Here is a 144179-nt window from a genome sequence, read left to right as displayed (position 1 = left end):
CGATTAGTCGCAAACTGCGCATGCGCAATGTTCGCAGTGCGCCTGCGCCAAGTAAATTTGCAAAAAAGTTTGGTATTTTACTTACGGCTTAACGAAGAAATTTCATCGTTCTGGTGATCGGAGTGTGATTGTCAGGAAGTGGGTGTTTCTGGGCGGAAACTGGCCGTTTTATGGGTGTGTGCGGAAAAACGCTGCCGTTTCTGGGAAAAACGCGGGAGTGTCTGAAGAAACGGGGGAGTGTCTGGGCGAACGCTGGGTGTGTTTGTGACGTCAAACCAGGAACGAAACTGACTGAACTGATCGCAGTGGCAGAGTAAGTCTCGAGCTACTCAGAAACTGCAAAGAAATTTCTAATCGCAATTCTGATCATCTTTCGTTCGCAATTCTGCAAAGCTAAGATTCACTCCCAGTAGGCGGCGGCTTAGCGTGTGCAATGCTGCTAAAAGCAGCTAGCGAGCGAACAACTCGGAATGAGGGCCATAGTGTTGTTCCTTTGAGAATGATTAGAACATTTTTTAACAAAATCTGCTCACCCATACTACAATATATACCCCAAATAAAAACGAGACAAACAAAAAATACAAATAAAAAAACAACGTTTGTGCTACACTCTGTGGCTTTGTACAACAGCAAAGATATGCACTGCACCGGGATGTGGTGCATACACATCACCAAACAACATACTTAGCTCAATTATTCTCACAATTACACACACAAATACACGTGTATGCATAACACATTACATTGGCCTTACTTAGAAAATTGCATGGAATCATTGCATATTTTAAAGCATCTAAAAACAAACATATCTTACATCAAGTAATCACTCTGGACCTCCGACAAACCAACACACCAACTCAAACTCCAACTGAATAACTCCTGCATACACCAACAAAACACGGGTGTATCGACCATGCTTAAATAGTGTAAGTAATCACATTGTGTATGCGTCACCTGAACCAAACACACACGCCATCATCACAGAGCTGATCTCGCCAAAGAGTATAGGCAGATCAGAGAGGAGTATGCAGCAGTCGGGGAGAGGCAGCGGCGACTCAAGGCTAGGCTTCAGCATTTGGTGGAAGAGCAGGAAAGAGGCTTTGAGGAGCCTGCAGCAGAACCCAGTAGTGAAGTCCCCCCATCTACTGGGGAAGAAACACAGCAAGAGGCTGGTGTGAGTTCCTTGGCTGAGGAAGATGTGGGTCAAACTGAGGAAGATCCTGGCCCAAGTACCCAAACTCAATATTCAGCACCACACAGTGAAGAGGAAGGTGGAACTAGTTCTCAGGCTACTGCATCGCAGGCAAGGACCCAAAGGAGTAGACGCCAACCACAATTTACCAAGAGGGAGTTGGCCATTCTGGTCCCACAAGCCATTGAGAAAATTCATTTTGGAATAAGAACATGGGCGCTGGGACCAAGGACCGTGTCTGGAGGGACATCACCGATGCAGTGAATGCGGTTGGCCCAATTGTCCGCACACCACAAGAAGTCCGTAGACAGTAAGTACATACTGAGGCACACTCAAAAACACTATTGTCTGCATTAACTAAGATGGGAGCTTGTTTGTAGAAGTAATGTTGCCTATAGCAAACAAGATTATTACATATGTAACCTTGTAGAAGGTGCTAGAAAAATGTTCAGCTTAGTCTTTGGTATGTTTCTATATCTATCTTTAAGTTTAATGTGCATATTCCAATATTTAGTGCTATGTCGGTATACAAGTAGAAGTTGTACAAAGGAATGTAGGGTGTGATATTTCTGAATGCTTTATAGAAAATGAAACCACAAAAATGGATTAAAATGTAATATTGTTTTTTTTTCTTCTTTCCTCCAAAAACTAATACAAATGTAGTTGGGCTGACTCCAAATCCCACCTGCAGCAAAAAAAAGGCTGCGCACTGGAATGCTTCGAGGGCAACAGGTGGAGGGACACTCCCTGGGACAGTGGAATTCACGGAGTTGGAGGAGCAGGCGATGGTCTGTGTGTCTTATGAGGATGTGGCAGGTGTGTCCGAAACACCGACACACCTGCCCTTGTTAGTCCACATGCCTTGGAAGGTAAATGATGTATTATTATAACAAATTTATACTTTGTTAAATTTATAAATGTGGGGTCCTAATTTTTTTTGTTTGTCCTATTTTGTCTCATTTTCCAATCACAGCACAGGAGAGGCAGCTCACTGAGGCCGATGAGGGGAGTTTGAGTGACAGCTCCAGTGTGGGGCAGGAAGGGCCATCATCACAGGCACACACTGCCACACTGCCCCAACCCGGACTCCCGGAGCTTGTGGATGAGATAGTGAACCATGGAAGAATAAACACCAGCTTCCATGAGCAGATGCTCTGGGAGGTCCGAGAGCTGTCCTCCTCAGTCCGTGACCTTTCCTCCACTGTCCGTGAGTTGTCCTCCAATATGCACCAAGGTGTGTGTGACATCTCCGCCAGTATCCAAGAAGGCATACAGACCATCGCACACCTCCTTAGGCACGGTCTCAGGGAGGCTCCAACACCTTGTCCATCCACTAGCCCTGCCCAGAAATAACATCCCACTAGGCAGGGCCCTCGAAGATCAGTGCGCAGACCTCAGGTGGAGAAACCCCAACATCCATTGAAAAAAAGGAGGAAACGTGATGTTTCTCCAGATGCTGTCCATGGTGGTCATTCCGAGTTGTTCGCTATGTTTTTCGTTCGCACAACATATTCGTAAAGTTGCGATCATGTTGTAAAACTGCGAACATCCGCCCCCAACGTACATTTGCTCTTTCGTACGCAGTACTACACAAAGTAGGCGTATGCCAAATCACAACGCATTAATGTGAATCCATCGCATTCACACACTCCTCATCGTAAAAAACCGAACTCATCGTAGATTTACGCATTCCTCTTAAATGTGCTAAGGTTTGTGCAAACAAACGCACAGCAATGTTTTTTTTTTCTTAATTTAGATGAAACCTTGCAATTCAAACTCAGCAGGCGTCCCTCAATTATAAATCAAATTAGTGTAATAATTGATTGTGTGCATGACCAATTAAGTCTGGAAAGAATACCTCAAGAACACTTTGTAGGCATAATTGGACATTACCATGTTTGTTTTTTAAGAAGTGCAAGAGATGTGTAAACTGTGCCACACATAAATGTAATTAGCATAATTTGGTGTGAATGTTTAGTGTGTGAATGTATGTGTTTACATGTTTTTAAAAAAAATAAGCTACTAACTAACCTAATTTGTATGTAATAAATAAGACTTAAACTCGTAATTTGTTTGTGTTTTTTTGGTTAGGTAACCAATTTCTGCTTTGCAATATGCTTTAATATTTTGGCATTAAAAACATCACAAGCGTATAACAGTAAATTATTTTTTTTTTATTTTTACAACATTTTTTGTTTAAAGCTTTTTATAAACATATTTTTTATTTTTTTTAATTAATTGTGCCAAATTTTTAACTTCAGCCAACATGGCCTCCAAATGTGCCTGCATCCGGGCAACGATGCCTGCCAGGCTTCTGGGATCTCCAATGGCACCATCTGAAATGCAGAGTCAAAATGCTAATTAAAAAAAAAATCACATTACCTATTACATCACAATTCCAAAAAGCACACTTTGATATCAAATTATATACATCATGGATGTATAAATGTCAAAACAGTAGCATACCAACACACAAGCATACTCAGCAATGTTTGTCCTTGCAAAATTTCAATGTGTAAAAGTCTACCACACCATGATGTACATTTACTAAGATGTGAGTTATATTTAGTGTGTGATGTTGTCCATAGCAACCAATCACATTCTACTTATCTTCTAGAAGGTGGGAAATAACTGAAACTTTGTTTTTTTTTGTTTGCTATGTTCAGCATCCAATCTTGAATCACACCCCCAAATTAGTACATTTAACCCCATACTGGTCTTCATTCACATCTGTAGTGAAGCAGACTTGTCTTTTGTGCTGTTTTGCCCTGCATCATCACACTGGATATCAACATCTTCAGAAGGACAACATATCCTAGCATGCCCACACTCCCTGAAAGCCTGCCTTACTAAATAAATAAGGTCAAACAGGTTTAGAAAAAACAAATATGCATTTTGGGAGTGTAACTTTCACAACACAAATCATTGTGTTGTTCGGCTGGCTAACAAAGTGACTCCTGCGACTTTTTTAGGAAAATATTGCAATACCCAAGCTCAATTGTAAAAGTAAAACCACACAAAAATGATCACTCAGGTCTAAATGTGTTGCATATAATGTTTCACATACAAACCTTGTTGTGCAGGCAAACCTGTCGACATAGTGATTAGCAACCAGATGTAGACACTGTACATATAATGTCCCGCACACAAATGTGAATGCATCATCCATACCATGCTGAAGAAGACAAGCATTTAACCTTGTCCAAAGATTGGCCACAGTACAACACTGCATTTATTAGAATGTGTTTTGTATTTTTAAAAATTTAAAATAAGGAATGTGTGCGAACTTACTCTCCTCTGCCACTTGGCCACCTCCCTCTAGTGGCTCCGGGGCCTCTGCTGCCCATTCTGTCGGCGACGTTGGCTGGCTGGGGGATGGAGGCTGGATGGGTGAGGTTGGCTGGATGGGGATGGGTGCTGGCTGGGGGATGGAGGCTGGATGGGTGAGGTTGGCTGGATGGGGGATGGGTGCTGGCTGGGGGATGGAGGCTGGATGGGTGAGGTTGGCTGGATGGGGGATGGGGGCTGGCTGGGGGAAGGAGGCAGGATGGGGGAAGGAGGGTCCAATTGGGTGAGAGGATGGAAGGGGGTGGAACTAACAGAGAGTGTTTGGGAATGATAGGGTGAGGGTGGTGGTGTGCTTTTTGGTGACACAGAGAGGGAGGGGGGCAGAGAGGGGAATTGGGAAAGAGAGTGGGCTTGGGCTGGAGAGGGGGTGTGGGCTGGAGAGGGGAATTGGGAAAGAGAGTGGGCTTGGCCTGGAGAGGGGGAGTGGTAAAATGAGGCTGAGGTGGCTGGAGAGGGTGAGGTGGCTGGAGAGGGGGTTTGGGCTGAAGAGGGGGATTGGGCTGGAGAGGGGGATTGGGCTGGGGGATTGGACTGGAGAGGGGGATTGGGCTGGAGAGGGGGATTGGGCTGGAGAGGGGGATTGGGCTGGAGAGGGGGATTGGGCAGGAGAGGGGGATTGGGCTGGAGAGGGGGATTGGGCAGGAGAGGGGGATTGGGCTGGAGAGGGGGATTGGGCAGGAGAGGGGGATTGGGCAGGAGAGGGGGATTGGGCAGGAGAGGGGGATTAGGCTGGAGAGGGTGAGGTGGCTGGAGAGGGGGATTGGTCTGGAGAGGTGGAGGGGGAGCCAGAAGGGGATGCTGTTTGGGGATGTGGCTGTTGTGGCCTCCCTACACCAGCAGCAGCACCTTGCCGTTGTGCTCGCCCTAGAATGACATATGTAATTTTTTTGTTTTAACATATACATTTCAAACATCCGCATATTCATATTACTCAGTTCTGTACCATGTTAAAGAGACAGGGGTAACATTACTAAGTTAATAAAATGTTTACACTGGTGATGTTGTCCTTAGCAACCAATCATAATATAATTAAACTTTCTTAAGCACCTTCTATCCGATAATATATAGAATCTGAATGTTTGTTATAGCCAACATCACCAGTTCACAAAACCACCAACATTTTTAAAAATAAACCACTGAGCAGGTTATTGTGTTAAGTTGTGAGCCTGTGTAGTAATTATGCCCAACAACATACAGTCAGTACCATACCGCCCAACATGACCCTCTCCAGGAGGGACAGAATGTTGTGCTCCGTCACTTCCCTCTTAATGTATGATTGCCATCATCTGTGCAGAAACACCTTTATTTACTAAATTAAGTGACAAGTCCAGAAGCAGAGTATTCTGTCCCTCCTGGAGAGTGTCATGTTGGGAGGTATGCAGTACTGCTTGCCCAACCCACACACACTCATGCTTATTGTAAGTGTGCAAATTTTCACACTCTCACTTAGTGAAAAATCAGTCATGTGCCGAAATGTTACTTACTGCGCCCACGTAGGGTCCGGATCTGTTGGCGTAGCTCCGCCAACAGGTCTGGCGTACGCCTTCGCAGGTCGCTCCAGCGCCTCTCCAGCTGGATAATGCTCCTCCGGCTGCGGATGCGGCTTCTTAACAAGCGGCGGACCTCCGCGTAGGCCTCGCGCTTTACCCGATTTGGGATAAAGCGCCCTACGCGGCCTATCACCGCCACCAGGACGCGGAGCTCACGCCGTGTGAAGGGTTCAGCACGCATCATGGCAATGGCGTTTTCCATATATGGGCATATATTTATAATGTGTGTTGGCATGTGATTGGTGTAAAATCTGTGCTGTCATCTAAATTAACTTTATTGATGTGTGCATTGAATAAACTTTATTGCTGTCTGCAGTGCTGTGAAGAGCAGAGGGGTTATTTCGCGAAAGCGGAAATTCGCAGTCGCGGAAGAACATGATAAGAAAAGAACCTACCCTCACAATTCCACACACACACACACACACACACACACACACACACACACACACACACACACACACATTTTTACTTAAATATTTGTGACAATCTGTGTACTCACCACATTTTGGAGGTACAATCAGCTGCACAGTCAGAAAGTTTTCCACATTTAGTATCATATGTTGTGTATTTGGTTTTGAAAACAGGATGAGTATAAAAAAGTAAAAAAAAAAACCATTGTAATAACGGTAAAATATTTTACAATAAAAAAAAACATTGTAAGGTTAACATGTTTGAATATTTACAAAAAAAACTAATAATATATTCACAGACACCAAAACAATTACACAAAGAACTTTCAAAAGCTACCTAAATGACATGAGAGCAAAATAAACATACACATACAGTGACTTTGTGTTTTATTTTTTAAATTAGTTAAAAAACACTATACCTGAAATATTCCCGAACAATGCGTGCCCTTACTTCGTTTCCCCTCCGGGAAACACTCCCCCCACCGACTCTCCGCCCAACCCCTGGCTCCTCATCTGGCAATTCCTCTGTGTGAGGAAGCTCAACGCGGCTCCTTACAGCGATGTTATGTAGAATTGCGCACAGGACCACAATTTTACTTACCATCTCCGGCGAATACATGATGTCGCCACCAGTGCGGTGGAGCACACGAAAGCGCCCTTTAAGGACACCAATCGTGCGCTCCACCAGCTGTCTAGTGGCAGTAAGCGCGGAGTTAAATGCTGTCTGTGGCCCTGGCCTGGGCTTACTGTAAGGAGTCATGAGCCAGGGGGTGCGAGGATATCCACGGTCTCCTGTTTGATGAGAAGAAAAGAAAATAATTATAATCTTACATTTTAAAATATTATTGTAAGTAAAAAAAATAAAAACACTCACCCAATAACCACATGTCTTGACCTTCCATCGATCTTAATCTGTGCCATATCCCTGATTGTCTAATGACATGGGCATCATGGGAGTTCCCCGGGAACTTAGCATTCAGGGACAGGATCTGGAGGGATGGCCCACAAACAACCATTACATTCAGAGAATGAAACAGTTTCCTGTTTCTATAAATTTCTTCATTATGTCTTGGTGGTACAATAGCTACATGTGTGCCATCCACAACCCCAATAACATGTGGGAAGCAACTACCACCTTCCTCAAATTGCCGCTTCACCACATCTAGGGCCCCAACATCCAAAGGCATAGCAATAAATTGCTTAACGCGCTTAATAAAAGCCTGGCTGACACGCCGCAGGACCTTACTGAACTGGCCCTGCGACATGCCAACCAGATCGCCAACAACATGCTGGTATGATCCAGTGGCCACAAAATGTAACACAGCAAGGAATTGTGTCAATGCTGGTATTGCTGTAGGATACCTAATGGATTGTTCTAGATCACTCTCTATTATAGAGAGAGTGTCTAGGATTAGATGAGGTGGCAGCCTGTATCTGCGCAAAACCACATCATCAGGCATCCCAAAAAGGAGGACACGGGTACGGAAAATTGGTGGCCTAGCACGCCTCCGTTGCCTTGGATGATGAGGAGCCGGTTGCGGTTGGAGGGCTTGCAGCGGTTGGGGTGGGAGTGGTTCCGTGGGTTGGGGTGGGAGGGCTTCAGCTGCCACATGAACGGACATCACCAACTTAAAATGAAGGTAAGAATCATTAAAAAAAAAAAAAAACATTGTCAGCCATAATCAAAGACAAAGTGTATGGGTGTTAACTTACTGCAGGAGCATACTCCATTTCTTCAATAACAAAATACGGGTCCAAAACACAAAATTGGAAAAAAAACAAAAAAAAACCTTTAGCTAATTATTACAAATATAGGTTAACATCACAAATCAAAAAGTATTTGAGATTTCAAACATACCCATATAATAACTGACACAATATATATTCAAACAACTAAGTATGAATAATGTAACTTAGTTTGTTACTTAAAAAAACCTTTTAGAAAAAAAAGGGGGTCCTTTAGTAGCTAATACAGCAAAAATCAGGCCGACTTTGTCAAAAGTAAATGCTTTGAAAACCAAGAAATAACACCTACTAGATAGAGAAATTGGCAATCAAAAATAAGATACACACTTGCTACAAACACACTCCAGGACACACAGGGATAGGCTACTTACCTGGTCAATCAATGAAGTGACAAATTTATTAGAAAAAAGAACAAAAAATCAGCCAACCGGCTCAAAATCAAAATATGGATACAAAATCCAAAACTGACACACCTACAAGAGACACAGAAGGAGTCTTTGATATCAAACAAACTGTGTGAACAATATAACATAAACACTGTAAAGTACAGGTAAGAAATAAAAACATATGCCATACTAAACCATTTAAATATCAAACAGATATCCTCCAAAATACATAAACCCAGTTCCATTGCACCACCATACATACTTGGCTTGATAATTGACTAATGTAGGAATACTCTCAAAAGAAACTTAGCCAAAAAAACGCACTACGCTATACAAAATGTTTAAAGCGAATAAACGGACATCTGTCTGCAAGACAATGCAAAAATTACTCACTGCAAAGTTGAACCAAAGACGACCACCTTCGAAGATAACACACAGCAGTTTTTAACATCATACACCCACTCACACAGGCTGCAAACAAGGCTCTTAAATAAGCAGTACAATCAGTCACACAATTAGCATAATTTACACCTGTGTGAATTTTCGCTGCGCACGTAGCTATAAATACCTACACACCTGTGCGTACAGACATGTCATTAGCAACATGGCTACTCGTGAGGATTTGGCAGCAGAGATGGACCGCGTGCAGCGGCAGCAGGCAGCATTGGCACAAAGACAAATAGCATTGCGTCGGCAAATGCTGGAATCCGCCTCTGCGGATTCTGAAGAAGCAGGACTCAGTACTAGAGACATTCCACCTTCTGATACCCAGCAGTTAGGAGGGGTTACCCTGCCAGACAGAAAGACTGGGGAAACTGAGGGAGATTCAGCATTAGCCACACAACCACAACATACACAAGCAGCTAGTGACGAGGAAGATGGTGAGGAGGAACAGGATCAAAGCTCACAGGCTACTTCAAGGTGTAAAAAAAGGCAGCTCGCATTCACTAAGAGGGAGTTGCGTGTTTTGGTCACACAGGCCATGTCAAAAATACATAGAGGACCAAAAAACATGGGTGCTGCTACCAAAGATCGAATCTGGAGCGACATCACTCATTCTGTGAATGAAGTCGGCTCTATAGTCCGAACATCACAGGAAGTTAGACGACGGTAAGTGTATATTGGCAGTCCATTATGTGTGCAAAGTATTCTTAAAAAGCTAGTTACATGTGATGTTGGCTATAGCAACCAAATGCAGAACATGTGTCCTATATATTAGATATGATGTCTATAGCAACCAAATGCAGAACTAGTGATGAGCGGGTTCGGTTCCTCGGAATCCGAACCCCCCCGAACTTCAGCCTTTTTACACGGATCCGAGGCAGACTCGGATCTTCCCGCCTTGCTCGGCTAACCCGAGCGCGCCCGAACGTCATCATCCCGCTGTCGGATTCTCGCGAGGCTCGGATTTTATCGCGAGACTCGGATTCTATATAAGGAGCCGCGCGTCGCCGCCATTTTCACACGTGCATTGAGATTCATAGGGAGAGGACGTGGCTGGCGTCCTCTCCATTTAGATTAGAAGAGAGAGAGTGAGAGTGAGACACTTGATTTACTGGAGCTTAGGAGTACTCAGAGAGTGCAGAGTTTACTAGTGACTGACCAGTGACCACCAGTGCAGTTTTATTATATTATTATTTAATATAATCCGTTCTCTGCCTGAAAAAAAATGATACACAGTGACACAGTAACAGTATACCATATCTGTGCTCAGCCTCAGTGTGCTGCATCATCTATGTATATCTGACTGTGCTGAGTGCTCAGTGCTCACACAGCTTAATTGTGGGGGAGACTGGGGAGCAGTAGCAGGAGTACATATTATTTAACAGTGCACACTTTTGCTGCCAGAGTGCCACTGCCAGTGTGACTGACCAGTGACCACTGTCTGACCACCAGTATATTGTGATTGTCTGCCTGAAAAAGTTAAACACTCGTCGTGTGGTGTTTTTATTCTATAAACGCATTCTGCTGACAGTGTCCAGCAGGTCCGTCATTAATTATATAATATATACCTGTCCGGCTGCAGTAGTGATATATATATATATATTTTTTATATCATTATCATCCAGTCTATATTAGCAGCAGACGCAGTACGGTAGTCCACGGCTGTAGCTACCTCTGTGTCGGCAGTCGCTCGTCCATCCATAATTGTATACCACCTACCTGTGGTGTTTTTTTTTTTCTATCTTCTTGATACTAGCAGCTTACTTTAGGAGTCTGCAGTGCTGACAGTGTCCAGCAGGTCCGTCATTATAATATATACCTGTCCGGCTGTAGTAGTGATATATATATATTTTTTATATCATTATCATCCAGTCTATATTAGCAGCAGATGCAGTACGGTAGTCCACGGCTGTAGCTACCTCTGTGTCGGCAGTCGCTCGTCCATCCATAATTGTATACCACCTACCTGTGGTGTTTTTTTTTCTATCTTCTTGATACTACTAGTAGCTTACTTTAGGAGTCTGCAGTGCTGCTGACAGTGTCCAGCAGGTCCGTCATTATATAATATATAACTGTCCGGCTGCAGTAGTGATATATATATATTTTTTAGATCATTATCATCCAGTCTATATTAGCAGCAGACGCAGTACGGTAGTCCACGGCTGTAGCTACCTCTGTGTCGGCAGTCGCTCGTCCATCCATAATTGTATACCACCTACCTGTGGTGTTTTTTTTTTCTATCTTCTTGATACTACTAGTAGCTTACTTTAGGAGTTTGCAGTGCTGCTGACAGTGTCCAGCAGGTCCGTCATTATATAATATATACCTGTCCGGCTGCAGTAGTGATATATATATATATATATTTTTTATATCATTATCATCCAGTCTATATTAGCAGCAGATGCAGTACGGTAGTCCACGGCTGTAGCTACCTCTGTGTCGGCAGTCGCTCGTCCATCCATAATTGTATACCACCTACCTGTGGTGTTTTTTTTTTCTATCTTCTTGATACTAGTAGCTTACTTTAGGAGTCTGCAGTGCTGACAGTGTCCAGCAGGTCCGTCATTATATAATATATACCTGTCCGGCTGCAGTAGTGATATATATATATTTTTTATATCATTATCATCCAGTCTATATTAGCAGCAGACGCAGTACGGTAGTCCACGGCTGTAGCTACCTCTGTGTCGGCAGTCGCTCGTCCATCCATAAGTATACTAGTATCCATCCATCTCCATTGTTTACCTGAGGTGCCTTTTAGTTGTGCCTATTAAAATATGGAGAACAAAAATGTTGAGGTTCCAAAAATAGGGAAAGATCAAGATCGACTTCCACCTCGTGCTGAAGCTGCTGCCACTAGTCATGGCCGAGACGATGAAATGCCAGCAACGTCGTCTGCCATGGCCGATGCCCAATGTCATAGTACAGAGCATGTAAAATCCAAAACACCAAATATCAGTAAAAAAAGGACTCAAAAATCTAAAATAAAATTGTCGGAGGAGAAGCGTAAACTTGCCAATATGCCATTTACCACACGGAGTGGCAAGGAACGGCTGAGGCCCTGGCCTATGTTCATGGCTAGTGGTTCAGCTTCACATGAGGATGGAAGCACTCAGCCTCTCGCTAGAAAAATGAAAAGACTCAAGCTGGCAAAGGCACAGCAAAGAACTGTGCGTTCTTCGAAATCACAAATCCACAAGGAGAGTCCAATTGTGTCGTTTGCGATGCCTGACCTTCCCAACACTGGACGTGAAGAGCATGCGCCTTCCACCATTTGCACGCCCCCTGCAAGTGCTGGAAGGAGCACCCGCAGTCCAGTTCCTGATAGTCAGATTGAAGATGTCAGTGTTGAAGTACACCAGGATGAGGAGGATATGGGTGTTGCTGGCGCTGGGGAGGAAATTGACCAGGAGGATTCTGATGGTGAGGTGGTTTGTTTAAGTCAGGTACCCGGGGAGACACCTGTTGTCCGTGGGAGGAATAGGGCCATTGACATGCCTGGTGAAAATACCAAAAAAATCAGCTCTTCGGTGTGGAAGTATTTCAACAGAAATGCGGACAACATTTGTCAAGCCGTGTGTTGCCTTTATCAAGCTGTAATAAGTAGGGGTAAGGACGTTAACCACCTCGGAACATCCTCCCTTATACGTCACCTGCAGCGCATTCATCATAAGTCAGTGACAAGTTCAAAAACTTTGGGCGACAGCGGAAGCAGTCCACTGACCAGTAAATCCCTTCCTCTTGTAACCAAGCTCACGCAAACCACCCCACCAACTCCCTCAGTGTCAATTTCCTCCTTCCCCAGGAATGCCAATAGTCCTGCAGGCCATGTCACTGGCAATTCTGACGAGTCCTCTCCTGCCTGGGATTCCTCCGATGCATCCTTGCGTGTAACGCCTACTGCTGCTGGCGCTGCTGTTGTTGCTGCTGGGAGTCGATGGTCATCCCAGAGGGGAAGTCGTACTCGTAAGACCACTTTTACTACTTCCACCAAGCAATTGACTGTCCAACAGTCCATTGCGAGGAAGATGAAATATCACAGCAGTCATCCTGCTGCAAAGCGGATAACTGAGGCCTTGGCATCCTGGGCGGTGAGAAACGTGGTTCCGGTATCCATCATTACTGCAGAGCCAACTAGAGACTTGTTGGAGGTACTGTGTCCCCGGTACCAAATACCATCTAGGTTCCATTTCTCTAGGCAGGCGATACCGAAAATGTACACAGACCTCAGAAAAAGACTCACCAGTGTCCTAAAAAATGCAGTTGTACCCAATGTCCACTTAACCACGGACATGTGGACAAGTGGAGCAGGGCAGGCTCAGGACTATATGACTGTGACAGCCCACTGGGTAGATGTATGGACTCCCGTCGCAAGAACAGCAGCGGCGGCACCAGTAGCAGCATCTCGCAAACGCCAACTCTTTCCTAGGCAGGCTACGCTTTGTATCACCGCTTTCCAGAATACGCACACAGCTAAAAACCTCTTACGGCAACTGAGGAAGATCATCGCAGAATGGCTTACCCCAATTGGACTCTCCTGTGGATTTGTGGCATCGGACAACGCCAGCAATATTGTGTGTGCATTAAATCTGGGCAAATTCTAGCACGTCCCATGTTTTGCACATACCTTGAATTTGGTGGTGCAGAATTATTTAAAAAACGAGAGGGGCGTGCAAGAGATGCTGTCGGTGGCCAGAAGAATTGTGGGACACTTTCGGCGTACAGGCACCACGTACAGAAGACTGGAGCACCACCAAAAACGCCTGAACCTGCCCTGCCATCATCTGAAGCAAGAAGTGGTAACGAGGTGGAATTCAACCCTCTATATGCTTCAGAGGTTGGAGGAGCAGCAAAAGGCCATTCACGCCTATACAACTGAGCACGATATAGGAGGTGGAATGCACCTGTCTCAAGCGCAGTGGAGAATGATTTCAACGTTGTGCAAGGTTCTGATGCCTTTTGAACTTGCCACACGTGAAGTCAGTTCAGACACTGCCAGCCTGAGTCAGGTCATTCCCCTCATCAGGCTTTTGCAGAAGAAGCTGGAGACATTGAAGGAGGAGCTAACACAGAGCGATTCCGCTAGGCATGTGGGACTTGTGGATGGAGCCCTTAATTCGCTTAACAAGGATTCACGGGTGGTCAATCTGTTGAAATCAGAGCACTACATTTTGGCCACCGTGCTCGATCCTAGATTTAAAACCTACCTTGGATCTCTCTTTCCGGCAGACACAAGTCTGCTGGGGTTCAAAGAACTGCTGGTGACAAAATTGTCAAGTCAAGCGGAACGCGACCTGTCAACATCTCCTCCTTCACATTCTCCCGCAACTGGGGGTGCGAGGAAAAGGCTCAGAATTCCGAGCCCACCCGCTGGCGGTGATGCAGGGCAGTCTGGAGCGACTGCTGATGCTGACATCTGGTCCGGACTGAAGGACATGACAACGATTACGGACATGTCGTCTACTGTCACTGCATATGATTCTCTCCCCATTGAAAGAATGGTGGAGGATTATATGAGTGACCGCATCCAAGTAGGCACGTCAGACAGTCCGTACTTATACTGGCAGGAAAAAGAGGCAATTTGGAGGCCCTTGCACAAACTGGCTTTATTCTACCTAAGTTGCCCTCCCACAAGTGTGTACTCTGAAAGAGTGTTTAGTGCCGCCGCTCACCTTGTCAGCAATCGGCGTACGAGGTTACATCCAGAAAATGTGGAGAAGATGATGTTCATTAAAATGAATTACAGGTTGAGTATCCCATATCCAAATATTCCGAAATACGGAATATTCCGAAATACGGACTTTTTTGAGTGAGAGTGAGATAGTGAAACCTTTGTTTTTTGATGGCTCAATGTACACAAACTTTGTTTAATACACAAAGTTATTAAAAATATTGTATTAAATGACCTTCAGGCTGTGTGTATAAGGTGTATATGAAACATAAATGAATTGTGTGAATGTAGACACACTTTGTTTAATGCACAAAGTTATAAAAAATATTGGCTAAAATTACCTTCAGGCTGTGTGTATAAGGTGTATATGAAACATAAATGCATTCTGTGCTTAGATTTAGGTCCCATCACCATGATATCTCATTATGGTATGCAATTATTCCAAAATACGGAAAAATCCCATATCCAAAATGCCTCTGGTCCCGAGCATTTTGGATAAGGGAGACTCAACCTGTATAATCAATTCCTCCGTGGAGACATTCACCAGCAGCAATTGCCTCCACAAAGTACACAGGGAGCTGAGATGGTGGATTCCAGTGGGGACGAATTGATAATCTGTGAGGAGGGGGATGTACACGGTGATATATCGGAGGATGATGATGAGGTGGACATCTTGCCTCTATAGAGCCAGTTTGTGCAAGGAGAGATTAATTGCTTCTTTTTTGGTGGGGGTCCAAACCAACCCGTCATTTCAGTCACAGTCGTGTGGCAGACCCTGTCACTGAAATGATGGGTTGGTTAAAGTGTGCATGTCCTGTTTATACAACATAAGGGTGGGTGGGAGGGCCCAAGGACAATTCCATCTTGCACCTCTTTTTTCTTTCATTTTTCTTTGCGTCATGTGCTGTTTGGGGGGTGTTTTTTGGAAGGGCCATCCTGCGTGACACTGCAGTGCCACTCCTAGATGGGCCAGGTGTTTGTGTCGGCCACTAGGGTCGCTTAGCTTAGTCACACAGCTACCTCATTGCGCCTCTTTTTTTTCTTCTTTGCGTCATGTGCTGTTTGGGGACTAGTTTTTTGAAGGGCCATCCTGCGTGACACTGCAGTGACACTCCTAGATGGGCCAGGTGTTTGTATCGGCCACTTGGGTCGCTTATCTTAGTCACACAGCTACCTCATTGCGCCTCTTTTTTTTCTTCTTTGCGTCATGTGCTGTTTGGGGAGTGTTTTTTGGAAGGGCCTTCCTGCGTGACACTGCAGTGCCACTCCTAGATGTGCCAGGTGTTTGTGTCGGCCACTTGGGTCGCTTATCTTACTCACACAGCTACCTAATTGCGCCTCTTTTTTTCTTTGCGTCATGTGCTGTTTGGGGAGTGTTTTTTGGAAGGGCCATCCTGCGTGACACTGCAGTGCCACTCCTAGATGGGCCAGGTGTTTGTGTCGGCCACTTGGGTCGCTTATCTTACTCACACAGCTACCTCATTGCGCCTCTTTTTTTCTTTGCGTCATGTGCTGTTTGGGGAGTGTTTTTTGGAAGGGCCATCCTGCGTGACACTGCAGTGCCACTCCTAGATGGGCCAGGTGTTTGTGTCGGCCACTTGGGTCGCTGAGCTTAGTCATCCAGCGACCTCGGTGCAAATTTTAGGACTAAAAATAATATTGTGAGGTGTGAGGTGTTCAGAATAGACTGAAAATTAGTGGAAATGATGGTTATTGAGGTTAATAATACTTTGCGATCAAAATGACCCCCAAATTCTATGATTTAAGCTGTTTTTTAGGGTTTTTTTGAAGAAAAAAAAATCGAATCCAAAACACACCCGAATCCGACAAAAAAAATTCGGTGAGGTTTTGCCAAAACGCGTTCGAACCCAAAACACGGCCGCGGAACCGAACCCAAAACCAAAACACAAAACCCGAAAAATTTCCGGTGCTCATCACTATGCAGAACATGTGTCCTATATATTAAAGCTGGAATTTATTTTTTAAATATACCTTGACCCTATTTTTCCTAATATATGTAGTTGGGCCGACTTCAAATCCCGCCTGAAGGGCAAGAGGTCTGCGGAGTGGAATGCCTCAAGGGCTACAGGGGGCGGACCATCTGTCGCTGTGGAGTATACAGAGTTGGAGGAGATGGCGATGGACTGTGTCAGTTATGAGGAGGGGACAGGGGTGTCTTATATGGACACGGACCTGCCTGAAATACTGACGGAACATGACTTGCCAGGTAAGTTTACACACATATTTGTATTGTTTAATTGTTTTTGTTTCAAAAGTCTCATATTGTTTTTTTGTACTCTTTTTCCACACATTCTTCTATTTGCTTTGCACATAACAGCACACGGGGGTGAGCAGGTAGAGTCACAGGAGGGTTATGTGGCTGAGGCTGAGGTGGAGGGACCTAGTGTGTCTGGCAGTGTTGGACCCCAAATCCCACCTATCCAGGTTCCAACTGGCCCCCCCACCGAACCCTCTGCTATCCCGGAGATCCTGCTTGAAATAGCTAGGTATGGTGAGAGCCTAAACGCTTTTCAGGACAGGATGATCCGGGAGGTAAGCCAGATAGCTGTCCGGCTCACTGAGCACAGAACCAGTGTGGAGCAAGGTGTTGCTCAACTCTGCCAAGGTCTGGCAGAGATCAGGCAGGGACAAGATCAACTTGCCTTCTCATTCCAAAACCTTGCAAATAACATCTTGCAAGGGCTCCAGGCCATCGCTGTCTCCCTTGCCCACAGTGGCAGAGAGCCAACCACATCGGCTCCCTCCCCTGCCCCTGCCCAGGAAGAACATCCCACTGGGCAGGGCACACGAAGGTCGCTCCGCAGACCAAGCCAAGAAGAACAGCATCAGGCGGGGGGGGGGGAGGGATGTCTCTCCAGATGGGCAGCACCCATGTTTTTCATGTTGTCTCTATGTTTTTTTTGTGTTGGCTTGTGTGGCCAGAATGGCTAACTCCCGCTTAGTGAAATGTATTATTTCTGTTTTGATATATTGTAGCCTGTGAGCTTTTATTCCTGTACACCAGAGCCATCTTCCTCTTCCTAGTGTGCTGTGTATTGTTGTGTTTGTGTGCTGGCTCCTGAATCTTTCTCAGTTCCCCAAATATATTTGTCTGGCAGGGTGTTTACACTAGAGATGAGCGGGTTCGGTTCCTCGGAATCCGAACCCGCCCGAACTTCAGCTTTTTTTACACGGATCCGAGCGACTCGGATCTTCCCGCCTTGCTCGGTTAACCCGAGCGCGCCCGAACGTCATCATGACGCTGTCGGATTCTCGCGAGGCTCGGATTCTATCGCGAGACTCGGATTCTATATAAGGAGCCGCGCGTCGCCGCCATTTTCACACGTGCATTGAGATTGATAGGGAGAGGACGTTGCTGGCGTCCTCTCCATTTAGATTAGGGTTGAGAGAGAGAGAGAGAGATTGACCTGAGGCTGTGATACTGTAGAAGAGAGTGCAGAGTTTAGTGACTGACGACCACAGTGACCACCAGACAGTGCAGTTGTTTGTTTTATTTAATATATCCGTTCTCTGCCTGAAAAAAACGATACACACAGTGACTCAGTCACATACCATATCTGTGTGCACTGCTCAGCCCAGTGTGCTGCATCAATGTATATATATATCTGACTGTGCTCAGCTCACACAGCTTATAATTGTGGGGGAGACTGGGGAGCACTGCAGTGCCAGTTATAGGTTATAGCAGGAGCCAGGAGTACATAATATTATATTAAAATTAAACAGTGCACACTTTTGCTGCAGGAGTGCCACTGCCAGTGTGACTAGTGACCAGTGACCTGACCACCAGTATATATAATATTAGTAGTATACTATCTCTTTATCAACCAGTCTATATAAGCAGCAGACACAGTACAGTGCGGTAGTTCACGGCTGTGGCTACCTCTGTGTCGGCACTCGGCAGCCCGTCCATAATTGTATATACCACCTAACCGTGGTTTTTTTTTCTTTCTTTATACATACATACTAGTTACGAGTATACTATCTCTTTATCAACCAGTCTATATATTAGCAGCAGACACAGTACAGTGCGGTAGTTCACGGCTGTGGCTACCTCTGTGTCGGCACTCGGCAGCCCGTCCATAATTGTATATACCACCTAACCGTGGTTTTTTTTTCTTTCTTTATACATACATACTAGTTACGAGTATACTATCTCTTTATCAACCAGTCTATATTAGCAGCAGACACAGTACAGTGCGGTAGTTCACGGCTGTGGCTACCTCTGTGTCGGCACTCGGCAGCCCGTCCATAATTGTATATACCACCTAACCGTGGTTTTTTTTTCTTTCTTTATACATACATACTAGTTACGAGTATACTATCTCTTTATCAACCAGTCTATATATTAGCAGCAGACACAGTACAGTGCGGTAGTTCACGGCTGTGGCTACCTCTGTGTCGGCACTCGGCAGCCCGTCCATAATTGTATATACCACCTAACCGTGGTTTTTTTTTCTTTCTTTATAGTCATACTAGTTACGAGTATACTATCTCTTTATCAACCAGTCTATATTAGCAGCAGACACAGTACAGTGCGGTAGTTCACGGCTGTGGCTACCTCTGTGTCGGCACTCGGCAGCCCGTCCATAATTGTATATACCACCTAACCGTGGTTTTTTTTTCTTTCTTTATACATACATACTAGTTACGAGTATACTATCTCTTTATCAACCAGTCTATATTAGCAGCAGACACAGTTCAGTGCGGTAGTTCACGGCTGTGGCTACCTCTGTGTCGGCACTCGGCAGCCCGTCCATAATTGTATATACCACCTAACCGTGGTTTTTTTTTCTTTCTTTATACATACATACTAGTTACGAGTATACTATCTCTTTATCAACCAGTCTATATATTAGCAGCAGACACAGTACAGTGCGGTAGTTCACGGCTGTGGCTACCTCTGTGTCGGCACTCGGCAGCCCGTCCATAATTGTATATACCACCTAACCGTGGTTTTTTTTTCTTTCTTTATACATACATACTAGTTACGAGTATACTATCTCTTTATCAACCAGTCTATATATTAGCAGCAGACACAGTACAGTGCGGTAGTTCACGGCTGTGGCTACCTCTGTGTCGGCACTCGGCAGCCCGTCCATAATTGTATATACCACCTAACCGTGGTTTTTTTTTCTTTCTTTATACATACATACTAGTTACGAGTATACTATCTCTTTATCAACCAGTCTATATTAGCAGCAGACACAGTACAGTGCGGTAGTTCACGGCTGTGGCTACCTCTGTGTCGGCACTCGGCAGCCCGTCCATAATTGTATATACCACCTAACCGTGTTTTTTTTTTCTTTCTTTATACATACATACTAGTTACGAGTATACTATCTCTTTATCAACCAGTCTATATATTAGCAGCAGACACAGTACAGTGCGGTAGTTCACGGCTGTGGCTACCTCTGTGTCGGCACTCGGCAGCCCGTCCATAATTGTATATACCACCTAACCGTGGTTTTTTTTTCTTTCTTTATACATACATACTAGTTACGAGTATACTATCTCTTTATCAACCAGTCTATATATTAGCAGCAGACACAGTACAGTGCGGTAGTTCACGGCTGTGGCTACCTCTGTGTCGGCACTCGGCAGCCCGTCCATAATTGTATATACCACCTAACCGTGGTTTTTTTTTCTTTCTTTATACATACATACTAGTTACGAGTATACTATCTCTTTATCAACCAGTCTATATATTAGCAGCAGACACAGTACAGTGCGGTAGTTCACGGCTGTGGCTACCTCTGTGTCGGCACTCGGCAGCCCGTCCATAATTGTATATACCACCTAACCGTGGTTTTTTTTTCTTTCTTTATAGTCATACTAGTTACGAGTATACTATCTCTTTATCAACCAGTCTATATTAGCAGCAGACACAGTACAGTGCGGTAGTTCACGGCTGTGGCTACCTCTGTGTCTGCACTCGGCAGGCAGTCCATAATTGTATACTAGTATCCATCTCCATTGTTTACCTGAGGTGCCTTTTAGTTGTGCCTATTAAAATATGGAGAACAAAAATGTTGAGGTTCCAAAATTAGGGAAAGATCAAGATCCACTTCCACCTCGTGCTGAAGCTGCTGCCACTAGTCATGGCCGAGACGATGAAATGCCAGCAACGTCGTCTGCCAAGGCCGATGCCCAATGTCATAGTACAGAGCATGTCAAATCCAAAACACCAAATATCAGAAAAAAAAGGACTCCAAAACCTAAAATAAAATTGTCGGAGGAGAAGCGTAAACTTGCCAATATGCCATTTACGACACGGAGTGGCAAGGAACGGCTGAGGCCCTGGCCTATGTTCATGGCTAGTGGTTCAGCTTCACATGAGGATGGAAGCACTCAGCCTCTCGCTAGAAAAATGAAAAGACTCAAGCTGGCAAAAGCAGCACAGCAAAGAACTGTGCATTCTTCGAAATCCCAAATCCACAAGGAGAGTCCAATTGTGTCGGTTGCGATGCCTGACCTTCCCAACACTGGACGTGAAGAGCATGCGCCTTCCACCATTTGCACGCCCCCTGCAAGTGCTGGAAGGAGCACCCGCAGTCCAGTTCCTGATAGTCAGATTGAAGATGTCAGTGTTGAAGTACACCAGGATGAGGAGGATATGGGTGTTGCTGGCGCTGGGGAGGAAATTGACCAGGAGGATTCTGATGGTGAGGTGGTTTGTTTAAGTCAGGCACCCGGGGAGACACCTGTTGTCCGTGGGAGGAATATGGCCGTTGACATGCCAGGTGAAAATACCAAAAAAATCAGCTCTTCGGTGTGGAGGTATTTCACCAGAAATGCGGACAACAGGTGTCAAGCCGTGTGTTCCCTTTGTCAAGCTGTAATAAGTAGGGGTAAGGACGTTAACCACCTCGGAACATCCTCCCTTATACGTCACCTGCAGCGCATTCATAATAAGTCAGTGACAAGTTCAAAAACTTTGGGTGACAGCGGAAGCAGTCCACTGACCAGTAAATCCCTTCCTCTTGTAACCAAGCTCACGCAAACCACCCCACCAACTCCCTCAGTGTCAATTTCCTCCTTCCCCAGGAATGCCAATAGTCCTGCAGGCCATGTCACTGGCAATTCTGACGAGTCCTCTCCTGCCTGGGATTCCTCCGATGCATCCTTGCGTGTAACGCCTACTGCTGCTGGCGCTGCTGTTGTTGCCGCTGGGAGTCGATGGTCATCCCAGAGGGGAAGTCGTAAGCCCACTTGTACTACTTCCAGTAAGCAATTGACTGTTCAACAGTCCTTTGCGAGGAAGATGAAATATCACAGCAGTCATCCTACTGCAAAGCGGATAACTGAGGCCTTGGCATCCTGGGTGGTGAGAAACGTGGTTCCGGTATCCATCATTACTGCAGAGCCAACTAGAGACTTGTTGGAGGTACTGTGTCCCCGGTACCAAATACCATCTAGGTTCCATTTCTCTAGGCAGGCGATACCGAAAATGTACACAGACCTCAGAAAAAGAGTCACCAGTGTCCTAAAAAATGCAGCTGTACCCAATGTCCACTTAACCACGGACATGTGGACAAGTGGAGCAGGGCAGGGTCAGGACTATATGACTGTGACAGCCCACTGGGTAGATGTATGGACTCCCGCCGCAAGAACAGCAGCGGCGGCACCAGTAGCAGCATCTCGCAAACGCCAACTCTTTCCTAGGCAGGCTACGCTTTGTATCACCGGTTTCCAGAATACGCACACAGCTGAAAACCTCTTACGGCAACTGAGGAAGATCATCGCGGAATGGCTTACCCCAATTGGACTCTCCTGTGGATTTGTGGCATCGGACAACGCCAGCAATATTGTGTGTGCATTAAATATGGGCAAATTCCAGCACGTCCCATGTTTTGCACATACCTTGAATTTGGTGGTGCAGAATTTTTTTAAAAACGACAGGGGCGTGCAAGAGATGCTGTCGGTGGCCAGAAGAATTGCGGGACACTTTCGGCGTACAGGCACCACGTACAGAAGACTGGAGCACCACCAAAAACTACTGAACCTGCCCTGCCATCATCTGAAGCAAGAAGTGGTAACGAGGTGGAATTCAACCCTCTATATGCTTCAGAGGTTGGAGGAGCAGCAAAAGGCCATTCAAGCCTATACAATTGAGCACGATATAGTAGGTGGAATGCACCTGTCTCAAGCGCAGTGGAGAATGATTTCAACGTTGTGCAAGGTTCTGATGCCCTTTGAACTTGCCACACGTGAAGTCAGTTCAGACACTGCCAGCCTGAGTCAGGTCATTCCCCCCATCAGGCTTTTGCAGAAGAAGCTGGAGACATTGAAGGAGGAGCTAACACGGAGCGATTCCGCTAGGCATGTGGGACTTGTGGATGGAGCCCTTAATTCGCTTAACAAGGATTCACGGGTGGTCAATCTGTTGAAATCAGAGCACTACATTTTGGCCACCGTGCTCGATCCTAGATTTAAAGCCTACCTTGGATCTCTCTTTCCGGCAGACACAAGTCTGCTGGGGTTGAAAGACCTGCTGGTGACAAAATTGTCAAGTCAAGCGGAACGCGACCTGTCAACATCTCCTCCTTCACATTCTCCCGCAACTGGGGGTGCGAGGAAAAGGCTCAGAATTCCGAGCCCACCCGCTGGCGGTGATGCAGGGCAGTCTGGAGCGACTGCTGATGCTGACATCTGGTCCGGACTGAAGGACCTGACAACGATTACGGACATGTCGTCTACTGTCACTGCATATGATTCTCTCAACATTGATAGAATGGTGGAGGATTATATGAGTGACCGCATCCAAGTAGGCACGTCACACAGTCCGTACTTATACTGGCAGGAAAAAGAGGCAATTTGGAGGCCCTTGCACAAACTGGCTTTATTCTACCTAAGTTGCCCTCCCACAAGTGTGTACTCCGAAAGAGTGTTTAGTGCCGCCGCTCACCTTGTCAGCAATCGGCGTACGAGGTTACATCCAGAAAATGTGGAGAAGATGATGTTCATTAAAATGAATTATAATCAATTCCTCCGCGGAGACATTGACCAGCAGCAATTGCCTCCACAAAGTACACAGGGAGCTGAGATGGTGGATTCCAGTGGGGACGAATTGATAATCTGTGAGGAGGGGGATGTACACGGTGATATATCGGAGGGTGATGATGAGGTGGACATCTTGCCTCTGTAGAGCCAGTTTGTGCAAGGAGAGATTAATTGCTTCTTTTTTGGGGGGGGTCCAAACCAACCCGTCATATCAGTCACAGTCGTGTGGCAGACCCTGTCACTGAAATGATGGGTTGGTTAAAGTGTGCATGTCCTGTTTTGTTTATACAACATAAGGGTGGGTGGGAGGGCCCAAGGACAATTCCATCTTGCACCTCTTTTTTCTTTTCTTTTTCTTTGCATCATGTGCTGATTGGGGAGGGTTTTTTGGAAGGGACATCCTGCGTGACACTGCAGTGCCACTCCTAAATGGGCCCGGTGTTTGTGTCGGCCACTAGGGTCGCTAATCTTACTCACACAGTCAGCTACCTCATTGCGCCTCTTTTTTTCTTTGCGTCATGTGCTGTTTGGGGAGGGTTTTTTGGAAGGGACATCCTGCGTGACACTGCAGTGCCACTCCTAGATGGGCCCGGTGTTTGTGTCGGCCACTAGGGTCGCTAATCTTACTCACACAGCTACCTCATTGCGCCTCTTTTTTTCTTTGCGTCATGTGCTGTTTGGGGAGGGTTTTTTGGAAGGGACATCCTGCGTGACACTGCAGTGCCACTCCTAGATGGGCCCGGTGTTTGTGTCGGCCACTAGGGTCGCTAATCTTACTCACACAGCTACCTCATTGCGCCTCTTTTTTTCTTTGCGTCATGTGCTGTTTGGGGAGGGTTTTTTGGAAGGGCCATCCTGCGTGACACTGCAGTGCCACTCCTAGATGGGCCCGGTGTTTGTGTCGGCCACTAGGGTCGCTAATCTTACTCACACAGCTACCTCATTGCGCCTCTTTTTTTCTTTGCGTCATGTGCTGTTTGGGGAGGGTTTTTTGGAAGGGACATCCTGCGTGACACTGCAGTGCCACTCCTAGATGGGCCCGGTGTTTGTGTCGGCCACTAGGGTCGCTAATCTTACTCACACAGCTACCTCATTGCGCCTCTTTTTTTCTTTGCGTCATGTGCTGTTTGGGGAGGGTTTTTTGGAAGGGCCATCCTGCGTGACACTGCAGTGCCACTCCTAGATGGGCCCGGTGTTTGTGTCGGCCACTAGGGTCGCTAATCTTACTCACACAGCTACCTCATTGCGCCTCTTTTTTTCTTTGCGTCATGTGCTGTTTGGGGAGGGTTTTTTGGAAGGGACATCCTGCGTGACACTGCAGTGCCACTCCTAGATGGGCCCGGTGTTTGTGTCGGCCACTAGGGTCGCTTATCTTACTCACACAGCGACCTCGGTGCAAATTTTAGGACTAAAAATAATATTGTGAGGTGTGAGGTATTCAGAATAGACTGAAAATGAGTGTAAATTATGGTTTTTGAGGTTAATAATACTTTGGGATCAAAATGACCCCCAAATTCTATGATTTAAGCTGTTTTTTAGTGTTTTTTGAAAAAAACACCCGAATCCAAAACACACCCGAATCCGACAAAAAAAATTCGGTGAGGTTTTGCCAAAACGCGTTCGAACCCAAAACACGGCCGCGGAACCGAACCCAAAACCAAAACACAAAACCCGAAAAATTTCAGGCGCTCATCTCTAGTTTACACCATATTATTTATTTGCATTAATATTATTATTTTGTCAGAAGATGGAGTTTCCCTAGTACTGAGTTCTGCTATGTCATTTGTGTCAGTGGCATCTACTTGCTGCTTGGTCCATCTTTGCCTGTGATACTCACCTGTAGCCATGTTGTTTGGATCACTAAATATATTACAGCAGTAATAAAACAAAAAAAACAAAAAAGTTTGTGTACTTTATTAAAGTAAATGCATTATGTTAATCTTAGTCCAGGAAAGGTAAGCAAAGCATATAGACACTTGGGGAACAAGGGAACAATCCGAAAAAACATACAAGCATTGCATCTTTAAAAATGCAACAGGTATGCCTTGCATCACACTTTAATGTCCATATTATAAAAATAGTCACAACACAGGTTTTGTTTTACTATGGGCAACAGGACATAATTTTAAACATTGTCAGATATTCTAACCAAAGATAAAAGTTTTATTTAAGTTAAAAATTAAGTGTATGCTGCATTATGTTGGTCCTGATATTTGGGATATACAAAGGTCACATTTTATGTAGTTTAGATGTTGCTGATGTAGTTTTGGAGTTTGGATAATTTCACTTGTTTGCATTTGGTAGTATTTAACACATTAAAACATGCACTTAACATGAATGTTTATCCAAAAACTTGACTCACAATTAAAACCTTATTTGGCAGCGTTACAGATTTATAGGTGCTTAGAATGAACATGTAATGTGTCCACACAATTGCTGTTTGCAGTACTTCAGCAGAGCAGTGTTTAGCTTGGACAACAGATGAATGGCATCTCCAATTAACTGCTAATTATTGCATGCACACTTGTAACACTACTTCGCAAATGCAGAGTAACTGCAGACCTACTCGGCTGCTGCGTCAAGATTGCGAGGAATTGCTATGTTAAATTTAACATCGAAAACGCATTTCTGCAAAAACACGCCTACTGCTAGTTGCATACTCCCACACTAGACGCCCACTTTCACGCCCATGTCGTCAGATTGCGAAGTCGCGCCCCTGTCACGCCTTCGCCACTCCCCGTTTTCGTTTCTGTGTAACGAGCAGTTTTCTTTGTAGTATTTCTGCACAAGTGTCGTATCGCTATGCTCGCGCATGCGTATTTCCGCTTTTGCGCATGCGCGTTTTGTTGATTTCTGCCCGTTTGCGATGCGATGATTCACTGCGATCAACTCGGAATGAGGGCCCATGTTCCCTGTGGCCATGTTCTGTTTATAAAATAAAATAAAATTCTCAATGGTTTGTGGGTGAAGAATGTCCAACTGCCTCCTGCAGAATGGGGTTTGGCGTCTTATCTTTTATTTCCCTGCCTGTGAGCCATTAGCCTGAGAACTTGTCCCACCTTCCTCTTCATTTTGTGGTGTTGATTGTTGCGTTGGGGTATTGGGCCAAGAAACTTCCTCAATTTGGCCCACATCTTCCTCACCCAGTGTTCTGATACCAGTCTCTTGTTGTGTTTGAGGCCCAGTAGATGGGGCTACTTCCCTACTGGGTACTGTCATCCTGTTTTCAGCACAGCCAGATGCTTGATACTGTACCATTTGCTGTTTTTTCCGTTCTATTTGTGGTTTTTTTTGTTTTGTAAACTCAGATTTAGGAGTAAAAATTTTGAAAACCCTTACACATTGTCCTAAAATGGTGTTTTTATTATTGTGATGCATGGTAATGTTTGTATATTTAACAAAAAAAAAAAAAAAAGAGTATTTTTTGGTGTTTTATGAAAAAAACATACTAGGGGGATATATTACTAAAATGAATGTTCTAGTTAAGTTGGGATGTTGCCCATAGCAACCAAACAAAATTCAAGGTATTATGTTGTAGAAGGTGCTATATAAAGGAGAAGTAGAATGTGATTGGTTGCTATGGGCAACATCACATCTTAAATAGATCTGCCATTTGAGCAAATTAACCCCTATGAATGTAGTACCTGAAGCATTATTACAGAACATTATATGTAAAGTAGGCTGACCACATTACCCACTTTACCTGGGACCAGTGCAAGCAGTGCCACCAGTGCAAGCAGTGCCTTGCACTGGGGCCTGCCACTGTGAAGGGGCCCAAAGCCAGCGGCATTTAATGAGTCAAACTGACTATGTTCTGCGCATGCGGGCCGCCTAAGAGCCTAGGAGAGGAGAGAGTCCGGGGGTAAGGAGGAGGAGGGAGGGGGACTCGGGAGCCGCAGCAGCGCAATGTAATTGGTGGAGGCGCCGCTGCAGCCGTCCCTCTCCTTCCATATAGGATGGGCGCCGCCGCTGTGAATGCTGGGATACGCTTCCCTCATCACAGCAGTGACGGCCAACCTATGTGGAAGGAGAGGGACAGCTGCAGCGGCGCCTCCACAAATTACATTCTGCTGCTGCTGCTCCCGAGTCCCCCTCCCTCCTCCTCCTTCTCCTCTGCCCGGCATATGCCAGAAGCTGCACCGAGGAGCCTGACTGCCTGAGCCAGCGGAGACAGTAAGTATCATCTATTCTTTCTGTCTGTCTGTCTGTCTATCTATCTATCTATCATGTCTGCCTACCGTTATGTGTAAAAAATGGGACTCTGTCTGCCGTAATGTGTAAAAAGGGGGACGCTGTCTGCCATAATGTGTAAAAAGGGGATTCTGTCTGCAGTAATGTGTAAAAAGGAGGACGCTGTCAACCGTAATGTGTACAAAGGGGAATCTGTCCGCCGTTATGTGTAAAAAGGGGACGCTGTCTGCCGTAATGTGTAAAAAGGGGACTCTGTCTGCCGTAATGTGTAAAAAGGGGAACCTGTCTGCCGTAATTTGTAAAAAGGGGACGCTGTCTGCCGTAATGTGTAAAAAGGGGACGCTGTCTGCCGTAATGTGTAAAAAGGGCTCTATCTGGTGTAGTGGCGCTACTGTGCAGCGTAATTTGAATAATGGAGACTACTGTGCACCGTAATATGAATTGGTATTATTTTGTGGCCACACCCCTTCCCCATGAAGCCACACCCCTATATAGTTTTTGCACGCACCTACGGCACGCGCTGCCCCTGTTTTACATGGAGGGGGGGAGGGGGGTCCGATGACGTTTCTTGAACACAGCACTAAAATGTCTAGTTACGGCACTGTTCCTAGGTATCCATTTCCCTGGCCCTGAGCAGGTCCCCCTCACCAGATCCACTCCAGCACAGTGCCCCCGGGAGGCTGCCGGGGGTGATCGCCCTCGACATGTCAGACGGACATGTTGCGGTAGTTTATGGGGCCCTTAAGAAGTGGGGCATCTCAGCTCAGTTGTAAGAATCAGCAGCAGGGCTGGTCACCTCGTGGGAGCTAGTCTGTTAGGCTGCGACACTGTGAGCAGAGAACTGTGAATGTGAGTCTTATAAATTCTATATAAATATTCTATAATACATGCCTCCTCCATACATTACTTAGTGATGTGCACCGGAAATTTTTCGGGTTTTGTGTTTTGGTTTTGGATTCGGTTCCGCGGCCGTGTTTTGGATTCGGACGCGTTTTGGCAAAACCTCCCTGAAATTTTTTTGTCGGATTCGGGTGTGTTTTGGATTCGTTTTTTTTTTACAAAAAACCCTCAAAAACAGCTTAAATCATAGAATTTGGGGGTCATTTTGATCCCATAGTATTATTAACCTCAATAACCATAATTTCCACTAATTTCCAGTCTATTCTGAACACCTCACAATATTATTTTAAGTCCTAAAATTTGCACCGAGGTCGCTGGATGACTAAGCTAAGCGACCCAAGTGGCCGACACAAACACCTGGCCCATCTAGGAGTGGCACTGCAGTGTCAGACAGGATGGCAGATTTAAAAAATAGTCCCCAAACAGCACATGATGCAAAGAAAAAAAGAGGTGCACCAAGGTCGCTGGATGGCTAAGCTAAGCGACCCAAGTGGCCGACACAAACACCTGGCCCATCTAGGAGTGGCACTGCAGTGTCAAACAGGATGGCCGATTTAAAAAATAGTCCCCAAACAGCACATGATGCAAAGAAAAAAAGAGGTCCACCAAGGTCGCTAGATGGCTAAGCTAAGCGACCCAAGTGGCCGACACAAACACCTGGCCCATCTAGGAGTGGCACTGCAGTGTCAGACAGGATGGCCGATTTAAAAAATAGTCCCCAAACAGCACATGATGCAAAGAAAAAAAGAAGTGCACCAAGGTCGCTGGATGGCTAAGCTAAGCGACCCAAGTGGCCGACACAAACACCTGGCCTATCTAGGAGTGGCACTGCAGTTTTCTTTTTTTTTCTTTTTTCTTTTTTTATTGAGGCAACATGGAAATGACACACAAATCATAATAGTTACAATGTTACTTTGGTGAATCTAGACGCAGAGCGTGAACAAAGTAAATATCATATGGTAGTATAAATTCTGGTACATGAAGAAAAAAAAAAAAAGCGTGATTCAAGTATAGCAATTAGTGTTCATAGTCTAGAATTCTCAGTTTTGAATAAAACTTGTTGTTAACAGTAGAAATCAATAGCCGTCGATAGTAAAGTTCCAGACATTGTATTTAGACATACAAAGATTAATATTCAACTAAATGGTTAATTAAGACTGCGGGTCCCGAAACACAACCAAGGCCTACAGGGAATAAGTGGGGACCCCCCTCCCTCTCCTCCTATGCTAAGGCAATTGGAGGATCTTGTGTTATTAGCCTGGTAAGATACCAGGTGGTATCTTTAAGACTGTAATGAATCTGATTTCTAATTATGAGTGGGAGGGTGTCTATATATGATTCCCAGAGTGAGAAAAAGCGTTCCACTTCCTTTTCTTTATGCAGGAGTGTCTCCATCCAGTCCATTCGCAAAAGAAAATATAATTTATTGAAAAATAAAGGCAATTGAGGGGGTGAATTATCAAGCCAGCTTTGTAATATAGTTTTTTTTACCTGCTGCGCTAATAGCCAGCAGCAGTTTCTTACTACCCGGGGTGATTCGTAGCATAGGATTGACCATTCCAAAAATTGCCCACTCCGGGGTAAATGGGACAAAATTTGTCAATTTCAATTCTGTATATCTACGTACCAAGTGCCAAAAATATTTTACTATAGGACAAGCCCACAGGCAATGGTAGTTGTCTGCCTCCCCCTGATGACACCTGGGGCAGTTATGAGTTGTGGAGGTTCCTATGTGAAATCTACGTAGTGGGGAAAGGTATGCATTATGAAATATGTTCAGGAACAGTTCAGTATACAGTCTAGAATTGTTATAGTTCGGGAAAGTGAGTCAACCACCCCGCCACTCCTCCCGATACTTTAGTATGATCCATAACATCTCTGAGGAATGTGTAATGGACCGAAATAGCTCTACGTGGAGGGACTGCAATCTTCAAGAGGGTGTCTAGGGGGTTGTCCCAGTCTTTGTCAGAAAAGTGTTGTAGAACGTGATATACATAGAAGCGTGCCTGTAGGAAAGCCAATGGATAAGGTCTAGCCGTGGCGTAGTTAGTGGATAGTTCTGTGAAAGTGAGAGGGCGTTTTTCCTTTGATATCAGAGTCCCAATACCGTCTATTCCCGTAAGTCTCCATAGGGTGAAGGGATGGGCAGCCATGCCGCCTAGGAACTGAGGATTTTTGACCAGGGGTAGATGTAGGTAATAAAAACCATTGAGTCCAGCCTTGTGACGCAAGATATGCCAAAGCCTCCGCGTTGACCAAAGCAGAGGATTCAATTTAATATGCTCCACCACTTGATCATGTTGGTGTAGCAAGCCTATTAATGCAGTGTCCCTCAGAAATTCTTGTTCCAAAGAGACATCAGTATAAATCGATGTCCCTTGTAACCAATCTCTTAAATGTCGCAGGAGAGCCGATTGATTATACCCAGTGATATCAGGGAAGTTAATCCCACCATTTGATTTTGGTTGGTGTAGTTTCCGTAAGGCTATGCGTGCGCGCCCTCCTTTCCATATAAATTTCCTATTGGAAGCGTTTAATTGAACCGTGTCCGCTTTAGTCAAAAGTACTGGAAGGTTTTGTAGTGGGTATAATATTCTAGGTATTGCTACCATTTTTAAGAGATCTGCTCGTCCCAAAAAGGAGAGTGGCAGGTGCTCCCAACATTTTACATCGTCCATGAGGGTATGTATTACCTTTTTAATATTAAACTGGTATAAGTTGGCCGGGTTTCGGGGCAGAATTATTCCTAAATGAGGGATAAATGTCCTGGCCCATTGCAGAGACAGATGGGAAGCCCAGCGGGGTTGAGTTAATGTACCCTTGAGAAGCATTGCCACAGACTTGTCCATGTTAAGTTGTAGGCCCGATATGGAACCATATAAGTTAATCATATGTAAAATTTGATCTAAGGAGCGTTCCGGGTTAGATATGTACAACAATATGTCATCTGCGAATGCAGAGATCTTTATTTCTCTGCACCCAATCCTGACACCCTGAAAGACATGCCATTGTTGAAGAGTGCGCAATAAGGGATCTAGTGCTATGTTAAAGAGGAGGGGCGATAAGGGGCAGCCCTGACGGGTGCCTCTTTCTAGTGTAAAGCTTGGGCTTACGAGGCCATTTACCAGCAGGGAGGTATTTGGATCATCGTATATGCCTTTTATTAAATTTATAAAAGCATCATCAAAGCCTCTTTTTTCTAATACAGTATAAAGGTGCGACCAGAGTATAGAGTCAAAGGCCCTATGAATATCTAGGCTGACTAGTATAGTTTGAGTGGGTGTTCGGCTTTGAGCCGCCACAACAGCCGCTATAGCCGTCCTGATGGCCTTAACTGCATGACGTCCCTGTACGAATCCCATTTGATGGTCTGAGAGGATGGATGGTAATATAGTCTGTAGACGTGTTGCCATAATTTTGGCCAGTATTTTGTAATCGACGTTTAACAGACTTATAGGTCTGTAAGATATCAACAAACTCGGGTCTTTATCAGGCTTGGGAAGTAGGGTCATGAAAGCATCATTAAAAGACGAGTAGGGAGTTCTCTTTTCATGTATAGACCTGAATAATTCTAGTAGGGTCGGTGTAAGGTGGGCTTGCAAGATTCGGTAGTAGTCGCCTGAAAGACCATCGGGTCCCGGAGACTTTCCATTAGGAAGGTTAGATATGGTTCTATTGATTTCATCCATACTTATTGGGCCTGCAAGCGCTTCTCTCTGATCAGATGTCAATTTAGGGAGTACTGAGTCTGAGAGGATAGTCATCTGGTCAGACAGGTTTATAGGGGTTGAGCGAAATGCATTTTTAAAGTAGTGACAGAATTGTGCATTTATATCTGAAGACTTGGTCAATAAGGCTCCCGTATCGGGGTGTTTCAATGTGGTAAAGTCAATTGGTTGTTTTGCCTTAGTGATAAGATATGTCTCCAGTAATTGACGCGCTTATTTATACAAAGTTTTGGTATCATCCGAAGGTGCATTAGTGTATTGAGCAAAAGAAGTTTGCATCTCAGCACGGAGTGCTTCATATTCCTTCCTAGAGTGTTTGTTTTTCTGTGAGACGTAATTAATTATGTGCCCCCTCATAACCGCCTTAGAGGCGCTCCAGAAAAGGACGGGATCCTCCCAGTGTTCAAGGTTGTCATCGACATAATTAGTCCAATGACCAATCAAATAAGTCTTGAACTCGTCAGAGTGTGCTAAGTAATGTGGAAATCTCCATATTCGGCTACGGGGGTGCATGTGTGAGTGAGTCAGAGATATGGAAACTGGAGCATGATCCGACACCATTATATCATGAATATCTGTGTGAGTTATATTATTGAGTAAAGTATCTGAGATAAGGATTCTGTCAATACGTGAGAGGGACCCATGGACCATTGATAGGTGTGTATGAGTTTTGTCTGTAGGGTTTAAAAGGCGCCAAGGGTCTGATAGACCTAGGTCTAACTTGAAAGACTGGTAGAGGTGAGCATAGAAGTTAGAAGGTCTGTGTCCTGGTGGCCTTTTGTCTAAATAGGGATCTTCTACCATATTAAAATCTCCCCCTATAATAAAGGAATGATTCGTTCTGCCCTGGAGGATGTGACCAAGATCTCGGATAAATATATGTGGAATTACATTAGGGGCATAAAGGTTGACTAAAGTGTATTGGGTATGGTACAAGTCAATGTCCAATATGACGTAACGGCCCTCCGGGTCTACAATCTGTGACAAGATAGTGCCCGGGAGGTCTTTGTGAAATACTATCGCCACTCCTCTCGCCTTACGATGATAAGGAGCGGATATACAAGAGCCTAACCAAGGGGCCTTAAGTGTGTTTTCCTCTGTGGTGACCCAATGTGTTTCTTGCAGAAATATGATATCCAGGGTAAACCGTTTAAAGTGGGTAATAACTCTCTTTCGTTTTACCGGAGTATTAAGTCCGCCGACGTTCCATGATACCATATGTAACGGTTTAAATGTGGGGGGGTGGGTCAATACCTAAATGTGGAGACGACATGGCTACCCATCCCCCCACCAGGGGTCAAGTTTCCATCGGATGGTGTCACCAGGTAGGAGATCCCGGGGACGTCTCACCACCCAATTGGTAAGGGAACTGCCAAGTCCCACCATGGTATGGAAGGCAGGGAATAGAGAGACAATGAAGAACCAAAGCAGTATCTCAGGACCCGCAGTGAACAACATACAACTGATAAAGCTAAATATTTATCTTATTAAAAACCCTTTAAGAGGTCTAAGAACACTGTACGCTATTGACGTATGGAGTACCGTAAGGGTACTCACGTTGCGTAACAATCGCTTAGCCGTGGTCGAGACGCTCAAGCGTCACGTTCGCTCACGGCCAAGAGATCACAGGCAGGCACGTTATTGGCTGCCGACTAACGTAATGGTTCGCTATAGCGTAGCGGACGCTCGGGACCACGAGGAGATCACCAGCGGCGCAGACGCTCACAATGTTAAACCTTTATATCTAAACCATAAACAATGTAATATGCAGTAAAACCTTAGTGTAGAGATAGGGTGTAGATGCAACACAGTGTAACCTTATTAACTTAAAAGCTGTTCGAGCGTCACCGACGCTCTGAGAATACTTAACACTATAAGAAATACACAACTACCGGGCTTAGGGTCTAACGCCTTATGTGAATGTTATACTTGCAAAAAGAATAATACAGTACAAGTCATACACTACAATATAACATAGACTAACTAACCAGATAACTACACAGGAAATACAATACAATACTATTACGTTTAAGGGAATACGAGAGAGAAAGAGGAGAAGAGAGAGAGAGAGAGAGAGAGAGAGAGATAGAGAGATATGGCTCAGAATAACAAGAAAAACAATATGATTGCGGAGAAAAACTTACGCACAAGGGGAACGATCGCATGCGCCTCGATATCCAGCTCCCGATTATCAGCAATGAGAACCGTTGAAGAGAGTGAGCTGGATATGATCGGCTTGTCTATTTATGCCCCACACACAATACAGTTCAATGGTCCCTACAATCTCATTGTTCATTGGACACAGGAATTCATCTTTGCATTATAACAAAAGGTCATAGGTTGATTCATACAGGTGGGCTGAGACCATTTCCAACTGCTCAGGTGGGTGGGAAACTAGGTTTCCCGCCGCATGGATAAGTAAGTGCAAATAATAGTAAATGGACATAAACTTCTTATGTCCATAACTATTCGCACGAGCGATTAACTCGCTTCAAACCAACACCGGAATATTGCTAATTAAATACTCTTCCGATGGATACTAAACACCACTATATGACCCCTGTCTGACCCTTCGTATCAAACAAAGAGGGATCTCTCTGTCCATGAACATGCTATATTAACTAAACTTTCAGACTCTATCAAAGGGACCATGATCTACAAAATACATTATATGGTTAAAATATGTAACGATTGAGTCGCACGCTACGCACACATAAACTCTACCGTAAATGCACATCCCGTGCGCCTGCGGGTGCACGTAACAGCGGATATGCGCACGCACGGGAGAGCGTACGCATGCGCAGAGCGGACATGTATGAGGTGCAAATATGGCAGTGTGCATCGTGATATTTTTCTGACTTTGACAGTCCACCCTTTGGCAGTCAACAATAACTGCCACTTCCTAAAACATTTCAAAACGAGAAAAATATATGTCAAGTGTAAATACATTTCCATGGTTGGGTAAGGGAGGTGGGAAGAAGGTAGGAAAAAGGGTATGACCTAGTGAGATAGCAGAAGCATGTGTGTATGAATCCATGTTTGGGGGGTCATGTATCATCGTGCCGTACGTGTTTTAAATCAAGCTTCGAGGTATTGCGAAGTATACATTTGAATTCCTTCTTATCCCGCGGTACGGGTCTGTGGATGGGCTGTCAAACTTTACCGAGCTCTTTTCGGCTGTGGTTGTAACAAAATGGGGGAGCACATTTTAGTTGATGATACATGAATGGGGGAATATGTGATTGCTGATATCTGTGCCTGTATTCCCTATCGACTATGTGTGTCATTACCTGAAGGTTGTAGAGATGAAGATAAAGAACACTTATGGTAAATGCAGTGGTATTTTATGTCAGGTAAATGAACATTTGTCGGTTGAAGTCTTGTCTGGTGTCTGTTGAATGCAGTCTTCTTTGGGCTTTTGCCAAAAAGTGTGGTCAAAAGCTTTGTCAATGTCCATAGACTTACAAAAGTGTTGGGCTAGCGTAATTTTAAATTTTCTAGGGAAACTGGGGGTCTATGGCATAGTTCATCAAATATCTGTGTATAAGGTTGTCAAAACTTCTTCTTTAATCCATCAGTTGTCTGTATACAGGATCATCAAATTCCTCGTCCTGGTGGGTCTTTTTACCTTGGAGAAAACGGAAAAACAGGTGAAAGAAACGGACCGTATAATCGCATTTTCATCACATCATTGTTTCTACCGTTGGGTCATAAATCAAATCCATTGGAATTATAATTTCCTCACTCCTTAGACTCATTACCCTGGTACGACGTTTGCACTTCATTAAAGCCTGACCGCATCTAAATATCAAGCCAATGGATATGACAACACCTAAGATACATAGAAGAAACTTCCCAACATCCATTATGACTCCTTGAGCCCATTCTCCTAAACCAGAGAACCAATTTCGCGGGTTCAACCATGACACCCAACCAGTCAGCTCATTACCCACAGCAGCAAGAGTGAGATTGTGTCTCCTGCGAAATTCCCATTTTAATTGGAGAATATCGTCCATCTTTTGGTCTATGACCTCGACCGGGTCCTCGGTACTATTCGTTATATATGTGCAACATTTCACGCCGTACTGCGTTGCCAGTGTGACACAATATCCACCTGTCACTGCTGTGAGATAATTAAGAACCATTCTATGCTGAACCAGTTCTGTTTTATAAGCTTGAAGTTCTCTTCCAGTATACCTAAACGTGTCATCATACATTTCTGTGATATTGTCTAACAAATTTGCGAGCGCAGATATGTATGTATTTCAACACTCCTCGGTGCGAGTGATGTCTAACGCAAGTAGAAACTGAATCCCGGTGGATTCATGGATCAGATCAGAGGCCGGATGCTCTGTTCTTTATATCAGGTGCCGTTTAACTACGTGCTCGTAATGAGTATGAGTATAAGGAGCTTGGGCAACACGGTGTATATCTTTCATTTTGGCATGTGATACAGTCATTACCTCAGGCAGTACTTTTCCAATATAACACAATCCCTCAGAGTTTGGGGCAAGCCACTTATACGCCTTCCTCCCGCATATGAAATATGCATCATCGGGGAGAACATATGGGACGGAGTAGGACATAACCATATTACACATCCTCCATGTGAAATCTCCTACCCCTAATTCTCCCATCTGTCTAGTACACGTATCAGTTTGTACGATATGTGCACAGTATCCTGGTGATACCTCTCCAACTCTCGTAATCCTACTTCCTAGGGTATACCTATATCGGAAAGATTTTTCTCTACTGGCTATATGGCGTATAAGCTCTGTATCTGTAGGCATTCTATCTGCTCTATATGAAAAGGTCATGGTTTGGTTACTCCATGACACTTCCCAATTTCCCGGCTTTCGGGGATTGGAAATGTTAAAACATATTAGGGATCTATCCATATGATATTGGTGGAGCTTCAAACTAGGAGGACTGGAGATATTAAACCTCCTGTCCACCGGTCTCCCACCCTTTAGCTTAAGTACCTCCCCTACCGTTAAAGGAAATGGTACTAGCCCTGATTTGCTATGACCTTGAGGTACTTGAGAGCATACCCAACAATCTGTTTGATTCAACACACTACCCACTAAGGAGTGATAGTCACTCAATGGATGCCGGTCCATGTGGATATTAAAACTGGATTGGCATTTCTTAATGCACCCATCCTCAACCACATTGTCACAGATCCTACAGATACAGTTTTCTTCAGCTAACAATCCTTCACAATTCCTTCTATTGTCAATGCTATCGGATCGTTTTCTGATACTCGCCTTTACTTGTTGATTAAGTTGTTCTTGGAAAACTACGCCTCCATCTTTGTCATCAGAACCCATTCCAGAACCTCTCTCGACCTCCATGGTACTCTCGCCGGAACAGACTGCTCTGGTCAACATCATGGTAAACAGAAAAATCCGGATCACAGTCTCTTGGGGCAAGTCCATCTTATAGGAGGAAATGAAGAAGAATGAGAAGGGGAAAAAAAAATAACTTGAGGGAGAGGGGATGGGAAGTGGAGAAAAACAATAAAAGGGAACAGGGAATCGACAACTGCTTTTGATCTTGTGATTTTCAATGCTCAGGTGCCGCCTCAGTCCTCCTGGAACAGACACTCCAGTGATACAACTTCCTCTACCGTCTGTTCCTTATCACGGGACCTCTCTGGATCAGCAACCTTCTTACAGTGGGACGAATGAACCCAAGTCTCTCTCTCGGCAACCTTCAATGCAGTAGTGCTAGTCAATAAGACTTGGTATGGTCCTTCCCATCTGTCAATAAGGCAACCTGAGCGTAGAAAATTCCGTATCATTACATAATCCCCAGGTTCAATGTCATGACAATTACTATCTGGTAAATCAGGAATCACCAACTTCAAATTATCATTTTGATTCCTTAGCAGTTTACTCATGTTAACCAGGTACTTTACAGTCACTTCATTGTTACACTTCAAATCATCCTGAGGGTCAATCATAACATGCGGTTGTCGACCAAACAAAATTTCAAAGGGAGACAGATTAAGAGGGGAACTGGGAGTGGTTCTGATGCTGTATAGTACAATGGGTAAAGCTTCTGGCCATGTCAATCCTGTTTCTGCCATAACTTTGCTCAGTTTATTTTTAATAGTGCTGTTCACTCTTTCCACCTTCGCACTCGCCTGTGGACGGTATGGAGTGTGCAGCTTGCTATCAATTCCCATCAACTTACACATTCCTTGAAAGACATCACCTGTAAAATGGGTACCCCTATCACTTTCGATTATTCTAGGGATACCATATCTACATACAAATTCCTGCACAATTTTCTTAGCAGTAAACATAGCGGTATTTGTGGCCGCCGGAAATGCTTCGACCCAATTTGAGAATACATCTATACAAACAAGTACATATTTCAAATTTCGACAAGGGGGTAATTGAATAAAGTCAATCTGTATTACCTGAAAAGGACCGCCTGTAGGTGGGATATGAGATGGTTCTGTTGGTATTGCCTTTCCGATATTCTTTCTCAGGCAGGTAAGGCATGACATTGCTCTCTTACTCGCATGAGATGAAAATCCTGGGGCGCACCAATATGCTCTTACCAACTTGCACATTCCTTCCTTGCCCAGATGAGTCAGCCCGTGTGCTGCCTCAGCTAAACATGGAAGATATGCTCTGGGGGCCACTGGTTTACCTTGTCCATCCGTCCAGAGTCCTGAGGACTCCTGGCTATATCCCTTTGCCTTCCAGACTGCCTTTTCCTGTGTGGAACACAAATTTTGCATTTCACACAACTTCTGTGTGTTGATGGTATTAAATACCATCAATTGTGTGGTGTCTGTTTGTCTGGGGGTACCAGCTGCTAACTTAGCTGCTTCGTCTGCTCGGCTGTTACCAAGTGATACTGGGTCTTGGCTATATGTGTGTGCTTTACACTTGATAACAGCCACTCTGTCGGGTTCCTGTATCGCTGTTAGAAGCCTTTTGATGTGAGCTGCATGCGCTACCGGTGTACCAGCTGCCGTCATGAAGTTTCTGAGGCGCCATAGGGCTCCGAAGTCATGGACTACCCCGAATGCGTATCTAGAATCGGTGTAGATATTGGCTGATTTGCCCTTAGCCAATTCACATGCTCTGGTTAGGGCGACCAGTTCAGCAACCTGGGCTGAGTGAGGTGGGCCTAGCGGTTCAGCTTCTATGGTGCCTTGGTCATCTACGACTGCGTATCCAGTACACAAGTCTCCCGAGTCTGACTGTCTGTGACAACTACCGTCCGTGTAGAAAGTTAGATCTACATCTTCCAGTGGGTTGTCACTGATGTCAGGCCTTGCGGTAAAATTTTGGGTCAAATATTCCATACAATCATGTGTGTCCTCCTTTGTATTAAATCCTCCTTCCCCACCACTCTCATCCTCCACCCTTTGTGCCTGTCCAGGCACACCTGGGAGATATGTTGCAGGATTTAATGCACTGCATCTCCTTATGGTGATGTTTACGGGGGCCATTAGTGCCAATTCCCATCTTGTAAACCGCGCTGATGAGACGTGCCTGGTTTGGGCAGAATTTAACAAGGCTGACACTGCATGTGGTGTATGAATTGTGAGGTTGTGCCCTAGCACTACATCTTCGCTTTTCGTTACTAGCAATGCTATCGCAGCAACGCTTCGCAAGCATGTGGGGAGGGATCGCGCTACCGTATCTAGCTGAGCGCTGTAGTATGCTACTGGCCTGCTGGCATCACCGTGCTTTTGGGTTAGGACGCCTGCCGCGCACCCAGCACTTTCTGTTCCGTACAGCTCAAAGGGTTTCCCATAGTCTGGCATACCTAATGCTGGTGCCTGCGTTAGGCACTGTTTAAGTCTCTCAAATGCCATCTCGGACTCGTCTGTGTGCGAAATCCGATCAGGTTTGTTTGAGGAGACCATCTCCTGCAAAGGTAATGCTAGAATGGAAAATCCTGGGATCCAGTTACGGCAATACCCACACATTCCTAAAAACGTTCTGATCTGTTGCTGGGTTTGAGGCAGAGTCATGTCTCTAATTGCTTGAATTCTATCAGCGGTCAGGTGTCTCAGTCCTTGTGTTAGACAGTGTCCCAAATATTTTACTTTAGTTTGGCATAATTGTAACTTGTCTTTGGAAACCTTGTGTCCTGTGTCTGAAAGATGAAACAGGAGCTGTTTCGTATCCTTCAGGGAGGCTTCCAATGAATCTGAACACAGTAGTAAATCATCCACGTACTGTATCAATACTGATCCACTCCCTGGTTGGAAAGACTGTAGACAATCATGCAAAGCCTGAGAAAATATACTTGGACTGTCTATGAAACCTTGTGGTAATCGAGTCCATGTGTATTGGACTCCTCTGTATGTAAATGCAAACAAATATTGGCTGTCAGGGTGCAGAGGTACCGAAAAGAAAGCGGAGCAGAGGTCAATAACTGAAAAATTTCGCAGTGGGAGGGATTTGCATAAGGATGACAGCTGGATTTGGCACTACGGGGAACTGACTCTCAACTATTTTGTTAATCCCCCTTAGATCCTGCACTAGCCGGTAACCCCTCCCCCCACTCTTTTTCACAGGGAAGATGGGACTATTGGCAGTGCTGGATGTTCTTACCAGAATGCCCTGTTGTAGCAAGCGCTCTATTACTGGGTAAACTCCTAACTCCACCTCTGGCTTCAGAGGGTACTGTGGGATTTTTGGAGCTATCCTACCATCTTTTACTTGCACAACTACTGGAGCTACGTTTGCCATCAATCCAGTGTCCTGTCCATCTTTAGTCCAAAGTGACTCTGGTATCTGGGATGTCATTTCTTCTATTTGGGATGGAATCTTATTTGTCATAATGGTATGTGTCATTAATTTTGATGGGGAGTCTAACATGTCTCGCACTTCCTGAGCGTGATTCTCAGGTATGTCCAAGAATACACCTTCAGGAGTACAATAAATGATGCACCCCATTTTACACAATAAATCTCTTCCCAGGAGATTAGTCGGTGCCGATGCAGCCAGCAAAAAGGAATGCTTGGTATGTAAAGGCCCTATTGTAATCTCGGCTGGTTTGCTAACAGGGTAATGCTGGACTACTCCCGTTACTCCCATGGCTGGAATTGTCCTACCAGTGGTTCTCATGCCCACTGTCGAATTTATCACTGATTTGGCCGCCCCCGTATCTACAAGGAAGTTTAATGATTTACCAGCTACATTAATTGCAATTTTGGGTTCACTTCCAAGACTTGCAATCAATTTTACTGGCTGCAGATTACAGGTATGGCCACACCCCTATTGGGTATGGTGACCTCCCTGAATCCCGCTGGCAGCAACTACTTGTGAAGGGGTTAAATGGGAACTACCAGTGGCTTGCCAGTCTCTGTTCGGGGGGTATCTTTTTGTTTCCCCTGCATGTGGCTCATAACTCCGTTTCTGCGGACCCTGCTCCCAATGTCGTGTGTCGTGTCGTTGTCTAGGGGGTTGATATGAGTTTTGTGAATTTTTCACTCTACAATCTCGTGCCATGTGTCCCTGTCTATGACAAGAAAAACAAGTTACCACATTTGACTTACCCACAGGGTTTGGTGATTTATACAAAGGCTGCCTTGTGGTCAGGGCCTGTATACTTACGGCCATTAATTTATCACCTTGTTGTTCCCTGTGTCTGGTGATATTCCGGTCGTGATCAATAGCAGCCTCTCTCAAAGTAGCCACCGACAGACCTCGCCAACATGGTTGCGTGGTCTGCACCCTTGTCTTTAATGCCTCTTTTAAACCATCCATTAGTACAGATACTGCTACTTCTCGATGGTTTATGTTTGTTTTAATGTCCTCTATGCCTGTGTATTTTGCCATTTCTAGTAATGCCCTGTGAAAATATTCTGCAGCTGTTTCTGACTCCTTTTGTTTAATGGAGAATATCTTGTTCCATTTAACTACAGCTGGGAAATACTCCTTTAACTGTAAACTTATTCTTTTTACATTATCTTTGTTGTACACATCTGTAAGAGGTACATCCTGATCTAATCCACAGTCAGCTAAAAATTGAGCTGCGTCGACATTAGAAGGTAAACATGCCCTCAGCAATATCTGCCAGTCTTTGTTATTGGGCTCTAAAGTATTCCCTAGGTCTCTGATGTATTTTTGGCTAGCAACTAAGTCTTTCCTAGGGTCAGGGAATTCAGACACTATGGTTCTTAATTCCATTCGGGAAAACGGGCTGTACATGGCAATGTTCCTAACAGGAGTGACTCCTGAAGTGTCCGTTTTCCCATTTGGCACTGCTATTACCCTAACAGGATTAAGTCTAACAACATCATTCTGTGTAGATTCTACAGCCTGTGGTGAAATGGTTTCAGCATAGTGTATGGTGCCGTACTTACCCGTTGATACGACCTCACCTATCCCTCCACTAGGGGCCTTTGTTACTAATCTCGGGGGTGGAGCTGTGCCTACTGTTGTCTCTGCTATGGTGGCTGCTAGAGAGAGCGCTGATATTGTTGCCGATTCGTCCTCTTGATCACACTCCTGGGGAAAGTTCAAAACAGGGTACAACTTGCACGGGTTAATACTTGCATTGGTTAACTTATTAACATTTACACAGTTGCTAAGTGTTTGTTTGTTACACCCTAGTGCGTCATTCTCCGCAACCAATTTCTCTCCTGATATGTATGGTGGCGGCGGGGCAGTGGCTATCAATTTCTTGATAGGATTAGATCCCGCCGCCAGAGCCAATCCTCTCTGTATTTCACCCTCCTGTTGCCATAACTGCAAATAATCATAATGTTGGATTCGTCTCTTTGTTGATTTAATGAGACATATCCTCCTCCTTAAATTTTGTAACACTTCTGGGCTAAAGCTACCTACTCTTGGGAATTTCTCCCCGTCATGCATTGTCATTCTTTCCCATTCATCACATAAAACCTCTGTGTGTGAACCATATTTTTCACACATTACGTACCTTGCCGACCCGACTGGTCGGTTCACTGAATCAACCCGAACCGAGGTTGATCGCCCCCTTCCTGAACAATTGGCCCCCATAACTTGCAGGTGTTGCTTTCACCACCTCTGACCTTAAATCAGGGTCTTCAGCGAACCCTTACAAAAACCAAAATGTTCACGATAGGCTGACGGTGGCGGTTTACCGAGTACCCCACTCACTCGCCCACGCCGACCAATACGACCTACACACTGCCTTAGCGCTGGCGTACTCGACCCAGGGCCCCTATGAACCTTCGTTTACTGGAACATGTGAGTGTGATCCGCAGAGCATTAACCCTTTCCAGTAACTTGGTTGTTGGATAATTCCTGAGTGACCAGCGAACTTCCCTTCAGAAAATAAAAAATTACACAAATCACGTCAGAATGTACAAATAGTGTTTATGACCGGGTTCGTACACAAATGGTACTGGTCAGACTAACTAATGCACACAATTACGTGCGGTACAATCGTTCAGCACATAAGCAACTAATCTTATGTGCAGAGAGACCAGTGAAATCGAAAATTTCGGCTGCGAATTCCTTCAGCCAGAGCTTTATTGGCCTATATGGGTTCTGCACCAACCCCCTGGGTTGTGCTACTTATCTCTATCTATAGCGGACTTCTTTGTCTGCTGTACCTGGACCTCCTGGTCTGTTCTGGACCTCCTGGTCTGTGCTACAGTATGACCTCCTGGTCTGCTATACTCTACTGCTCAAATTTTATATTTAACAAGGGATGCCTCCCTAGCCACCATGTACGACACTTACATGCATGTACCTCTGCGAGAACTCAACTTCTTGTGGTTCAACCTTGAAAATTGTATAAACTTATATATACAAAACACTCACTCATCACATGTACACTTTTGTTTCTATTTCTATTTCTGCGCAGAAATTTTCTTTAAACCAGATGTGTTGTGAATTTGGAGAAGGTTCTGTTAGTCTAAATTTCGGACACTAAAATAAACTTGCGCTATTTATCGCGTTGCCACCTTTTCGCCTGTTAAAATATAACACTAGCGTGTGATTTGAGTTACGTGGGCATACCCGGACGCTCCGTTGCGTAATTTACGCTGCGTGCGTCGGCCTTTACGTACGCGAGTCTCAGCCCTTTGTTAGAGACACGTGTACACAAAGCCAATGTCCACCGTAACACAACTAACACGTTTATCAATGTAGATGATCCTCGATCATCTACCGAACACCACACCAATCTCTCCTTGTACCTTTAGGTAGAGCTGCGTGTGCTTTACACTTTATCCCTTAATATATTACTTTTACACTTTAACTATGAAATAGCGACAAATCTCTTTTAGCACGTTTATCAATTATAAAATGGCAAACAGGAGAGTGATATGAAAATACACAAATGAAAAAAAGAAATGCAGATATGTGCGTGCGTACGCAAGACAGAAATAAACAGTTTTAAAAGACACTAGCGTGTTGTTCTTACCTCCGGTTCCGGATTCCCTCAGCACCCTTTACTAAGCGAAGCAGACGATTATCCCGTCAGCACTGCGAAGAATATGATCTCCCGCCCTTTGCTGATGGATAATGTCTGCTGAAATTACCTAGCAGAGATATGTGAAGGACAGGAAGAGCCGCCAATTGATAAAGCTAAATATTTATCTTATTAAAAACCCTTTAAGAGGTCTAAGTACACTGTACGCTATTGACGTATGGAGTACCGTAAGGGTACTCACGTTGCGTAACAATCGCTTAGCCGTGGTCGAGACGCTCAAGCGTCACGTTCGCTCACGGCCAAGAGATCACAGGCAGGCACATTATTGGCTGCCGACTAACGTAATGGTTCGCTATAGCGTAGCGGACGCTCGGGACCACGAGGAGATCACCAGCGGCGCAGACGCTCACAATGTTAAACCTTTATATCTAAACCATAAACAATGTAATATGCAGTAAAACCTTAGTGTAGAGATAGGGTGTAGATGCAACACAGTGTAACCTTATTAACTTAAAAGCTGTTCGAGCGTCACCGACGCTCTGAGAATACTTAACACTATAAGAAATACACAACTACCGGGCTTAGGGTCTAACGCCTTATGTGAATGTTATACTTGCAAAAAGAATAATACAGTACAAGTCATACACTACAATATAACATAGACTAACTAACCAGATAACTACACAGGAAATACAATACAATACTATTACGTTTAAGGGAATACGAGAGAGAAAGAGGAGAAGAGAGAGAGAGAGAGATAGAGAGATATGGCTCAGAATAACAAGAAAAACAATATGATTGCGGAGAAAAACTTACGCACAAGGGGAACGATCGCATGCGCCTCGATATCCAGCTCCCGATTATCAGCAATGAGAACCGTTGAAGAGAGTGAGCTGGATGTGATCGGCTTGTCTATTTATGCCCCACACACAATACAGTTCAATGGTCCCTACAATCTCATTGTTCATTGTTCATTGGACACAGGAATTCGTCTTTGCATTATAACAAAAGGTCATAGGTTGATTCATACAGGTGGGCTGAGACCATTTCCAACTGCTCAGGTGGGTGGGAAACTAGGTTTCCCGCCGCATGGATAAGTAAGTAAGTGCAAATAATAGTAAATGGACATAAACTTCTTATGTCCATAACTATTCGCACGAGCGATTAACTCGCTTCAAACCAACACCGGAATATTGCTAATTAAATACTCTTCCGATGGATACTAAACACCACTATATGACCCCTGTCTGACCCTTCGTATCAAACAAAGAGGGATCTCTCTGTCCATGAACATGCTATATTAACTAAACTTTCAAAAATGGGTGCAGTGTGTGCAGTGGGGGCCCCCTCTGGACTCAGGGGCCCGTGTGCACCGCACACACTGCACCCATTATAGAAATGCCAGTGATAGGATGTCACACCTGTGCCAAAGATTTGGAATAATGGGAACTTCAGAAAAGGAAAATTAGAGGAAAGTTCGGTCTATTCATGAAGCAGTGAAAAGTGGGGAGAAGAGAGCCAGTGGAGAAGTACAATTGTACGAAGCAGATGATTGGTTGTCACAGTGCCGTAACTAGGCACTTTAGCGCTGTGTGCAAGAAACGGCATTGGCACCCCCCCACTTGTAAAACATGGGCAGTGCGCACAACATTTTTAGGGGCGTGGCTTCATAGGGAAGGAGTGTGGCCACAAAATAATACCAATTCATACTACAGTGCATAGTAGTCTCCATTATTCAAATTACACCGCACAGTAGAGCCACTACACCAGGTAGAGCCCCTTTTACACATTACGGCAGACAGTCCCCCTTTTTACACATTACGGCAGCCAGTCCCCCTTTTTGACACATTACGGCAAACAACGTCCACCTTTTTACACATTACGGCAAACAACGTCCACCTTTTTACACATTACGGCAGACAGTGTCTCCCTTTTCACACATTACAGCAGACAGCGTCCCCCTTTTTACACATTACGGCAGACAGCGTCCCCTTTTTACACATTACAGCAGACAGCGTCCCTTTTTACACATTACGGCAGACAGTGTCTCCCTTTTCACACATTACGGCAGACAGCGTCCCCCTTTTTACACATTACGGCAGACAGCGTCCCCCTTTTTACACATTACGGCAGACAGCGTCTCCCTTTTTACACATTACGGCAGACAGTGTCTCCCTTTTTACACATTACGGCAGACAGCGTCCCCCTTTTTACACATTACGGCAGACAGCGTCCCCTATTTACACATTACGGCAGACAGGTTCCCCTTTTTACACATTACGGCAGACAGAGTCCCCTTTTTACACATAACGGCAGACAGGTTCCCCTTTTTACACATTACGGCAGACAGCGTCCCCTTTTTACACATAACGGCGGACAGATTCCCCTTTGTACACATTACGGTTGACAGCGTCTCCCTTTTTACACATTACGGCAGACAGCGTCCCCCTTTTTACACATTACGGCAGACAGCGTCCCCTATTTACACATTACGGCAGACAGCGTCTCCCTTTTTACACATTACGACAGACAGCGTCCCCCTTTTTACACATTACGACAGACAGCGTCCCCCTTTTTACACATTACGGCAGACAGCGTCCCCCTTTTTACACATTACGGCAGACAGCGTCTCCCTTTTTACACATTACGGAAGACAGCATCCCCTTTTTACACATTGCAGCAGACAGAGTCCCCCTTTTTACACATTACGGCAGACAGCGTCCCCTTTTTACACATTACGGCAGACAGCGTCACAGTCAGCAGCACAGGCTCTTCCAGAGGCTCTGGATCTCTTCTCCTTCCTCAACCACACCAGCTTGGCAGCTCCTTGCTGAGCAGCAGTAGGGCCAGGGTGCAGGGCAGTGTGGGAGAGATGTCTGACGTCATCACGTGACGTCTCTCCCGAATTGCAGGGGAGGTGGGCCAAGCCGGCGTTCAGGCCAGGGCTGCCGCTGGCCCAATGAGAAGACCAGCCTGACACATACCTCAGCCGCAGCGCTGCCGGGACCTTACAGCAGCAGCGGCGGCTTTAGCGGGACACAGGCGGGCGGCGTCTTCAGCGGGGCACAGGTGGGCGGGCGGCGGCAGCTTCAGCAGGACACAGGTGAGCGGGTGGCGGCGGCTTCAGTGGGACACAGGCAGGCCGGCAGGCGGCGGCTTCAGCAGGACACTGCGGCGCCGCCTTCAGCGGGACACAGGCAGTGCAGCCTTCAGCAGTGAGTCTGGACCCGGAGCTAGCGGCCGTGTGTGTGTGAGGCCCGATGGTGCGCCCTCAGTGCATTTGCGCAGTGGGCAAGGCACCATCGGCACACACCTAGTTACGGCTCTGGGTTGCCATAGACTTTAATAATCTTCAACTGCACCAAATCCAGCGGTCTTCTGCCACCTGATACTTATGTCAGTGTCATCTGCTGATGTAGTTACGTTTATTTACCCTGTACTTGTCCTATACTGTCTTCAACTGTAAGTCACTATTTTCCTGTTTTTATTATTTATGTACCCTGTAATTGGGCGCTTGGGAAGCCTTGTGGCGCCATATAAATAAAGGATAATAATAGGCAACTTCCCCACAGGCTCACTTCTCCACTCTTTCACTGCTTCATGAATATACCCCTATGACTTGCACAAGTGCACCTAAATTGCCGCCATGGGGTATGAAGAGCATTATAGGTTTGTGAGGGAGGGGTTTGTATATTGAGATGGGATGAGGAGGAGTTGGACAGTAAGGACATTCCTCGATACATTTGGGGGAGAATTCAAATGACAGCGTGGTTTGCTGTACAGGGAATAGCTTCGGGGTTTCACGCCCTGATCTATTCAATAAAACAGCCTGGTAGCCGCATGGTAAACCAGGGGTTAATGTGCGCTAACCCATTGATTCTGTGTAAATGGCCTGATTCAGATTTGGTTGGAGGTGCTATCGCTTCTGTTGACATAGAAGCAGCACTGCAGAAGCAAGAGCATAATATGGTAATGCGGCAGGAGGTGTCCACTGGGCGGCTTGCAGCACCCATGTAGACGCGCAAGCTGACCGTCACAGAGGCCAGGAAATCACTGGGCAACGACGGAGATCCCTGCCCTCTTCTCTCCTCTTAAACAGCATCTACTCTCCTCCGTATTCACAAATGGAGCCCATCAGGAGGTATGGTTCATATCAATAAATAAATAACCCATTGCAAAGAGAATGTTCTGCTCTCATTGGTTGTTTACACTGTAAACAGGACATAGAAGCAAATAAAAATGTGCTTTAGTATACAGGAGAGTTTACTTACCTACAGTAAGACAGTGGGTGGACTTTCTCCAAAATCTTGTTATTATTTAGTGAGCAAGACAATAAAATATAACACCAAAAAAAAAATTAAAGTGATATAAAATCACCATCAACTTAAAACTGGAGATGAGCGGGTTCGGTTTTTACTCGGATTTACTCGGTTCTCAAAACGGCATCTTATTGGCTCACAGATGTCACGTGTTTTGGATAGCCAATAAGATGCCATTTTGAGAACCGAGTAAAACCGAACCCGCTCATCTCTACTTAAAACGTAAACTGTGTATGGTTTATTTTAGAGACTCACCGGTGAGATGAAGAAGATAAAGAGTGAGTGTAGCAGAGATCCTTTTCATGTCTTGCAGGCTCCCAGCGGGCATCTTGCTGTATTACCACTCACACTCCAGTGTGTTTTGACCCAGGTACAGTTAGGGCTAAAACACACTAACCGGCTTTTGCCGGCCGGGAAAAAGCCGGACGGCTTTTTCCGTGCCGGCATTGTAGTTAACAGTGTGAGGGGTAGGGTCCCTTCACACTGCACGGCTCCGGCCCGGCTGCCGGGTTGCAGCCGGGTCTCACCACTGGAAGGTCCGGCGGCCGGGCGGCCGCCGGGCCGTCTTTGCAGCCAATGAACCGTGTGTGTGAAGGGGAGCTTTCACACACAACGGTTTTTTCGGAAGCCGTGTCTGATGCTGCGCATGCGCACAGCATCACACACGGCTCAAAGCCGTCCTGTGTGCGAGACTCTGCCGGTTTCTCCCGGATGGCAAAAAGCCGGACAAACTTTGTCCGGCTTTTTGCCATCCGGGAGAAACCGGCCAGTGTGTTACAGCCCTTAGTGTCTACAAGAAGGCTTCCAGCGGTGGGACCCTTTCTACAGGTGATATTACACGACAACTCAATGTCTAGGAATACTCCAGTACTACAATGCATGCAATAATCACATGCTGGTAACCTACTATTTCACAAGTACATCTGGCTATCATTTCACTTTCACTATTCTCATAGTATAAGGGATATGAACAACAGCAGAGAGAAAAAAAAGGAAGTTTGTTTAGCAAATTGCTTTTTCCCTCTTCCTGCACACAAATCTGCACACGCTGATAGACAGTCCCAGAAGTAGTAACAAAAAACGGGTGACTTGTACTATAAACCTGCTGGATGACCAGGCCCCTTATCTATGGAACAAGGGTCTTGACTTGGATTTGTACACATACCCGATGGTTACGTAGAAATCTGATGGTGGGGGTACTGCACAAGAACAGGACCCATTGTGCACATGTGCAGAACGGGTCCTGTGTAATAGTCCATAGTCCCCCCCTTAGCTGCAGATTGGATGGCATGCTGTGGTATTTGGGAGGAATCAGGGGCGTAAGTTCATATCAGACGCCCGGAGGCGAAACAGACTAATGGTGCCCCCCTCTGACTTTCACCACCAACACACACATTCACATATGCGCACAAAAACATATATGCACACACACAGCCACATATACACACACAGCCACATATACATACGCACACATATACACACTCACAGCCACATATGCACACACACATCCACATATACACACACACAGCCACATATACATACATACACACACACACACACACACACACACCACATATATACACACACAGCCACATATACACACTCACAGCCACATTTGTACACACATAACCACTCATACACATTGACAGCCACATATGCACACACACAACCACATATACACACTCACAGCCACATTTGCACACACGCAACCACATATACACATCGACAGCCACATATGCACACACACAACCACATATACACACTCACACCAACAAATACACACTCACAGCCACATATGCACACACATTACCACAAATGCACACACACATAACCACATATACACACTCACAGACACATATGCACACACACATAACCTCATATGCACACTCACTGCCACATATGTACACACACATAACCACATATGCACACTCACTGCCACATATGTACACGCAGGCTGCAGCACCTCTTCCAGTGTTGAGAGCGCGGAACGCTGCCCCCATATCTTCCGGTCGTGTCACCGCGCTAAAGGAAACAGCACAGGACCGCGGCACTTCTGCTCCCGGAACTCAGCTCACATACAGCAGAGGGTAAAAGAGGGGTTGGTTGGCTCTGCATGCGGGAGCCAGGCTGTAAGGAGATGGGCTCTCTGCTTCAAACTGCTGGCAAACCACACATCCCCTTACGTGGACTGAGAGCTGCTGCTCATTGCTCTCTGGTGCACACACAGTGGTTGAAGTGACAAGAAGCAATGGAGAAGGTGCCCTCTTCAGAACAGGAGCCCGGCGGCAACCAACTCCATTGTCTCCGGTACTTCCGCCACTAGAGGGAGTGGCATCCTGAGCTGTTATACAAAACAGGGGAGTGTCACCCCAGTTTTGTAGGCACACACTTCCTAGACCTGGCAGAGAAGGTCCCACAGCCAATCTGAGTAAGCTTCAGCTTATACAGATGTCCAAGGGCTATGACCTGGTAGCAATGGTGATCCGATTCTGTGTCTTCGGACGCAGCACTAGAATCGCAACTGCTGGCAGGAGGCGCCTTTTTCCTACAGACCCTCCTTCTGCAATAGCCTTTCAGCTGGATAGTATTGCACAGCCGCTTCCCTGAAGTTTTCAAGTGCATTGGTCATTGCATAGGGATAGCTATCATGGACTAACCATCAATGGCCACCATAGATGGTACCATTGATGGTTAATCTCAATGGTCTTAAACCACCTGAAAGGGAACCATTGATGGTTTCACCCACCAATGGTCACCCCTGCTTTACCATTCAATAGGCTGCAGGCCAATCAGAGCTCAGGAGCAGGGCTTCACAGGTGCTTCAGGGGGCAGCACTAGGCTCCGCGTGCTGGCAACTTTAAGAAGGAAAAAAAAACGGTGCTTCTGTAAAATCGATAACGGGGAACCATCTGGTTCTCCCCCATCAATGGTCAAAGTATTCTCGGCATAGACCATCATTGATGGTTGATGACCATCCCTAGTGCATGATCAACCGTCAGAACACTGACGCCGGAATCTCAACCAGGTCTGCATCCTGACGCTGGGGGTTAGGGTTAGGATGTGGAAAGGAGGGGTAAGGCTTAGGCACTAAGGGGGGAGGTTAGGGTTAGGGACTAAGGGGGGAGGTTAGGGTTAGGCTCTGGTAAGGGAGGGTTAGGGGGGTAAGGGGGAAGTAGAATACTTACCTCACCCCTGTCGGGATTGTGAACATAGGGATTCTGGCGTCTGCATTTTGACCACCAACATCCCATCTGCCGGGACTACATACCAATCCCGTCAGGAGTTATTGTCCAGTTTTTTCTATTGTTAAAACTAGACCCTGGAATACATATTGTGTGCAATATAGTTTATATCCTTATTAAAGTGTTGGAATAATGTTAGTAGTTTCCTGCCAGTACTTTGATCATTGCATTGTCCTATCATTTTAAGGGTCATTAATGTTATACTTTGTGCAAATAAAGAGATCCCATGGGTAACACCGAGGGATACACAATATATTTGTCACTGAACTATTTTTGCCTTCCTATTCAGCTGATCAACAGAACACTAATTATAATGTGGTCATCAGCTACTCTTCTATTTACTAACATATCTTACATTATACACAATAATTCCAATGTTTCAAAAAACAGTCAAGAATTATTTCATTATACTTTATTTATTGTAGAGCAACTGCAAATAGACAGTACGTTGCCAATGGAGACTTGTTGCAAACCCGATGCAAGCTTAGCCAATGAGGAAATAACTTTTGCTTGCACTTTTATTTCTTTTTTTTCATGAAAGAAATCATTGATGACTTTATAAAGACTGAATGTTTTTCAGCCCTTATAAAACATTTTGTTGCGGGGGGGAAGTTGTACTTTGTAGGCTAGCAAAAGAGGATCTTACTTAATATACCGCTCTGGGTAAAAAGGAAGTTTGTTTTCTGTGGTCATTCATTTGGAAACAAGTAATTCTACAAGTGCTTCATATGGAAATAAATTACCTTATGCCCAATGTTCTACTTATATGACAAATTAAATACCATACTGTTTGCTATATTGTCTGGGGAGAAGATGGATTGAAGACTGGAGAAGAACCATTTAGACAGACAAAAGGGCTTAAGCAATGGGCACAGAGGAGCAAACACACTACTGCTCCTTCCAATGGTGTATCTGTAATGGGTGCAGGTTGTGTTATGCACCTGGGTCCAGGGGGCCCACACTGCACAGCCTGTACCCATGTATAGTTATACTTAATTCTCCATAGTTTCCTGTCGGCCAGCAGTCCACACTGCAGAAATCACAGGTAAAATGGCGCTGTGACCATTTTTCCCGTGATTTGGACATGCGCAGTAGAGCTATCCCTGGAAACCAGATGTGGCACCATGTTCCTGGTGACCTGAGCATGCTAAGTAGACTCTGGCACAATGAGCCCACATTACTTCCAGGGAGGAGGGGTCCCATACAGAGCCTTCACATGGGCCCTCTCCTCTCTTAAACTACCCCAGGCTCCTTCGTGCTCATTGTTTAATCTCGTTATTACTCTTCTAAACCACCCTTCGCTTCCATGTCCATTGATTAATCTTATAATGCTCTTCTAAAGCACCCTACTCCTCCTCCATGCTCATTCCTCAATCTCTCACTCCTCTAAAGCACCCTACTTCTTCTCCACGTTCATTGCTTAATCTCATCATTTTTCTAAAACACCCTACTGCTCCTTCAGGCCCATTGTTTGATCGTTTTATCCCTCCTCTAAAGCACTTACTCTTCCTCTATGTCCATTTCTTAATCTCCTTATCACTTTTATGAAGCACCACCCTACGCCTTCACTTCTTAAACTCTTTATCCCTCCTCTTAAGCACCTCCTCCTCCTCCATGCCCATTGCTTAATCTCTTTATTCCTCCTCTAAAGCACCTCCTCCTCCTTCATGCTCATTGCTTAATCTCTTAATTGCTCTTTCAAAGCACCTCTTCCTCCTCCATGCCCATTGCTTAATCTCATTATCGCTCAAGATGGGATTTACTGTTCTGTCTTTATCTACTTAAAATTTTTATAGGTCGGCACCAATACATTATAAAATATATATGTGTTATGATAATAAGCTTTGTAGAGAACACCCCCCTGTACCTCTTGCAAGTAAGCACTGCTGGCATCTGTTAATGAAGCTATGATGCTTTGTGGTTTATGCTTTGCAAAGCTAATATAGGAAGTTTCATTAAACTATGCTGCTAATTATACAAAAGCCTGGATTCATCATAGGTTATATTGAATCTTATTCCACAACAGTCACTGCATTCTTCAGTTTTTACATCAGAGGTGTTAAGTCAGCCCTGCAAACAGAAAGAGAGCATAGTAGTAAAAGTTATTTTTTATTAAAGTTTATGCAATTTGTACACACAAAAGAATGAAGTATTATTATTATTGTTGATGCAGAAAGTGCCACTCAGCTCAGCAGCGCCGGACAGTGGTGGGAAAAGGGAATACATAAAACAAGGACAAAAATGGAAAATAAAATAAATGCATATGTGGAAAAAGGGTAAGAGGGCCCTGCTTATGCTACAGTATACAATCTAATTGGAAGAGGACACAACTGGAACTAGAGGAGCGAGAGTAACTCACAGTGACAAATGGGAGAGTTGTGAGTGTGCTTTAGTGTGGTATAGATGTGAGTAGTGTTAGCTCTAATATAGCGCTGATAACATCATTGATGAATAAAAGGAAAACAGGGATTATATCATTTTATTGTCATTCTGAAAATTACTGGGCCTGATTCAGTGGACACAGCAGCGACGGCAGATGCAAGCGACCAATGTTTTTAGTCTGCGCGTGCCTCCGAGTCACAGAGCGCATTCGCGCCGAAGGATACTGCTGGTGGATGCAGAAGGAATTTAGGGGATGGATTCAGAGATGTATGCAGTGCAGTAGCAGCTGCTGCTGCTTTGTTATGCTTTGTTCACTTACATGAACATCGGCCATCTGAGTGACCCTCGTATTAGGGGGTCATTCCGAGTTGATCGCTCGCTAGCTACTTTTTGCAGCGCTGCAATCAGATAGTAGCCGCCTATAGGGGAGTGTATTTTTGCTGTGCAAGTGTGCGATCACATGTGCAGCCGAACGGTACAAAAAAGTTTTGTGCAGTTTCTGAGTAGGTTTGAACTTACTCAGCCGCTGCGATCACTTCAGCCTGTTCGGAATTGACGTCAGGTACCCGCCCTGCAAACACTTGGACACGCCTGCGTTTTTCCAACCACTCCCAGAAAACGGTCAGATGCCACCCACAAACGCCCTCTTCCTGTCAATCTCCTTGCGATCGGCTGTGCGAATGGATTCTTCGTTAAATCCATCGCTCAGCAACGATCCGCTTTGTACCCGTACGACGCGCATGAGCATTGCGGTGCATACGCATGCGCAGTTTTGACCTGATGGAAAAACCTAGTGTGCGATCAGGTCGGAATGAGGCCCTAGGATGGCCGGGCTAATCACGCTACAGAAGCCAGGAGGTCTGCGTCGGATGACCCATACCCACGCTCTGCACTCCTACAAAACAATCAGCGTTATTCAGCGGTGGGCACGTATAGAGAGCAGTTGTCAGTTTTCCCTGCCCATTGGATTACAGAAGTAGAACAGTTCCTCTTTGGATTACAAAGATCTTATGATATTGCACTGTGACAAATCACTTTTTTGGTGAGCATGTTATTCCTCTTTATTTTTATATTTTTTTTTGTTTTAAATAAGAATCTGTATTTTTTGTTTGTTTGTGTAACTATGTATTTTAGCATACAGTGGCAACTATTGACCGGAAGGTCATGCTGGTGCTTGTAGTTCAACGAGCACCAACATGTCCTTGCAGTCGATGGCTGCCAGTATTTCCACAATAGCTGCCTGTCATTCCCCAATAGGTCAGGCACAAACAGGAGGGGACTCAGTGCCGCTCAAGATTGCACACAAAACTTGTAGTTTCACGTCCAAAGTCCTGCTCGCCAAACTCTTTACACTGGGAGTCCGGTCAGCAAACGCTTGCATTGCATTGGATGATATACTGGGCGTGATAAGTAAAAATTTACATACAATAAGTTGCTGTAGTTTCACACGAGCAAAAAGTTACACTTATTGCACTGGATGAGTCAGCCCCAATGTGATAAGGGGGATTTGTATAGCACTCAACCCTGCTGTATCAGTATACCTGGCACTGACTCGTGTAAGTATATGCCTCTGTTTAGTGCAGGGGTGGGGAACCTTTTTTCTACCGAGGGCCATTTGGATATTTATAAAAATCCTTCGGGGGCCATACAAAAATTCTCAACTTAAAAATTACCCTGCCCCCCAGTAGGTCTGCCCCTTAGAGGTACTGTTTGTGCGCGCCGGAGGCGTGCACGCGCCAAAAAAATGGGTGTGGCCAGTTAAAATGGGACGTGATACACATATGCCCCCAATAGTGCGGTGCCAGATCCACAATTGCACCCACAGTGCCAGGTATACAAATGCCCCCACAGTGCCAGGTACTGTATACAAATGCTCCCCACAGTTCCAGGTATACAAATGCCCCTCACAGTGCCAGGTATACAGATGCCCCCACAGTGCCAGGTATACAAATGCCCCCCACAGTGCCAGGTATACAGATGCCCCCACAGTGCCAGGTATACAGATGACCCCACAGTGCCAGGTATACAGATGACCCCACAGTGCCAGGTATACAAATGTCCCCCACAGTGCCAGGTATACAGATGCCCCCACAGTGCCAGGTATGCAGATGCCCCTACAGTGCCAGGTATACAGATGACCCCACAGTGCCAGGTATACAAATGCCCCCCACAGTGCCAGGTATACAGATGCCCCCACAGTGCCAGGTATGCAGATGCCCCCACAGTGCCAGGTATACAGATGACCCCACAGTGCCAGGTATACAAATGCCCCCCACAGTGCCAGGTATACAGATGCCCCCACAGTGCCAGGTATGCAGATGCCCCCACAGTGCCAGGTATACAGATGACCCCACAGTGCCAGGTATACAAATGCCCCCCACAGTGCCAGGTATACAGATGCCCCCACAGTGCCAGGTATACAGATGACCCCACAGTGCCAGGTATACAGATGACCCCACAGTGCCAGGTATACAAATGCCCCCCACAGTGCCAGGTATACAGATGCCCCCACAGTGCCAGGTATGCAGATGCCCCCACAGTGCCAGGTATACAGATGACCCCACAGTGCCAGGTATACAAATGCCCCCCACAGTGCCAGGTATACAGATGCCCCCACAGTGCCAGGTATGCAGATGCCCCCACAGTGCCAGGTATACAGATGACCCCACAGTGCCAGGTATAAAAATGCCCCCCACAGTGCCAGGTATGCAGATGCCCTCCCCCCTCCCCTCCGTGCTGCTTACCGTGAGACACGGAGGAGAGCGCGGCTGTCGGGTGGGATCGGCGGCGCCGTGTAGTACTTCAAACCAGCCGCCGGTTCGAGAGCCAATCAGAGCTCGCGGACCGGCAGCCGCGGCTCCTGATTGGCTGCCGGTTCGCGAGCTCTGATTGGCTCACGGACCGGCGGCTGGTTTGAAGTACTACACGCCGCCGCTCCCACTCGACAGCCGCGCTCTCCTCCGTCTCTCTGTTCTGACAGCTGAGACACGCTGCCGCCGGACTGAGCGGCAGCATGTCTCACTGACACCAGCTGGTGGGCCCCACCCCTGGTTTAGTGGTTGGAATCTAGTTGTAATGAAAGCAGTGCTTTACTGGTTGTGTTCAATAATAATACCAGTAGCGGCTCTTGCCACAGGCAAGCAGGCTTTTTGCCTGGGGCGCTGCTACCCCGAGGGCGCCGCCACCGTGGCAAGAGCCGCTACTAATCCACCCTCCCTCCACACCTGCTCCCCGGCCCCCGGCTTCCGGCTGCTGCGGGCGCACGCAGCCGGCGTCGCTGCAGACTCGCGCTAAAGGTCAAAATTGACCCCTAGTGTCAGTGCGGCGCTGCTATGGGAGAAACATCATGACGTCTCTCCCATAGAGAGGAGCCGGTGCCCGGAGAAAGCAGCAGCGGCAGCAGCGGTCCGGAAGCAGGAGCGAGGCTGGTAAGTATTGGTTTTTGTTTGTTTAGTTTCTATTTCTCTGACGTCCTAGTGGATGCTGGGAACTCCGTAAGGACCATGGGGAATAGCGGCTCCGCAGGAGACTGGGCACAAAAGTAAAGCTTTAGGACTACCTGGTGTGCACTGGCTCCTCCCCCTATGACCCTCCTCCAAGCCTCAGTTAGATTTTTGTGCCCGGCCGAGAAGGGTGCACACTAGGGGCTCTCCTGAGCTTCTTAGTGAAAGTTTAGTTTTAGGTTTTTTATTTTCAGTGAGACCTGCTGGCAACAGGCTCACTGCATCGAGGGACTAAGGGGAGAAGAAGCGAACCTGCCTGCTTGCAGCCAGCTTGGGCTTCTTAGGCTACTGGACACCATTAGCTCCAGAGGGACCGAACACAGGCCCAGCCTCGGAGTCCGGTCCCAGAGCCGCGCCGCCGGCCCCCTTACAGAGCCAGAAGCAAGAAGAGGTCCGGAAAAATCGGCGGCAGAAGACATCAGTCTTCAACAAGGTAGCGCACAGCACTGCAGCTGTGCGCCATTGTTACTCAGGCACACTTCACACTTCGGTCACTGAGGGTGCAGGGCGCTAGGGGGGGGCGCCCTGAGCAGCAATGTAAACACCTTGGCTGGCGAAAATACACCACATATAACCCCCAGGGCTATATGGATGTATTTTAACCCCTGCCAGAACTCACCAAAAAGCGGGAGAAAAGGCCGCCGAGAAGGGGGCGGAGCCTATCTCCTCAGCACACGGGCGCCATTTTCTATCACAGTTCCGCTGGAAGGACGTCTCCCTGACTCTCCCCTGCAGTCCTGCACTACAGAAAAGGGTAAAAAAGAGAGGGGGGCACTAATTTGGCGCAGTTCTAATAATAACAGCAGCTATAAAGGGAAAAGCACGTTTTTTTGTGGTATTCCTGTCTATATATAGCGCTCTGGTGTGTGCTGGCATACTCTCCCTCTGTCTCCCCAAAGGGCTAGTGGGGTCCTGTCCTCTATCAGAGCATTCCCTGTGTGTGTGCGGTGTGTCGGTACGATTGTGTCGACATGTTTGAGGAGGAAAATGAGATGGAGGCGGAGCAATTGCCTATTATAGAGTTGTCACCCCCTAGGGAGTCGACACCTGAGTGGCTGAGCTTATGGAAGGAATTGCGTGACAGTGTCAGTTCTTTACGAAAGACAGTTGACGACATGAGACAGCCGGCTACTCAGCTTGTGCCTGTCCAGGGGTCTCAAACGCCATCAGGGGCTTTAAAACGCCCGTTACCTCAAATGGCAGACACAGACACGGATACTGACTCCAGTGTCGATGATGAGGAGACAAACGTGACTTCCACTAGGGCCACACGTTACATGATTGAAGCAATGAAAAATGTATTTGGATATCTCTGATAATACAAGTACCACTAAAAAGGGTATTATGTTTGGTGAGAAAAAACTGCCTGTAGTTTTTCCTGTATCCGAGGAATTAAATGAAGTGTGTGATGAGGCGTGAGTTTCCCCCGATAAAAAACTGATAATTCCTAAAAGGTTATTGGCATCATACCTTTTCCCGCCAGAGGATAGGGCACGTTGGGAAACACCCCCTAGGGTGGATAAAGCGCTCACACGCTTGTCTAAACAGGTAGCACTACCCTCTCCTGATACGGCCGCCCTAAAGGAACCTGCCGATAGAAAGCAGGAGAATATCCTTAATGGTATATACACTCACACGGGTGTTATACTGCGACCAGCAATCGCCTCAGCCTGGATGTGCAGTGCGGGCGTGGCGTGGTCGGATTCCCTGACTGAAAATATTGATACCCTAGATAGGGACAGTATATTACTGACTATAGAGCATTTGAAAGATGCATTTTTATATATGCGTGATGCACAGAGGGATATTTGCCGACTGGCATCAAGAGTTAGCGCGCTGTCCATTTCTGCAAGAAGAGGTTTATGGACGCGGCAGTGGTCAGGTGATGCGGATTCTAAAAGGCACATGGAAGTATTGCCTTATAAGGGGGAGGAGTTATTTGGGGTAGGTCTATCAGACCTGGTAGCCACGGCAACTGCTGGAAAATCCACATTTTTACCCCAGGTAGCTTCTCAACCTAAGAAGACGCCGTATAATCAGGCGCAGTCCTTTCGGCCCCATAAGGGCAAGCGGGCAAAAGGCGCCTCATTTCTGCCCCGTGGCAGAGGGAGAGGAAAAAGGCTGCAGCAAACAGCCAGTTCCCAGGAACAAAAGCCCTCTCCCGCCTCCGCAAAGTCCTCAGCATGACGCTGGGGCTTTACAAGCGGACTCAGGCACGGTGGGGGCCCGTCTCAAGAAGTTCAGTGCGCAGTGGGCCCACTCGCAAGTGGACCCCTGGATCCTTCAGGTGGTATCTCAGGGGTACAAATTGGAATTCGAGACGTCTCCCCCTCGCCGTTTCCTAAAGTCTGCTTTACCGACGTCTCCCTCAGACAGGGAGGCAGTATTGCAAGCCATTCACAAGCTGTATTCCCAGCAGGTGATAATCAAGGTACCCCTCCTGCAACAGGGAAAGGGGTACTATTCCACACTATTTGTGGTACCGAAGCCGGACGGCTCGGTGAGACCAATTTTAAATCTAAAATCCTTGAACACTTACATACAAAGGTTCAAATTCAAGATGGAGTCACTCAGAGCAGTGATTGCAAACCTGGAAGAAGGGGACTATATGGTCTCTCTGGACATCAAAGATACTTACCTACATGTCCCAATTTACCCTTCTCACCAAGGGTACCTCAGGTTTGTGGTACAGAACTGTCACTATCAGTTTCAGACGCTGCCGTTTGGATTGTCCACGGCACCCCGGGTCTTTACCAAGGTAATGGCCGAAATGATGATACTCCTTCGAAAGAAGGGAGTTTTAGTTATCCCTTACTTGGACGATCTCCTGATAAGGGCAAGATCCAGGGAACAGTTGGAAGTCGGGGTAGCACTATCTCAGATAGTGCTGCGGCAGCACGGTTGGATTCTCAATATTCCAAAATCGCAGCTGATCCCGACGACACGCCTTCTATTCCTAGGGATGATCCTGGACACAGTCCAGAAAAAGGTGTTTCTCCCGGAGGAGAAAGCCAGGGAATTATCCGAGCTAGTCAGAAATCTCCTAAAACCAGGCCAAGTCTCAGTGCATCAATGCACAAGGGTCCTGGGAAAGATGGTGGCTTCTTACGAAGCAATCCCATTCGGCAGATTCCACGCAAGAACCTTCCAGTGGGATCTGCTAGACAAGTGGTCCGGGTCGCATCTTCAGATGCATCAGCGGATAATCTTGTCACCAAGGATAAATATCCTGGAGCTAAGGGCCATCTACAATGCTCTAAGCCTAGCAAGACCTCTGCTTCAAGGTCAGCTGGTGCTGATCCAGTCAGACAACATCACGGCAGTCGCCCACGTAAACAGACAGGGCGGCACAAGAAGCAGGAGGGCAATGGCAGAAGCTGCAAGGATTCTTCGCTGGGCGGAAAATCATGTGATAGCACTGTCAGCAGTGTTCATTCCGGGAGTGGACAACTGGGAAGCAGACTTCCTCAGCAGACACGACCTCCACCCGGGAGAGTGGGGACTTCACCCAGAAGTCTTCCACATGATTGTGAACCGTTGGGAAAACCCAAAGGTGGACATGATGGCGTCCCGCCTCAACAAAAAACTAGACAGGTATTGCGCCAGGTCAAGGGACCCTCAGGCAATAGCTGTGGATGCTCTGGTAACACCGTGGGTGTACCAGTCAGTGTATGTGTTCCCTCCTCTGCCTCTTATACCCAAGGTACTGAGAATCATAAGAAGGAGAGGAGTAAGGACTATACTCGTGGCTCCGGATTGGCCAAGAAGGACTTGGTACCCGGAACTTCAAGAGATGCTCACAGAGGAACCGTGGCCTCTACCTCTAAGAAGGGATCTGCTCCAGCAGGGACCCTGTCTGTTCCAAGACTTACCGTGGCTGCGTTTGACGGCATGGCGGTTGAACGCCGGATCCTGAAGGAAAAAGGCATTCCGGATGAAGTCATTCCTACCCTGATCAAAGCCAGGAAGGATGTAACCGCACAACATTATCACCGTATTTAGCGTAAATATGTTGCGTGGTGCGAGGCCAGGAAGGCCCCTACAGAGGAATTTCAACTGGGTCGTTTCCTGCATTTCCTGCAAACAGGACTGTCTATGGGCCTAAAATTAGGGTCCATTAAGGTTCAAATTTCGGCCCTGTCGATTTTCTTCCAGAAAGAACTGGCTTCAGTTCCTGAAGTTCAGACGTTTGTCAAGGGGGTACTGCATATACAACCTCCTTTTGTGCCTCCAGTGGCACCTTGGGATCTCAATGTAGTTTTGGGGTTCCTAAAATCACATTGGTTTGAACCACTCACCACTGTGGACTTAAAATATCTCACATGGAAAGTGGTAATGCTGTTGGCCCTGGCTTCAGCCAGGCGTGTCTCAGAATTGGCGGCTTTATCCTATAAAAGCCCTTACCTAATTTTTCATACGGACAGGGCAGAATTGAGGACTCGTCCTCAATTTCTCCCTAAGGTGGTTTCAGCGTTTCACCTGAACCAGCCTATTGTGGTATCTGCGGCTACTAGGGACTTGGAGGACTCCAAGTTGCTGGACGTAGTCAGGGCCCTGAAAATATATGTTTCCAGGACGGCTGGAGTCAGGAAATCTCGCTGTTTATCCTGTATGCACCCAACAAGCTGGGTGCTCCTGCTTCTAAGCAGACTATTGCTCGTTGGATTTGTAGTACAATTCAGCTTGCACATTCTGTGGCAGGCCTGCCACAGCCAAAATCTGTGAAAGCCCATTCCACAAGGAAGGTGGGCTCATCTTGGGCGGCTGCCCGAGGGGTCTCGGCGTTACAACTTTGCCGAGCAGCTACTTGGTCAGGGGCAAACACGTTTGCTAAATTCTACAAATTTGATACCCTGGCTGAGGAGGACCTGGAGTTCTCTCATTCGGTGCTGCAGAGTCATCCGCACTCTCCCGCCCGTTTGGGAGCTTTGGTATAATCCCCATGGTCCTTACGGAGTTCCCAGCATCCACTAGGACGTCAGAGAAAATAAGAATTTACTTACCGATAATTCTATTTCTCGTAGTCCTTAGTGGATGCTGGGCGCCCATCTCAAGTGCGGATTGTCTGCAATACTTGTACATAGTTATTGTTACAAAAATCGGGTTATTATTGTTGTGAGCCATCTTTCCAGAGGCTCCTCTGTTATCATGCTGTTAACTGGGTTCAGATCACAGGTTATACGGTGTGATTGGTGTGGCTGGTATGAGTCTTACCCGGGATTCAAAATCCTTCCTTATTGTGTACGCTCGTCCGGGCACAGTATCCTAACTGAGGCTTGGAGGAGGGTCATAGGGGGAGGAGCCAGTGCACACCAGGTAGTCCTAAAGCTTTACTTTTGTGCCCAGTCTCCTGCGGAGCCGCTATTCCCCATGGTCCTTACGGAGTTCCCAGCATCCACTACGGACTACGAGAAATAGAATTATCGGTAAGTAAATTCTTATTTTTAGGGTTTCAAAGCGGCGTTACTACAGGCGGCACAGCTACTGGGGGCACTTATACAGGGGGCACAGCTACTGGGGGCACTACTACAGGGGCAGCCCCCTACAGGGGGCACGGCTACTGGGGGCACTACTACAGAGGCAGCCCCCTACAGGGAGCACAACTACTGGGGGCACCTACAGGGGGCACAACTACTGGGGGCACTACTACAGGGGGCACAGCTACTGGGGGCACAGCTACTGGGGGCACTACTACAGGGGGCACAGCTACTGGGGGCACTACTACAGGGGCAGCCCCCTACAGGGGGCACAGCTACTGGGGGCACTACTACAGGGGCAGCCCCCTACAGGGGGCACGGCTACTGGGGGCACTACTACAGAGGCAGCCCCCTACAGGGAGCACAACTACTGGGGGCACCTACAGGGGGCATGGCTACTGGGGGCACTACTACAGGGGCACAGCTGCTGGGGGCAAATCTATAGTGGGTACAACTATAGGGGGCACATACTGAGGGCACTGCTACAGGGGGAACAGCTACTGGGGCACAGCTACTAGGGGCACTACTAAAGGGGGAACTGCTACAGGGGGAACAGCTACTGGGGGAAAATGAACTGGGGGCACTATTACAGGGGGCATTGCTACAGGGTGCAAATCAACTGGGGGCACTGCTACTGGGGTCACTACTAAAGGGAGCACTGCTACAGGGGGGCACAAGTACAGGTGGATAACTGTGGGCATGCCTCTTCCCCATGAAGAAGCCACGCCCCTTCCCTATGAAGAAGCCCCGCCCCTGTTTTGGGGGGCACGCCATCGACGTGCACCAACGGTCGTAGGGGGGGGGGGGGTGCCACAGGAAACTTTTGCCCTGGGCGCCACAAGGTCTAGAACCGCCCCTGAATAATACAAGACGGTAATTGATAAGTGGGCTATACTAACTATATGCAAGTGTTTATATAGTCTGCATAGTCCAGAGGTACAAACCTATATGAGTCAGTGCAAGACATACTGATACAAAGGGGATGAGCGCTATACAAATCCCACCTGATCACTTCAAGTGGGAGGTTGGCTTTGGCTACCTCCAGTATCAACCGCACACCCCGGACCATAGTATATCGTCCCATTGCTATTAGTGTATTTGTGGTCGGCTTATGCAAACGCCGCTAAATTCCATCGCTTGTGTACATTTTTGGGGCCAAATGTACAAGGACTGTGATGCCCACTTTTAGTGTCTGTGCACGGTGTAATACCTATTGGTGGGTGATTACCCGTCACCATCAGTCGCACCATCAAAACTTGCCCCAGCCCTATGGCAGGTTCAGTTTCTCCTTCTGGCAGCTGGGCACTGGCGTGCGCAGCACATTTTATTAGGGGGTGCACCGTCGGAGGGGTGTGTCTAGCACCGCCTTTTGGGCGTGTCTAGCACCATCTATTGATGGTCAACGCATATAAAATATCCACCTTTGTACCAATCCTAATAAAGCAGATACATTGTCAGATGTTGTGGTGTGCACCAAACACCCCTGATGGCACTCATGCAATTACAGTGCTCCTCCTCAGCCTGGTCTGGCTCCCCCTCTCTTTCCCCTGCAAGCTGCAGCAGCTTACTTACAAGTCAGTCACTCACTGACACTGACAGTCGCAAACTAGTTACTGCTGCTGCTGGAAAAACGAGTGACGTGTCAAAGCTGCTGCCGACCGTCTGCCAGTATTGAATTTGTCTTCCTAAAAGGAACGCTGGCTGCATGCTGCTCCTCATCAGTGGCTGGCGTTGGCATAGCATAGAAGGAGAGAGGTGGGTGTGTGATGGATGGACGTAATCACATCACATCACACTGTTTTTTGTACATGGAGGTGGAGCTGGGAATTTGAAAGCCAGTGGCACCCTTGATTAACCCAGGCGTCCGGTCAGTAATGCAGTCCTGCAGGGTGCAGCGCAGAGGGGACAGTAATTAGCCTGCTCGGCAATCACTGCATCAGGCATGTGAGATCGGGGTGCCAGACATTAGGGGGTGCCTGTGCGCACCAGGCACCCCCCCTGCGCACACCTATGCAGCTGGGAACACGGCTGGCTGCTCTGACACGCCTCTGACACTCCCAGAACACGCCCATTTTGTGTGTACTTCTAGCCACCTCCCTGTCACTGGGACACCCATTACTTTTCCATCTGACGCGCTCACAGCAGCACCTGTGTGGGTGCACTGTGTGTGGCACATGCGCCGTGGGGGCCTTCAGAATTTTTGCGCATACGCAGTTGGCAAATAATTGCTCAGGTGCATAAACATCAGCATTATGTGCCGATTGTTTCTCCCTTGATGTTCTAATTATAGGGGAAGGGGAGTTCAGGAAGTCTTCTATAAGTTTTCTTCTCATTCCATTAAAAACTTCTCTATATGAAACAATGAGCCTGATTCATGTGTGTAAGGAATTGTGCAGCCACAAGGAAGCGGCTGTGCAATTTTGTGTCATTAAAATGCAAATGCGGCTTGAGGCGTCTGTAAGATAAAGGCCGGGATTGTAATGGGATCCGAGTTTTGCGTCTGGGAAAAAGTTGGACAAACTCGGACATCATAATGTGCGACTTTCTCCAGGAACTCGGACAATGTGATGGCGTGCGTCTTTTACCATCCCAATGCATCGGATCCGACTTCTTGCGGGATTTTTAGACCAAGAAACGTCCAATTTTTTTCAGACCAATCGGAAACTGTCTGGTATTTTAACAGTTGCACAGTGACAGAAAGTCACCCATTGGCACCCAATAGTCCCATGATTGAAGCAACACACCTTAAATAAACCCCAATGTTATGCTACAGTGTATTCCAGAGAAACAGTGTTTGGATGAAATGCACTGTAGCATAACATTTTGTATGCAGATACAGACGCAAGTACACACAGAATATAGGCATGCCGCATATCACTGTAATCAGCAGGGGCTGCTTGTGCATCATATTTCCTCGTTTTGCGTCTCAGGCGCATTTTACTGGGAACAATGTACAAAAATGACATGTACAGTACATGGACTATTTTGAGAGATCAAAGAAATTTTGGTTGATTTTAAGGTTAGAAATGATTTTAAACATATTTATTTGTTGTAAACATGCTTTAATTGTATACCGGTATCACTGACAAAAATACAACAACTAAACAGCTCTATATCTGTCCGACTTTGCAGAGCTGTTTTGTGTGAGATGGCCAAAGGATCCGGGCACCGGGCTCCAGTAAGTCTGTGTCCGATGACGCAGACCCAGGACCCATCACGCCTTCACAACAGGGGCAACTAGCCTCCATTTTGCAGAACTGTGACGGGTAATAGCCCGCCCGCCCCCCCAACACCACGGCATGACAATCATGATTCGGCTGACAGGGGGCTGCGAGAGACACCGCAAAACTCATTCTGCACCTGCACTAAATGGGTCTTGTGCCTTCGCAGACCCCCAAACATCATATGTGTACACAAAACATTGGGTTTGTGTAAAATATGAATTAGGGTCAAAGTTCATGTATCCAGATTAAAGCTCTAGGGATACAAACCTGGAGAGTCTGTTGGGGGAGATTCTTCATTACTAGGCATCTAAATCTGTATCATCAGGACAGGCTTCAACTGTGAAAATATTGAAACAAATATTTTTTGGTTATTAAGACACCCAGTCATAGGTTGTAGTTCATATTTGAAAATGGAGCAGTGACCCTTGTCTGGGGTGTCGAAGTCAAAAATATTACATAAAGAGAACATACAAACTACACACATATAAGTAGCTATACTTGCAAATACGCGTAGCGAGCACAGCAATATATGGTAACACACGCATTTACACGGACATGCCACAGAGATGGATTCAACACTTATTTCATGCAGTACATAATTGTGGTGGTATCAAGCGCCAGACATCATGATGATTTAGAATTGTATATGATGGAGTGGTGTCATGTATGTGTATTATTTGAATGGAACAAGATAGACCGGTCATGTTTACTATTGAAGCAACAAGATTGATGTGTAGATTAATTTGATGCTTGTTGTGAAGTTATGGGACATTACAGCGGATAATTATGATTAAATGAATAAAAGCTAAAATCACTCTTATTAGGACAGTGGACAGGAAACTCAGGCCAGCCCTTTGGATGTCTTCAAGGCTGAATCTGATTAGCATATACAAAGGGACTGGTGACTCATCATGAATCCCTCCCCCAGAAACTAGATAATACATTGATCACACAGGAGCTTAGTTCCTGTTTTGGTCTCAGAGGAAGATGGAGTCCCAGCATTACTTTACAGACAGAGAGAGATATAAGATACATTGAGGGAATGGTATTGTATGCTGGCATGTAATTGTATGTAACTGTATGTCTTAACTGCTTACTGTGTGAGTGTAACCATGTAACTATAGGTATACTGTACTTTGTAATATATATTGAATCCATATCCTTTTAATAACAAATATATACATCAATGAGCTTTGGAACTCAGATAATGTGTGGGTGTATTGTTTTCTCTTATGGGAGGCAGTGTTTTGCGATGTATAGCGCACATTCATGGGATATGGTAATAAGAGGTGCAGGCGTTTACAATATATATTAGAGCGGGCATTTTAAATATTTGTGAGAAATCAATTTGGCATTCTTAGGGGCCAGATTTACTAAGCCTTGAAAAGTGATAAAGTGGGGATTAGGGATAGGCTGCAGGGAGGGGGGAGGTCTAGGCACCACCAGGGAAGGTTAGGGTTAGGCTGGGGGGGAGGGTTAGGGTTAGGCTGTGGGGAGGGAGGGGGGGGGGATCTTCGGTTTAGGCACCACCGGAGAGGGTTATGGTTAGGCTGCGGGGAAGGGAGGGTGAGATTTAGGCTGTGGGATGGGGGATTATTAGGGTTAGCCACCATCAGGAAGGGTTAGGGTTAGGCTACGGGGGGCAGTAATAGGTTTAGGCTATAGGCAGGGACGGTTAGGGTTAGGGGGGAAGATGGGGAGGGTTGCGGTACGTACCTCCAAGGTGTCGGATTCTGGGCATCGGGATGCCGCTGTAGGTATTATGACTGCTGGCATCCCGAGCGCCTATCCTGATAGTACCATCCTTTAAAAAACATATGTCATCCGCTTAACCTATGATAGTGCTCTTTATTGCAGTCATTCCTGGACATACTGTATTTCTATATCTACTTTTATCAAATTTGGTGGATTTTAGCGGTACTAGGAGTGACTCTGAGGTGTGAAAATGGACGCACCTCCCACATCTGCCGACTTCGAGCCGACATCACAAACAAGGTATGGGCATCTAGTGTGAATGGAGATGTAAATGAAATTGGTGTTGCTGGGTGGCAACTGGGCAGAGACACCCCGGGCTGCATCTGAAGGGACTGTCATGGGAGTGCAGTGGGTGGACTTCTGTGCTTTATTCAGGTGCAGGTACACGGGGTAATTCAGAGTTTATCGCAACAGCAAATTTGTTAGCAGTTGGGCAAACCATAGGCACTGCGGGGGGGGGGGGGGGGGGGGCAGATATAACATGAGAGAGAGTTAGATTTGGGTGTGGGGTGTTCAAACTGAAATCTAAATTGTAGTGTAAAAATAAAGCAGCCAGTATTTACCCTGCACAGAAACAAAATAACCCACCCAAATCTAACTCTCTCTGCACATGTTACATCTGCCCCCCTCCTGCAGTGCACATGGGGGGTCATTCTGAGTTGTTCGCTCGCAAGCTGCTTTTAGCAGCTTTGCACATGCTAAGCCGCCGCCTACTGGGAGTGAATCTTAGCTTATCAAAATTGCGAACAAAAGATTTGCAATATTGCGAAAATACTTCTCTGTGCAGTTCAGTGCTTGTCGTTCCTGGTTTGACGTCACAAACACACCCAGCGTTTGCCCAGACACTCCTCCGTTTCTCCAGCCACTCCCGCGTTTTTCCCAGAAACGGTAGCGTTTTTTCACACACACCCATAAAACGGCCTGTTTCCGCCCAGAAACACCCACTTCCTGTCAATCACACTCCGATCACCAGAACGAAGAAAAAACCTCGTAATGCCGTGAGTAAAATACCAAACTGCATAGCAAATTTACTTGGCGCAGTCGCACTGCGGACATTGCGCATGCGCATTAGCGACTAATCGCTCCGTTGCGAGAAAAAAATACAGAGCGAACAACTCGGAATGACCCCCATGGTTTTGCCCAACTGCTAACAAATTTGCTGCTACGGTCAGGTCTGAATTACCGCCACAGTTCGGACGCTTCTTTCAGACCGATATCTTGCACTGGGCATGTGATGGTTGCGTCTTCGGATGCTAGAACGGTAGGCTGGATAGGCTGGCACAGGAATTGTGACTTCATGTAGTTCCGCCATTTGTCACAATACAATGTGAAAGTAATTAAAACGCCCCAGCTCTAGTGAAAGGGACCACAGAAGCGCCCGTTATATGCATTTCGTCAGTGTAATCTATTTTTGTATCTGACTACAAGAAAAAACACTTACTGTCCTCTATCTCCACTCTTATTTCTTTTTTTTCATCATTCCCCAATCCTGGGATCTTCACGCGGCAGCAGTAAGTTCCTTCATCTTCCTTGGTCGCCTCAGTGATGGTCAGGGACACGTCCCCCTGTGATATGTTCCCCAGTAACTGGTGTCTGTCAGATCTCCTCCGGGTCACACTGCTGCCGTCTGTCCGTATGATCACCATGTTACAGTCTGAATATGGACAGCGGCCTCGTCCCCAGCACATTGCGGTTGTTCCGTATTTTACAGAATAAGTACAAGGTAAAGTCAAAGTTTCATCCACTGATCCCAGGACATCATCCGCTGACGAGAACGCTGTGAATACAGAGGAGAGTAAAAGAAGATTATACGTTGTGTGCATGGAATGTCAAAGTCCATTGACCACGCTGCAGATCTATGGAGCTCCTTAATAAATGATAATGATGATGATGACTATTATAATAATAATAATAATAATAATAATGATGATGCCTTCCCAACACTAGGAGTAGCAATTAATCTGCAACCTCTACATAAAATGACGGGTGTGGTATGGAGGGTCGACAGTAACTAGATCGACAGGGTCTAGGTCGACCACTATTGGTCGAAAGTAACTAGGTCGACAGGGTCTCTAGGCCAACATGGTGCAGGTCGACAGGTCAAAAGGTTGACATGAGTTTTTTTATTATTTTTTTTGGTGTTGTTTTCTCCATACAGTGACCGGGAACCCCAATTAGTGGACCGTGTCCTCTTGCATGTCTCGGTTAGCTCGCCATGCTTCGGAGCGAGGTGCCTCGCTGCGTTCAGCACAGCTTACTATTCCCAATCGTAGTCTGCGTGGATCGTTAAGTATGAAAACGTTTAAAAAAAAGCAAAAAATTTGAAAAACTCATGTCGACCTTTTGACTGTCGACCTAGAACATGTTGACCTAGAGACCCTGTTGACCTAGAAACCATGTCGACCTAGTTACTGTCGACCAATAGTGGTCAACCTAGACACTGTCGACCTAGTTACTGTCAACCTAGAAACTGGATACCAAAATGGCAGGATTCGATGCTTATATGCATGCCAAACAGAGATGCCACAGGGCAGCAATGGTGCCGCACCCTAGACCCTTTACCCAGTGGCACCAAGGGAGAGGAGGGGAGGAACTAAAAACCCTGGCCCAGGACTGATTTAAGGACCTGGCGGGGGCCCGGGTCTTCCGCTAGACCCCATCCCCCCCTGCTTACCTGGCAGCGATGCAGATTGTGCCTGTCAGTCCAGTATGCTATGCTGTGATAGGCTGCGGTGGATGCAGTTTCCTCTGGCTGTGCGAGGAGAAGGGGTATCCGTTCAGATGGTCGACCATGTTATGGTCGACAGTCATTAGGTCGACCACTATTGGTCGACATTGACATGGTCGACATGGACACATGGTCGACACAGGCAAATGGTTGACACATGAAAAGGTCGACATGAGTTTTTTTACTTTTTTTTCTTTTGGGGAACTTTTCCATACTTTACGATCCATGTGGACTACGATTGGAACGGTAATCTGTGCCGAGCGAAGCGGCAGCGGAGCGAAGGCACCATGCCCGAAGCATGGCGAGCGAAGCGAGCCATGCGAGGGGACGCGGAGCACTAATTGGGGTTTCCAGTCACTTTACGCAAAAAACACCAAAAAAAGTTTAAAAAACTCATGTCGACATTTTCATGTGTCGACCTTTGATGTGTCGACCATTTTCATGTGTAGACCATGACAATGTCGACCAATAGTGGTCGACCTAATGACTGTCGACCATAACATGGTCGACCATGCATACCGGAACCAGGAGAAGGGGGGGGGGGAGAACGGGTGTACCTGGGCTCACCCATACTCTCTACCACCCTGTCTGCACCCTAGGCGGTGGCACAGTTTTGTGGCTTACCAGTGTGCTGAGGCTTACTCAGCTGGCAGTCTGCGGGGAATATTGCATCAATCGGTCACAGATGCAGCAAGGTGTAACACCTTCTTCTGCATTTGCATTGCTTTGAATCGTATTTGCAAAGCTTTACAAATGCGATCCATGCTGAATTAGCCCGAGTGCCGATAGTCCAGAACTCTATTGGGAACGTCTTACATTTTATGCTGATGTAGTCAGTGTTCCGTGTTACACCTTTCCAGATGTACAGAATTTTATTGTTGCAAAAACTCATTTACACTGTAGTAGTATTATTATTATTATTCTGGAATTGGGGTTGGGGACACAACTACTACATGGATTTCCTTTCGGAGCTGCTTGCCAATCCTCCACTGCTCGACATTCTGCAGTAACCTAGGCTTGCTACTAGGTGGCGCTCCTTCACACATAATACAGATAATCACATTTACAGTATTGTTATTATATAATTGTCCTGAGACACCTAATTCTATTGTTATAATAATGATGATAATAATAATAATAATAATAATAATAATAATTATTATTATTATTATTATTATTATTATTATTACATAGCATACCATTTATGAAAGTGCAAAACCACACAGGATATGTAATGGGATATAGTTATAATGTCGACATGTGCGGTCAGAATTTTTACAGTTCATTATGTCGGTTGAAATAGGAGTGTCGACATTAATTATGTTCAGAGCCGGCCCTAACCAATATGATGCCCTAGGCAAGATTTTGGCTGGTGCCCCCTAGCACCACCGCTGGTTCTGCGTCTGACCTTGCACCTCTTTCCCAGCACCATAACCCCTCACCCATAGCAGTCCTTGTACCCCCTATATTTTAAATAGGAACAGTTCGCACATTTGACGCACATCCCAAAAAGGGGCATCTTCTTGCTGGGAAGGGGCATGGCCACACAATAGTAACTCCAATTCCAATTACGCCACACAGTACTGCAACTTTATTCACATTTTATCTTGCGATAATGTCCATAATTCATATTACATCCCACAGTAGTATCACTTTACCTTATAAACGTTACTCCTCACAGTAGAGCCCCTTATTCACATTACATCACACTGAATTGCTACTTATTCACATTACACCACACCTTATTGCTCTTTATTCACATTAGACGACACAGTAGTGCCCTTTCTATATGCAACGCCACATAGTGAGCACCTTATACACATAATGCCACACATTAGTAATGCATTTATACACATAATTCCACACAGTAATGCCCCTTACACATATGAGACACATTAATGTCCTTATAAACATAATGCACCTTACACATTCTGACAACCTTTATTAATGCCCTTTTACACATAATGTCCCTTACACATATGCCGCACATTATTAATGCCCTTATACACATAATGACACACATAGTGCCCCCTACACATTTGCTGCACATTAGTACTCCTATACACATAATGACACACATACAGTAGTACCCTATTACACATATGCCGCACATTATTAATGCCTTTATACACATAATGACACACATAGTCGCCCTTTACACATATGTTGCACATTATTAATGCATTTTTACATGACACACATAATGCTCCTTACACATATTCCGAACACTACTGCACAACCAACCCACTCACATGCACACAGCACTCACACTGCTACTAACACTGTGACCTCTGCCTCTGCTTGGATACAGATGTGTCCTCACAAATCTTGCATCAATGCTAACGTCGGGTACCTTTTTTTTAAAATTGAAAATGCTCTTATTTGCATTGCTATGTGGCTAGGATGCACAAGCAGCTTCTGCTGATTAAACTGATATGCAGCATGCCTATATACTGTGTGAGACTGTGGCTGTATCTGCATATGAAATGCTACATACAAAATACAGGCATGCCGCATATCATTTTAATCAGCAGAAGCTGATGATGCCCCTAGGCATATCAAATGCCCTAGGCAATTGCCTAGTTTGCCTATGCCTATGGCCGGCTCTGATTATGTTGATGTAATGAGCAGGTCGACACTATGTCAGTGTGGACATTGCTAATTGTTAATGTCTACATGCCATACAACCCTTTCTAATGATGTGAATGTGTGTAATTGTTTGCAGACACTTAGGGGGATATTCCGTTGTTTAAAAAGTCAGTTGGGTGTCTGTTTTTTGCTATCTAATAGACAGGAAAAAACAGACACCTAACCGACTTTTCAAACATTTGAATTCCCCCCTTATAATATAGGTGCTACACCCACCACACCCTTGTGTCTTTCTCATAACACACTCCTCACTTCAACCTCATTTACTGTATATCTTAAATTGGAAAGGAGAGCTTTAATAATACAATACGGTATATACCTGAGATGTGTTCAACCAATAATATCTATTATGAAACACCTAAACCATGTATATGACATAAATCCAACCTACACACAGCAGAGTCACTGTCTATAAGAGAAAATATCTTGCCTGCCACCGAATATACTCTTTAGCCCAGTGGTTCTCAAACTGTGTGCCGCTGCACCCTGGGGTGCCATGAGACACTGCAGGGGTGCCTCGTGTTGGTGGTCCAGGACCAATTCAAATTATTTATGGTCCATGTAATAGGCAAAACCAGAATTTGTGGCTGCCAATCATAAAATATGTGGACAAACAACAGCAAATCCTGTCCCTCACCACACAACTGACCCTAAGGGCTGTAACACACACTCCGGTTTTTCCCGGATGGCAAACTTTGTCCGGCTTTTTGCCATCCGGGAGAAACCGGCAGTGTCTGTCACACAGGACGGCTTTGAGCCGTGTGTAATGCTGTGCGCATGCGCAGCATCAGACACGGCTTCAGAAAAAACCGTTGTGTGTGAAAGCTCCCCTTCACACACATGGTTTACTGGCTCCAAAGACGGCCCGGCGGCCGCCCGGCCGCCGGACCTTCCAGTGGTGAGACCCGGCTGCAACCCGGCAGCCGGGCCGGGGCCGTGCAGTGTGAAGGGACGCTAGCCCTCACACTGTTAACTACAATGCCGGCACGGGAAAAAGCCGTCCGGCTTTTTCCCGGCCGGCAAAAGCCGGGTAGTGTGTTTCAGCACTAAGGATGACGTATAAACACAATTTACTTAATTTTACTATTTCTTTGTAAATTTCTCAGTAAGAAACTTTTGGCCTAGGGGTGCAGTGAAAGAAATTCTGATACTTTGGGGCGTCGTGATTCAAAAAAGTTTGGGAACTACTGCTTTAGCCATTAGGCAGAAATGTAATAGTTGTATCCAGTACTTTTGTATCAGCCAATAGACTCTTAGGGGTAAATTTACTAAAGCTTCTAAAACAGAGAATTGCTGGTTTTTCCCATAGCAACCAATCACATGCTGTCCATTATTTCTCTATTGCCTTTTAGAAAATGATGGGCAGCATCTGATTGGTTGATATGAACAACATCGCTGATTCTCTGTTTTAGAAGCTTTAGTCAATTTACCCCTAAAGGCCCGTACACACTGGTCGATATATCGGCCGTTCTCTTGAACGGCCGATATATCGCGGGGCCGTCGGCCAGTGTGTACGGCCGATACGTCTGTGAACTCCGTCGTTCACAGACGTATCGCGTCGGCCGCGCAGCACAGCCGACGGCCAATATATCTACCGATATATTGGTGCGTCGCTGTGTGTGTACGGGGCGGTCGGCCGACCGCCCGTACACATGCTGCGGCGGCCGGCGGTGATTGACAGCTGAACTGGGCGGGCGGGTGTACACGCCCGCCCAGTTCATGACGTCAGTCCCCGACGGATCGAGCAGTGTGTATGCTGAACACACTGCTCGATCCGTCCATAGATATATCTGCAGATCAATTGATCTGCAGATATATCTATTAGTGTGTACCCACCTTTACTGTCCTTTCATCCCACTGCTGAAAGTGCTGAGAATATTATTCTAAGACAGGGTTGTTACCCATCCATACCCACCACAGATTCTGTCCCCAGTGATACTGGATGTGATCCTTAAGGTACCCCAGTAATTAGGGGTTTATGTAGTTATTCTATTGGGTTGGGTATGGGTGACCGGAGCTTGGGATCCCGCTGGTCTTTAGCAGTGGTCTTGCTGTGGGATTTATAGTTATGTCCCCATAGACCGGTCCTCCTTTTTTCTGACTTTAGCATCTTATTCGCATCACGGGAGCATCCAGAGTTGCTTATAGTGTTCTAGTCACTTAGTACTAGTATTATTGTTGCAAAGGCATTAATAGAGCAGCGCAGAATTAGCACAACGCTGTGTGATGCCATGCATTACAGAGCTCATTCGTACAGGACTTCAGTCTTTGGCTTGCCCAGATTAGTGTCTGTGTCACCAGGACCAGATTAAGGCAGGTGGGGGTCCAGGGCAACGGAGGTTGGGGTGGCCATATTATTGCTGTCAAAGCCCCCAAAGGTAAGTCCTTCAGGTTGCTCCGCATTTTACCAGTGGGTAGTATCCATGACTGCCCAGAAAGCCCCCTCCCCTTGGCCAGCGGGTAAAATAGTGTATAATATGATTAATAGAGCTGCCACCACCGTTTAAGGGACAGAGTGGAGCTGCTGCACATGCCCAGTGGTAGCAGCTTCTTCTAGCAAATTTGCCGTCTGTGTGGATGTGAGTCCTCAATGAGTGCACTGGAAGAAGAGACAGGAGCCCTACCATGAGGTGGGAGAATGTGTGCTTAGAAAGTACAGTTCTGTCTCCTACTGATTCTATTATGTTTGTGTATTTATTTATTTATTTATTTATTTATTTATTATGGGAGGTTTAACCTTTTCCTAACCACTTATTTTATTTATGTCAGTTAAATATGTTTGATACAACCTATACTAATATAGATCATCTATAGTGTTAAATATTAATACGGTATTGCATACAGTATCCAGTGTATTCAAAGACCAATGTGTATATTAATGTTCAGAGTCGTTACTAGGTTCTTCTACCACTCCCTCAGACTCCCACACTTGCTCCAATGTTCTGCAGAGTGGGAGATTGTGGATTGCATTTGGAAACCCCCCTCTAGAAATCCTGCGTTTGCCCCTGAGATAGCTAGGTGTATTCACATACCAAAAGACACATTGTCGCACCACAGATTTTGCAATTCATAAATGGATCTTAGTGATTCCAAGTACAAAATAAAAAATAAAACATATTACATTATTGCAGTAATATTGGTAACAGTCATTTCTCTATATTTAAGAGCGGAAAATATGAAAATATTCTTGTTTTTGACAATGTCCTTTTAAGCAATATATAATTTAATGTAAGTAATCATCTAAAGTATAACACAGAGAGCTGCACTATACTATTAATGTAAATATTTCACGTAACAATAGGCAGCTTGCAGACTACCAGTTTTGTACCAGGTGCATTTACAGGTGCAGTGAGTTGTCTGGTACTTACCCAGGGGAGACAGAAGTAGACCAATCATCCATGGGGACAGTAAAGCCATCTTGTATGTTCTATAGCTGGCAGTATGGGTGTTCGCAAATGTTTACTGGACTCTGGTATAAGTGGTCGGAGAAAACAAACTACTTGTCAGAGATTAGAAAAGGGGAAGTGCTGATGGTTAAATGATAACGGACTGCACCAAGTTTGCATCTTAGTGACGGAAGCAATTTCCATGTACAGGAACTAGCTCTGGTAGTAGCCCTTCAGTGGTTGCAATGTGTTTTGGTGCACAAAAGGGTCATTGATCAACTGATTCCATGCTTAAAAAAAATAAATGAGCTTCAATTGTCAGCAAAATGACACTGTCATAGGAAATAAAACACCATTCCACCCTAGGGGTACTGACGCATTTCTCCATCCCTCTCCATGGAGTGGACAGCTAAAGGTGGGTACACACTGGCCGATATATTGGCCGTTCTATTGAACGGCCGATATATATCGCGGGTCCGTCAGCTAGTGTTTACGGGCGATATGTCTGTGAACTCCATAGTTCACAGACATATCGCGTCGGCCCCGCAGCACAGCCGGCGACCAATATATCTACCGATATATTGGCGCATCGCTGTGTGTGTACGGGCAGTCGGCCGACCGCCTGTACACATGCTGCGGCAGCCGGCGGTGGTTGACAGCTGAACTGGGCGGGCGTGTGTACACGCCCGCCCAGTTCATGACCTCAGCCCCCGACGGATCGGGCAGTGTGTATGCACAGCACACTGCCTGATCCGTCCATAGATATATCTGCAGATCAATTGATCGGCAGATATATCTATCAGTTTGTACCCACCTTAAGCCAGCCAGCTCTTTATAGTGGAGGCTCACAGGAATGCACACTTCTTATATGTGCAGATTCTCTCACAGCCCCCTCCCTTATCTTGTGAGTTGCCTTTTAAGATATTCTGCCTCTTGCAGGTCACCCGCTGTCCTCACACTAGCACACCTCCCAACTATGGGAGAGCGGAGGAACAGCTGTGCACATCAAAGGTGCATGTCTGAAGTTAGGGGGGTTGGCCTTGAGGTTAGAGGGTGTGTTCTTGTGGGAAATGCTGAGATCATGAGCCACGCCCCCATTTTTGTTGCTATGGGGGCATTCCCGTCGCTCTGTGAGCTGCTGGCCACGCCCCCTCGTCCTTCTCTCTCCCATGAATAGACACAGCATCTATACACCGCTGCTCTGCTAAGCAGAAAAGCGAGTGAGATGGGGTCCTCCCAACTCCTCCCCCCACCACAGTACACAACTTTTGCCAACAGGTGGGACAGCGGGACAGTTCCTGAAAAATTATACTGTCCTGCTAGAAATGGGACAGTTGGGAAGTATGCACTAGGCCCACCAGCCAGCAACCCTCTGAGCTTGTCTCCGAGGGATCCCAGGCATCTGGGGCAGACCTCCTGTCTGTTTCTAATTGGTCTAATCTCTGGCCTCAGTACTGGTCTGAAGATGGCGGTCACAACCCTTTTTAATCCCATAGGCATGCAAATCGACTTTCTGTCTGCCCCATGCCGGAGGGGGAAGCCAGGTCAGTGGGCATTACCTTATCAGGAGTGGGCAGCATGGGGGTGTGGCCGCACAATAACATCATTGTGACCCAAATTACCGGCATTGAATAGTGGGGCGGGACTACGATGGGGGGAAGGGGGGGGGCAATGTAGGAGGCTGTGGCTGGTGAGGCCAGCCTCCAGGAGACTTGCCTACCTTTCCGGGGAGGGGGGGGGGGGATGCAACCGATTTTCGGGAGCCTTCCATCCGATCCAGGAGATTAGGCAAGTATGCCCATAGGACATTAGCATTAAACGTGTTGTGGAACTACACATCTTAGTATGTCCTGCCACCGTTTTAGCATGTTTAATAGCAATACTGCGGGAGGGTATGCTGGCAGGTGTTCCACAGCAGCTAGAGCTGATGAATACCCCTGCCATAGAAGATCCCAGATTCCAGGGCTTGAACAGTGGCTGAATAGCGCCACCTAGCTTGTAACACCCCAACATTTTATATTGTTTTATTATTGTATAGTCTTAGATAAATTCTGTTTTATGGCCATTGGATAAAAATGGTGGGTACAAAATCTTCAAAATATGCAGCGTTTCACAGAATTCTTCCCACAGGAGGGACGACTGGAGTCGGCAGCCACGTCGGTGTCAGGGACTGATTAGAGCAGCAGCTTGTGGGAGTCGTAATAGAAAGCCAATCAGCTGCAATAATAGTTGCAGACGCTACTGCTTAGTGGTCATCACTGCACCAGGCCCAATATCAACAATATAAAGAGTCTGAGAAGATTTGAATGTTTTATAAGTGAATTATGTAATAACACAAGAGAAAGAAACTACAAGGCGATATTTACACTGCAGTTCCTGTGACACAAGACATATAGCCCTTTCAGACAGAGAAAAGAACCCGGTAATTTCCCGGCTCCAGAAGGGTCGACCCGGGATTTTTTTCTGTCTGAAAGGGTCAACACGGGACTGAGTTCCCGGGAAATCGACCCAGGAATTTACCTGGGTTTTTCCCGGCTCTTACACGGGTTGCCGGCTGTCTGAAAGGGTCCGACCCGGGATTTTAGAAATGGGTCTAGGCTGACAGTGCTTATTGGCTGAGCTGGCAGGGCACTGGCGATTGGCTGAGCAGCAGGGTCTCTCTGATTGGCTGAGCGGGCGTGGCACTGGCGTCTGAGGTCATCATTATGCTGCAGCAAATACAGGCGAGCGTAAATGAGCCCCTTGTGGGCTCGTTACGCTGTGGGCACGGTGGTGCGCATCTATTCTACCTCCAGGGGGGTCATGGACCCCCAAGAGGGAGAAAAAGTGTCAGTATGCCGGCTGTCGGGATTCCGGCGCCGGTTTACTGGGCGCCGGGATCCCGAGAGCCGGCAAACTGAAGACCACCCGATCAGTCACCACCCACTTTCATGACCTCATCTCTGTGTGCCATAAAAACAGTCCATTTTTTATGATACACAAGTCTTTTGCAGGGCTGACATGGGTTCTGTCTGAAAGGGGTCAACCCGGGAATTTTACGGGTTTTTTGTGCTGTGTGAAAGGGGGTAAGGGACTGTAACCCGGGTTTTTCCCGGGAATACAAACCTGTGAAAAATCCGGGTTTTTGAGATTTTTCTGTCTGAAAGTGGTAATATATGGGGAAAGACTCAATTCTCAGTGTCTAAAGAGGGAGTATAAATATGATCATTGTGACCTTAGTAACACAGGAGCACCTCAGTATGCGCCAGGGGCGTGGGCCAAATGATATGATGTCTGATCAATTTATGTACAATTCTACGGTGACTGCCCCTTTGCATTGATGTCTTACTACTGGGTCACAATGGTGAGATGAGTTTGATCACATACAAACAAAACACAGCAGTTCCTACAGCAGTCCTGTCACTTGTCTGTGGGTCTCCATGATAATTCCAGATGTTATGATGCCCAGAGACGCTAAGATGTTGCGCAGCTATTCACCAGTGTCATCTAAACTGTTCCAACATGTGTGGCTGCATCTTGCGCAATCAAATATTGGTAAGATCTCATTGGCCAGTATGTAACATCTGGTATCTATGGAGCAGGAGAGGGGGGGATGGGGGCCTTGGACTGCACACCCTAATTCTAAACATAATGAGAGGTGCTACTATGCTGAGAGATGTAGTTTCACAAAGTAAAAAGAGAAAATGTAGGTGCGCTCTAAATACTAAACACTGCTAATCAGAATAATTATAATAAACTCTGCAATATAACATAGAGTGAATTTGAGGTGCTTAATATAATTTTGGCCAAAAATACGGTCCCACCAACCGGACAAGGTGACATCATTTGGTGGGTCACTAACATATTCATATTGTAATACCATAATATAGTGCCCAAAATATTTTGTAACCAATGTAACACTTTTTAACACTCTAATTATTACCTCTCACCTATGTAACACTCTCAACACATAGCTGCTGCTTCCTACTAATGTAACACTTTTTAACATTTAAACCTCTCAGTGTGATGCCTTAGGGCAGTTGGCCTGTGCTGGCCTGGGAGGGTCCCGTGCTCTGTACTTGAACCTTAGTGTTAGGGGCCCACCAGTTGTGGCCACCTGGCTGAGGTTGGTGGGCCCATATCTTTTGCCAAATTTATGGCAAGCACCTCAAATTTACTCTGTGTTATATTGCAGAGTTTATTATAATTGTTCTGATTAACAGTGCTTAGTATTGTGAACCTACATTTTCTACCTTTTCTGTGTGGAACACCTAGTATATGCCTGTAAACATAAATGGTTACAATGCATATTTATTGGTAAGCTGCTTAATCAGATTGTGATGTCACTCAGGTGCTAAAAGGGAGGGGTAATTCTGGGTAAGAAAAAAACATTTTTTTCTATCCCTAATGCACACTGAGTGAGAAAAAACACTACATAAAAATCAGATAATACAGAGATCTTAGTTGCGTATATCTGCAGATATAGGGTTAAGCCCCCAGGCCGAACGGCAAGGCGTCTCTGTCATTGGGGGTCCCTAATACTAGGTGTGGGTCCGGGGTGCAGGACCCAATCATGTCGGCACAGGTCGGCTACGCCAGGGCAGCACACAGGTGAACAATTAGTAAAGGTCAGCATTTGGAGGGATTGCTGACTCCAGAGTGCCATTGGAGAAGTTAGGGGTGTCTCCAGGTAAGCTGGCTCTCAGATGCTGTAGGAGCCATTATCATGTGGCCTTACACTGGGCTATTAGACCCAGACATATTTGTCATTATTTATGGGGTGGGTTTGGGGTGCGTTTTTCCCTTTGTTGGTGCTGCTAGGCTGCTTCAGGTTGGCACACCCTAACACTTTATTAACACTTATGTTTTTCCCTGTCACATTGTATATATTTTTGTATTTTAATTACACCTCACTTACATAGCACTTATATGCTTCTTATTAACCCTGACTAATTTTCACCTGTGTGCTGCCCTGGGGTAGCCGACCTGTACCGACATGATGGGGTCCTGCACCCCAGACCCACACCTAGTATTAGGGACCCCAATTGACAGAGATGCCTTGCCGTTCAGCCTGGGGGCTTAACCCTATATCTGCAGATATCCGCAACTAAGATCTCTGTATTATCTGATTATTATGTAGTGTTATTTCTCACTCAGTGTGCATTAGGGATAGCTATATGTTTTTCTCTTAAACATAAATGGTTACCCAGCAATTTGGTGTCTTGACCACTAACAATTTATCCACAACTGCGGCCAGTGGTTTAGTGGCCAGGCCCCCAGTACTTGGGAAGTACAGGGCTGTTCATGTGTAATTTAGGTCTTCACAAAAGTGAAATAATCTTTCTTCATTGCATTTTTTTTATTTTATTGCAGAGAAGCATCAACACATCCATCATTTAAAAATTAGAGCCAAATGAAGATGTAAAAGATCATAAAAAATATAAAAAAACAGAATAGCTGAGATTACATTGGCTGTAAAAGACACGAAAACAAACCAGTTATCTGATGCAATGTGATACATAACAAATTAGTAATATTGTTGCTATCATGTTGCGAGGGAGAAAACATGAATGAATCTGGTTATTGTTCCTCATTTTTGGGTTAATATCCGATATCTGGTTTATCCATGATCTGCAGGATAATCTCTGTTGACGGTATCGTTCCATGGGCCATCCGAGGTATCATCCTAGCCTGCAGAGATATTCAATAGCAAAGATTGTGTTACACATTAAGGGAACATAGGGGGAAATGTATCCTCTTATAGGGGGTAATTCAGACTGTATTGCTGCAGCGGCAGCAATAGCGATCGCAGTCTGAATTACTATGTGCAGTGTGCACACGCGGCGGGCGCACTGTGCATGTGCAGCCAGTGGGATACTATCAGCATCTCACTGGTGTGATCGCCTCTGCCTGATTGACAGGCAGAGGCGGTTGTGGGGCGGGAGGGGGCGTGCCAATGGCGTTAGAACGTCGTTGGTGTGGCACGGTCCGGACAATGGAGGCGTGTCTGGACCGTTGGGGGGGTGGGCGGCGGCGGCTGCGTGATGTCACACGCAGCCGCTATGACCCGGGATGCGGTGTGTAGCTCCCTGCCAGAGTGCAGTAGCTGCTCTGGTAGGGAGCTACTCACCAGGTACAAAAGCATCGCCGCCGTGTGATGCTTTTGTACCTGTGCGGGGAGGACGGGGGACTGACTTGCGGGGCGCACTAGCCCTGTGCTGAGCCTCCCCCCGCATGTCAGAGTAATTGATTGTAGATGTGCTAAGTTTAGCACATTTACACTCAACTCTGAATTACCCCCAAAGAGTGGAGAAAGGGATAAATTGAGGAGTTGCCCATAGCAACCAATTCGCTTCTAGCTATAATTTGTCAAGTACATTGTATAAAACGACAGGTAGAAGCTGGTTAGTTGCTATGGGCAACTTATGCCCTGACTTCTCCACCCTTTAGAAGGTTTGATACGTTTTCCCCAATGCCATAGCAGTATATTATTACACAGTTTATAAAGAATAACAAGGACAAACTATTGCTTACATTTTAAGGGGTTTGTTTATGAAGGCCCCTCCTAAATAAGGACTTCCTGTCACTCTGTGTAGCTATAGAACTGGTAGCTGGAACTTGGGCTACCATTTCAAGATTAAACAAGAAAAAGCTTGTTTAAAACTTCAAATCAATCAAAAAATAAGTAAAAACAAAAGTACAAAAATGAAACTAAAAAAATGCTTGTGCGTGTGATAGCTAGTGATCGTAATTTCCAAGAGGATGGCTCTGATATTTAGGGAGAAGCCCCGTAAATGGAGGTAGTAGGGGCGGGGCCTTTCATGGACTTCAGCTCAGTAACCCTTTACTCGTCATTAGGAAGAAAAGGGAAGTATGATACTCGCCCGCCCGGTGATACGGGACTTCCGGATGTCTGCCATTCATGCAGATGGAGTGGAATTGAGAGCCCAGGATGCTTTTGCCAGCAAGACCTGTTGAATCCTGTCTCCTGAGGGGGCTACCTTTAATAGTGAGAAGTCCTCTCTCTGATCTCTACAAGGCTTTTCTCCATTAACCACATAACATGAGATGCAACCACAGCCAGCTGGGCTTCCGTTAACATTGGCACATATGTAGAATGGATTTTCTCCTCCTTTGCCAGCTCCCAACCATTGATGTAGTGTTCTCTGACGGCCAATGCCACTACTAAATGTATATTGCAGGAATCCGTTGCAGAGGGGGGGATTGATGTTTTTAGGAAAAATATTAGCCAGTTAAGTGGTTAATAAATAGGCCCGTCATCCTAACTTTTTATGTCACCAGGGTCATGTGACATTCACGTGTGATTCGCTGCAGTGTTGCCGAATAATAAACAGCAGCACTATGGTGGCACCAAGACATGATGTTCCAGTTGCATACACACCTAGGGAATCAGGGCTTTAGTCATGGGCATCCGTAACTGCTCGAGGCTCTGAACCCTGGGCAGATGCCTCATCTAACCTTAATACAATGCACCACTGATAATGGGTCTTGTATTTCCACATTTGCAAGAGAATGGCAGATTGTCTAAGCCAGGCTTCCATATAGCAAGTTCTCATTTTTAAATGGTACATACTTGCCCAACTCACGAATTTGGGGTAGAGTCTCCTGGCTCCCAAAAGAGGGCGCAAATTCCCCACAGCCTGCCACCCAACTGTGAAGTGGGCGGGACACGCGTTTTGCTGTGAAACATGTCATCGCGCCTCAACGCCAACATTACAAAGCCAGGAACTGCGATAATGGGACTGTGGTGACATGATTCACTGTGTTCTGCCCAACTGCCTCCTCCCCTCCGCTTACATCCGGGACAGAGAATTGGCAAGGTTGGCAAATTTGAAATGGTGTTTAAGGGTCATAGTAGGATTACATATTTACCTTCGATTCAATGTCTTGTCTGGAATCCATCTGCAATACACATAAATTCAGAATAAAGCATTCAGTTATTATATACTATTACCACTACAAGCTTCATGAAGAGCCAGCCACAGACCGCACAGTCACAGAAACTCCAGGGTGATGTGGCTGGAGTCAGGGCTGGGTCTAGACATTGTACTACCTGGGGCATGTTCTAAAAAGATTTAAAAAAATTTCGGCCACATTTGCAATGTGTAAATGAATGTTTTCATGCGAATATATTAAAATGTTCCCGACTCTGATGAACATCTGGACGCAGTGTGATACTTTAGCGATATTACACTTCCAGGTTTCGGGTCCCCAGCAGCCAATGGGGGTCATTCCGACCCGATTGCTTGCTGCAGTTTCTCGCAGCGCAGTGATCAGGTCAGAACTGCGCCGGCGCCGCAGTGCGCTGGTGCATGGCAGCCATCATTGTCTAGCGATTGCCTCTGAGGCAGAGGTGGTCGCTGGGCAGGAGGGGGCTGGATGGCAGCGTTAAGCCGCCGTTTAGGGGGCACAGTCCGGCCAACGCAGGCGTGGCCGGACAGTTGGGAGGGCGGTCCGCTGCGGCTGCGGTCCGCTGCCACTGCGGGACGGGGAGCGACGAATAGCTCCCAGCCAGCACGCTAATGCTGCGCTGGTTGGGAGCTACTCTTCAAGTGCACAGGCATCGCCGCTGTGCGATGCCTTTGCACTTCTGCGGGGGGGGGGGGGGCGTCACTGACATGCGGGGGCGGACTAGCCCTGTGCTGGGCGTCCCCCCGCATGTCAGTGTGAATGATCGTAGCTGTGCTAAATTTAGCACAGCTACGATCAACTCGGAATGACCCCCAATGTGCATGAATGGCCGTCGGCCGGCACGTGTCACTGGGGGCCTACGGGAATAAACATTGAAAATAAGTAACCCATAGGCTGCTAAGGAGTTATTGTATCAGGAGATGGAGTTATAGGGCCAAACTCTGGAACGCTTGGTAAAGCAGGGCTGCGGCTGCTGTTGGAAATGGAAGAACTGTACATAGTAAATCTGGGGGATACTTAATATTTGTGGGTACCCTCCTAAAACATGTTTTTGGGGAAAATCCAGCAAATATTTGATGATAACTAGGCTCCATAGACACAGGAGAAAAAAATGTCATGGCACTACATGGGAACATGGGCAGCCACCAGAGATATAATTAACAATGATCTATTTCAGCAGGGGGGAAAAATTGTATTCATTTGTAATAATATATATTTTTTTAAATTGTGTCATTAAATATTATCCTAAAATAAAAAATAAAAATTTCTCAGTAAAAGTACTGTACATATGCCATTATTGCGAATCTCCCAGCATTTCACCTCCACCCATATCAGGTGGAGAACAGGCAATGTAGATACAGATGTTCTAAGTAGATTTAAACTATATATTTTGAGACAAACATGAAGCTACAATGAAACAAGGGACTGTTGCGGGGCAGATGTGTGAAGCACTGATAGGACTGGAGAAGTGTGGCTTGGTAACCAATCAGCTGCTGCGTATAATGTCATAGACTGCACTTGATAAATGGTTACTTCAGAGCTGATTGGTTGCATGGCACACTCCAGTCTTACCTGTATTTTTGTATCTGGCGACATTTGCGAACACGTTAGAAGAGACAGAGGCCCTCATTCCGAGTTGTTCGCTCGCTAGATGCTTTTAGCAGCCGTGCAAACGCTAAGCCGCCACCCTCTGGGAGTGTATCTTAGCTTAGCAGACGTGCGTACGAAAGGATCGCACAGCGGCTACAAAATATTTTCGAGCAGTTTCAGAGTAGCTCCAGACCTACTCCTAGCTTGTGATCACTTCAGACTATTTAGTTCCTGTTTTGACGTCACGAACACGCCCTGCGTTCAGCCAGGCACGTCTGCGTTTCCCCAGGCACACCTGCATTTGTATCTGACACGCCTGCGTTTTTCAGCACACTCCCTGAAAACGGTCAGTTACCTCCCAGAAACGCCCCTTTCATGTCAATCACTCAGCGGCCAGCATTGCGACTGAAAAGCGTAGGTAGACCTTGTGTGAAACTACTTCGGCTGCTGTGAAAGTACGTCGCACATGCGCATTGCGCCGCATACGCATGCGCAGAAGTGCTGCTTTTTTGCCTAATCGCTGCGCTGCGAACGAAAACAGCTAGCGAACAACTCGGAATGACCCCCAGAGACTGGAGTCTGTTCCATTAAGTCAAATTGTTACTTATTTTTCTGGAGGATATTTGGGGGCACAACAGAGAATTTATGTGACACTATTCGTAGGTAAATATTACACTATGGAAAGAATCCGGAGACAGGCGCTTACACCAATAATTAAGCTTCACTGAACTCAAGAGGAGGCATATCTTTAGTTGTACTCCCTATATATTATTTACAGTAGACTATTTCCCTGAATATTAGTGGGTAACTTGAATTACTGTTTGGATCATAATATAGTGTAAGGTAGTATTTTCCTGCAAGGCCACGCCCATTTGCTGCTAAGCCACGTCCCTTTTTCCTGGAGCGGCCACATTTGAGGGGTGGATGGGGGGCATTTTTGTGTTCGCACTGGAAGCCAAATTGGCTAGAAAGTGAAACTGCCCTGGATAGCAATAATAAAAGATAAACTTTGGCCCTTACAGCTAAACAACTTACTATTTTACCATAAGTTCTGTAATGTACAGAGTAATAACTCACCGTCCTCTACCTCCACGGTTATCTCTTTTATCTTGTCGTTTAATATTCCTGGGGTCTCCACACGGCAGCAGTAGGTCCCTTCATCTTCCTTCATCACTCTTTTGATGGTCAGCGACACGTCCCCTCTTGCTATGTTCTCCCGCAGTTTGTACCGGTCTGATTCAGCCCAGGTGACTACTTCGCCGTCCGTCCAGACAAGGGTATTGCTGCATTTGAAAACTGGACAGCGGCCTCGTCCCCAACACATTGTTGTAGTGCCTTCACTAACATTATATGAGCAGGGTAATGTCAGTGTATCACCTACCAGCCCTTTCACATGGTCACCTGTGTATATACAGAGAGACAAGGAATCACAATTTATATATGTCACAGTATATGCTCAACCTGAGTGCCAAGCGCCTATTTACTGTAAGATAACTCTTTGCTGGTCAGTATACGCCCTCCTGCAACTTTTATTTGTCTTTTTCTTTCTTGTATACTTGTGTGCCACATACTTTCATTATCTATTGACAGTTCTTTATAACAAACACCACTGGCGTATCTAGAATGGGTGCAGGGTGTACGGTGCACACGGGACCCCTACCCACCCACCCTCCCCATGGCCCCACCAATATATATATATATATATATATATATATATACATATAACTCTCTTAATCAGTTTCGGGTTAAAATGGGGCGGCAGAAACTTAGATTTAATCCAGGAACTTGTCAAGTAATTGTCTATGTGCCATTGTTTGGAACGGGTACCGATCTTCCTCTAGACTAGATGGTTCATACCTAGTCCCCACTTACCCATATCATGTGCTACACAAAGAACAGTAGAAAGAACGTACATGCAGAGCCGGATTAAAAGGGGGTACAAGGGACACTGGGGGTCATTCGGGTGGTCTGCGCACGTGCACGGGCTGCAGCGTGACCTTAGACATTGCTGGCGCGTCCCGGAAGAATGTGGCAGTGTGATTGACAGTGGCGGGCATTCGCGGGGCAGCAGCGCAGCATCGGGCGAGGCGTGGTGGTCCAGGCAGGGGCGGGCTTGGAGCCTTTTCAGGGGTCCAAGAGACAACACACACAGCCGCTCCGATAAAAAAAAATGGTGTCGGATCGCCTGACAGCGCAGCCAGGCCGAGCTTCCAGGGGTCAACCTTAATTCGCTGCATCCACAATGTAATTGTGGACGCATTGGGAGGCGGCCCATCATACATGCTGGGCGTCCTTGCACTGTGCTGGGCGGCCTCCAGCAAGTGAGGAGATGGACGCAGATCTGGCTGCGTATGCGGCGATCCACGTACATCTCTCAATAAGGACCACTGTGCCCCAGGCCCCCCTCTGTCAGGGGGCCCCCAGTCAGAGCACACTGACTTCACCGTCTCTCCCTCTTGTGCAGCAGGAGAAGGAAGAACCAGGCAGCCAGAATGCGATCAGTACAGTGTTCGGTGCAGCCAGAGATGCAGGAGTTTCAGGTGTCATGAACTACCTACGGGACTTCCCAACCCGAGGAGAGATAGGACCCAGACAATTCAATCAAGTCCTCTCTCTCCTCCTGTGTAACCTGTTATCTGATGAGAGCAATCGGTATTGGAGAGAGACACACACAGAGAGACCTTACTCCTGTCCCAGTGTGTAATTGGTACACCATTGGTTTAAGTTTAATATGCACAATCTAATATACCCCCCCACCGAACACAATACTGCACTTGCACTGTGCAAAGTGGGGGCAGGCAGGATGACAAGTTGGTACGGTGCTGACAAGATGTGCAGGGCCCTCTGTCTTAAGTGCCCCCCAAAATGCTTAATCCAACTCTGGGTGCATGGTGTGCTGCACAAAGTGTTTTTAGCATGTAGTGAGGACATGCAGGTGGCGTGGAGGCACATGGCGTATTTACAGTCCAAGGTCTAACATCATCTTAATTCATGAATGGAACAGAACATGAAATCTACAGACCTCATCAATCCCTACATAGATCTCTAAATAGGGAGGCACAACAAGCTTCTTACCATCCTGCAGGACGGAACAAGCCCATAAACATGTCCCTTTTTCCCTCGTCTAATAACCTTTATGAATAAATAGTCATTGTCTTGGCTGCCATTAGAAATTTTGGGGCCCTGGACTGACAAAATAGTCAGCCCCTCATTCTGCCAATGTCAGCATTCAGACCACAATGAAATGTCGTACCACACTCTGGGGTAAATTTACTAAGATTCGTGTTTTCCCGTTTGAGGTCAAAGTTCAATCACGAATGACATCGAAAGTGTAAGTATGCAACTTTTTGAATTGATTACGACTAATTTACTAAGCTGCCGTATTCTGCATTTTCGGGTATTCCGATGTCGATGTCATTCGTTTTTTTAGGCAGTGTTTTACGTGAGTGACTTGTAAAACACTGCCAACTTTAATACAATGAATCTCGGCCGGATCTGAGAGATCCGTGCTGGGCTTCATTGTGCACTTTGTTTAAAAAAAAAAAAAAAGTTTAAATGTTAAAAAAAAATTGCGTGGGGTCCCCCTTCCTAAGGCAAACCAGCCTCGGGCTCTTTGAGCCGATCCTGGTTGCAGAAATATGGGGGAAAAATGGACAGGGGTTCCCCCATATTTAAGCAACCAGCATCGGGCTCTGCGCCTGGTCCTGGTTCCAAAAATACGGGGGACAAAAAGCGTAGGGGTCCCCCGTATTTTTAAAACCAGCACCGGGCTCCACTAGCTGGACAGATAATGCCACAGCCGGGGGTCACTTTTATACCGTGCCCTGCGGCCGTGGCATCAAATATCCAACTAGTCACCCCTGGCCGGGGTAACCTGGGGGAGTGGGAACCCCTTCAATCGAGGGGTCCCCCCCCCCAGCCACCCAAGGGCCAGGGGTGAAGCCCGAGGCTGTCCCCCCCATCCAATGGGTTGCGGATGGGGGGCTGATAGCCTTTGTTGATAGTTATGAATATTGTTTTTAGTAGCAGTACTACAAGTCCCAGCAAGCCTCCCCCGCAAGCTGGTACTTGGAGAACCACAAGTACCAGCATGTGGCGGAAAAACTTGGCCGCTGGTACCTGTAGAACTACTACTAAAAAAATACCCCAAAAATGACAAGACACACACACCTTGAAAGTAAAGTTTTAATACATCCATCCACACAAACATATACACATACTTACCTTATGTTCACACACAGGTCGGTCCTCTTGTCCAGTAGAATCCATGGGGTACCTGTTGAAAAAATTATACTCACAAAATCCAGTGTAGATCGGTCCTCTTCAAATCCATTTGTAATCCACGTACTTGAGAAAATAAAAAAACGGAGTCCCGACCACGAACTGAAAGGGGCCCCATGTTTTCACATGGGACCCCTTTCCCCGAATGCCAGAAACCCACTCTGACTTCTGTCTAAGTGGGTTTCTTCAGCCAATCAGGGAGCGCCACGTTGTAGCACCCTCCTGATCGGCTGTGTGCTCCTGTACTGACTGACAGGCGGCACACGGCAGTGTTACAATGTAGCGCCTATGCGCTCCATTGTAACCAATGGTGGGAACTTTCTGCTCAGCGGTTGACCGAAAGTGACCTCACCGCTGACCACAAAGTTCCCACCATTGGTTACAATGTAGCGCATAGGCGCTACATTGTAACACTGCCGTGTGCCGCCTGTCAGACAGTACAGGAGCACACAGCCGATCAGGAGGGTGCTACAACGTGGCGCTCCCTGATTGGCTGAAGAAACCCACTTAGACAGAAGTCAGAGTGGGTTTCTGGCATTCGGGTAAAAAGGGGTCCCATGTGAAAACATGGGGCCCCTTTCAGTTCGTGGTCGGGACTCCGTTTTTTTATTTTCTCAAGTACGTGGATTACAAATGGATTTGAAGAGGACCGATCTACACTGGATTTTGTGAGTATAATTTTTTCAACAGGTACCCCATGGATTCTACTGGACAAGAGGACCGACCTGCGTGTGAACATAAGGTAAGTATGTGTATATGTTTGTGTGGATGGATGTATTAAAACTTTACTTTCAAGGTGTGTGTGTCTTGTCATTTTTGGGGTATTTTTTTAGTAGTAGTTCTACAGGTACCAGCGGCCAAGTTTTTCCGCCGCATGCTGGTACTTGTGGTTCTCCAAGTACCAGCTTGTGGGGGAGGCTTGCTGGGACTTGTAGTACTGCTACTAAAAAACAATATTCATAACTATCAACAAAGGCTATCAGCCCCCCATCCGCAACCCATTGGATGGGGGGGACAGCCTCGGGCTTCACCCCTGGCCCTTGGGTGGCTGGGGGGGGGGGACCCCTTGATTGAAGGGGTTCCCACTCCCCCAGGGTACCCCGGCCAGGGGTGACTAGTTGGACATTTGATGCCACGGCCGCAGGGCACGGTATAAAAGTGACCCCCGGCTGTGGCATTATCTGTCCAGCTAGTGGAGCCCGGTGCTGGTTTTAAAAATACGGGGGACCCCTACGCTTTTTGTCCCCCGTATTTTTGGAACCAGGACCAGGCGCAGAGCCCGATGCTGGTTGCTTAAATATGGGGGAACCCCTGTCCATTTTTTTCCCATATTTCTGCAACCAGGATCGGCTCAAAGAGCCCGAGGCTGGTTTGCCTTAGGAGGGGGGACCCCACGCAATTTTTTTTCCGAAAATTTAGAACATTTCCCCCCCCCCTTCCCACTGAAAAACATGCACGGATCTCATGGATCCGTGCATGCCTATACAAACACGGGATAAAAAAGCAGGTCTGTTTTTTTCTAGCACTTTTTCACGATTTGTATTTTATCACGGCAGTGTTTGGCTATTGTCGGCAGTGTTTGTGTTTTGCACTTTTTAGTAAATTCCCGATTTCTAGCAAATTGCAGGCGTATTTGACCGATGGTGTATTGATTCGTGATTTTTTCCTAGGACTTCCAAAATATTACGAATGCCCTCATCACTGCCGTGATTATTGCTTAGTAAATTACCGAGATGACACTTTGATAAAAAAACGGCATCTCGGTCAAAATCGGGACCTTAGTAAATATACCCCTCTGTGTGCATGGGCTGTGTCTTTCTTGTAAGGTACAGTATTATATTAATCCCTAACATTCCTGAATACAAAACAGTTGCAACTTTGTAACTAAGTAATACCTCATAATAATTAATAATAATTTTGATAAACTCTTTCATGGAGTAAAAGTGAAGTTCTTATCACACATTTGGACCCATCCACCGTGTCCAGATGACTCCATTAGATGGGTTTATAACAGTGGCAGATCCAGGGGTGGGGCTGCAGGTCAGTTCAAAATTTAAAAAGGGGAGCCACACCAACTGCCACAAACTGCCATTTCAAACTGACTCACTGGCAGTTGGTGTGGCTCTCATATTGGAATTTTGAACTGAGTTCAAAATTGGGAAGCCACCTCTGGTCCCTAACATCTCTAATACTAACACATCATATTAATTTATCTAGGTCTTACCTTCAAATAGAGCCCATATTAATATGTAGACAGCAATGTAGGAACCTGTGCTAATCAAAGCACCTGAGGGTAAATGGGAGGGGTGCCAATACCAGAGTGAAGGAGCCTCACCTTCAAGTGTACAACATATACACAAATATAGCGGGAAAATGGGGGGATTAGACTGCACACCCTATTTTTTAACATAGTAAGAGGTGCTACCATGCTGAGGCTTCCAGTACCATACTGGAGAAAGAACAAGGGGGGTCATTCCGAGTTGTTCGCTCTGTAAATTTCTTCGCATCGCAGCGATTTTCTGCTTAGTGCGCATGCGCAATGTTCGCACTGCGACTGCGCCAAGTAAATCTGCTATGAAGTTAGGTATTTTACTCACGGCTTTTTCTTCGTTCAGGCGATCGTAGTGTGAGTGACAGGAAGTGGGTGTTTCTGGGCGGAAACAGGCCGTTTTATGGGTGTGTGTGAAAAAACGCTACCGTTTCTGGGAAAAACGCGGGAGTGGCTGGAGAAACGGAGGAGTGTCTGGGCGAACGCTGGGTGTGTTTGTGACGTCAAACCAGGAACGACAAGCTCTGAACTGATCGCAGATGCCGAGTAAGTCTGGAGCTACTCAGAAACTGCACAGAGATGTCTTTTCGCAATATTGCGAATCTTTCGTTCGCAATTTTAAGAAGCTAAGATTCACTCCCAGTAGGCGTAGGCTTAGCGTGTGCAAAGCTGCTAAAAACGGCTTGCGAGCGAACAACTCGGAATGACCCCCAATGTGCACACATCAGCATTTTTCTTTCTCAACTATGGTGTATATAAGCAGCTAGCCATACTATGGAGGAGATGCATCAAGCCTTGAAAAGAGATAAAGTTGCTCCAAGCAACGAATCATCTCCTAACTGTCATTTATCTAGCACAGTCTATCCAATGACAGATGCTGGCTGCTCTGGGCAACTGCACCACTTTATCTCTCTCCAGTGTTTGGTACATCTCCCCTTGAGAGTCATACTGTACCATCATGTATCTGTAGACGGACTTCCTTCTTGATGTCATTGAGTATTCCAGGGACATCCACGCGGCAGCAGTACACTCCTCCGTCATCCGCAGTTGCACCATTTATTGTGAGTGAGACATTTCCCTTTTCTATGTTCCCTAATAACTGGAATCTGTCGGCTTCCCTCCAGGACACTTTGGCTTCCTCAGTAGTGAGGACCTTGCGGTCACAAAAGAGCAGTCTACAGTGGCCTCTGCCCCAGCAGGTGGGGTTTGGGCCATTATCAGCCGAGTAAGAGCAGGGTAACGTGACTCTGTCCTCAAGTGACCCTTTCACGAGGTCAACTGTGAAGTGTGAGCAGAGAGAAGAGAAACAAAACAAGAATGATTCAAATTACAAATGTTGTTATTCTATAAAATGACAGGTATAAGCTGATTGGTCGCTACCTACTCTGCCTTTCCTCTTTAGAAAGTGCTATACATGCCCCCCTATCATGTTACAGAGGTCAATCCCAACCAATCACTTCATATTCCCATCACTGAATCAATGGGGCTGGACAATCTCTGTCCTGATCCCACATTTACTGTATCAACGAATTTCCCACTTTGTTGAACTCTTCCCATCGGAAAGGTCAACATTCAGAATCCTCAGCTGGAATGCCATCTTGGCACATAGGCAAATGGGCATACTATCACAAAAACAGGTACATTTATTTCTGTGGGACCGCATTTTTCAGCTTGTCCCATATAGTCAGTTGGATTCTGCAAGGACTTAGGGGGAGATGTACTAAGCAGCGATAAAAGTGGAGAAGTGAGCCAGTGGAGAAGTTGCCCATGGCAACCAATCAGCTGCTCTGTATACTTTTATAATATGCAAATTGTGAATGTTACGTCAATACAGATTGGTCGCCATGGGCAACTTCTCCACTGGCTCACTTCTTCACTTTTGTCACTGGTTAGTACATCTCCTCCTTAGACTGACATAGTGAATACGGGTGCAGTTAGGTTTAGGCTGCGGTGGGACGGTTAGGGATAGGCTGCGGGACAAGATATCTATCCCAGTTCCGCTCATGTATGTGTGAAAGTTACCTCTTAGGGGCCTGTTTATCATCCTTAGTAAACTATAATTTCTTGTCATTGCAATATGTAACGATATGAAATTATTTCTATTTGCTATGTAACTAAATTCTCTTGCCGGGACAGTGGCTCTGATAGCCTGCCGGGCAAAGAGTAAATAGTAAATTGATAACTTACGCTTGCCTGTTGCGCATGTTACTAAAATCATGGTGACTGCCGCAGATTTCTCATAATAAATGGCCCCAATAATTAATGTGGCAAGCTTCTAAAACTGCCATTTGGGGAGGACTGAGCACAAAACTGCAATGAGGCCATAATTAAAGTTCACCTAATCAGAGCTGTATACAGCTGTAACTAATAGGCGGAATGCCACCTGATTTAGTATGTACATTATGCAAGGAATAGGATGAAGGAATCTCGTACTTGCTTATCCTCCCAAAAGCTGCAGGAGACTCCCGATTTTATGGGTAGTCCCCTCAGAGCCGTCTTTTCATATGGGCTCAATGGGCTCTTGCCCAAGGGCCCCAGGAGTATAAGGGTCCTAGGATGATAGCTGAAGGTCCCCTCTATCAAGGGGTACCAGATTTTTGAAAATCGGTCCTGGGGAACCGGAGATATCCGACTTGAAAGCAGTGGTCCCCATCCAAGCCTGTTAATTGCTCTTCCCAGCCAGATATCTCGGGTTCTGTCTGACTTAGAGTTTTTCTGAGGGTATAATCCAAAAGCTGAGACTCTCCCCTTTTTGTGGACACTGGCGGCTTGTCTCTACTATGCCCAGAACCAGAGATATCAGCCTTCCAGCAGATGGTCCCTGCTCCAGCTCCGCACGCCTAATATGCAGTTTTAGATTTTCATTGGTTAATTGCTCTGGTTCCTGAACTCTGATCCCCAAGTCCCCAAAACCTTCTTAAAGTTGGGACTCTCTAGTTTTTTGTCCCATTCAAAGCTAAGAAATATATTTTCAGAAACTTGAGATATCTGCAGTCAAGCAAGCTGTCCTCCCACCAGAAAATGATAAATATTAAGCCCACTCCACTATCCACCCCTCCCCTACGTATTAAACACCCCCTACCACCCTGGAAGTCATGTACCGGGGCTTCTTCATTCAGCCCAATGCCTCATTCTATAGTTTAGCCCCATCTGTGCAGTAAAGGAGCAATTAGCAGAAATTACTGCTCCAGGTCCTACATGCTGAGCAGAAGATAGAACACCCTCTACCACCCGTGGGACATCAAAGCTGCCGCTGATAGCACCTCCCACCCCTACCGCTGGAGGATGGGTAGGGGGCCCAGTGCATTGCTGTGCCCAGGGGGCCTACACTGCTGTTAAGACGGCCCTGAGTCCCCTGCAGCCCCAGAAGGGCAGGCGACTCTCCAGCATTCCGCCCACTTCTCAGTGAAGCAGGCAGGATGGGGATAAAATCACTTCAATCTCAGTAGCAGTGTGAAGGGGGCAGGACTGGAAGACGTGATCGCGTCATTTAGTCCTGCCCCACGTTTCCACAGATGGGGGGGGGGACTAATGACATAACAGTCCGATCATGAATAACTCGGAGAAAGCTAAAACTAAATTTACATTTTTTATGTTATCGCCTTGCAAAGACTGAATAAAAAACAAAAGCGACCTTAAATTGTAATTGCAAAATTAACACGTTTTTGATTTATGTAAATTTTCAGATCTTTTAAGTACGACACACTTTTTAGAATAGAAAAACTGCAATTATGGCCACATTGTACTTTAACGAATAGGTCCCCTAGCATTTAATGCAACAAATGGAGGAAAATTGGGCAGAATATTGTCAGAGCTTGTAACACGTTGCTTTGATGGTGGTACTGCAGAGGCGTCACAAGGGGAGGAGTGCGGACGGCACCCGGGTGTCACCCTTCCAGGGGCTGATACCAAAATGCCGGCTCCTCCACAATGCCATGGAGCCAGGTGCTGCAATGTGACATTATTGTGAAGCACCTCGCTCCTATTACTGAGGAGCAGTCGGCAGTGCAGACAGAGTCTCCAGAATGCAGCTCAGCATCTCCGGGAATGCTGACCACAGACCTCGGAGTGATGTAAATGATGGCTTCCTGCTAAGCCACGCCCCCTGCAAGACCACACCCCTGAATTGAAGTTAACATTGACTTCATGTGAGGCCACTCCCTGCTCATGAGGCTACACCCCCTTTTCAAAGGCGCGCGTGGCTAATTACCACACTGCGTGTCACCAATCTCAGTGTCGCCACTGGGCGCAAAGCCTCAATTTGTAGTATGTTGCATGTATAGCACATTTTTAATTTGATATAAATTTTACCATCAACTTTCTGATATCTTTAAAATAGTTTGGTTCATGTTGTCTAACACAACACACAACTTTTATACAACTGTGTTAAATAATCCCAGATAAATGGCGTATATCATATACAGTCAGTGTTTACTATTACATTATCTATAGGTTAACAATTTACCATCTTGTATCTCCAGTTTTATATCCTTCTTCTTGTCATTGAACCACCCTGGGATTCTCACTCGGCAGCAGTACTCCCCTTCTTCATCCTTGGACAACCCACTGATGGTCAGGGACACGTCCCCTTTTGTGATGTCCCCCAGTAACTGGTATCTACTAGATTCTCTCGATATCACTGTGTTGCCGTCTGTTTTAAGGATCTGGTGCGTACAGCCGGTGAGTCCACAGTCGCCTCTTCCCCAACACATGTCCTTCACACCTTCCTCAGCATTGTATTTGCAGGGTAAGGTCACTGTGTCACCCACCGAGCTACTCACAGTGTTGTCTTTCTTCATGGCTACAGAGCAAACAGAATTAATGGCCAAAACATGCTATGAGGCAATCAGTTCTTTTATTTTAACTAAATACCAATGGAATGGGAACTGTTACCACGTTGGGACACCATGGGGCTGATTTTGAATGCTGGGCACACCCCTGGAGTGATGTAACGTGGGGCTTCCCGTGAGGCCACACTCCCTCTTCCTGAAATTACGCCCCCTGATTATTGTAAATGTGATGTTCCCACAAGGTCACACCCCCCTTTCCATGAGGACACAACCCCTTTTTGACTGTGGGATGGTTTGTTACCAGGTGTCCATGTATAGTTGACACTGGGATTTTAGGCACGCCCACAATGGGCTGTGCTACAGACACTACATCCAGGTGCACTAAAGCTTTTGGATGGTGCTCCTTCTGGATGGCCCTCAGAAGGAGATGTACAATTGCAGGCATACATTGCAATCCTGGCATCGAATGGAAAAACTAATTTCATCAAGATGGCTTCTGATGTCCATCCCTACCTACAGCTTGTTTGATAAAGTGTCTTGGAAATACATAGTTACATATGTAGGTATGGGGATCAGCGAGTAGGGAAGCGACTTACCTTCCTGTATCTCTACCGTTACCTCTTTCTTCAGTTCAATGCCCAGTCCTGGAATCTTTACAAAGCAGCAGTAAGTCCCAGCATCATCCACGGTCACTTTACCAAGTTTCATGCTCACTTCTCCGAATTCTAAGTTTCCCGGGAAGGTGTATCTGTCCGATTTTATCCAAGACACTCTGCTTGCATTAACCTTGGCGATTGGACGGTTACAGCCGAAAGCTGAACAGCCACCTCTGCCCCAGCACATGGCCGCCACGTTACTGGTGGAAGGGTATGCACAAGGTAAAACCAGGCCCTCACCCTCTACGGCCGTTACACGATAAGCCGATATCAGGGCTGAAGGGGAAAACAAGACAGTTATTATAGTGAAGATGAAATTATGTAGTGTTCAATCAATCTGCAAGTGACGTATCCTCAACAATATTTTAGCAAAGCATCTACTCCCGTATCCAGTGCATTTCTCAAACAATTTTTACAATTTACATTTAATGTTTAGATCCATCTACATCATTCGGTTTGTGTGCAGGTACCGTACTTCCCGTCAATACATTAGGTTAGGGCAGTGGTTCTCAAACTCGGTCCTCGGGACCCCACACGGTTCACGTTTTCCATGTCACCCAGCAGCTGCACTGTGTATCACCAACTGTCACATTTTAAAAATCTACAGGTGACCTGCAAAACATGAACCGTGTGGGGTCCTGAGGACCGAGTTTCAGAACCTGTGGGTTAGGGGATACTTCACCTTTTAAAGACCATTAAGAACAGACTGTGGGATGCAGTTAATTTGCCGACTGTCAGGATCCCGGCTCCCTAGACTGTATGCTGTCTAACACGTGACAACTACTTATATGGTTCACACTGGTTTGGAAAGGCAATACATATTGCCATGCAGAGCGCTGTGCCCCTCCAACCTGTGGCAATAAAATCCTTTGTTAGCCGCAGTCAGCTCTGCTCCATTGTTAAGCGGCGATGGAGGGGTACAAAGGGAACACTTGAGCCAAGCCCCAAGATTCCAAAGGGCCCCAGCCCCTCAAGAATCTCGGAGTCCAGTACATGTGTCCCCTTTGCTTGTGCAATGGTGCTGTATTCAGAACGCCAGCGCAGGCAGCCTCAGAAACTCAGTTTTTTATTGTTGTCTGCACAGCGTACTTAATGTGATGACACCACGCCTCTGGATCAGAGAGCAGCTGAGCCAAGTCACAAGACGGGCGAGAAATGATGCTGAAGGAGACCAAGAATAGGGTTTAGAGACACAAAGAGGGGGCTGAAAGACACAGAAGGAGGATAATCCTGCGAGACACAGGAGGAGGACAGAGCCTGAGATACACAGGGCGGGGGGGGGGGGGAATGGAGGAGAGGCTGAGAGATACGGGGATGGGAGTAAGATTAAGGGACACGGGGAGGAAAATGAGGCATATTGGGACATAAGGGTGAGAGACAGGGTGGGGCATGAGGCTGAGAGACAGGGTGGGGCATGAAACTGAGAGACATGGGGATGAGGCTAAGAGACGAGGGAGGTGAGCGGATGGCTGGAGATGTAGAGACATGGGGGATGAGGCAGGAGAGATGGGGTAGAGGCTCCAGCAACATTGGGTGAGCATGGAGAGACATGGGGGGATAAGGTTGAGAGACACTGGCAGGCATGAGGCTGAGAGACATGGTGGGGCATAAGGCTGAGATACAAAAGGGTTGGGCATGGAACTGAGAGGCACGGGGTAAGAGACAAGGGAGGGCGAGCGGATGGCTGGAGATGTAGGGATACGGGGGATGAGGCTGGAGCGACACAGGCGAGTATGAGGCTGGAGAGATGGGGGTTGAGGCTCCAGTAACATTGGTGGGGATGAGGCTGGGGAGACATGGGGGATAAAGTTGAGAGACACTGTCAGGCATGTGGCTGTGCAGATGGAAGTGCAGGGATGAGACTGGAGAGACACCAGGGGGATGATCCAATGGCTGACCAGCCTTTACTTACAGTGGAGGGATGGGGGGCCCCAAAGACATAAGTGTGTCGGGCCCCAAGTTTCTGTTGTCAACCCTGGTTAAGCAGAGCTACAATACAATATATGTAGTACCTAAAAATAACATATAGCGACACTTTGCACCAAACATGCGGCTCTATGTACAGTACTTTATTTGCTTAGACATTCATGGTGTATTCAAAAGACCACATGACAGATAATCTGTAGAGCAGTGAGGTACAGTGAGGTCAATGGCTGGCGAGGCACATTTACTATTCACATATAGGATTTGGTGGTGAGCTTTGACTATAAAAATGATATAAATAAATAATAATAAATAATATAGAGATGATATGGATAATACAAAGGTGTTTTTTTATAATATATAAATATATTGTTTTATTGTAATCCTTTTTATAGTAAAAAATCTGCCTACCCTGACCACACGTCACTGCTATAGAGAGGTTCCTACTCTCCTGATCTCCACCACCAATTCATCACACTGAGCATTTTGTCAAAATGTCTGATGCCCTCTATAATCATAATGGGAACTCATTAAGAGCCCCCCACATACACACACTGGGCTTAGACTTGCTGCCACCCTGCCCATTGTTGCATACTCTCCAGGAATGTTTGGAAGGCTCCTAAATTTTGGGGAGCCCTCCCTCACTCTATGCCTGTAGACCAGTCTCCCAGATCTGGTCTCTTGAAGATGCATTTACTGTGGCCACACCCTGTGCAGTAAAATACTGTAAATCACAATGACTCTATTTGTACATCCCAAATCATAGGCTAATAGTAAATTAAAATGAAGACTACAGATTTAATCTACATTTCAGATGATGAGTGCAATTGTCCTATGCAGCTATCAAACACATGTGAAGCTTGAGTTTTATATATGCAACTGAATGTAGCTCCTAAATAAATACTGCACTTCTCTAAAATACTACTCCCCTACAATCACTATATTAATGTAAAAGACACTTAATTATGTTTCCATTGTGTCCACAGTGTATAGTGGTGGTGCTGGTGCTTGTGGTGAATGATGGTGAATGTGGTGGCAGTGGATGATGGTGAACGTGGTGGTGGTGGTGGATGATGGTGAAGGTGGTGGATTATGGTGAAGGTGGTGTTGGATAATGGTGAAGGTGGTGGATTATAGTGAAGGTGGCGGTGGTGCATGATGGTGGAGGTGGTGATGGTGGTGGTGAAGAAGGTGATAGTGGATGATGGTGAATGTGGTGATAGTGGATGATGGTGAAGGTGGTGGATAATGGTGAATGTAGTGGTGCTGATGAAGGTGGTGGATGATGGCGAAGGTGGTCGATGGGGGTAAATGCTGGTGAAGGTGGTGAATGATGATGAAGTGGTGGATTGTGCAGGTACGGATGAGGATGCTGATGCTGATGATGGTGTGATAGTAGTGAAGGTTGTAGTAGGTTATGATAGTGGGTGATGAAGGTAATGATATTGGTGATGGGGTTGATGGGTGATGATAGTGTTGGTGATGATGATGATGATGATGATGATGATGATGATGATGATGGTAGTGGAATCAGCATCTAGAACAATTATGCTTGGCTGTTGAAACCATAAAGTAGTAAAGTAGAGCTGTTGCATGACACTTTTAGGCACATTATCCACCCTCCGTCCTCTCATTTAAAAAGATTTTATAACAAAAGCTCAGTAAGCGTTAAACATCTTGGAAGAAACATAAAAAGTAGTTAGTTGTTGAATTACTGAATTAATTGCTAATAAACTGCCTCAGGAAAGATATCTTCATACCTTCCTCCCACTCTTAGATTCACCCCCTCAATATGAGACTGTTGGGCTAGTGTGTATGGACTGATCCAGAATTTGTCACTCATGACTCCCATACAGGCTAACAAAGTCTTCCCTCCAGGAATTGATCCCACACAATTGTTCCTTACTGTGTATTCCCTGAGTTCTCAGATCTCCAAGAAAGTTATCTATTCCATACAAGAGCTTCTATCTGTACCTAGATCTACAATGTTTACACTCTTCCCTTCAGGCACCCATTGTAAACCACATTATTACCCCACTACAAACCATTGTTTTCTTAAGCTTCACTTTATGGTCTTTAGATTGCTTACAGTTAACCCTCAAAGGAACTGCATGTTTTGGCATGGGAACGGGACATGGGGTAGATACTGAGGAAGAAGGGATAGGCAGAAATGAGTAAAAATTCAGCTTAATGCTCCAACCTGTGTAAGAATCACGGCAAACTCATACAAACAGATGTATAGATTAGATTGTACCTTGTACCTATTCGCCTGCACGCTTGCTTCCCTCAGGTGGTATGATAGATATCATAGCACAGTAAGAAGGGCACCATGGCCCACAAATTGTTGCTTTGCCCAAAAGTTGGGAAATTTAGGATTCTGTGCATAATCTAATCCTCTCATTCACAAGTGTCTCACTACTGTGCTGCCTCTCATTCTCCCCTTTACCAAAGTCTGACCTTAACATGGAAACACACACAGTTGTTAATTAGACACGTACTAATCGCAGCTACCTAGGCTATAGCCCCTTACCAGCAGAATACAGAATCTCTCCTGTCCACCACCTTATACAACTCTGTTTGGCATATATATTACTAAGAACACATCACCAGTATAACACTTGTTCTTTTGTGCAAAGTATACATAAATCACCTTGCCGTCACTTGCAAATGTCTCAATACATGTCATTTAATGCATACCAACACCTAGAACTCAGAGAGGATCATTTTCTAACATTACTCCAAAAACAAATATGGACTAAAACCTTAGCTGATAATCAGAATTTGGTTTCATTGTGTAGAGCCAGACAGGTGTGTGTGTGTGTGTGTGTGTGTGTGTGTGTGTGTGTGTGTGTGTGTGTGTGTGTGTGTGTGTGTGTGTGTGTGTGTGTGTGTGTGTGTGTGTGTGTGTGTATCTATAAGTACCCAAGTACCCCACGTACCTGGCGTTAGGCACATGAGCACAGACAGCCATAAGATGAACAGCCCCATCTTGTGTAATTCTCTGGAGGACGCTGATGGTAGAATAACGAAAACCACTGCTGAGAGGTAGAGATATATATTTGGAAGAGGAGGCGGAAGGACATGTGAGGGAAAAAACAACAAGACCATCTTGATACTGGAGGACTTACAGGAAATAACAGCTTACAAAAAAAAAAAATACAGAATTTTGGAAAAACGCTAAATAAATGTTACAGCCACTTAACACATTAGGGCCAGAGCTTAACTCTTTAGTTACTTTGTTTTTACATACTGTATTACACCTATGCATTTATTCAGGAACCAGAAAATCTAGGGGGGTCATTCCGAGTTGATCGCTCGCTAGCTACTTTTTGCAGTGCTGCGATCAGATAGTTGCCGCCTATGGGGGAGTGTATTTTCGCTTTGCAAGTGTGCGAACGCTTGTGCAGCCGAGCGGTACAAAAAAGTATTGTGCAGTCTCTGAGTAGGTTTGAACTTACTCAGCCGCTGCGATCACTTCAGCCTGTTCGTGTCCGGAAATTGACGTCAGACACCCGCCCTGCAAACGCTTGGACACGCCTGCGTTTTTCCAACCACTCCCAGAAAACGGTCAGTTTACACCCACTAACGCCCTCTCCCTGTCAGTCTCCTTGCGGTCGACTGTGCGAATGGGTTCTTCGTTAAATCCATCGCTCAGCAACGATCCACTTTGTACCCATACGATGCGCCTGCGCATTGCGGTGCATACACATGCGCAGTTTTGCTGAGTTTTTACCTTTTCGCACCGCAGCGGAAAAAACTAGCGTGCGATCAGGTCGGAATGACCCACTAAGTGCCAGTGGTCATTATTGGTCTTAGCAGACAGCACAAGGAGCAGCGTGACTTTACTAAATGATCTCAGCAGTTATATTCTCTTTGGGAATACCGCCTGTTTTTATTTGTAACATAGAAACATAGAATTTGACGACAGATAAGAACCACTTCACCCACCAAGTCTGCCCCTTTTAAACTATTATGTTTTCACAGATTTTATTTTTAATTGCCCACGACGTTCAGCACATCACAATTTGATTTGAGATATCTTTTCAACTTTCTACCAAATACCGCTTGCTAATGTAAAGTTGGTGACAATTGCTTATCAAATTGCTACACAAATTCTGTTGACTTAAAAAGCTGTAATTGTGACCAGATGTAAATTAGCGACTGTCCAAAGCGACTATGCCGGTTATACGCCAGGCACGCAACACAGACACTTCTGGCCCACACTTCAGACAATTTGGAAATCAATTATTTTATGTGCAGCAAATGCATTTACATTTCTGCATCAACTTTGTAACAAATGAAACGGGTGTGACACATTATACCGCGGTCAGGATGCCGGTGGTCACATGACCAACACGGCCTAACCCTACCCCCCCCCCTCCTTGGTCCCTGTGTCTAACCCTAACCTCCCCGTCCCCCCCGTCCCTCCTTGGTCCCTGTACCCAACCCTAACCTCCCCCCCTCCTCCCTCCTTGGTCCCTGTGCCCAACCCTAACCTCCCCCCCTTCCTCCTTTGTCCCTGTGCCTAACCCTAACCCCCCCTCTCTCCTTGGTCCCTGTGCCTAACCCTAACCTCCCCCCCTTCCTCCTTTGTCCCTGTGCCTAAACCGAAGAGAAAACTAGTGTATTGCGCTTGATGCACTAATTATCTAAATAAATTAATAAATAAATGAATAAATAGCACTCTATAGTTGTGTGTCTGTTTTACTTCAAATTAACACACATGGAACTTGCTTTCAAAAAAACCAACTAGAATATTTTAATAACATTTCACATACATGAATCATATATATCAATATTGGATATATTGAAATTAAATAAACTAAAACACACTGAAAAATTGCGCTTGAACTGTCTAAGACACAGATTGAATATTAGTGTCCATAAACAGTAACAAGTGGACGGCAACAATGTATCGTATGAGTGCTACACAGGCATGCCTCGTCAATTTACAGCAGCTGCTGATGCCTACTGAATTATGTAGTATAATGTCTCTAATCCTCTTGCTACTGGCGTCCCAGTGCAGAGGAATAATACTTGCAATATATTTACCCGAACCAGCGGGATTCTCCACATACAGCGTATATTACCAAGAAGATATCCTTAAGGCATGCAGCCACAGCGTCCGCTGCTAGCACTATTCTTGGTGTAGTGAGGATCTCTGTCCTAGCAGGCGGATAAGGACACTTCAGGTGTCAACGATCAGCGGGTTGATTCAGGTAATAGTTCAATTTTGCAGGGAGAAATCCTTAGGTGTGAAGCCACAGCGTCTGCCGCTAGCACTATCCGTGGTACAGGAGAAGTCTCTGTCCTGGCAAAGCGGGTGGACGCTTACGTGGCCGCTGTTCCGATCAGCAAGTATCTGAACTATGGTTACCTCCACAGGGATGACCGTCGGCACCAAGCACAGATAGTAGGCACCGGTGATTGCACTCAGATCAGTGTAGCCGTCAGTGTGAAAAGCGGGGAGATGACGTCAACGCGTTTCGTCCCGTCACAGCTCGGGACTTCCTCAAGACTATAGGGCTTACTCCATCTTAGCCCTTATATAGCTCCCCATCAGAACCACCTCCATTATAATTACAAAATAAGAGACATCAGTGTGCTGACACTCTAACACTAATTGCATTAACAATACACTTCAAAAAGCAAGTTCCATGTGTTAAGCTAATGATATCTATCAGTAAATATATATATATATATATATATATATATAGCAACGAACCCATAGTAGGTTTATATCCTCAGAATTAGACATAAAAATAAAAAGTTAGAATTAAAATTAAAAATTAAATCAAAAATAAAATAAAGTTCATTTCGATATTACACAAATTAATAATAATATGGTAATAATACACTAGATAAAGTTATGTATAATATCACAATAATCCTTAAAACTGGATATAAAAATATATAATAATAACAACATAACCATATTAGTACTAATACTCCCTAAAATGACCCTCTACTACCATAGCCCCCTATAATTAATCCAAACAGGTATAATCGATAGCTTCATTGAGCCCTTTTGGACTCAAAGTATCTAATTTAAAAATCCATGCGGACTCACCTATACATAGCTGACGAAATCTATTCCCACCCCTTCTAGTGTGACAAAACTGTTCCACTACCAATAGGGACAACCCCTTAGGGTCCCCATTATGATATCTAGTAAAATGTCGGGAGACATTGTGTTTGATAGATTTATTAATAATATTACACCTATGTTCTCTAAAACGACTTTTAACAGATCTAATAGTCCTGCCAACATACTGTAGTTGGCAGGGACACTGGAGAACATATACAGAATATGTAGATTCACAATTAAGATATTGTTTAATAGGAAAACTAACTCCACTGCTATTGGAGATAACATTAGTTGATCCATTCCTCATGTAACTACATGTGAGGCAAATTGATTTATTACATCTATAACTCCCTAGTGGTCTAGATGGCAACCAAGATTTAGGAACTTCATTACAGTGTGTGGATTTCACCGATCTCAGGTCGCTAGGCGCTAATAAATTCCCTAGATTAATATTCTTCTTATAAATTATCCTTGGTTTAGCGCCAATATATTTATTCAATAGCGGGTCCTGTTTTAAAATTTCAAAATTATTATTCACAATTCTTCTTATTCTACTGGATTTTGAATTGTACTTTGATATGAACTTAACCTCTTCTAATAAATTAGAATCACAATTCAACACTGCCGATTCAGTGACCACCAGGGGATCAAATGGATCATTAATCCGTGGGGTTTCACTCTGGGGACCTAGTGACTTTGATGGTAAAATTGACAACATAGCTTCCTCAAGTAACTTATGAGGATAGCCTCTTCTTTCAAAATGACTGACCATAGTCCTAGATTGTTCAGCAAAGTCTTCATCTCGTGTGCAATTTCTTCTTATACGCATTAATTGGTTTTTAGGTATGTTATTAATCCATGGTTTAAAATGGGCACTTTCATAATGTAAATAGTTACTAGTCCCTACTGGTTTAATGTAGTTATTGGATATAATAACATCATCTTTGACTGAGAAAGTCACATCCAGATAATTAATTATATTGTAATCAAAAGTGTGCGTGAACGTAAGATTATAAGTGTTATTATTTAAAAAATTAACGAAATCCTGTGCTAATGTGGAACCCCCTTTCCAAATAATAAATAAATCGTCAATATACCGGCCATAGAGGACCAGGTTTTCTCTATATGGGCCACTCCATATATACTCCTCCTCGAAGCGGCCCATATAGAGATTCGCAGCTTGGTGCAAACCTGGTCCCCATGGCCGTACCCAGTGCCTGTAAATAATAAGTGTCCCCAAATAAAAAATAATTGTGAGTAAGAATAAACAGAATGGACTGAATTATAAACTCACGTCGCTCAATTGACAAATTTTGATCTTTAGTTAAATAATAATTAGCTGCATCAATACCAGCTGTGTGCGGGATATTAGTATAAAGAGCCTGGACATCAAGGGTGAGAAAACCCCACCCTTCAGTCCAGGGCCTCCCCACCACTTTTTGCAAAATATGCTTAGTATCCTTAATATGTGACTGTAAATTAGTAACGTGATTTTGTAAGTGTACATCCACAAAATGTGACAAACTAGATGTGAGGGAACCAACACCTGAAATTATGGGACGCCCAGGAGGTGTGCCTAAACCTAACCCCCCCTCCCTCCTTGGTCCCTGTGCCTAACCCTAACCCCCCCCCCCATTCCCTCCTTGGTCCCTGTACCTAATGCTAACCTCCCCTCCCTCCTTGGTCCCTGTGTCTAACCCCAACCCCCCCTTCCTCCTTGGTCCCTGTGTCTAACCCTAACCCCCCCTTCCTCCTTGGTCCCTGTGCCTAACCTCCCCCCCTCCCTCCTTGGTCCCTGTGTCTAACACTAACCCCCCCCCTTTCCTCCTAACCCTAACCTCCCCCCCCTCCCTCCTTGGTCCCTGTGTCTAACCCTAACCAACCCCCCCCCCCCTTCCTCCTTGGTCCCTGTGCCTAACCCTGACCCCCCTCCCTCCTTGGTCCCTGTGCCTAACCCTAATCTCCCCCCCCCTCCTAGGTCCTTGTGCCTAACTCTAACCCACCTCCCGGTCTCTAACCATCACCCCGATACTTACCTTCAGGATGTCAGCGGTTGGTGTTCTGACACGGGATTCTGGGATCAGTCATGTGACCGTCAGCATCCTGACCATCGGAATGCTAACCACATCCCCTTTAAACAGCTCCCTGTCTCGTCTCATGGAAAGCAAAATCGCATATAAAAGTATATAATATATAATATATATAATTATATAGTATAACCAGTGATAGAAATCCCCAACAAGTGGGAACTTTTGCAAACAGCTAATGTAAAATGGTTCTCTAGTGCTGGCAATGGGGCTAATTCAGTAAGGATCGTAAAAAGTACAAATTTGCAAAACTGCGACCAATTGCAAAATTGCAAAAGCACGCCCAGAAAATCTGCAACAGTAATTTAATGTTACAAAAAAAAAGGTGGACTTGTCAAATTTGCAAATTTTCAGAATCAAAATCAGCTTTATTGGCCAGGTATACTTGCGTATACTAGGAATTTGTCTTCGGTTTGCTACACAACAGCCAAGTACTGTAGGTAACAGATAAGCAGGTGGGGGGGGGGGGGGGACAAGTAAAGTCATACAGATAGTAATACCATAGGGACACAAGTGAGTTCCGAGTTGTTCGCTCGTTATTTTTTTTTCGCAACGGAGCAATTAGTCGCTAATGCGCATGCGCAATGTTCGCAGTGCGTCTGCGCCAAGTAAATTTGCTAATAAGTTTGGTATTTTACTCACGGCTTAACGAAGAAATTTCTTCGTTCTGGTGATCGGAGTGTGATTGACAGGAAGTGGGTGTTTCTGGGCGGAAACTGGCCGTTTTATGGGTGTGTGCGAAAAAACGCTGCCGTTTCTGGGAAAAACGCGGGAGTGGCTGGAGAAACAGGGGAGTGTCTGGGCGAACGCTGGGTGTGTTTGTGACGTCAAACCAGGAACGAAAGTGACTGAACTGATCGCAGTGGCAGAGTAAGTCTCGAGCTACTCAGAAACTGCAAAGAAATTTCTATTCGCAATTGTGCGAATATTTCGTTCGCAATTCTGCTAAGCTAAGATTCACTCCCAGTAGGCAGCGGCTTAGCGTGTGCAAAGCTGCTAAAAGCAGCTAGCGAGCGAACAACTCGGAATGAGGGCCAATGTTCAGGAGTTCAGCAGGCGGAACGCTTGGGGAAAGAAACTTTTTGAGGCTTCTGGTGGACCTGGCAGGGACGCCATGTAACGTCTGCCTGAAGGAAGCAAGTTAAACATGCTGTGGCCAGGGTATAGCTGGTCTTTTACTATCTTCGTTGACTGCTTATAGCTCTGGACAGGTACAGGTCCTGGACTGAGGGAAGGTTGGCCCCGATGATCTTCTCTGCGGTACTGACCACCTTTTGGATCCTGCATCTGTCCCTCGTGCTGGTGGAGCTGTACCATACCAGTATTGAGGAGCACAGTACCGACTCCACAATCGGAGTAGAAGATGAGCAGAAGCTTCTGTGGGATGCTGAACTTCCTTAGTTGCCTGAGGAAGAACAACCTCTGCTGCACAGTGGCATCAGTGTTGGAGCCCCATTTAAGGTCCCGGGAGATTTTGGTCCCTAGAAACTTGAAGGAGTCCACTAGAGATACCACACTGTCAGCAATCGTTAGCAGAGGTGCACTAGCTGACTTCTTCCTGAAGTCCACTATAATCTCAACAGTTTTGAGGGGGTTGAGCTCAAGGTTGTTGTGGATGCACCACTGGGCCAACCGATCTACTTCCCATCTATAGGCCGATTCATCCCTGTCCTTGATGAGGCCGAATTTGATGAACTTTACTGATATTGCGATGAGATTTAAAAATCCGCATTTTTTGCGAAAAAACTTACACTTAGTCGCATTTTTTTGTAAAGGTTTCTGATGTCACAATTAAACATCAGCCACACATAACATTGAGCCAACCATGCCTACTGACAGGATGCGTCGAACAACAAGATGAGCTACTTCCGCAGGTGAATCCACAAACGCAGGTGGAAAAAGGGAAAAAAATAGTTTTTTTTATGTTGAAAGTTTACATACATGACATATTAATGTTTCTTTGTTATTATTAACATTCCTTATGTTATTGTTTAATGTGAAAATATAAATAAAAAAAAATTGGTGCATAATTAAAATGTCCCCATGGGGCAACTGATGAATCTGTAGATGTGACCCGGACCACTTGTCCAGTAGGTCCCATTGGAAGGTCCTCGCATGGAACCTGCCGAAGGGAATGGCCTCGTACGATGCCACCATCTTTCCCAGGACTAGAGTGCAGTGATGCACTGACACCTGTTTTGGCTTCAATAGGTTCCTGACCAGGGTCATGAGTTCCTGAGCCTTTTCTATCGGAAAATAAACCCTTTTCTGGTCCGTATCCAGAATCATGCCCAAGAAGGTCAGACGAGTCGTAGGAACCAACTGCGACTTCGGGATATTGAGAATCCAGCCGTGTTGCTGTAACACTTTCAGTGAAAGTGACATGCTACTCAGCAACTGCTCTCTTGATCTCGGTTTTATGAGGAGATCGTTCAAGTACGGGATAATTGTGACACCCTGCTTGCGCAGGAGCACCATCATTTCCGCCATTACCTTGGTGAAAACCCTCGGGGCCGTGGAAAGCCCAAACGTCAACGTCTGAAATTGGTAATGACAATCCTGTACCGCAAATCTCAGGTACGCCTGATGAGGTGGATATATGGGAACATGAAGGTATGCATCCTTTATGTCCAGGGATACCATAAAATCCCCCCCTTCCAGGCTGGCGATGACCGCTCTGAGCGATTCCATCTTGAACTTGAACCTTTTCAAGTATAGGTTCAGGGATTTTAAATTTAAAATGGGTCTGACCGAACCGTCCGGTTTCGGAACTACAAACAGGGTTGAGTAATATCCCCTCCCTTGTTGAAGTAGGGGAACCTTGACCACCACCTGTTGAAGATACAATTTGTGAATTGCATTTAACACTAACTCCCTTTCTGGGGAAGAAGCCGGCAGGGCCGATTTGAAAAACCGGCGAGGAGGCACCTCTTCGAATTCCAGCTTGTAACCCTGAGAAACAATTTCTATTGCCCAGGAATCCACCTGTGAGTGAACCCAGATGTGGCTGAAAAGTCGAAGACGTGCCCCCACTGAGGCGGACTCCCTTAGCGGAGCCCCAGCGTCATGCGGTGGATTTTGTAGAGGCCGGGGAGGACTTCTGTTCCTGGGAACTAGCTGTGTTGTGCAGCTTTTTCCCTCTGCCCTTACCTCTGGCAAGAAAGGTTTGTTTCTTTGTGATCGAAAGGACTGCATTTGATAATGTGGCGCTTTCTTAGGCTGTGAGGGAATATAAGGCAAAAAATTGGATTTACCAGCTGTAGCTGTGGAGACCAGGTCCGAGAGACCGTCTCCAAACAATTCCTCACCCCTGTAAGGTAAAACATCCATATGCCTTTTTGAGTCGGCATCACCTGTCCATTGCCGGGTCCATAGGACTCGTCTAGCAGAAATCGACATAGCGTTGAATCTAGAACCCAGTAAACCAATGTCTCTTTGAGCATCTCTCATATATAAGACAGCATCTTTTATATGTCCTAGGGTCAATAAGATGGTATCCTTATCCAGAGTCTCAATCTCCACTGATAAGGTATCTGTCCACGCTGCTACAGCGCTACAAACCCAAGCCAACGCAATAGCCGGTCTGAGTAAAGTACCAGAGTGTGTGTAAATGGACTTCAAAGTAACCTCCTGCTTGCGATCAGCAGGATCCCTTAGGGTAGCCGTATCTTGGGATGGCAGCGCTACCTTTTTGGATAAGCGTGTCAACGCTTTGTCCACCCTAGGGGAGGATTCCCACCGTATCCTGTCCTTTGCCGGGAAAGGATACGCCATAAGAATCCTTTTGGGAATCTGCAGTTTTTTGTCTGGAGATTCCCACGCTTTTTCACACAACTCGTTCAGCTCATGAGAAGGGGGAAAGGTTACCTCAGGTTTCTTTCCCTTATACATGTGTACCCTCGTGTCAGGGACAGGGGGTTCCTCTGTGATATGCAAAACTTCTTTTATTGCAATAATCATACATCGAATACATTTAGCCAATTTTGGCTGTAACTTTGCATCATCGTAGTCGACACTGGAGTCAGAATCCGTATCAGTGTCTACTATTTGGGATAGTGGGCGCTTTTGAGACCCCGAAGGTCCCTGCGACATAGGGACAGACATGGGTTGACTCCCTGGCTGTTCCCTAGCCTCAGCTTTGTCTAATCTTTTGTGCAATAAATTCACATTAGCACTTAAAACATTCCACATATCCATCCAGTCAGGTGTCTGCGTTGTCGGCGGAGACACCACATTCATTTGCTCCACCTCCTCCCTAGGAGAGCCTTCTACCTCAGACATGTCAACACACGCGTACCGACACACCACACACACAGGGAATCCTCTTATCTGAAGACAGTTCCCCCACAAGGCACTTTGGAGAGACAGAGAGAGAGTATGCCAGCACACACCCAGCGCTAATGACCCAGGAAAAAACACACAATATGTTTACCCAGATAGCGCTGTTATCTGTATATTGCGCCAATTATGTGCCCCCCCCCCCTACTTTAAAACCCTCTTTCACCGTGGATAAGCAGGGGAGAGTCCGGGGAGCTTCCTCTCAGCGCTGTGCTGTGGAGAAAATGGCGCTGGTGAGTGCTGAGGAAGAAGCCCCGCCCCCTCAGAGGCGGGCTTCTGTCCCGCTCAAATATCGAAAAACCTGGCTGGGGCTCTTTATATATACAGTGCCCAGCTGTATATATACACATTTGCCAGAAAAAGAGGTTTTATTGCTGCCCAGGGCGCCCCCCCCCTGCGCCCTGCACCCTTACAGTGACTGCCGTTTGTGTGTGCTGTGTGGGAGCAATGGCGCACAGCTTTACTGCTGTGCGTTACCTCAGTGAAGATCTGAAGTCTTCTGCCGCCTCTGAAGTCTTCTTTCTTGTCATACTCACCCGGTTTCTATCTTCCGGCTCTGCGAGGAGGACGGCGGCGCGGCTCTGGGACGGACGGCGAGGGTGAGACCTGCGTACCGATCCCTCTGGAGCTAATGGTGTCCAGTAGCCTAAGAAACAGAGCCTAACATTAAAGTAGGTATGTTTCTCTCCCCTCAGTCCCTCGATGCAGGGAGTCTGTTGCCAGCAGGCTCCCTGAAAATAAAAAACCTAACAAATATACTTTCTTTCAGGAAACTCAGGAGAGCTCCCTGTAATGCACCCAGTCTCCTCTGGGCACAGTAGTAAACTGAGGTCTGGAGGAGGGGCATAGAAGGAGGAGCCAGTGCACACCCATACCTAAAGTTCTTTCTTAAAGTGCCCATGTCTCCTGCGGAGCCCGTCTATCCCCATGGTCTTTACGGAGTCCCCAGCATCCTCTAGGACGTAAGAGAAATAAAAGTGTAGAAGTTGCCCATAGCAACTAACCAGCTTCTAGCTCTCTATCTTAAGGTCTTTAGTCTGGGACTGGTTTGATTTTCAATTAATCTTTTGTAGTCTGCAATTTTCTTCATCGCTGAACCTTATGAAGTATCTGTATGCACTTACTGACTTGACTTCATATCAGAGCCAACCCTAGGCATAGGCAAACTAGGCAAATGCCATGGGCATTTGGAATGCCTAGGGGCATGCATTCCAAACCTAGGACTGAATCAGGTTGACTGGTCAGTGGCGGGACCTGGACAGGCTGGCGGCAGTTTGCGGTGCACCAGACCTGGACGTACAGTATGTGTATAAGGGCATTACTATGGGGTGTAAAGTGTAAGGGGTATTACTGTGTGGCATTATGTGTGTAAGGGCATTACTAATGTGTGGCATAATGTGTAAGAGTCATTATTAGGTGGCATTGTGTGTACAAAGGGTACTACTACTGTGTGGCATTATGTGTATAAGGGGCACTATTATGTGGCATAATGTGCAGTTAGGGCAATACTGTGTGGTGTAATGTGAATAAGGAGCAACACAGCGTGGTGTAATGTGAATAACGGACACTTCTGTGTCACATAATGTGAATAAGGTGTACTACTGTGTGATGTAATGTGAATAAGAGGCACTACTGTGAGGTGTAATGTGTATAAGGTGATGGGGTACTACTGTGTGGCGTAATGTGAATAAGACACTACTGTGTGATGTGTGCCATAATTTGACATGGGGTTACTATTGTGTTCCCAGCAAGACCACAACCATTTTTTGGTGCATGCGCTGTCCATATTTAAAATATGGGGGTGAGGGCGCCAATGCTCTTGATGACACAGGGTACCAAAATGTCTAGTTACAGCACTCTGGATGAGGATTGTTATGGGTGAGGGGTGATGGGTGTTGCTGGCTGCTGCCCTGATCTGTGCTGCTGGGTGATGGGTTCTGTGCTGACTTTGGAAATGGTTGACAGCTTTGCTTACCTGTTATACAGCTTTCACATATGGACTTCTCCATATTAGTCACAGATATTCCAGTAACCAGCCCATTTACTAGATTCTAGACACTGTTATATCCAAGGTGACCCAATCTTCTGTGCCAGAGCTCCATAGACTATGAACCAGATGTTATCACCGTATAACACTCTTGTGTGTCAAGGACATATAATCGACCACACTAGGTACTTGACGCTACTCTTTTATTCCATAGAATGCACTTTCCTCTTGCAATGTGGACTCTGTGACCTCTTTGCTCTAAGACACTGATGTCTCCTGAGATTTGTTCCCATGTCTGGTACATAGGACCTAATTAATGTTTGTACGCAATGGGCAATTATCACGCGAGGAGCGATTATCAGCAAAATGTGCATGTGCTGTGATCACAATGCGCATGCGCGAGGGTGCCGCTGCGGTCCTGCTCAAAGTGAGGATTCCATGGAAAGTGAATGACAGGATGTGACTGTTTGGAGGCGTTAACGCAGAGTTTAAGGGGAGTGGTTGGGAAATTTTAGACATGTCATGAGCATTTTTGGGGTATGTATCTGCTGATGGCTGCATGATCATATGTGCAAATACATGACTTCTGAGCTGCTACTGCTGAGGCCAGTTTGCGCAGCCATAGACCAACCCTTAGCTTCCATATTCTCCTACTGTACAGCGATACGCTTGCATGGTTAAGGCAGCCCACTGCCTACGCCTCCTAGCTGTGTAGGCAGTCGGGGGGCCTCCATCTTTTGGGTTGCAGCAGTTGCATGTGATGTCACGCAGCCGTGCCCGCCCCTGCAACAGTCTGGACACTCCTGCATTGTCCGGACCATGCCCCTCAAGCAGAGTATCAATGCCTACAAAACGTGGCATCGATGCCCTCCAGGTCTAAGACTGTGATCGCCTGTGATTGCAGTTTAAGACCTTGCATATGCGCGCACCGGCGTGCTCGCATGCGCAGAAGTCCTGAAATTGCCAAATAGCGATTTCCACACTTTTGTAGGCCTTACTGAATTAGGCCCATAGTCCGCCAATGTGTACACAATTGTGAATGCATTGGCTCCTGTGGGTATCTTTTTTCATTCCTGGATGGCAGCAACACCTGCTAACATTAGCAGCTTCTTAGCCTAGAGAATCGCAAATTGCAATTGCATACAAACTTGACTGGGCCCATAAAGCACATCTTGGATTTCTGTGAGTTTGGTTTTAATTCCTATTTTTGAGTGGGTAGCGATTGTCCTGACTTTTGTAGATCTACAGTATGCACTTCATTTCCAATCCCTTTAATCGTTATAGGATCACATGTGGCTAATGTAATAAATGGAATGAATCACTACTCATTGCAGCTGGAATGCCTGATAGCACCTGAGACAATATACCAGCAATCCTTTCTGTGGGTGTATGTGACACTCAATGCTGACTCATCTTTGCTGTCACACTTCTTATTCTGCATGGCATTCACAGTCTTCTGCTCTGCTTACATTTAAATGCTTTGTGACCTATTTTGTGACATATATAACACTTGTACTTAAATATTCTGAGTTTCTCACTCTTAGGGGCCTATTTATCACTATCCGCATCTTGGATGCGGAAGTCATGTGATAAAATCGCCCAACTCGCACTGCAATAATTGATTACATCGCAGGGATGTATCAATTATCGCGTGCAGGGACAGAGCTTGCGGTGAAGCTCCGTCCCTGCGATGCCTCTTCGCAGCATCATCGGGGTACTTTTTGTAAAAAATACCCCGATGTCCTGCTGCGCATGCGCCGCCCCTGCTGACACAGCCGCTACCGCCCGGTCAACCCCCCCCCCCCCCCCCGTCGTGGCTACCCCCACGCGCCGCGGACTTTCCCCCCCCCCCCCCCCAGTCCAGGGAGCCAGCCGCGCTGTTCTACTGGGCTGCCGGGCACCAGATCCTGTGTGATGCCGTGACCCCTGGTGTAGTAAAGTGCGCTGTCGCTTTGCAGCATCACTTTACTGCATTGGGGTCACATTGAGAATATGTGGGACCTGGCGCCCGGCAGCACTCACCGGAGCAGCGGACACCGGCTCCCTGGACAGGTGAGTATGCTTTTTTTTTGTTTTTACTAATTTTTTTTTTTTTTACACTCTGATGAACTTGTGTGTCCATTGGACTATGGGAGTAGCTCCTGTGTGTACACTGACATAGTTATGCAGCTTCAGTGCTTTGCACTCTGAACTGACATGCTGTGCTGGAAACACTCTGTGCTGTCTTTACACTGTGCCTGCATGTGGCTAATGAAACATGTTAGGTACATGAGGCCTGTGTGTCTGACACTTGTGTGCCTGTTCCATAACCTGTTGAAAACTGTGTGTACTATTGGCAATGGTAATGGCAGAGTGATAGTTTACACCAGCGAATCCCTCAAAGTCATGTGGATGTACCGATGTAATCACAGTTATGCACATACTGTACCAGACTCATAGCATGGAATGGAGTTTGAGAGGAGCATACAGACCACCAGTATGTAGCAGGACAGAATGCAAGCAGTGATTTGACTTGTGGAACACAGTATATCGCAGGGTCTCACTGAGCTAAGTGGAACACATCTATATCCCACTGTGGTGCTCTTTCACAGTGAGAATATGGGGCCGCACATGCATGCACAGAAGACCATGTGGCAGCCATCTTGGTTAAGAATTTGATGCCTCCCTGAAGGAGCATTGTGGAGACTGCTCAGAAGCACTCTCTGGATTTCAAAAGGTTTATCAAGTCTTTCAGAGAGATAAAGTGGAGAGAGATAACGTACCAAGTACCAAGCAATCAGCTCATAACTGTCATTTCACAGGCTGTGCTAAATAAATGACAGTAGAAGATTGGTTGGTACTTTATCTCTCTCCACATTCGCTCTTTCCAAGATTTGATCAAGACTCTCACACACACACACACACACACACACACACACACACACACACACACACACACACACACACTCACACACTCACTCACACAGCCAAATTGGTTCAGGGATCAGAGGATTTTTTTATTATAGAAGGAGAAGTATTGCAAGTTTAACTTGAACTATATGAGAAAGGTTAGCCTGCCTCAGTTTGCAGTTTTCACTATGCACCAGCCCATCAGGGAATGTCCTATTGTATGGTTCACCCCTGATTTACAGGTTAAAATAAGATTTTAAACCTACCGGTAAATCTTTTTCTCGTAGTCCGTAGAGGATGCTGGGGACTCCGTAAGGACCATGGGGATAGACGGGCTCCGCAGGAGACATGGGCACTTTAAGAAAGACTTTAGATCTGGGTGTGCACTGGCTCCTCCCTCGACGCCCCTCCTCCAGGCCTCAGTTAGAAAAACTGTGCCCAGAGGAGACGGACAGTACGAGGAAAGGATTTTTGTTAATCCAAGGGCAAGATTCATACCAGCCACACCAATCACACCGTATAACCTGTGATAAACTACCCAGTTAACAGTATGAACAACAACATAGCATCAGTTCCAAACCGATGCAACTAAAACATAACCCTTATTTAAGCAATAACTATATACAAGTATTGCAGAAGTAATCCGCACTTGGGACGGGCGCCCAGCATCCTCTACGGACTACGAGAAAAAGATTTACCGGTAGGTTTAAAATCTTATTTTCTCTTACGTCCTAGAGGATGCTGGGGACTCCGTAAGGACCATGGGGATTATACCAAAGCTCCCAAACGGGCGGGAGAGTGCGGATGACTCTGCAGCACCGACTGAGCAAACAGGAGGTCCTCCTCAGCCAGGGTATCAAACTTATAGAACTTTGCAAAGGTGTTTGACCCCGACCAAGTAGCAGCTCGGCACAGCTGTAGTGCCGAGACCACTCGGGCAGCCGCCCAAGAAGAGCACACTTTCCTAGTGGAATGGGCCTTGACCGATTTTGGTAACGGCAATCCAGCCGTAGAATGCGCTTGCTGAATCGTGTTACAGATCCAGCGAGCAATAATCTGCTTTGAAGCAGGGGCACCAATCTTGTTGGTCGCATACAGGATAAACAGTGCTTCTGTTTCTCTGACTCTAGCTGCTCTGGCCACGTAAATTTTCAAAGCCCTGACCACATCAAGGGACTCGGAATCCTCCAAGTCACGCGTAGCCACAGGCACCACAATAGGTTGGTTCATATGAAAGGATGAAACCACTTTTGGCAGGAATTGAGGACGGGTCCGCAATTCCGCTCTATCCATATGGAAAAACCAGATAGGGGCTTTTATGTGACAAAGCCGCCAATTCCGACACTCGCCTAGCCGAAGCCAAGGCTAATAACATGACCACCTTCTAAGTGAGATATTTCAACTCCACCGTTTGAAGTGGTTCAAACCAGTGTGACTTAAGGAAACTTAACACCACGTTAAGGTCCCAGGGCTCCACCGGAGGTACAAAAGGAGGCTGAAAATGCAGCACTCCCTTCACAAAAGACTGAACTTCTGGGAGAGAAGCCAATTCTTTTTGAAAGAAAATGGATAGGGCCGAAATCTGAACCTTAATGGAGCCTAAGTTTAGGCCCAAATTCACTCCAGTTTGTAGGAAGTGAAGGAAACGGCCCAGATGGAATTCTTCCGTAGGAGCATTCCTGGCCTCACACCAAGAAACATATTTTTTATACGGTGATAATGTTTAGATGTCACGTCCTTCCTAGCCTTTATCAGCGTAGGAATGACCTCATCCGGAATGCCTTTTTCCGCTAGGATCCGGTGTTCAACCGCCATGCCGTCAAACGCAGCCGCGGTAAGTCTTGGAACAGACATGGCCCCTGTTGCAAAAGGTCCTGTCTTAGAGGAAGAGGCCACGGATCTTCTGTACGCATTTCCTGCAGATCCGGATACCAGGTCCTTCGTGGCCAATCTGGAACAATGAGGATTGTTCTCACTCCTCTTTTTCTTATTATTCTCAACACCTTGGGTATGAGAGGAAGAGGATGAAATACATAGACTGACTGGAACACCCACGGTGTCACTAGGGCGTCTACCGCTACTGCCTGAGGGTCTCTTGACCTGGCGCAATACCACTGTAGCTTTTTGTTGAGGCGGGACGCCATCATGTCTATCTGTGGCAGTCCCCACCGACTTGCAATCTGTGTGAAGACTTCCTGATGAAGTCCCCACTCTCCAGGATGTAGGTCGTGTCTGCTGAGGACGTCTGCTTCCCAGTTGTCCACTCCCGGAATGAACACTGCTGACAGTGCGCTTACATGATTCTCCGCCAAGCGAAGAATTCTGGTGGCTTCCGCCATCGCCACTCTGCTCCTTGTGCCGCCATGGCGGTTTACATGAGCTACTGCGGTGACGTTGTCTGACTGAATCAGAACCGGTTGGTCGCGAAGTAAGGTCTCCGCTTGACTTAGGGCATTGTATATGGCCCTTACTTCCAAGATGTTGATGTGAAGACAAGCCTCTTGACTTGACCAAAGACCTTGGAAATTTCTTCCCTGTGTGACTGCTCCCCAACCTCGGAGGCTCGCGTCCGTGGACACCAGGATCCAGTCCTGAATGCCGAACCTGCGGCCCTCTAGAAGGTGAGCAATCTGCAGCCACCACAGGAGAGATACCCTGGCCCTGGGGGATAGGGTGATCAACTGATGAATATGTAGATGTGACCCGTACCACTTGTCCAGTAGGTCCCATTGGAAAGTCCTAGCATGGAACCTGCCGAAGGGAATGGCCTCGTATGATGCCACCATCTTTCCCAGGACTCGAGTGCAGTGATGCACTGACACCTGTCTTGGTTTCAATAGGTTCCTGACCAGAGTCATGAGTTCCTGGGCCTGCTCTATCTGAAGGTAAACCCATTTCTGGTCCGTATCCAGAATCATACCCAAGAAGGGCAGACGAGTCATAGGAACCAACTGTGACTTTGGGATATTGAGAATCCAGCCGTGTTGCTGTGACACCTTCAGCGAAAGTGACACGCTGTTTAACAACTGCTCTTTTGATCTCGCCCTTATTAGGAGATTGTCCAAGTATGGGATAATTGTGACTCCTTGCTTGCGTAGGAGCACCATCATTTCCGCCAATTACCCTGAAATTCGTAATGACAATACTGTACCGCAATTCTCAGGTACGCCTGATGGAGTGGATTAATGGGAACATGAAGGTATGCAGCCTTTATGTCTAGATACACCATAAAATCCCCCCCTTCCAGGCTGGCGATGATCGCTCTGAGCGATTCCACTTTTAATTTGAACCTTTTCAAGTATAGGATCAGAGATTTTAATTTTAAAATAGGTCTGACCGAACAGTACGGTTTCGGGACTACAGCCAAGGTTGAGTAATATCCCCTTGCAGGAGGGGAACCTTGAGCACCACCTGTTGGAGATACAATGTGTGAATTGTATTTAATATTATCTCCCTTTCTGGGGGAGAAGCCGGTAGGTCCGATAAGGAAAACCGGCGAGGAGGCACCTCTTCGAATTCAGCTTGTAACCCTGAGAAACAATTTTTATTGCCCAGGGATCCACTTGTGAGTAAACTCAGATGTGGCTGAAGATTCGAAGACGTGCTCCCACTGGGGCGGACTCCCTTAGCGTAGCCCCAGCGTCATGCGGTGGATTTAGTAGAGGCCGGGGAGGACTTCTGTTCCTGGGAACTAGCTGTGCCCTGTGCCCTTACCTCTGGTAAGAAAGGACGCTCCTCGTACTTTTTTGTTTTTCTGCGAACGAAAGGACTGCATTTGATAATGTCGTGCTTTCTTAGGCTGTGAGGGAATATAAGGCAAAAGATCAGAATTACCAGCTATAGCTGTGGAGACCAGGTCCGAGAGCCCTTCTCCACACAATTCCTCAGCCTTGTAAGGTAAAACCTCCATATGCCTCTTTTAGTCGGCATCACCTGTCCATTGCATGTTCCACAGGACACGTCTAGCAGAAATCGACATAGCGTTGACTCTAGAACTCAGTAGACCAATGTCTCTTTTGGCATGTCTTATATATAAGACAGCATCTTTTATATATATAAATATTTATAGAAAAAGAAAAAGGCAAATGGAGCACTCACCAGTCTTTGCATAGGTGTAGATATCAAATTGAAATTTTATTTCTCCAGACAGCTTGAATAACACAGCATGACTGTTTGCTACAGTCCAATATCTTTGAAAAAAGCCCAAACGTTTTCGGCCATATCCAGACCGTCATCAGGGGACACAGAAAACATCAGAGAGCTGTCACATCATATTTAAAACATCAGCAGCCTAACTGACCATGCCTCACCGGCTCCCTAAATACCCATCATTCAAAAAAAACGCGCCTAAATTGCGTCATTTTGTGGGCGGAGTCAGCCCTGTATATTCGTAATTATGCATATGAACAACCACATATTTAATACATATAAATATTAGTGCAGATCACCCATCTCATAATAGTATCACCAATCCCAACAGGAGTCTCAATATTATGAAATATACCTAAGTGAAGATCGTAGTGGTTGCATAGCAACCACTACCCAGCTGCCCCTTCTCTATCAGCCGCCAAACGGGACCTAAACGGAAGTGACGTATCGGAATGGTCGCCTAGCAACCTTCCGAGCGTCACTCTACAAGTGATATAGTGCAGACGACCGCCTGGGCGGAAATGACGTCTCGGGCTGGTTGCCAGGCAACCCTCCGAGCTTCACCACACGGCCTATGATAATGATATGAATCACTGGTTGCCAGGAGACCCTCCGGGCGACTCACCGCATAGGTTACCTATGGTTGCCACGCAACCAGGCATAGACGGGCGGAACTATAATCGCCTGCTGGCGAAACCAGCCCGAGACGTCATTTCCGCCCAGGCGGTCGTCTGCACTATATCACTTGTAGAGTGACGCTCGGAAGGTTGCTAGGCGACCATTCCGATACGTCACTTCCGTTTAGGTCCCGTTTGGCGGCTGATAGAGAAGGGGCAGCTGGGTAGTGGTTGCTATGCAACCACTACGATCTTCACTTAGGTATATTTTATAATATTGAGACTCCTGTTGGGATTGGTGATACTATTATGAGATGGGTGATCTGCACTAATATTTATATGTATTAAATATGTGGTTGTTCATATGCATAATTACGAATATACAGGGCTGACTCCGCCCACAAAATGACGCAATTTAGGCGCGTTTTTTTTGAATGATGGGTATTTAGGGAGCCGGTGAGGCATGGTCAGTTAGGCTGCTGATGTTTTAAATATGATGTGACAGCTCTCTGATGTTTTCTGTGTCCCCTGATGACGGTCTGGATATGGCCGAAAACGTTTGGGCTTTTTTCAAAGATATTGGACTGTAGCAAACAGTCATGCTGTGTTATTCAAGCTGTCTGGAGAAATAAAATTTCAATTTGATATCTACACCTATGCAAAGACTGGTGAGTGCTCCATTTGCCTTTTTCTTTAATTGGATTCTCTGGAGGGAATTCATGGATGACACCCCAGCTGTTGTATTGAAGATATAACGTGAGTGCGACTTGTTCTTCTATATATAAAGAAATTAGGATCCTGATTGTGGACTGTTTTCTTGGCCTGCACCCGTGGACATTTATATAATTATATCTATATATTATGCCGTTTTTTGACCGTTTAGTGGTCGACTCCGACATGACATTTTATTGTCATTTTTAATTAATTGATTTTTTTGTCAGTGCACTGGTCCTATATTTCTCTTTGGTGTCATTCCACAGCAGGATATGTCAATAGGATTATCTCTAGATATGCATGTCTAGTTTAGCTTTATGTATGTTCATTTATTTTTGTTTTCCTGCATTTATCTTCCTTCCTTAATTCAGCTACAATACTTGACTGTATTTGTTTGATCAAGTCTGGTTTTGCACAATGTCTCAATCTGAAGTTGTTTTGTTTGATGAGGAATTATTATCAGCTGCTGAAAATCAGCTAGTATCACTGACTGATGATGATGCCGAAAAGGTATATTTTGATCATTTTGAATTTACCAGGCTCCCTGATGAGAAACCTATTGATTTGATGCATAAAATCATACGCCTCAAAAGAAGGGAAACAGAATTGACATTACATGGTCAGTTCTTATCAGAATATCACAGGTCCAAGAGAATTCCTAGAGGATTCCGCATCACTAATACGCCAACTATTGGTAGAACCAATGCTGTGTTTTGCAGCAAGTGGTGCGGGGTCCTCAACAAATGTTCCTTGGACCTGATCCTCCTAGTTATTGAGGAGGTCGGTATTGAACTTGTGAAGGTTCGTGATGAAATCACGAAATTTGAAAAATCTAATTTAACGACTTTGAAAAATGACAAGACTGACAATTGGTGTGAAAAAATCCAGACACAAATAAATACATACAGGGAGGAGTTGGTCTCTTTTAAGAGAAAAAAATTGCAGACTGTAACTACTGACTACGCCACACATAATGTGTATAGATGGCTTTCTGGTAATCCCAGTGGAGGTAGGAGACAGAGGGCATATCGTCCACAGAAATATAGGAATAAACTTGGATTAGAGTCATCGACATCACAGTCGGCATCTGACTCCGAACCTAATGCACCACTCCCACCAAGTGGTTTTTTAGGTCCACGAAGGAGACGGGCGGGCACACCTGGAAACCAGGTAGACCACACCCGCGGAGGGGGGGATTCAGGCGGAAGAAACAGGAGGAGGTAGAATCAGGATGTGTATTCAATTTATCCAATCATGTTTTGTCTAAGGCTGAAGGTTCCCTTTTGGCCCTGGGATTAAGTTTTGTGCCTTCTTCCAGGCATGATGAGTTTAATTTTGCTGTGGATCATTATAAGTTTGGGAGGAAGTTAAGATTACGGGATTTTTTTATGGATAAAGATGAGACTGGTCGTTTTGAACAGACGGGTTCTCAATTTTTGAAACCAAGCCTTTTTGATCCACAGACTAATAACGCAAGTATACGTACTTTCCTGAGGATGACAGAACATGATTGTAAGGAGTCTAAGGTTAAGAGGGTTTTTGATAACCTTAATTTCCAACAGAGACAGGCCCTTAAATCTTTGAGGGATAATGATACCATTGTGATCCGCCCTGCGGATAAGGGCGGGGCAATTGTCATCCAGGATGCAGTTGATTATGACAAAGAAATTAAACGCCAGTTGGCGGATGTGACAACTTATACCAAGTGTAGCATTAATCCTATGCCAGGTATAAAAAGACGAATAGATCAGGTCATGGATATGGCCATTCAGAATGGTTGGCTCACTGAACAAGTTGCTTCGTACTTAAAGGTAGAGTTTCCGATCTGCCCATTGATTTATACACTGCCTAAGGTCCACAAGTCATTGGTGGACCCCCCTGGCAGGCCTATCATCTCTGCCAGGGGTTCCCTTTTGCAGCCCTTAGCTATTTTTGTGGATAGTTTCCTACAAGAACTTATCCCTCACATCCCGAGTTATCTCCGAGATACGAGTGACTTCTTGGACAATATTCTTGCGTTTAAAGATCTTAGTGAAAATATGCTTTTTGTGACCATGGATGTATCATCTTTATATACTATCATTCCCCATACAGAAGGGATTGAGGCAGTTAGAAAATTGATGATCATTCATGGCAACATGCATCTTCCATGTGAATTCATTCTGGAGTTACTTGAGCTAATTTTGATACATAACCATTTTACTTATCAGGGTAATTACTACCTTCAATGCTCGGGGACCGCGATGGGGTCTAATGTGGCCCCGATGTATGCTGGTATTTTCATGCATGACTATGAGTCTAATAACATCTACCCTAAATTTGGCAATAAGATCGCCTATTATAAGAGATTTATAGATGACATATTCCTGCTGTGGAGTGGCACCAGGGAGGAATTTCATTCTATGTTGAATGAACTCAACAATTTAGATTCCACGGTTCGTTTCACTGGGGTTTGTGAATATGATTCCATAAATTTTTTGGATGTGACTGTATTCCGGAATGGAATGGAACTGGGTTCTACATTGTACAGGAAAGAAACCGATAGAAACACCTTCCTGCATGCGACCAGTAAACATCCGCCCTCTCTTAAATCAAGCCTCCCTATTTCTCAATTTATGAGGGTTTTACGGAATAACACTAACCCTGATACCGCAGAAGTTCAAATCAGAGAGATGAAAGAACGCTTCCTTGAAAGGGGATACACAAAGACCACAGTGGAGAGCTGTCTCATTAAGGCAAAACGTAAGGTTCATCAGAAATGCAACCAGGGACAGAACCGGATGATATTTGTGACACAATATGATGATATGTCTCCGGTTATCTCTAAAACCCTGAAGAAGCATTGGCCACTTATCAGATCTGACCCGAAATTTAAGGGTACTCTGGAGAATCCACCAATGATGGCTTACAGACGTGGTAGAAACCTGAAGCAGATCCTTATGCAACCTGCCCGGCGTCTTAATGCCAAGGAAAGCAGTACATGGCTGAACTCTCAGAAGCCAGGTTGCTTCAGATGCGTTGGTTGTGTGACGTGCCGCTCGCTGCTGCCAGGCACTTCTTTCCCACACCCTCACACTGGAAAAGTGATCAACATCAGATATAAGCTTCACTGTAGGTTAAGCCATGTGGTCTATATGCTTTTATGTCCATGTGGCCTGGCATACGTTGGGATGACGACCTGTACCTTCAGAGAACGAATGGCAAACCACAGGAGCTCGATTCACCAGGCAATTATATCTGGCTCATCTGATAAACCGGTGGCACAGCACTTCTTAAAAGCGGGACATCAGGGCTCAGCACTTAGGTGTCGTATAATTGATTGGGTTCCGGAACCCGAGAGGGGCGGAGACCGTGCCCTTATACTGAGAAAATTGGAGGCGAGATGGATTTTTAGATTGGGAACTCTAGCCCCCAACGGATTAAATGAGAATAATCACCTTGGGATTTTTCTTAGATAAAGAAGAGGGGCTTTTTGCCCTTTATGACCAGTGCACTGTAAAGTGTTAATTAAAGACACTTTATTTTTAATAGATGTCCATATATGCATGTTTAGACGCATGCATATGTGCACTCATGTTTATGTATTTATGTTGTATGTTGATGTTTGTCATGATAGAGTATTGTCCACACCTCATTGGCTCCTTACTGCCCACATTTTCATTTTTTACTTTTATTATTATCTTTATTTTTGTTTTTTGGAACAACCCTATTGATCATCCTTAAAACTAGTATGTGGATCCCTATATATATATACATATAGTTCCTGTCCCATATTACTATAAGCATGTCTTTATATAAAGTGGTTTCCCCTGCCAGCAGGCGATTATAGTTCCGCCCGTCTATGCCTGGTTGCGTGGCAACCATAGGTAACCTATGCGGTGAGTCGCCCGGAGGGTCTCCTGGCAACCAGTGATTCATATCATTATCATAGGCCGTGTGGTGAAGCTCGGAGGGTTGCCTGGCAACCAGCCCGAGACGTCATTTCCGCCCAGGCGGTCGTCTGCACTATATCACTTGTAGAGTGACGCTCGGAAGGTTGCTAGGCGACCATTCCGATACGTCACTTCCGTTTAGGTCCCGTTTGGCGGCTGATAGAGAAGGGGCAGCTGGGTAGTGGTTGCTATGCAACCACTACGATCTTCACTTAGGTATATTTTATAATATTGAGACTCCTGTTGGGATTGGTGATACTATTATGAGATGGGTGATCTGCACTAATATTTATATGTATTAAATATGTGGTTGTTCATATGCATAATTACGAATATACAGGGCTGACTCCGCCCACAAAATGACGCAATTTAGGCGCGTTTTTTTTGAATGATGGGTATTTAGGGAGCCGGTGAGGCATGGTCAGTTAGGCTGCTGATGTTTTAAATATGATGTGACAGCTCTCTGATGTTTTCTGTGTCCCCTGATGACGGTCTGGATATGGCCGAAAACGTTTGGGCTTTTTTCAAAGATATTGGACTGTAGCAAACAGTCATGCTGTGTTATTCAAGCTGTCTGGAGAAATAAAATTTCAATTTGATATCTACACCTATGCAAAGACTGGTGAGTGCTCCATTTGCCTTTTTCTTTAATTGGATTCTCTGGAGGGAATTCATGGATGACACCCCAGCTGTTGTATTGAAGATATAACGTGAGTGCGACTTGTTCTTCTATATATATATTTATATATATATATATCCTAGGGTCAATAACCTGGTATCCTTATCTAGGGTTTCAATCTCCGCTGATAAGGTATCTGTCCACGCTGCTACAGCGCTATAAACCCATGCCGACACAATCGCCGGTCTGAGTAGTGTACCAGAATGTGTGTAAATGGACTTCAAAGTACTTTTACTGCATGCTATCTGCAGGATCCCTGAGGATACTACCTTTTGGGTAAACGTGTCAATGCCTTGTCCACCCTAGGGGAAGATTCCCATCGTATCCTGGCCCTAGCAGGGAAAGGATACGCCATGAGAATTCTTTTTGGGAATCTGCAGTTTCTTGTCTGGAGATTCCCGCTCTTTTTCTTCATGAGAGAGGGGGAATTTACCTCAGCTTTCTTCCCCTTAAACATGTGTACCCTCGTGTCAGGGACAGATGAGTCATCAGTGACATGCAAAACATCTTTTCTTTTCTGCCAGTTTTGGCTGTAACTTTGCATTATTGTAGTCGACACTGGAGTCAGACTCCGTGTCAGTATCAGTGTCTATTATTTTGGATAGTGTGCGTTTTGAGACTTTGAAGGTCCCTGCGACATAGGGACAGACATGGGTAGATTCCCTGTCTGTTCTCTAATCTTTTGTGCAATAAATTTACCTTAGCACTTAATTCCACATATCCAGTCAGGTGTCGGCGTTGTCGACGGAGACACCACACATACACATTTGCTCCATTTCCTTCTTAGGAGAGCCTTTTACCTCAGACATGTCGACACACGCGTACCGACACACCACACACTCAGGGAACCCTCTTATCTGAAGACAGTTCCCCCACAAGGCCCTTTGGAGAGACAGAGAGAGAGTATGCCAGCACACACCCCAGCGCTATATGACCCAGGAAAAAAACACAGTAAATTAATGTTTTACCCAGTAGCGCTGTTATATATTATCTGCGCCGAATTATGTGCCCCCCCTCTTCTTTAAAACCCTCTTTTCTACCATGGTATAAGCAGGGGAGAGTCCGGAGAGCTTCCTCTCAGCGGTGCTGTGAAGAAAAAATGGCGCTGGTGAGTGCTGAGGGAGAAGCCCCGCCCCCTCGACGGCGGGCTTCTGTCCCGCTCAAATATACTGTACACTGGCTGGGGCTCTTTATATATACAGTGGTTAGCTGTATATATCCTATTTTGCCAGAAAAGAAGTTTACATGCTGCCCAGGGCGCCCCCCCCCCCCCCTGCGCCCTGCACCCTTACAGTGACTGCCGTGTGTGAGGTGTATGGGAGCAATGACGCACAGCTGCAGTGCTGTGCGTTACCTCAGTGAAGATCATGAAGTCTTCTGCCACCTCTAAAGTCTTCTTTACTTCTCATACTCACCCGGCTTCTATCTTCCGGACCTGTGTTCTGACTCCCTCTGGAGCTAATGGTGTCCAGTAGCCTAAGAAGCAGAGCCTTGAAACTCACAGAAGTAGGTCTGCTTCTCTCCCCTCAGTCCCTCGATGCAGGGAGTCTGTTGCCAGCAGTGCTCCCTGAAAATAAAAAAACTAACAAATATACTTTCTGTCAGGAAACTCAGGAGAGCTCCCTGAAAAGCACCCAGTCTCCTCTGGGCACAGTAGTAAACTGAGGTCTGGAGGAGGGGCATAGAGGGAGAAGCCAGTGCACACCCAGATCTAAAGTCTTTCTTAAAGTGCCCATGTCTCCTGCGGAGCCTGTCTATCCCCATGGTCCTTACGGAGTCCCCAGCATCCTCTAGGACGTAAGAGAAAGAAAGTTTAAATGAATGAAACAATCTTCAGCTCAATACAAGGCAATGGGGTATCTATAATGAGTGCATATAATGGCTTATTTATAGTGGGTACAGTGTGCGCAGCGCACACGGGCCCCCTGGGGTCCAGGGGAGCCCACACTGAACACCCCGCACCCATTATTTTTAATACTTACCCTCCGGAGTCCTGCTTCGAAACAGCAGCGCTGCAGAAATCACTGGGAAAATGGGCGCTGCACCATTTTCCCGGAGATCTGCGCATACGCTTTAGACTCTGGGACAGCGGTAGGGTCCCCTAGGAACCCTAGAGTCCAGAGCTACAGCGCTGCCACCGGCTAGAGAGGAGGGGACCCAGACAGAGCCTGCATACAGGCCTCCTCTCCTCTAGAAACACTTCTGGTGCAGGGTGTGCAGTTCTCACAGCCACAAAGTAAATGGCGGGCCGCACCTGCACATCTTGCACCGATTGCATTTGCTTACCTGGAACGTCCAAGCCAGAAAAAAAGGTAAATGCGGAAAGAAACCCATAGGCTCCCTCCCAGGAGTGAAAACAAATGATGTGTATTGTTTAACATATAGTAAATGCCAAACAGCAAACAAATGGCCCAAAACATCAATTGACAATTTCAGATGACATTTTTGAAGAAAAGAAAAAAATTGTCAATTAAAGGAATAAGGATAAATTGGTTAGTGCATATTTAATGGTTGAAAATTATGAAGCAATTTTCACTATATAGATAGATCACATTGCTAAACAATGGAATCATCACAGATTACGGTTGCCGTTACGGTCACTGCTAGGGTCAGGATTACCCTTAGGGTTAGTGTTACATTAGATTTATGGTTAAAACTAAAAACAGATTGTTGACATTTTAACAATGTTGACGTTACATCAGTGTTGATATGCTGAATGCTGACATGATTCATGTCAACACCATGACCAATAACTGCATTACAACCATGTCAACATGCTCATGGTGACCTAATGAATGTTGACACTGAATGCCGACATAATATACCACAATCCAACCACATAGCTTATTTTTATGTTTGTCTGCAGCATCAGAAAAAAACATCCCTAAAATTTAAATGACTGGTACAATGTGCTTATTTTCTAGCACAGATGATATATGAGAGAGGTTTTGGTTGCTGACCAGTAGGGCGGTGGGAAGAAGGCCATGGGGCAACAAGAGCAGTGACGGAGTACAAAATATAAACCAGACTTTAACATTTAGTTTCTCAAAATTACTTTGTTCAACCTGCAACATAAATAAATGAATAAATATGTACTTTGCTAAACTCTGCCTAAAAACGACACTGGCTCGTATACCTCCCAACTTTCCTATTTGATGATGCGGGACACTGCGCACGATTGCGGCCAAATGGGGGCACAGCATCTGGAAAAGGGGGCAGAGCCTCGCTACACCCTCAGTCACGTCACTGTGTAGGCATGCACAGTACTCTCTGAGATGCTGGGCTGCCCCCAGGATCCCCCTACACTGTGAATCAATACTCTGCTATGCGGAGCAGTGGTGTGTGCTCCCCTCAACTCTTACCACCACCACTGCGGGACACTGCTGCCCACGGGTGGGCCAGTCCCAGAAAAATGGGACCGTCTTGCTGAATGTGGGGCAGTTGGGACATTCGGGTTGCTCAGTGGTCAGAATGTGCGACCGATGTGTGTCACTTATGTGCCGGAGCAGCGGAGATGCAACATTGGTAGTGGGCGCCTCTGTGAGTCATTAGCATATTTTCCCGCGTCCACAGCGAATGAAATCACGGCTGCGCAGGCATCTACCTGCAACTCTGAATCAGGCCTGCAGTGCCATCATTTAGTTCGGCATAACAACAAAAGAAACTACTCTTCAGCGCCTCAAACAAATCAATCATTTAAATAAAACCAACAAATTAAGGTACAACGGGCTCCTGAGACACTGCGCTTGCCACACCTGTGAGATGGATTGGAAGACTATAGAGCAAGAAAAGTGGCTGCGCTGTGTGTCAGCAGCTATATAAAATAGAGAGCACAACGTATAAAATTTAAAGAATTTATTCTCTTAATCAATATAGTTATAAAACATGTAGGTTAATAATACACCTATATCTGTCTCAGGTGATATAAAGGTTCAGCCGTGTGATAAAAATGGCTATCCAATATATTAAATCCTAATTGTGCAATAGGGAGGGAACAGGAGAATTTGTAGATGTAGTTCCAGATAAATGTAAACATATACTACCTCTCCGGCAAGGGCTGGTATAAACTTGGCCGGGCGTCCCCGGCTAGTGAGGTACCTTTGATAAAGTCACGTGATCGTGACGAAACACGTCAGGACCCTGCCTTCCATACACCTGGTCCAGGTGAATTAATCCTGTGCAATCCACACAGCTTCTCTTCCATCCAGCTGACCGGCTGACCGCGGCAAGAAACCGCCTTTGACTCTCCGACAGCAGCTTGCTATCACCGCCAGCCAGCGATCATGAGAACAGGAGACGACCGCACATTTCCTCCTGGCGGCAGGTACTCAGCATTGGGTTACCCACCTTTCCGCTCCGCTGTGCAATCACATTGTGCATTTCAGCAGCTTGCTTCATCGCCGGCTGGCGATCAGGAATACAGGAGACGATTATACATCTCTTTCTATTGGGAGGTGCTCGGCACTGGGCACCGCAATACTCCTCTCCTCTGTGCAGAACATCGGGCAACGCAGGACTCACTAGCCGGGGACGCCCGGCCAAGTTTATACCAGCCCTTGCCGGAGAGGTAGTATATGTTTACATTTATCTGGAACTACATTTACAAATTCTCCTGTTCCCTCCCTATTGCACAATTAGGATTTAATATATTGGATAGCCATTTTTATCACACGGCTGAACCTTTATATCACCTGAGACAGATATAGATGTATTATTAACCTACATGTTTTATAACTATATTGATTAAGAGAATAAATTCTTTACATTTTATACTTTGTGCTCTCTATTTTATATAGCTGCTGACACACAGCGCAGCCACTTTTCTTGCGCTATTTAGTTCGGCATACCTTTAAGAGAGAGGTGGGTGGCAGTGGGGATGGCAGGGAGAACCTGAGTAGGGAATATCCCACGCGATAAATCTCTATATGACTTGTGGGAGAAAGCCTGCACATAAACAGGATATACTGACTGTGCACTGTGTTAGCCAGCAGAGGAAAGAGGAAGCTCGGCTTCCTTACTTTACTGCTGAGTCTAAAACAAAGAGGATATAGAGATGTGTATGAGCCAAACCTGCATGTCACAGAGCGCAGCCGCCCTGTACACATGTATATTGTCATGAATACACAGTATTCACCAATACAGACATATTCGGTAAAGTACTATTTTATGCAATCAAGTAATTTTTCACATACTGGGCTCAGTTGAGCTGTTGGCGGCCCTGCCAGTGTATTCTATAAAATTATAGGCAGAAGCTGATTGGTTTATGAGCAACACTTCCACCCTGGGCCGCAACTAGTGTTATGTAAGCTGTGCCGTCACCGTCGCTGCCCGGCACACACCCTGCAGCCTGCAGAGCTACCTGTAGTGTCCTTAGGATGCTCCAGACAGTGCTCTACATCCTAGTGCTGTGCCCACAATGTCTTCTCTCCAGGAGAAGCCCGGAGAGGAGACACTGCAGGAGACTTCAAGGGGCGGGGGCGGGCTATGACATCATTAGGCCCCGCCCCCACATTGGGAAACTCGCCTATACAGGAGTTTATCTCTTCATCCTGCCCGCATCACTAGGGTGCGAGCAGGATGCGGGAGACCTGCCTACTGTTCTGGGGGTGCCCCAAAAAACGGGAGCCTCCCGCAGCTTCCGGCAGAGTAGGCAAGTATGCCACAAGGTGTGACATCATAATATTACCAATTGGGGGGTGGAGGCAGCACAAGGCTGCATAGATCCCTGCTCTGGCCCAGCCGGTCCCATTTCCCCCATAATTTCATATAGTGCTGTTAATAGCAACAACAACAAAAATCGTACATTTTTAATAAAAATATATTTTTTTTTACATTTACACAATTAGGCACATCGTTACAATACTTACAAACTACAATGTAGATGGGTGTCTGCACGCAGCCATAGAGTTTTGGGGGCGCATGCAGGGAGAAGTGTATTGGAAATGTGGAGGGTTCCTCGGCAGTGACACAGAGGTGTCGTATTGTACGCACGGAGATGGCCCGTCTTATAGGCGCGTTATGGGAAGGGGCTCCGCCATATCTGTGAAAGTAGCTGCGTACAAAGAGACTGCCCACATCAGTGGCAAACGCAGGATTTCTAAAGGGGGGTTTCCAAATGCTATCCACAATCTCCCACTCTGCAGATCATGGAATACAGCATTAATATTTAACACTATAGATGGTCTATAGTATAGTGTAGGCTGTATTAAACATATTTACATAATATAAATAAGTGGCCAGGAAAAGGTTAAATATGCTATAATAAATAAATATACAAATATAATAGAACCAGTACTGCACTTTCTAAGCACACATTCTCCCACCTCATGGTAAGGTAAGGCACCTTTCTCTTCTTCCTGGTAGCTACTCTCTGGTCCAGGTCACTCATTGAGGACTCACATCCACACACACCGCAATTTGGTAGAAGCTGCTACCACTGGGCACTTGCAGCAACTATGTTCTGTCCCTTAAACTGCATGATGTGGTGGCAGCTGTAGGAATCATATTATATACCATTGCTATTGTTGTCATAATTTGAGCCACTTGCCAAGAGGAGGGGGGTTTCTGGGCAACCAGAAACCCCTCCTGCGTTTGCCTATGCACATAGGAGGACATACATGGATGGAGCAAATGCACCAATCTCAGGGCTGCTGCAAGTTTTGATGGTGCGACTGATTGTGGACGTCCCCGTCCTCGCACATTGGGACATAAGGATGTACAAAGGGGAAGGACTGTATCTGTATTTTAAAGTCGCAGATAGGTAACCGCCAATAGACAAAGCTGCGGCTACTACTGCATGTCCAACTCAGAATCAGGCCCTAAGCGTGGTCTTGAGCCGGGGTGGATTTAGGGGTCATTGCGTCCCTAGATACAATAGTAACAGCTGCCCCCCTCTGCCTAATTTTATTATTATCATTGATTGATTATAAGCAGTAATTTGATGATTGGCAATTTAATATAATAATGAAAAAGCCATGAACTATGATATTTTGTTTTAATTTTTTTTTCCAAAATGTTTTGATTTGAGTTTTAACATTTTAATTACAATAGCAATATATATTACAATCGCAATATCAAGTAAATACATGACATTCTAGACCAGAGGTTCTCAAACTCGGTCCTCATTACCCCACACAGTGCATGTTTTGCAGGTCTCCTCACAGAATCGCAAGTGAAATAATTAGCTCCACCTGTGGACCTTTTAAAATGTGTCAGTGAGTAATTAATACACCTGTGCACCTGCTGGGTTACCTGCAAAACATGCACCGTGTGGGGTCCTGAGGACCGAGTTTGAGAACCTCTGTTCTAGACCAAAACATAAAGTAATTTACTGTTCAACATAAATGTCACAGAAATATCAGTATTTTGTATATCAAGTATACATATGTACGCGGAAGACAAATTATTAGCAGTCTCCCAAAAGGATAAAACTGTGAAAAAGGAAAAAAAAAAAGGAATAGGGAAATAATTGAAATAAAAGAGAAAAAAGAAGAGAGAGAGAAAGAAAAGATGAGGAATCGCCTGCAGCCCAGTAATTCCCTGTATATAATACAGGGTAACTATCAACTAAATTGTATAGGAGGATCGGATAAAAATACTTTAGTCTCATACAGTGTCGTACTGGGGCATGTAGGGCCCACCTGGGGAATGCAGTGGTAGGGGCCCATGTTTAGGGGTGTGGTCAGTCTGCATAGGGGGTGTGGCCTGCCACCGAATTGGTTTGACTAACCATTATAGAGTGCAACGTCTGGGCCCCTTCATAAATATATACAGTCAATTCAGCTGCTGCATGCCTGATAATGTACCAGATTAATAACAGCAATGCACTGTAGAAAATACACCATAGTCCAGTATAAGGTAACATATGTATAATGTATAATTCAAGTGCACAGTCTGGAACCCGATCCCTAGTGCAGGAGGTGGGCCACCAGGCAGTGGGGCCCACCGGTGGTTTCCCCTGTACCCCAAAGAATTTCTCAATGCGTTGTTCTTTATGTAATGAGGTCTCCATCCAATCCATCTTGAATACATAAAAAAGCTTTTCTCAGAACATTTTTAATGAAGGAGGGGAGCGGTGTATCCATTGCTGAAGGATAAATTTTTTCGCCACAGCCGAGAGAATTTGGAGTCATTTACGACAACCTGGCGATATTCTAGAGGTTGTTGTCGATATGTCAAAAGTGGCCCACTCTGGAGATAGTGGTAAATCCCATAGACAGTGGTAAAGAGTAGCATCAGGTCGGGCACATTTTAAACAAGTTGATCTGGACGACATTCCTATAAGATGGCAGCAGGAAGGTGACAAATAACCCCTATAAAAAATTTTGAAAAACATTTCTTGATACATAATAAGACACGATTAGAGTATAAGGGGGAAATTCAAATGTTTGAAAAGTCGGTTGGGTGTCTGTTTTTTCCTGTCTATAAGGTAGGAAAAAACAGACACCCAACTGATTTTTCAAACATTTGAATTCCCCCCTAAGAGCGCTTTTAGAATGATCAATTCGGTAAGACTAGGAAAGTGCCTCAGCCACCAAGTTATGCCAGTTTCATAGTGTCCCTCATAATACGGGATTCACAATATTTTATAAAACACAGCGATGGCTCCCTTAAGGTGGATACACACTGATAGATATATCTGCAGATCAGTTGATCGGCAGATATATCTATGGACGGATCAGGCAGTGTGCTGTGCATACACACTGCCCGATCCGTTGGGGACTGACGTCATGAACTGCCCGCCCACACACGCCCGCCCTGTTCAGCTGTCAATCACCGCTGGCCGCCGCAGCATGTGTACGGATGGCTGACTGGTTGCCCGTACACACACAGCGATGCGCCAATATATCAGTAGACAGGGTCGGACTGGCCCACAGGGGTACCAGGGAAACCACTGGTAGGCCCCACTGCCTGAGAGCCCACACCTTCCTCTAGGGATCAGGTTCCAGACTGTGCACTTGTATTATACATGGTAGCTATGTTGCATTACACTGCACTAAACTATTGTGTATTTCAAGCCTCTGTGGAGGCTGGCCACACCCCTAAGTATGGGCCCCTATAACTGCATTTCCCCGATGGGCCCTTCATGCCACAGTCCAACATTGTCGGTAGATATATTGGCCGTCGGCTGTGCTGTGGGGCCGACGCGATATGTCTGTGAACGACGGAGTTCACAGACATATCGCCTGTACACACTGGCCGATGGACCCGCGATATATCGTCCGTTCAATAGAACGGCAGATATTGGCCAGTGTGTACCCACCTTAAATGTTAATTGAGGATTGAAAGGCCAGATTTAATCAGTTCACCCAGTCCACGGGAGAAAGATAAGATATCACCTTAGATACATAATGTTGAGCCAGGAGAAAGGCTAGATTATGAATTTGTAAAAAGGAAAATTGAGAGTGTGCCTGAGAAAAAGTAAGGGTACGATGTTCTTTTTGATTCGTAAGTTGGTGGATTCTAATGAAACCCTTTGCTGCCCACATATTAAAAGGGGTAGAGGCCAGTCCATGTTGGAAATTTATATTACCCAATAAAGGGAGAAAGAGAGCATTAAGATTCCATTTGTTGCGAACCGTGGGCCAAACTGACCATGCTGACATTAATAGGGGATTGTCTAATATATCGGATGGAATCTCAAATTTGTGAAGATATAAAAAAACAAACCAGGTCCATATTAGTAAGAAAGGATTTCTCAACTGCATAGTTGGAGTATATTTCAGAGATGGAAATCCAATCTTTAATATGGCGACAAACAGCCGCATAGTTGTAAATTTCCATATGTGGGAAATGAATACCACCCTCAGACTTATTTTTCTGTAGCAGTTGAAGACTTAAGCGAGGTTTCTGTTTTTTCAAAAATAAACTGCCTAAATGCTGCATCAATTCATTTAATATCCGTTCTGGTAAATGCTACTGGTAAGACCTGAATAGGATTCAGCTATTTTTGAAAAGTCATCATTTTTATAAGGTTTGCTCTTCCTAAATAAGATAGTTGCAAATGTTGGCAAGTATCTTTTCGATGTCATTTTAATTATGTATGCATATTTACTAAGTGGGACAGTTTACAGAGGCAATATGTACATGTCATACCCATTTACACTCCACTCAAGATGCCATATGGTACAGTGGAAATGTTTCGCAGTGGTGTCACTAGTGGGGTGTGTGTGCTGAACCCGAGTGTGACATGAGCCAGGTGCTGCACTGTGACATTACATGCAGCACGCGGCTCCTTTCACAGCGTAGAAGCCAGCAGTGCAGGCAGTAGAGTCTTTGGGGGCAGCCTAGCATCTTCTGGGCACAACACCGGAATGGTGAAAACAGCGTCTTGGCCGTGAGGCCACGACCCTTCTCACGAGGCCACATCCCCTTTGTGGATGCAGGCATGTTTGGCGCATGCTGGGGAACTTTTCACCACATCGGATTCGGATGTCACTGACTCCAATGACGCACCTGGGAAAGGGCAGTGTAGCAAAGCCTAGTACAGTATGGGCAGTTTTGTGTAACAGATGCGGACTGGCACAGAGAGGCATATGCACCTGCAAAACAAGTAGTAGTTACAGTGTATGTGACGTATGCCCTATGCTGCTGGGGCCGCCGCTGCCTGCGTCTTACCATAGTTGGCACTTTGCACACAATAGTCGCTATTTAGTGAATGCTTTTTACACCACTGATTTGGGGTGCAACAGTTCACTAACTCTGTGCAGGGGCGCCACAACCTTCTTGGTTAGGGGGCCCAAGATATAATTTCATTTTGGCACCCCTATTTCGCTGAATGTTGCCCCCTCAGGCGCAGCTAGACTTAACCACATACACACGGCGCGACAGGGTGTCGCGGCCGATACTGACTATATTGTGCCCAGAAGCATGTAGTCAGTATCGGCCCCGCCTGCACCCACTATATTTTCTTGCTCTGCCGATCCTGCGGGACAGCGCATCGGCATCGCAAGTGCATACACACGGTGCTAGATGCACTATGTTTCCGTGTGATATGGACCATACAGTGTATATTGCACGGACAATCGCACCGTGTGTATGCAGCTTTACCCACGAGACCACCTACCTGATGACATCTATCTATCTATCTATCTATCTATCTATCTATCTATCTATCTATCTATCTATCTCTATATACATGCACACACATGCATGTATATAGAATACATGGGGAATGCAGATAATAGTGTATTAAAAAAAAATACAACAATAAAGGGCCCATTTACTGTTTATTTATGTTTAGACTTGATAAATACAACTTATTATTGCTGCTATTTAGGCAATAAGAAATTAATTTCTGCCAAGATGCATTAAAAATCACATCCAGGGACAGGCGCTCCGATAGGATCCCATTCCAGAAATGTGTAAGCTACAGTGATCGCATCAGGGATCACTTTGCTTTATACTGCAGATCTACTGCACATGCGTGGTCATTAGCGCATGCACCAGTGGCTGTTACCGGGGAAGGATCCGGACAATCCCTCTCCCGGTAAATTGTACGATATGTGGCCCATAGACTACAATGGTTAATGCTATTGCGACGGGAAACAGGGAAAGTGCAGCAGATATAATCTGATATCTGCTACAGAACCCCTGTAATAGTTTCAGGGGATACTCACATTTTAAGGGTAACCCAATTATTTTTCTGGTGATTTCCCACAAAATGTGTATAATACAAATATACCCCAAAAACATAACTGTAACATGTGAGTGACTTTATGTAGAAGACAAAGACAAATGATCCAATCTTAGCTCACACCCTGGCTGTGCATGGAATGAAGACTTTTTTTTTTTTAATGAACACTTCCATCTGAACCTGGCTGGAAATAGGGGGGGAGTCAGGGGGTGACGTGAGGGAAGGGAATGGGAGGACAAAGGGGAGCTGAGGGGTAAGTGGAAGGTGAGAAGGGCACAGGGCTAATCCATACTTGCCGATATTCTGGCCAAATCCAACGGGACGAGGCAGCCAGCTCGGCATGGCGGGGGGGAATGGCGCAGCATACTGGGGGTGTGACAGAGGGGGTAATACTAGGAAGGGGTGGAGCGGGGGAGTGTCCGTTAAATTGCATCATCGCAGACCCACCCCCGCTACACAATGCTGAGATTACAGGCATTGTGAGGCAGGGGGCCGTAATGACGCGATTCACTGATATGCCGTTACAGCCAGCCTTCCCTACCACAAGTCCCTGTTTTATGTTCCCCCTTTCAGGCCTAACTGTGACACTCAAGCCACGCCGACCTAACCGCCATTCTCTATTCTACGACAACATCTATGTGCTTACATAATGACAAGGCCAGGAATGGTTGTCCTCCGCTACAATAAAAGCATAGATACTAGAGATGTGCGCCACCGCCCCGTGTTTTGGTTTTGATTTTGGATCTGGATTCATCTTCGGGTTTTGGTTTTGCAAAACCACCCTCAAGTGTTTTGATTTTCGGTACGGTTTAAAATCAATTATAAAAAAATGGATAATCATTGATAAAAATTGATTTAAAAAAAAAAGCGATAAAAACAGCTAAAATCATGTAATGTTTGCAATCCGGGCCCGAAAATAGGGATTTAAAATTAGAATTCTGAACCGCGGGAAGTTCAGCTTTGAATTGGATCTCCTCTTGAGATCCGGACCGGGTTTTGGTCCGGTCCAAAACCACAAAATTTGGGTGGATTCGGATTTCTGGGACACCAAACCGCACATCTCTTATAGATACCAGATGTCTGTAACCAGTTAACTAATGTCCTGGCCGCAGAGCATTTATGACCCACCCCTGACTTTGATTCAGAGTTGAATAATGTTATTTATCTCTGGATAACAGAACAATGAGTCGCAGGTAAGACACACTTAATAGCAGAAAAGGACTAAAGACAGTAGCAGGAGCGCTACAGTACATACGAGTGTGTTACGGGATCCCGTCATTCGGGATACCGGCGGTCACATGACTGACATACCGGCATCCTGACAATTAGAATGCCAACAGGGGAATTATTTTACCACTCCCCTGTCCCATACACTAACCCACCTGGTGTGGTGGCTAGGGCTAAATCACCGGGGGTGGGGGGGTGGTTAGGGCTAAGACTCCGGGGGGGGGGGGGTCAGAGGCTACAGTTAACCCCCCTTTCTAGTGCCTAACCATAACCGTCACCCCAGTACTTACCTTCGAGATGTCGGCATCATCACCCTAATACTTACCTTCAGAGTTGTGTCGGGATACTGGCGTCGGTCACATGAATGCCGACATCCTAACTGCCGTGATGCAGACTGCATCCCCTACATACACCTGTTGTGGTGTTTAAATTATTCTCAGCTTGCATTGTAATTTCCTTGCTTTTTTTTTTTTTATCTCAACCATTTTCACCTGCTGCCCCGCCTTTAATTGGCTGCTCCTGAAGTGTTCCTCCACCTTCTCTGCCCCTGACCCTATTTCAGTCTCGGAGGCCTTAATCCAGTGATCACCAACCCGTAGCTCGCGAGCTACCGGTAGCTCTCCGTAGTATTTTCGGTAGCTCACAGAGCGCACGGGCTTGGGCAGTCACTGGCACTCCTCCTCCCTTTATTTTTAATATGGTGCCGGTCGTCAGCTAATCAGAGCTCATGGACCAGCAGTGGCGGCACCTGATTGGCTACCGGCACCATATTTTAAATGCCCGCCGTCGCCGGAGACTCTGTCACCCTCATCACAGCCGCTCTCCGGACTTCACAGGAGGGGCGCGTGCTGTGGGGGGCATTATGTATAAGGACGCTACTACTACTGGGGGGCATTACGTATAAGAAAGCTTCTACTACGGGGGGGGGGGGGGAATTATGTATAAGGACGCTACTACTACTAGGGGGGAATTACGCATAAGGACGCTTCTACTACTGGGGGGTGCATTACGTATAAGGACGCTACTACTACTGGGGGGGCATTACGTATAAGGACGCGTCTACTACTGGGGGGCATTACGTATAAGGATGCTACTACTACGGGGGGTGCACTACGTATAAGGACGCTACTACTACTAGGGGGGAATTACGCATAAGGACGCTTCTACTACTGGTGGGTGCATTACGTATAAGGACGCTACTACTACTGTGGGGTATTACGTATAAGGATGCGTCTACTACTGGGGGGGCATTACGTATAAGGATGCTACTACTACGGGGGGTGCACTACGTATAAGGACGCTACTACTACTGGGGGGGCATTGTGTATAAGGACGCTACTACTACTGGGGTGCATTACATATAAGGACGCTACTACTATGGGTGGGGCATTACGTATAAGATGAATAAGATTGTGCTACATTGTGGCGTAATTTTAAATGGGGGTACTATTGTGTGGCCATGCCCCTTACTTGTGAGACCACACCCCTTTTCCCGGTGCGCGACCAAGGAATATGGGAGGGCGCAAATTTATAGTTTGCACTTTGCAGGGGGGGCGCCGAACACCCTAGCACCGGCCCTGGTTGGAGACCACTGCCTTAATCCATCGAACTCCTCTGCTGACACTCGGCTGCCCTTACTGCTAGGGCCTTGTCCTCCACTGCTGCAGGGTGAACAGGAATAGTGCTGGTGGAGCAGTGGCGGATCTAGACTTTAGTTTTAGGGGAGGGGGGGCGGATTAAAAATGTATACTAACTCCTCCCCTCTCTACTCTTACTCCTCCCACTTAGTTATGCCCCTCCCACTTAAAAGAGATTACCTTAGCAGCAGGACATCACTCGAGCCCGACACAGAGAACAGTCCCAGGGGTCGAGCATCTCTGTGCTGCTAGGAGGTTGGGCCTCGGCTTACCCCACCATCCCGGGAGCCAGCCATGCTCTTCTCCTCCGGCCACACCAGCCACTTGGCCGCAGCCAGCATGAAGGCCCACAGCACTTGGTGATGTTCATGGTGCGGGGTCCCCACTGGGGTGAGGGGGTGACGCTAGGTCCTGGTCATCTGCGGACCTGCGGTATCCGGCTATCATGAGCACATGCGTGGATCTGCCCCGAGTAGTCGCAGTGCTGGGATACAACACACTGCAACTTCACTACACACTATTACTAGAGTCTCTGCCACAGCAATACTCTTTAATGGAATAATGACCTTGATTTTAATGGTCCATCTGGGAACACACACACACAGTCACACACACACAAACACACACATATATAATAAGATTTTACTCACCGGTAAATCTATTTCTCGTAGTCCGTAGTGGATGCTGGGGACTCCGTAAGGACCATGGGGAATAGACGGCTCCGCAGGAGACTGAGCACATCTAAAGAAAGCTTTAGGACTATCTGGTGTGCACTGGCTCCTCCCCCTATGACCCTCCTCCAAGCCTCAGTTAGGACACTGTGCCCGGAAGAGCTGACACAATAAGGAAGGATTTTGAATCCCGGGTAAGACTCATACCAGCCACACCAATCACACCATATAACTCGTGATAGGAACCCCGGTTAACAGTATGATAAAAATGGAACCTCTGAATAGATGGTTCGCAATAACAACCCGATTTGTGTAACAATAACTATTTACAAGTATTGCAGACAATCCGCACTAGGGATGGGCGCCCAGCATCCACTACGGACTACGAGAAATAGATTTACCGGTGAGTAAAATCTTATTTTCTCTGACGTCCTAGTGGATGCTGGGGACTC

At 46.0% G+C, this 144179-nt stretch overlaps 2 protein-coding genes across 2 annotated transcripts; both read right to left on the bottom strand.

Moving 5' to 3' along the window:
• Window positions 1–52950: 52950 nt before the first annotated feature.
• LOC134933553 (hepatitis A virus cellular receptor 1 homolog) lies at window positions 52951–77796 on the bottom strand. Its single transcript, XM_063928858.1, has 4 exons — window positions 77640–77796; window positions 70336–70671; window positions 67407–67476; window positions 52951–54623 (listed from the first exon to the last, which is right to left on the bottom strand). The coding sequence occupies exons 1-3, from the start codon at window positions 77686–77688 to the stop codon at window positions 67439–67441; spliced, it is 423 nt and encodes a 140-aa protein (XP_063784928.1). The 5' UTR covers window positions 77689–77796; the 3' UTR covers window positions 52951–54623; window positions 67407–67438.
• A 5180-nt stretch (window positions 77797–82976) lies between these two features.
• Window positions 82977–104115, bottom strand: LOC134933552 (polymeric immunoglobulin receptor-like). Its single transcript, XM_063928857.1, has 7 exons — window positions 104017–104115; window positions 99095–99430; window positions 98174–98509; window positions 94663–94986; window positions 88236–88559; window positions 85530–85559; window positions 82977–83327 (listed from the first exon to the last, which is right to left on the bottom strand). The coding sequence occupies exons 1-6, from the start codon at window positions 104063–104065 to the stop codon at window positions 85537–85539; spliced, it is 1392 nt and encodes a 463-aa protein (XP_063784927.1). The 5' UTR covers window positions 104066–104115; the 3' UTR covers window positions 82977–83327; window positions 85530–85536.
• Between the last annotated feature and the right edge of the window lie 40064 nt (window positions 104116–144179).

The sequence above is a fragment of the Pseudophryne corroboree genome, chromosome 6 (assembly GCF_028390025.1).
Source record: "Pseudophryne corroboree isolate aPseCor3 chromosome 6, aPseCor3.hap2, whole genome shotgun sequence".
Taxonomy (NCBI): Eukaryota; Metazoa; Chordata; class Amphibia; order Anura; family Myobatrachidae; genus Pseudophryne; species Pseudophryne corroboree.
This window is presented reverse-complemented; position numbering and strand designations above follow the sequence as displayed.

Coding starts and splice junctions, on each gene's coding strand:
- LOC134933553 (XM_063928858.1), bottom strand. CDS start 77,688: ATGGCTTTACTGTCCCCATGGATGATTGGTCTACTTCTGTCTCCCCTG. Junction 70,672..77,639: donor TCTACTTCTGTCTCCCCTGG/GTAAGTACCAGA, acceptor CTGTATTCACAG/CGTTCTCGTCAGCGGATGAT. Junction 67,477..70,335: donor AAGAGTGGAGATAGAGGACA/GTAAGTGTTTTT, acceptor ATATTTTCACAG/TTGAAGCCTGTCCTGATGAT.
- LOC134933552 (XM_063928857.1), bottom strand. CDS start 104,065: ATGGGGCTGTTCATCTTATGGCTGTCTGTGCTCATGTGCCTAACGCCA. Junction 94,987..98,173: donor AAAACTGGAGATACAAGATG/GTAAATTGTTAA, acceptor CACACTTCACAG/TTGACCTCGTGAAAGGGTCA. Junction 88,560..94,662: donor CCGTCTACAGATACATGATG/GTACAGTATGAC, acceptor GTATATACACAG/GTGACCATGTGAAAGGGCTG.